This window comes from Solea solea, chromosome 1, assembly GCF_958295425.1.
Source record: "Solea solea chromosome 1, fSolSol10.1, whole genome shotgun sequence".
NCBI lineage: Eukaryota > Metazoa > Chordata > Actinopteri > Pleuronectiformes > Soleidae > Solea > Solea solea.
In genome coordinates, this window is record NC_081134.1 from 23471526 (window position 1) to 23615704 (window position 144179).

Below are 144179 nucleotides of genomic sequence, written 5' to 3' on the forward strand. Positions count from 1 at the left end.
ATCCGGAAACAGCCTTATCTCAGCTCAATGCGCACACAAACAGACACCAATAGAAAAACACATCCAAACAGTGAAATCTTTCCAAAACCAAACACTGAGGGTACAGAACTAAATATTTTAAGATGTTAACTTCTTTTGTGAGGTTTATGTTATGGGACAGTAGAAAAATAAAAAAAATCCGGAAACAGCCTTATCTCAGCTGAATGCGCACACAAACAGACACCAATAGAAAAACACATCCAAACAGTGAAATCTTTGCAAAATCAAACACTGAAGGTAAAGAGGTATATCATATAAGATCTTAAGTTCATATGTGAGGTTTATGTTATGGGACAGTAGAAAAATAAAAAAAATCCGGAAACAGCCTTATCTCAGCTCAATGCGCACACAAACAGACACCAATAGAAAAACACATCCAAACAGTGAAATCTTTGCTAAATCAAACACTGAAGGTAAAGACGTATATCATATAAGATCTTAAGTTCATTTGTTAGGTTTATGTTATGGGACAGTAGAAAAATAAAAAAAATCCGGAAACAGCCTTATCTCAGCTCAATGCGCACACAAACAGACACCAACAGAAAAACACATCCAAACAGTGAAATCATTGCAAAATCAAACACAAAGGGTACAGAAGTATATCGTTTAAGATGTTAACTTCATTTGTGAGGTTTATATTACGGGACAGTAGAAGAATGAAAAAAATCCGGAAACAGCCTTATCTCAGCTGAATGCGCACACAAACAGACACCAATAGAAAAACACATCCGAACAGTGAAATCATTGCAAAATCAAACACTAAGGGTACAGAAGTATATCGTTTTAGATGCTAACTTCATTTGTGAGGTTTATATTACGGGACAGTAGAAAAATTAAAAAAATCCGGAAACAGCCTTATCTCAGCTGAATGCGCACACAAACACACCAATAGAAAAACACATCCAAACAGTGAAATCTTTGCAAAATCAAACACTGAGGGTACAGAACTAAATCTTTTAAGTTTTTAAGTTCATTTGTGAGGTTTATGTTATGGGACAGTAGAAAAATGAAAAAACAGCCTTATCTCAGCTGAATGCGCACACAAACAGACACCAATAGAAAAACACATGGTTATTTATGTTGAAAAAACATTTCTACAATGTTTTTTCAACAAATGTTGCTTTCACAACACACATTATTGTTGTAATCATATCATTATTATTAATATTATTATTATTGTTATCGCTGTTAATATCATTATTGTTATCATCACCATCATTATATTTATATCATTAATACATTGACATTATATTAATATAAAAAAACCAAAAACTCACGCACTCATTCTATTGGGAACAATGACATGATGATGCTGAAGGTGGCTCCACATTCGCTACCGATTTTCATTAAGTTTCGATTCCACCTTAAAAAATGCACGTTTCGGCCAGTAGGGAGAAGTGCAAATTCAGGAATGGTTGCAATAGAATTCAGTCAGCATTCATATTTGAGATGGACTTTCTCCTATAGTCCACAGTAGATATGGACATATAGGGGATCACTGGAAAAATAAGGAGCTGTAGTATGCAAAGCAGGTGACATATTTCATGGGAAATCATATTAGGCCATTAGAGGGCAGTGCAAAGTCACGAATTGTTGCAAAATAATTGTCAAAATCTTGACTTTTGAGCTTGATTTTCTCCAAAATTCTCAAACCAGGAAAATTCATCACAAATACCCGATCACGATATGACAATATCAAAATTCTAAGATCATATCTCGTCTCATGTCATGATATAGCTATAATATTGTCATGCCTTCCTCATCATAATTCACATTTCATTTGTCAGAGATAAAATATGAATCCATAACCCATTTTGAGAGGCAGGTTCTCATAAGGTTGGGAAGTGTCAACTATTTGGGTTGCCACTGATGGGTAGACTCCCCTGTTTAAATGTTGGAGTTTAGTATTTTGGGCAACACCATGTTAGTTTTTGAAACCAGAAACAACCATAGTTATAAGAGAAGGGATGGATACTGATAGCTTGTCCACTACAAATCCACCTATAACTGCAACATTGCAACCATGAAATGCAGAGCTGTCAATCACACACGGTGGGACTGACAGCTCTGCATTTAAATGTAAAATTAAATTTACATTGTGGACATGCAGCTCTACTGAAGAGGAACTGAGACCATAAACCCTTTAGAACAATGTATGCAGGGCACCAGACTAACTTTTTACTAGGAGCACAGTAGCCCCCCCTATAACTGAATGTTTTAGGAGAGCAAGCAGAACATTGAGGGGCGCACACCTTAAACATTTCCTCTCATTTTCACTGTATTACTGATCAATACTTTGAAAATAATTGCAGAAATTGCAATGTGCTGTTTAGAATTCCCAGTGAATTTTTATTGTGCACTTGTTTGTTAAAGAATAAGATCACATAAGAGACATTAAGTGTACATAAAATACCATCACTGTCACTACAGTACAATTATTAACTAGAAGTGGCCCAGTACTGTCCAGTACACAGAACCGGCACTTTTATTTGTGTACTGGCACATTTCACAAGATGCCGGCAATCTCTTATCAGTCCAATTGATGATTATGGTCCAGAGCAATAATGTCTCAGGGTACACTATGTGACGTTCACCTGTTCTCGCAAAAGTCAAGTGTTTATTCCTTGAGTTTGGAGTTTTTATTTTCTATCTAATCTCTATCTGGAAGACGACCGCTGTGGCGACCATCATCATGCTTCAAAAGCATGAGTTAGCTCATCCACACACTCATACTTTCTGATATAATAAAAATAAACATGGAGCTGGCAAGTTGAGGCTTGAAAATATCAGAGGACCATGCACAGAAGGGATTAAGCTGGGATATTGCCCGGTATCCTGGACTCTTTGTTAAAAAATTAATAAATTGATAAAGGTGAACCTGAATTTTCATTAACACTAAAACAAGGCCAGACCAAAAGTTTCACTCCCAGGGCTGGAGTATGCCAGATGTAATATTATTAGATATTAATGTAGATGTTATGCAAGAATTTGATGCACAAGCCTGTTTTCTTTGTGTATTACCTTAATGACTCTGTCCTGGCAGTGCTGGATGATCTTACACAGCTCCTCTGTACCCTGAGACTCGAGACTCTGATGAAGGATCTGCTCAAACATCTAGTAAAACACAATTTGTAGTTTTGTACCTAACTTTGTGACATACATGCATGTAACACCAGACAAACTGACTCATATAGGAATATCCCATGAAATAATGATAATATATGATAATGTACTACACCCAGTTCCACAGTCTGTATTGTGGCATGTCTGTAGACAACTATATCTGTTTAACTGTCCACTGAGTTATCAAACCGCCAAAAGATGTTCGCCTTTAGTTCTACTGTGTCCTTGATCAATGCCACAGTCAGAACCTCATCATCCAACTATTTGACAAACTCTAGTCAAACAGGAGCTACAGTGTAGGAAAATGATCAAGAAATAAAATGAGTGTCAATAAAATGATTAGCTCTCATAGAAACTTCCCATTGTGTTAACCAGTTAACCAATAACCCATATTAGACTGGTTAGTCAGTAGTTGAGGTTTCACCTCTCTCATGGGGATCTGGGCCCTTTGGACAAACACTGACGGGCTGCTCACGTCAAACTGTTGCTGCAGACCCTCAAGGCTCAGGTTCACCTCCTTCTCATAGCAGCTGTGCATCTTAACTGGATGGAAAGCCAGCATGGCGATCTTCTCCATGTGCTGAGCAGGAAGACAAGAAGGGAGAGGAAGAGATGGATGAGGCATGGACAGATTTGGGAAAAATGTATAATTGTGTCTCACAATAAATATACTACTGCAAAAGTATCACTAATGTTACACTAGACAAATGCTGTTTAAATCACAAACATATCTGGAATAGGAGTATAGGAATTGCGGATAGATAACATTTGTTTTGTAAAGATCCAGATTCTTGTGCTTCAACTGCGAAAATCAGAGTGCATTTTCTATACATAATCATTATATCTTGTGCTTCAATTTATATTCTCATGTTATGGGTTTTATTTAAAGCGACACAATTTTCAACCTTCACGTAATGTCTCTAAGCAGGGATGGGAAGTATTTCTGATACATGTATTAAAAAAATACATATTTAAAATACAAAATATGCTCTTTTCTGGAGATGATAAAAATTCCTTCATATTTTGTACCAATATATTTCCATTATGTGTATTTTATTTAAAATACTGTAACATACATCCTTTGAAAAAAAGTGATGACATAAGAAGACAAATTGCAGGATGCTGCTTCAGATTGGACGTCATGGTGCTTGTGCCTACTTTAATTTGCCAGGACTTGTTAAGATCACAATTAGTCTACATAAGAATTGAATTGAGTCAAGCGATTACCGTCAGAGCTGAGTTTCAAGACTTTAGAGCTCACTCTGTCGTTTACATCGATGACAGTGTTAAAGTAATCATTAACGTCATAAAATAATTTTGTATCCGACCAATAGCGGTTCTTTAAGTCTTTTAAAAAGTTGAAAAATGTTTGTTCTCTCATGAGAGGTGTACATGTGTATCATTCGTATTTTTTCTCCTCGGTAAAAACAATCCAACATGAGCAATCTACAAGGAATTAAATTAGGAATTCATTCGTTTTACGAATAATAGTGACATCACCAGTTTTAGAAAAAAGATCCCACCATCAGCTTTACTTTCGCCAATAGAAATTACACTTAGACCTTTGTTCCACATGCTGGATACCTTTACTCTTTACTTGTGTTCAGTCTCAGTTCTTGACAACATAATATGTCAAAGTCAGTTTTCAACAAGAATTCAATTTGTTGGGCTCTAAAAGAATTTGATTGGATGCCATGGGCATTCCAAGATGAAACTTTGGGTGAGGTCATAAATGTTTGGGGGGAAGCTATGGTGTGGGTTTGTCGTCATTTTATAACTTATACTACAAGCTTTTCTTTTCTTTTTCTCTACCTCTACAAAAGGTATTTCATGATCATCATCAGGCTCTGGAGCGGGGAATTCAGGAGTGGGAGAGAAAGAGCCAAAGTTGTTGCTGTAAGGGGGGCTCTCTGCTACAGCCTGCGGGTAAAGCGGGGTGCCGCCGACTCGCTGACCCTGACCCTTATACCTATTCCAAGCCCTACCAGTAGAGGTCCCCCAAACCCCAATTTATGAGATGGAATAAAATGATATCAAAGTTTAGTTGGGGTGGCAAAAGATCCACAATAAGACTGGAAACTCTCCAGCTGCCAAAAGAAGAAGGAGGGATGAGACTTCCAAAATTAAAGGAATACTACCATGCGGCCCAATTGAGATATATTGTAGGTTGGTGCAAACCAGACACAGTGAAATGAAATAGAAAAAGAGTTTGGAGAAAACCCAGTACAGAATATAATTGGGGATAAAGAAACATACAAGAAGATTCAAAACCAAATAGACACAATCACGATGTTCACATACAAAATATGGTTCAGCATAATAAAAAAATATAAGATACAGAAAGACACTAATTTATTGAATAGGATAGCAATTTTACACCGACTAGGTACGATATAGGATTTAAACAGTGGACAACAAAGGGAATCACAGCATGGTGTGTTATGGTGAAAGATGGACAGCTTGAGAGTTTCCAAAATATGACAGAAAAAAAGGATTTAGATAATCAATCATGAATTCTGTGGATTCCTGCAACTTAGAGACTACTATATGAAAGAGACCAGGGTGGACTCCTCCTGAGAAGTGAATAGTGTGATCCAGATCATCATAATCAACGCATACAAAGAAACCACAATTAGAATTATATTGGGACTATATAAAAAAATGCTACAAAATACATAAAAAAAAAAGATGGGAATCAGGATTTAACATAAAACTTAGTGATGAAGATCGGCTAAGATTGGTATAATCTGCCAGACATTAGCCTCATGTATGAAACAAAGTGATTTTGAAGCAGAAACATATTTAGGTTACAAGGTCAGAGCTGCAGTGACTTCCTGACAAGTACAAATGAGCATTTCATGGGTTGTACTGGCAACACATATGACAAATGTTGGGTGGCTGGGAGATTTTTTTTTAATCAGTCTTGAATATGTCAAAGATTACCCACAATATTAACAATGAAGCATTGTTAGTTTTGTGTAGCATCAGATAAAACATGTACTCCCTCCCCTCTTAATTTGAAAAGAGGTCATTTGTAATATGGAAATGATTGAATATTTGGTGGTTTTGAGGAGGACTGATGCAGGACAAAAGTATTAATCTTTTATGACAACAATTCTTGGGAGTGAACATTCCTGCCTTATACTCAAGTGTATTGTGAAAACAATGTTCAGTGTTCTATTGATCTATTAATAAAATGTTTTCATTTGAATTCCAATTTGCCAAGAGACCATCTTACAAGAAAGTGTGCCATATGCACTAACACAGTGGAAATTAATCATAATGAAGCCTGAGGGTTAAGGAAACAGTTTGTCATCAACTAAATACTGTAGGTGTCCAAAGCCTGAGGGTCAAACTCTTTCCCCGGATGAAGCAGAATCCAGTCACGTTAACTGTGCGTTGTAAGAATGGAAAAGACTGTCATAAAAAATAATAATAATTACAACACCCACACTGTATCAACATTCAGAGTGGACTTAATTTTTAAGAATAGAGGGATAGATTTAGTGTATAGCCTACTGTTAAATAGACAGGATACCTGCAGCAGCAGCACCAGCGAAGCTCTCTGAACAGATCAGCAATGTGACCCACAGTCCTCACAACCGAAGACGCAGCCGAAACACAGCAAGCGGTTCCGCGAAAACGGGAGCTTTGCAGCTGCGGGTCCGGGTGAGAGGACATCGGTTCTCACAGTGGAACTGTTCAGACAGAAAGTCTGGCTCCCGTGTAACGTCGCAGACAACATCTGCATTTAAACACTAAACTTTCGCAAAAAACAGCAAAGCGAAAAAGAAAAAAAAAGAGCATGGAACATTTACATGTGCATATATTATTATTAACTATATTTTGATTAATGCGTGTATGTGTGTTTAAATACATGTGTATGTATGTATTTTCAATGAGTGAAAAGACGTAGTTACTGTAATTAACGAACACATTTTAGCAATAACTCTTTAGCCACCTGGCCTGCTGTTTAGCTCATTATAATAATGTAAAATTTCACTTACCTCTACATTTTTGAGCATCTTGCTGTGACATGTCAATAGCCTCCCTCTACCACCAACTTCCCCAGTAATTCCTTGGTCAGCGACTGATGCTGCAACTCCATTACATGTTCATCCACCTGCTGAGCAGACAGTAACCTGTTCACGTTTTGGATATTAATCCGCTGCTGCTGTGGTGGGGAACTACGTTGCGTTGGAGTGTGATGATGGTCGATAATTATCTTAAAGCTACAGTAGTAGTTGAAATAAACTGCCCCTTTGTTTCACCATACATGCATGGCAGAAATGTTCGCTTCGGAGATTTTTTGTAATAAAAACATTACAGATTAATCCTCTGCAATCTTTGTGCTTTTGGATTTTTTTTTGAGGATATCTTTGGCTGTGTTGATGCAAATTGCTTCAAATTTGGTGTAGGTGAAGTTATTTTCCACTGTCAGGGAATATCAACATTTTTCATTATCATATAACACACAATTCAATCAATATCTGAAGCTAAAATGATGTGGGTGTATTTTAGGGATATCATAGTATGGTGTGAATGTGGGTTTAGGAATGAATGTGTGTGTGTGTGTGTGTGTGTGTGTGTGTGTGTCTGTGTGTATGTGCAACTCCAGGCACTTCTTGTTCTCACATCAAGTTCAAATCGACATGATACACAGGCACTACAAAGAGGCTCATACACACATGCACTCCTTTGAGTAAAAAACAGGCATCTTGAGGGACTTCAAAGACTTGCCCTCTACGTGAACCCAAACAAAAGTCTGGTTTTGTTTACACAGGTGCAATTACAGGTAAACACAATGTTTCACTTTGTTTGGGGCTCAATTCATCCTGACTGTTAAAGACACAGCCTCAGACGCTGAAGACCTCGACCTCATCAACATCAGTCACAATGTACTGAAAAAGAAAAAGGTTAAATAATTTATCAAAACTAACCCTAACCCTATCATATTATAGTGATTACATGTAAAATAATTACATCAAATCAAACATACATTTGTATGACCTGTGTGATCATCCGTTTTTGATGAAGTTTAAAATCCATAATTTGTATTAGTAGTGTATGATTTCACTTTCACTGAACTCAGTACCACTTATACTTCATAAACTAGTAGTATGAAATACTTTTACTGTATATGTTTTGGAGGAATATAGGCTCAAACTTCACTTTTTGCAACAAATAACAGGGTAATCATTTTTTGGCTATCAGGCAACTGTAATTTCACAGTATTGTTTTGTCAGCTGCCTAAATTATGTAAAATCCGATTAATGCTATGCTATTTATTTAAATCAAGTCTCTAACACAACAAAGTGTGTAATAAATGAGGGTTAGGGTTAGGGTTATTACATGAAAGCCAGTGCATCTGAATACTTTTCAGATGCACTGATTACACTGAAATGATTTTCTTCACACATTTTGAATTTGAAAATGCTCAGTGGGACCTGAGGAAGTGGACCTGAGGTGTTGCCAAGGGGGAAGTAATCCTCACAGCAGGCTCCCTGCTAAGTGAAATTCATTTTTGTGTTGGGGATGCAACTGCTCAAATGGATCAAATACCTGAAACTGTGTGAGAATTCCAAGCATCAATAAACCGTTGGATTCCAATGCTGGCAGCTCAGGTTCGAAAAGTATCGAACTGTGGTGTCCTCCATATCAAGAAGCTCTTGGTCCACCAGGTGAACCAAGGTGGCCTTCAGTGGGAGTGTTGCTGTGGTTCTGTAAAAATGCAGAGCAGAAGGGAATTAAAAAAAAAAGTTTTCTGTTGCTTTTAGGTTTCAAGCCCAGTCAATGGAACACATTTTAGGAAATATTAATGTTATTCCAAGATTATCTTTTACTTTTCACATGCCATATAACTCAGAAAGGATTTGTGGGAAAAAGAAATGCAAATAATTTCATGACCACTGTCTGATATAATCTAGTAACATGTATCGATATAGACACACAGGAGCTATATACACAACCACCCCGACACTCCACTGTCCAAGTACTGAAAAATACATACCCACACACACATCACATATGGTTTTGAGAGAAATGATGTTTAGAAACACTTTTAATTACCCTTGTTAATGCTGTCTCTGTGTATCCTGACAGTTTTTCTTGCACATACAGTGAGAGATAAAATTGTCCTCCATGGTCCACCCTCACGTGGTCCACAAAGGCCATAGGTCACAACAGCATTCCTGCTTAAGCAATGAAAAGGGAAATAAAAAATAAAAAGACATTAACCGGCTCATTCTGTCATGAGGCCGTGTCTCAAATTCCACATCCTATCACAAGTTAATAAGACATATTTCATATATACGGGGGTAGAGTGGCTCAGTGGTTAAGACCGGTACCCTGTGTGCGAAAGACAGCATGGTCGTAATGGTCACAAGTTCGGCTCCGCCCCTGGCTTACTGTACTCAATTCCATTGTTAGTCGCTTTGGATAAAAGTGTCTGCTAAATGACATGTTATGGAATATTTTAATGGGTTCATCAACTGGCCGTCGCTTATTACAGTGCTGCTTCACAGTATGTATCCTTTAATTTATAAGACCACCTAAATACATAAAATACAAATACAATACAAATACAATACAAACAATAGAAGAGAAGGGATCGAAACAACCATAGTTAGTGGAGAAGGGTTTTTTTTACATTGTGGACATGCACCTCTACTGAAGAGGAACTAAGAACATAAACCCTTTAGAACAATGTTTGGAGGGCATCTGACTAACGTTTTACAAGGAGCACAGTAGGGGTGTAAACTGAACATTTTAGGAGAGCAAGCAAAACATTTAGGGGCGCACACCTTAAATTGACTTGCAAAGCAAATATTAATATTTCCGCTCATTTTCACTGTATTACTGATCAATACTTTGAAAATAATTGCAGAAATTGCAATGTGCTGTTTAGAATTCCCAGTGAATTTTTATTGTGCACTTGTTTGTTAAAGAATAAGATCACATAAGAGACATTAAGTGTACATAAAATACCATCACTGTCACTACAGTACAATTATTAACTAGAAGTGGCCCGGTACTGTCCAGTACACAGAACCGGCACTTTTATTTGTGTACTGGCACATTTCACAAGATGCCGGCAATCTCTTATCAGTCCAATTGATGATTATGGTCCAGAGCAATAATGTCTCAGGGTACACTATGTGACGTTCACCTGTTCTCGCAAAAGTCAAGTGTTTATTCCTTGAGTTTAGAGTTTTTATTTTCTATCTAATCTCTATCTGGAAGACGACCGCTGTGGCGACCATCATCATGCTTCAAAAGCATAGAGTTAGCTCATCCACACACTCATACTTTCTGATATAATAAAAATAAACATGGAGCTGGCAAGTTGAGGCTTGAAAATATCAGAGGAGCATGCACAGAAGGGATTAAGCTGGGATATTGCCCGGTATCCTGGACTCTTTGTTAAAAAATTAATAAATTGATAAAGGTGAACCTGAATTTTCATTAACACTAAAACAAGGCCAGACCAAAAGTTTCACTCCCAGGGCTGGAGTATGCCAGATGTAATATTATTAGATATTAATGTAGATGTTATTCAAGAATTTGATGCACAAGCCTGTTTTCTTTGTGTATTACCTTAATGACTCTGTCCTGGCAGTGCTGGATGATCTTACACAGCTCCTCTGTACCCTGAGACTCAAGACTCTGATGAAGGATCTGCTCAAACATCTAGTAAAACACAATTTGTAGTTTTGTACCTAACTTTGTGACATACATGCATGTAACACCAGACAAACTGACTCATATAGGAATATCCCATGAAATAATGATAATATATGATAATGTACTACACCCAGTTCCACAGTCTGTATTGTGGCATGTCTGTAGACAACTATATCTGTTTAACTGTCCACTGAGTTATCAAACCACCAAAAGATGTTCGCCTTTAGTTCTACTGTGTCCTTGATCAATGCCACAGTCAGAACCTCATCATCCAACTATTTGACAAACTCTAGTCAAACAGGAGCTACAGTGTAGGAAAATGATCAAGAAATAAAATGAGTGTCAATAAAATGATTAGCTCTCATAGAAACTTCTCATTGTGTTAACCAGTTAACCAATAACCCGAATTAGACTGGTTAGTCAGTAGTTGAGGTTTCACCTCTCTCATGGGGATCTGGGCCCTTTGGACAAACACTGACGGGCTGCTCACGTCAAACTGTTGCTGCAGACCCTCAAGGCTCAGGTTCACCTCCTTCTCATAGCAGCTGTGCATCTTAACTGGATGGAAAGCCAGCATGGCGATCTTCTCCATGTGCTGAGGAGGAAGACAAGAAGGGAGAGGAAGAGATGGATGAGGCATGGACAGATTTGGGAAAAATGTATAATTGTGTCTCACAATAAATATACTACTGCAAAAGTATCACTAATGTTACACTAGACAAATGCTGTTTAAATCACAAACATATCTGGAATAGGAGTATAGGAATTGCGGATAGATAACATTTGTTTTGTAAAGATCCAGATTCTTGTGCTTCAACTGCGAAAATCAGAGTGCATTTTCTATACATAATCATTATATCTTGTGCTTCAATTTATTTTCTCATGTTATGGGTTTTATTTAAAGCGACACAATTTTCAACCTTCACGTAATGTCTCTAAGCAGGGATGTTCCCATTATTCCCATATAGTATTTCTGATACATGTATTAAAAAAATACATATTTAAAATACAAAATATGCTCTTTTCTGGAGATGATAAAAATTCCTTCATATTTTGTACCAATATATTTCCATTATGTGTATTTTATTTAAAATACTGTAACATACATCCTTTGAAAAAAAGTGATGACATAAGAAGACAAATTGCAGGATGCTGCTTCAGATTGGACGTCATGGTGCTTGTGCCTACTTTAATTTGCCAGGACTTGTTAAGATCACAATTAGTCTACATAAGAATTGAATTGAGTCAAGCGATTACCGTCAGAGCTGAGTTTCAAGACTTTAGAGCTCACTCTGTCGTTTACATCGATGACAGTGTTAAAGTCGCCACATAAAATAATTTTGTATCCGACCAATAGCGGTTCTTTAAGTCTTTTAAAAAGTTGAAAAATGTTTGTTCTCTCATGAGAGGTGTACATGTGTATCATTCGTATTTTTTCTCCTCGGTAAAAACAATCCAACATGAGCAATCTACAAGGAATTAAATTAGGAATTCATTCGTTTTACGAATAATAGTGACATCACCAGTTTTAGAAAAAAGATCCCACCATCAGCTTTACTTTCGCCAATAGAAATTACACTTAGACCTTTGTTCCACATGCTGGATACCTTTACTCTTTACTTGTGTTCAGTCTCAGTTCTTGACAACATAATATGTCAAAGTCAGTTTTCAACAAGAATTCAATTTGTTGGGCTCTAAAAGAATTTGATTGGATGCCATGGGCATTCCAAGATGAAACTTTGGGTGAGGTCATAAATGTTTGGGGGGAAGCTATGGTGTGGGTTTGTCGTCATTTTATAACTTATACTACAAGCTTTTCTTTTCTTTTTCTCTACCTCTACAAAAGGTGTTTCATGATCATCATCAGGCTCTGGAGCGGGGTATTCAGGAGTGGGAGAGAAAGAGCCAAAGTTGTTGCTGTAAGGGGGGCTCTCTGCTACAGCCTGCGGGTAAAGCGGGGTGCCGCCGACTCGCTGACCCTGACCCTTATACCTATTCCAAGCCCTACCAGTAGAGGTCCCCCAAACCCCAATTTATGAGATGGAATAAAATGATATCAAAGTTTAGTTGGGGTGGCAAAAGATCCACAATAAGACTGGAAACTCTCCAGCTGCCAAAAGAAGAAGGAGGGATGAGACTTCCAAAATTAAAGGAATACTACCATGCGGCCCAATTGAGATATATTGTAGGTTGGTGCAAACCAGACACAGTGAAATGAAATAGAAAAAGAGTTTGGAGAAAACCCAGTACAGAATATAATTGGGGATAAAGAAACATACAAGAAGATTCAAAACCAAATAGACACAATCACGATGTTCACATACAAAATATGGTTCAGCATAATAAAAAAATATAAGATACAGAAAGACACTAATTTATTGAATAGGATAGCAATTTTACACCGACTAGGTACGATATAGGATTTAAACAGTGGACAACAAAGGGAATCACAGCATGGTGTGTTATGGTGAAAGATGGACAGCTTGAGAGTTTCCAAAATATGACAGAAAAAAAGGATTTAGATAATCAATCATGAATTCTGTGGATTCCTGCAACTTAGAGACTACTATATGAAAGAGACCAGGGTGGACTCCTCCTGAGAAGTGAATAGTGTGATCCAGATCATCATAATCAACGCATACAAAGAAACCACAATTAGAATTATATTGGGACTATATAAAAAAATGCTACAAAATACATTAAAAAAAAAGATGGGAATCAGGATTTAACATAAAACTTAGTGATGAAGATTGGCTAAGATTGGTATAATCTGCCAGACATTAGCCTCATGTATGAAACAAAGTGATTTTGAAGCAGAAACATATTTAGGTTACAAGGTCAGAGCTGCAGTGACTTCCTGACAAGTACAAATGAGCATTTCATGGGTTGTACTGGCAACACATATGACAAATGTTGGGTGGCTGGGAGATTTTTTTTTAATCAGTCTTGAATATGTCAAAGATTACCCACAATATTAACTTTGAAGCATTGTTAGTTTTGTGTAGCATCAGATAAAACAAGTACTCCCTCCCCTCTTAATTTGAAAAGAGGACATTTGTAATATGGAAATGATTGAATATTTGGTGGTTTTGAGGAGGACTGATGCAGGACAAAAGTATTAATCTTTTATGACAACAATTCTTGGGAGTGAACATTCCTGCCATATACTCAAGTGTATGGTGAAAACAATGTTCAGTGTTCTATTGATCTATTAATAAAATGTTTTCATTTGAATTCCAATTTGCCAAGAGACCATCTTACAAGAAAGTGTGCCATATGCACTAACACAGTGGAAATGAATCATAATGAAGCCTGAGGGTTAAGGAAACAGTTTGTCATCAACTAAATACTGTAGGTGTCCAAAGCCTGAGGGTCAACCTATTTCCCCGGATGAAGCAGAATCCAGTCACGTTAACTGTGCGTTGTAAGAATGGAAAAGACTGTCATAAAAAATAATAATAATTACAACACCCACACTGTATCAACATTCAGGGTGGACTTAATCTTTAAGAATAGAGGGATAGATTTAGTGTATAGCCTACTTGTTAAATAGACAGGATACCTGCAGCAGCAGCACCAGCGAAGCTCTCTGAACAGATCAGCAATGTGACCCACAGTCCTCACAACCGAAGACGCAGCCGAAACACAGCAAGCGGTTCCGCGAAAACGGGAGCTTTGCAGCTGCGGGTCCGGGTGAGAGGACATCGGTTCTCACAGTGGAACTGTTCAGACAGAAAGTCTGGCTCCCGTGTAACGTCGCAGACAACATCATCTGCATTTAAACACTAAACTTTCGCAAAAAACAGCAAAGCGAAAAAGAAAAAAAAAGAGCATGGAACATTTACATGTGCATATATTATTATTAACTATATTTCGATTAATGCGTATGTGTGTGTTTAAATACATGTGTATGTATGTATTTTCAATGAGTGCAAAGACGTAGTTACTGTAATTAACGAACACATTTTAGCAACAACTCTTTAGCCACCTGGCCTGCTGTTTAGCTCATTATAATGTAAAATTTCACTTACCTCTACATTTTTGAGCATCTTGCTGTGACATGTCAATAGCCTCCCTCTACCACCAACTTCCCCAGTAATTCCTTGGTCAGCGACTGATGCTGCAACTCCATTACATGTTCATCCACCTGCTGAGCAGACAGTAACCTGTTCACGTTTTGGATATTAATCCGCTGCTGCTGTGGTGGGGAACTACGTTGCGTTGGAGTGTGATGATGGTCGATAATTATCTTAAAGCTACAGTAGTAGTTGAAATAAACTGCCCCTTTGTTTCACCATACATGCATGGCAGAAATGTTCGCTTCCAAGATTTTTTGTAATAAAAACATTACAGATTAATCCTCTGCATTCTTTGTGCTTTTGGATTTTTTTTTGAGGATATCTTTGGCTGTGTTGATGCAAATTGCTTCAAATTTGGTGTAGGTGAAGTTATTTTCCACTGTCAGGGAATATCAACATTTTTCATTATCATATAACACACAATTCAATCAATATCTGAAGCTAAAATGGTGTGGGTGTATTTTAGGGATATCATAGTATGGTGTGAATGTGGGTTTAGGAATGAATGTGTGTGTGTGTGTGTGTGTGTGTCTGTGTGTATGTGCAACTCCAGGCACTTCTTGTTCTCACATCAGGTTCAAATCGACATGATACACAGGCACCGACACCTACAAAGAGGCTCATACACACATTCACTCCTTTGAGTAAAAAACAGGCATCTTGAGGGACTTCAAAGACTTGCCCTCTACGTGAACCCAAACAAAAGTCTGGTTTTGTTTACACAGGTGCAATTACAGGTAAACACAATGTTTCACTTTGTTTGGGGCTCAATTCATCCTGACTGTTAAAGACACAGCCTCAGACGCTGAAGACCTCGACCTCATCAACATCAGTCACAATGTACTGAAAAAGAAAAAGGTTAAATAATTTATCAAAACTAACCCTAACCCTATCATATTATAGTGATTACATGTAAAATAATTACATCAAATCAAACATACATTTGTATGACCTGTGTGATCATCCGTTTTTGATGAAGTTTAAAATCCATAATTTGTATTAGTAGTGTATGATTTCACTTTCACTGAACTCAGTACCACTTATACTTCATAAACTAGTAGTATGAAATACTTTTACTGTATATGTTTTGGAGGAATATAGGCTCAAACTTCACTTTTTGCAACAAATAACAGGGTAATCATTTTTTGGCTATCAGGCAACTGTAATTTCACAGTATTGTTTTGTCAGCTGCCTAAATTATGTAAAATCCGATTAATGCTATGCTATTTATTTAAATCAAGTCTCTAACACAACAAAGTGTGTAATAAATGAGGGTTAGGGTTAGGGTTATTACATGAAAGCCAGTGCATCTGAATACTTTTCAGATGCACTGATTACACTGAAATGATTTTCTTCACACATTTTGAATTTGAAAATGCTCAGTGGGACCTGAGGAAGTGGACCTGAGGTGTTGCCAAGGGGGAAGTAATCCTCACAGCAGGCTCCCTGCTAAGTGAAATTCATTTTTGTGTTGGGGATGCAACTGCTCAAATGGATCAAATACCTGAAACTGTGTGAGAATTCCAAGCATCAATAAACCGTTGGATTCCAATGCTGGCAGCTCAGGTTCGAAAAGTATCGAACTGTGGTGTCCTCCATATCAAGATGCTCTTGGTCCACCAGGTGAACCAAGGTGGCCTTCAGTGGGAGTGTTGCTGTGGTTCTGTAAAAATGCAGAGCAGAAGGGAATTAAAAAAAAAAGTTTTCTGTTGCTTTTAGGTTTCAAGCCCAGTCAATGGAACACATTTTAGGAAATATTAATGTTATTCCAAGATTATCTTTTACTTTTCACATGCCATATAACTCAGAAAAGATTTGTGGGAAAAAGAAATGCAAATAATTTCATGACCACTGTCTGATATAATCTAGTAACATGTATCGATATAGACACACAGGAGCTATATACACAACCACCCCGACACTCCACTGTCCAAGTACTGAAAAATACATACCCACACACACATCACATATGGTTTTGAGAGAAATGATGTTTAGAAACACTTTTAATTACCCTTGTTAATGCTGTCTCTGTGTATCCTGACAGTTTTTCTTGCACATACAGTGAGAGATAAAATTGTCCTCCATGGTCCACCCTCACTTGGTCCACAAAGGCCATAGGTCACAACAGCATTCCTGCTTAAGCAATGAAAAGGGAAATAAAAAATAAAAAGACATTAACCGGCTCATTCTGTCATGAGGCCGTGTCTCAAATTCCACATCCTATCACAAGTTAATAAGACATATTTCATATATACGGGGGTAGAGTGGCTCAGTGGTTAAGACCGGTACCCTGTGTGCGAAAGACAGCATGGTCGTAATGGTCACAAGTTCGGCTCCGCCCCTGGCTTACTGTACTCAATTCCATTGTTAGTGGCTTTGGATAAAAGTGTCTGCTAAATGACATGTTATGGAATATTTTAATGGGTTCATCAACTGGCCGTCGCTTATTACAGTGCTGCTTCACAGTATGTATCCTTTAATTTATAAGACCACCTAAATACATAAAATACAAATACAATACAAATACAATACAAACAATAGAAGAGAAGGGATGGAAACAACCATAGTTAGTGGAGAAGGTTTTTTTTTACATTGTGGACATGCAGCTCTACTGAAGAGGAACTAAGACCATAAACCCTTTAGAACAATGTTTGGAGGGCATCTGACTAACGTTTTACAAGGAGCCCAGTAGGGGTGTAACTGAACATTTTAGGAGAGCAAGCAAAACATTTAGGGGCGCACACCTTAAATTGACTTGCAAAGCAAATATTAATATTTCCGCTCATTTTCACTGTATTACTGATCAATACTTTGATAATAATTGCAGAAATTGCAATGTGCTGTTTAGAATTCTAAGTGAATTATATTGTGCACTTGTTTGTTGAAGAATAAGATCACATAAGAGACATTAAGTGTACAGAAAATATAATCACTGTCATTACAGTACAATTATTAACTAGTGCTTGAAGTGGCCCGGTACTTTCCAGTTCACAGAACCGGCACTTTTATTTCCGTACTGGGACTTTTAACAAGATGCCGGTAATTTCTTGAGATTATCAGTCCAATTCATGATTATGGTCCAGAGCAATAATGTCTCAGGGAACACTATGTGACGTTCACCTGTTCTCGCAAAATTCCTTGAGTTTAGAGTTTTTATTTTCTATCTAATCTCTATCTGGAAGATGACCGCTGTGGCGACCATCATCATGCTTCAAAAGCTTCAAAAGCATGAGTTAGCTCATCCACAGCTAACTCATATACTTTCTGATATAATAAAAATAAACATGGAGCTGGCAAGTTGAGGCTTGAAAATATCAGAGGACCATGTACAGAAGGGATTAAGCTGTCCAGTATCCTGGACTATTTTGCTCAAAACAAGATCAATTGATAAAGTTAGGTTGCCATGGAGATTTATTCTCTGAAGCTCTGCCAGACCAGGGTAAGGGCCAGTAGAGATTAAAACTACTGATGATTCCATTTGGTTAGCTGTCACTGTTATTGGTAAATAATTGAATTAACCCCCATGAAAATATTATGCTGTATGTCATCTTATATTATTTTGACTGTAATCAATTTTACAATCATTCATACCTACGGTGGTCATTATTAGAGGTTTGATAATATTCTACATATATTATTGCATTATTTTGTCAACATGAGGAGTTAAAGGCTCCATAAAAAGAAAAAAAAACACTGAACGCTGCCACTGTGAAAGGTCAACTGTTAAGAAACCGGTAAAGATCCGAAAACAGCCTTATCTCAGAGTATCCAAACAGTGAAATCATTGCAAAATATAATTATATCTTATAAGATGTAAACTTTATTTGTGAGGTTTATGTTATGGGACAGTAGAAAAAATCTGGAAATAGCCTTATCTCAGCGTAATTCAAACACTGAAGGTATATAACTATATCTTATAAGACGTTAACTTTATTTGTGAGGTTTATGTTATGGGACAGAAGAAAAAAGATTAAAAAAAATACGAAAATAGCCTTATCTCAGAGTAATGAGCACACAAAGTGAGATCAATAGAAAAACACATCCAAACAGTGAAATCATTGCAAAATCAAACACTGAAGGTACATAACTATGTCTTATAAGATGTTAACTTTATTTGTGAGGTTTATGTTATGGGACAGTAAAAAAATGAAATCCCTGCTGAATGCGCACACAAACAGACACCAATAGAAGAACACATCCCAACAGTGAAATCATTGCAAAAGCAAACACTGAGGGTAAAGAACTAAATCTTTTAAGATGTTAACTTCATTTGTGAGATTTATGTTATGGGACAGTAGAAAAATGAAAAATATCCAAAAATAGCCTTATCTCAGCTGAATGCGCACACACAACAGACACCAATAGAAAAACACATCCCGACAGTGAAATCATTGCAAAATCAAACACTGAGGGTACAGAACTAAATCTTTTAAGATGTTAACTTCATTTGTGAGGTTTATGTTATGGGACAGTTGAAAAATGAAGCCTTTAGGAATTATTACAAAAAACACACCCGCAAAGCTGACCTTTGACCTTTACGAAGGTTGCACAGGTCTGAAAATCGGCACCCGGGATCAGCCTTAGTCCCTGATACACATACGGAAAAAATTGACTACTGGCTCAATGCCCTTCAGGAATAATTACAAAAAACACACCCGAACGGCTGACCTTTGACCTTTACGAAGGGTCCACAGGTCTGAAACTCGACACCCGGGATTAGCCTTAGTCGCTGATACACATACGGAAAAATCTGACTCCTGGCTCAATGCATTTAGGAATTATTATAAAAAACACAAGCAAACGGCTGACTTTTGACCTTTCCGAAGGTTGCACAGGTCTGAAACTCGGCACCCTGGATCAGCTATGGTCCCTGATACACATACAGAGAAATCAGCATCCTGGCTCATTGCCTTTAGGAATTATTACAAAAAACACACCAGAAAGGCTGACCTTTGACCTTTCCGAAGATTGCACAGGTCTGAAACTCGGCACCCGGGATGAGCCTTAGTCCCTGATACACATACGGAAAAATTAGACTCCTGACTCAATGCCTTTAGGAATTATTACAAAAAACACACCCGCACAGCTGACCTTTGACCTTTACGAAGGTTGCACAGGTCTGAAACTCGGCACCCGGGATTAGCCTTAGTCCCTGATACACATACGGAAAAACCAGACTCCTGGTTTAATACCTTTACAAATTATCACAAAAAACACACCAGAACGGCTGACCTTTGACCTTTCCAAAGGTTGCACGGGTCTAAAAACTCAGCAACCTAGATCAGCCTTAGTCACTGATACACATACAGAGAAACCAGCATCCTGGCTCATTGCCTTTAGGAATTATTACAAAAAACACACCCGAACGGCTGACCTTTGACCTTTCCGAAGATTGCACAGGTCTGAAACTCGGCACCCGGGATTAGCCTTAGTCCCTGATACACATACGGAAAAACCAGACTCCTGGCTTAATGCCTTTACAAATTATCACAAAAAACACACCAGAACGGCTGACCTTTGACCTTTCCAAAGGTTGCACGGGTCTAAAAACTCAGCAACCTAGATCAGCCTTAGTCACTGATACACATACGGAAAAATCAGACTCCTGACTCAATGCCTTCAGGAATTATTACAAAAAACACACCAGAACGGATGACCTTTTACCTTTCCAAAGGTTGCACAGGTCTGAAACTCGGCACCCGGGATAAGCCTTAGTCCCTGATACACATACGGAGAAATCAGCATTCTGGCTCATTGCCTTTAGGAATTATTGAAGAAAAGACAGTTTCCCACGTTTTTACGTTTGAATTTTACAGACTGTCTTTTTGGCAGTCTTTTTTGGCTGGGGGAAAAAAGCCCAAAGTCCTGTTTGTCCTGTGTCCAAAAACTGAAAATCAGGTCGTGTTAGACTCTATACAGTCTGAGACCCTTTGGCCAGAGTGGAAGTTTTGGAGGAACTACATTTCTACAGGTCGCAGGAGTGTGAAATTTCATCTGTCGTTTGGGGTCCCAAGACGAGCGGAACGACGCCAGTCTCGTGCCGCGTCCCGGAAATAGCCTTATCTCAGTGTAATGCACACACAGAAAGACATCAATAGAAAAACAAATCCAAAGAGTGAAATCATTGCAAAATCAAACACTGAAGTTATATAACTATATCTTATAAGATTTTAACTTCATTTGTGAGGTTTATGTTATGGGACTGTAGAAAAATGAAAAAAGACTGAAAACAGCCTTATCTCAGCTGAATGCGCACAAACAGACACCAATAGAAAAACACATCCAAAACAGTGAAATCATTGCAAAATCAAACACTGAGGGTACAGAACTAAATCTTTTAAGATGTTAACTTCATTTGTAAGGTTTATGTTACGGGACAGTAGAAAAATGAAAAAAATCCGAAAACAGCCTTATCTCAGCTGAATGCGCACACAAACAGACACCAATAGAAAAACACATCCAAACAGTGAAATCATTGCAAAAGCAAACACTGAGGGTAAAGAACTAAATCTTTTAAGAGTTTAACTTCATTTGTGAGGTTTAGGTTATGGGACAGTAGAAAAATGAAAAAAGTCCGAAAACAGCATTATCAAAGCTGAATGAGCCCACAAACAGACACCAATAGAAAAACACATCCCAACAGTGAAATCATTGCAAAATCAAACACTGAGGGTACAGAACTACATCTTTTAAGATGTTAACTTCATTTGTGAGGTTCATGTTATGGGACAGTAGAAAAATTAAAAATATCCGAAAATAGCCTTATCTCAGCTGAATGCGCACACAAAACAGACACCAATAGAAAAACACATCCCGACAGTGAAATCATTGCCATATCAAACACTGAGGGTACAGAACTAAATCTTTTAAGATGTTAACTTCATTTGTGAGGTTTATGTTATGGGACAGTCGAAAAATGAAAAAAGTCCGAAAACAGCCTTATCTCAGCTGAATGCGCACAAAAACAGACACAAATAGAAAAACACATCCAAACAGTGAAATCATTGCAAAATCAAACACTGAGGGTACAGAAGTATATCTCATGAGATGTTAACTTTATGTTTGAGGTTTATGTTATGGGACAGTAGAAAAATGAAAAAAGTCCGAAAACAGCCGTATCCCAGCTGAATGCGCACAAAAACAGACACAAATAGAAAAACACATCCAAACAGTGAAATCATTGCAAAATCAAACACTGAAGGTACATAAGTATATCTTATAAGATGTTAACTTCATTTGTGGGTTTTATATTATAGGAATTATTACAAAAAACACACCGAACGGCTTACCATTGACCTTTCCGAAGGTTGCACAGGTCTGAAACTCTGCACCCGGGGATTAGTCATAGTCCCAGATACACATACGGAAAGATCAGCATCCTGGCTCATTGCCTTTAGGAATTATTACAAAAAACACACCAGAAAGGCTGACCTTTGACCTTTCCGAAGATTGCACAGGTCTGAAACTCGGCACCCGGGATGAGCCTTAGTCCCTGATACACATACGGAAAAATTAGACTCCTGACTCAATGCCTTTAGGAATTATTACAAAAAACACACCCGCACAGCTGACCTTTGACCTTTACGAAGGTTGCACAGGTCTGAAACTCGGCACCCGGGATTAGCCTTAGTCCCTGATACACATACGGAAAAACCAGACTCCTGGTTTAATACCTTTACAAATTATCACAAAAAACACACCAGAACGGCTGACCTTTGACCTTTCCAAAGGTTGCACGGGTCTAAAAACTCAGCAACCTAGATCAGCCTTAGTCACTGATACACATACAGAGAAACCAGCATCCTGGCTCATTGCCTTTAGGAATTATTACAAAAAACACACCCGAACGGCTGACCTTTGACCTTTCCGAAGATTGCACAGGTCTGAAACTCGGCACCCGGGATTAGCCTTAGTCCCTGATACACATACGGAAAAACCAGACTCCTGGCTTAATGCCTTTACAAATTATCACAAAAAACACACCAGAACGGCTGACCTTTGACCTTTCCAAAGGTTGCACGGGTCTAAAAACTCAGCAACCTAGATCAGCCTTAGTCACTGATACACATACGGAAAAATCAGACTCCTGACTCAATGCCTTCAGGAATTATTACAAAAAACACACCAGAACGGATGACCTTTTACCTTTCCAAAGGTTGCACAGGTCTGAAACTCGGCACCCGGGATAAGCCTTAGTCCCTGATACACATACGGAGAAATCAGCATTCTGGCTCATTGCCTTTAGGAATTATTGAAGAAAAGACAGTTTCCCACGTTTTTACGTTTGAATTTTACAGACTGTCTTTTTGGCAGTCTTTTTTGGCTGGGGGAAAAAAGCCCAAAGTCCTGTTTGTCCTGTGTCCAAAAACTGAAAATCAGGTCGTGTTAGACTCTATACAGTCTGAGACCCTTTGGCCAGAGTGGAAGTTTTGGAGGAACTACATTTCTACAGGTCGCAGGAGTGTGAAATTTCATCTGTCGTTTGGGGTCCCAAGACGAGCGGAACGACGCCAGTCTCGTGCCGCGTCCCGGAAATAGCCTTATCTCAGTGTAATGCACACACAGAAAGACATCAATAGAAAAACAAATCCAAAGAGTGAAATCATTGCAAAATCAAACACTGAAGTTATATAACTATATCTTATAAGATTTTAACTTCATTTGTGAGGTTTATGTTATGGGACTGTAGAAAAATGAAAAAAGACTGAAAACAGCCTTATCTCAGCTGAATGCGCACAAACAGACACCAATAGAAAAACACATCCAAAACAGTGAAATCATTGCAAAATCAAACACTGAGGGTACAGAACTAAATCTTTTAAGATGTTAACTTCATTTGTAAGGTTTATGTTACGGGACAGTAGAAAAATGAAAAAAATCCGAAAACAGCCTTATCTCAGCTGAATGCGCACACAAACAGACACCAATAGAAAAACACATCCAAACAGTGAAATCATTGCAAAAGCAAACACTGAGGGTAAAGAACTAAATCTTTTAAGAGTTTAACTTCATTTGTGAGGTTTAGGTTATGGGACAGTAGAAAAATGAAAAAAGTCCGAAAACAGCATTATCAAAGCTGAATGAGCCCACAAACAGACACCAATAGAAAAACACATCCCAACAGTGAAATCATTGCAAAATCAAACACTGAGGGTACAGAACTACATCTTTTAAGATGTTAACTTCATTTGTGAGGTTCATGTTATGGGACAGTAGAAAAATTAAAAATATCCGAAAATAGCCTTATCTCAGCTGAATGCGCACACAAAACAGACACCAATAGAAAAACACATCCCGACAGTGAAATCATTGCCATATCAAACACTGAGGGTACAGAACTAAATCTTTTAAGATGTTAACTTCATTTGTGAGGTTTATGTTATGGGACAGTCGAAAAATGAAAAAAGTCCGAAAACAGCCTTATCTCAGCTGAATGCGCACAAAAACAGACACAAATAGAAAAACACATCCAAACAGTGAAATCATTGCAAAATCAAACACTGAGGGTACAGAAGTATATCTCATGAGATGTTAACTTTATGTTTGAGGTTTATGTTATGGGACAGTAGAAAAATGAAAAAAGTCCGAAAACAGCCGTATCCCAGCTGAATGCGCACAAAAACAGACACAAATAGAAAAACACATCCAAACAGTGAAATCATTGCAAAATCAAACACTGAAGGTACATAAGTATATCTTATAAGATGTTAACTTCATTTGTGGGTTTTATATTATAGGAATTATTACAAAAAACACACCGAACGGCTTACCATTGACCTTTCCGAAGGTTGCACAGGTCTGAAACTCTGCACCCGGGGATTAGTCATAGTCCCAGATACACATACGGAAAGATCAGCATCCTGGCTCATTGCCTTTAGGAATTATTACAAAAAACACACCAGAAAGGCTGACCTTTGACCTTTCCGAAGATTGCACAGGTCTGAAACTCGGCACCCGGGATGAGCCTTAGTCCCTGATACACATACGGAAAAATTAGACTCCTGACTCAATGCCTTTAGGAATTATTACAAAAAACACACCCGCACAGCTGACCTTTGACCTTTACGAAGGTTGCACAGGTCTGAAACTCGGCACCCGGGATTAGCCTTAGTCCCTGATACACATACGGAAAAACCAGACTCCTGGTTTAATACCTTTACAAATTATCACAAAAAACACACCAGAACGGCTGACCTTTGACCTTTCCAAAGGTTGCACGGGTCTAAAAACTCAGCAACCTAGATCAGCCTTAGTCACTGATACACATACAGAGAAACCAGCATCCTGGCTCATTGCCTTTAGGAATTATTACAAAAAACACACCCGAACGGCTGACCTTTGACCTTTCCGAAGATTGCACAGGTCTGAAACTCGGCACCCGGGATTAGCCTTAGTCCCTGATACACATACGGAAAAACCAGACTCCTGGCTTAATGCCTTTACAAATTATCACAAAAAACACACCAGAACGGCTGACCTTTGACCTTTCCAAAGGTTGCACGGGTCTAAAAACTCAGCAACCTAGATCAGCCTTAGTCACTGATACACATACGGAAAAATCAGACTCCTGACTCAATGCCTTCAGGAATTATTACAAAAAACACACCAGAACGGATGACCTTTTACCTTTCCAAAGGTTGCACAGGTCTGAAACTCGGCACCCGGGATAAGCCTTAGTCCCTGATACACATACGGAGAAATCAGCATTCTGGCTCATTGCCTTTAGGAATTATTGAAGAAAAGACAGTTTCCCACGTTTTTACGTTTGAATTTTACAGACTGTCTTTTTGGCAGTCTTTTTTGGCTGGGGGAAAAAAGCCCAAAGTCCTGTTTGTCCTGTGTCCAAAAACTGAAAATCAGGTCGTGTTAGACTCTATACAGTCTGAGACCCTTTGGCCAGAGTGGAAGTTTTGGAGGAACTACATTTCTACAGGTCGCAGGAGTGTGAAATTTCATCTGTCGTTTGGGGTCCCAAGACGAGCGGAACGACGCCAGTCTCGTGCCGCGTCCCGGAAATAGCCTTATCTCAGTGTAATGCACACACAGAAAGACATCAATAGAAAAACAAATCCAAAGAGTGAAATCATTGCAAAATCAAACACTGAAGTTATATAACTATATCTTATAAGATTTTAACTTCATTTGTGAGGTTTATGTTATGGGACTGTAGAAAAATGAAAAAAGACTGAAAACAGCCTTATCTCAGCTGAATGCGCACAAACAGACACCAATAGAAAAACACATCCAAAACAGTGAAATCATTGCAAAATCAAACACTGAGGGTACAGAACTAAATCTTTTAAGATGTTAACTTCATTTGTAAGGTTTATGTTACGGGACAGTAGAAAAATGAAAAAAATCCGAAAACAGCCTTATCTCAGCTGAATGCGCACACAAACAGACACCAATAGAAAAACACATCCAAACAGTGAAATCATTGCAAAAGCAAACACTGAGGGTAAAGAACTAAATCTTTTAAGAGTTTAACTTCATTTGTGAGGTTTAGGTTATGGGACAGTAGAAAAATGAAAAAAGTCCGAAAACAGCATTATCAAAGCTGAATGAGCCCACAAACAGACACCAATAGAAAAACACATCCCAACAGTGAAATCATTGCAAAATCAAACACTGAGGGTACAGAACTACATCTTTTAAGATGTTAACTTCATTTGTGAGGTTCATGTTATGGGACAGTAGAAAAATTAAAAATATCCGAAAATAGCCTTATCTCAGCTGAATGCGCACACAAAACAGACACCAATAGAAAAACACATCCCGACAGTGAAATCATTGCCATATCAAACACTGAGGGTACAGAACTAAATCTTTTAAGATGTTAACTTCATTTGTGAGGTTTATGTTATGGGACAGTCGAAAAATGAAAAAAGTCCGAAAACAGCCTTATCTCAGCTGAATGCGCACAAAAACAGACACAAATAGAAAAACACATCCAAACAGTGAAATCATTGCAAAATCAAACACTGAGGGTACAGAAGTATATCTCATGAGATGTTAACTTTATGTTTGAGGTTTATGTTATGGGACAGTAGAAAAATGAAAAAAGTCCGAAAACAGCCGTATCCCAGCTGAATGCGCACAAAAACAGACACAAATAGAAAAACACATCCAAACAGTGAAATCATTGCAAAATCAAACACTGAAGGTACATAAGTATATCTTATAAGATGTTAACTTCATTTGTGGGTTTTATATTATAGGAATTATTACAAAAAACACACCGAACGGCTTACCATTGACCTTTCCGAAGGTTGCACAGGTCTGAAACTCTGCACCCGGGGATTAGTCATAGTCCCAGATACACATACGGAAAGATCAGACTCCTGGCCCAATGCCTTTAGGAATTATTACAAAAAACACACCTGAAAGGCTGACCTTTGACCTTTCTGAAGGCTGCACAGGTCTGAAACTCAGCACCCTGGATTAGCCTTAGTCCCTGATACACATACGGAAAAATTAGACTCCTGGCTCAATGCCTTTACAAATTATTACAAAAAACACACCAGAACGGCTGACCTTTTACCTTTACAAATGTTGCACGGGTCTGAAACTCGGCACCCGGGATTAGCCTTAGTCCCTGATACACATACGGAAAAACCAGACTCCTGGTTTAATGCCTTTACAAATTATAACAAAAAACACACCAGAACGGCTGACCTTTGACCTTTCCAAAGGTTGCACGGGTCTAAAAACTCAGCAACCTAGATCAGCCTTAGTCACTGATACACATACAGAGAAACCAGCATCCTGGCTCATTGCCTTTAGGAATTATTACAAAAAACACACCCGAACGGCTGACCTTTGACCTTTCCGAAGATTGCACAGGTCTGAAACTCGGCACCCGGGATTAGCTTTAGTCCCTGATACACATACGGAAAAACCAGACTCCTGGCTTAATGCCTTTACAAATTATCACAAAAAACACACCAGAACGGCTGACCTTTGACCTTTCCAAAGGTTGCACGGGTCTAAAAACTCAGCAACCTAGATCAGCCTTAGTCACTGATACACATACGGAAAAATCAGACTCCTGACTCAATGCCTTCAGGAATTATTACAAAAAACACACCAGAACGGACGACCTTTTACCTTTCCAAAGGTTGCACAGGTCTGAAACTCGGCACCCGGGATAAGCCTTAGTCCCTGATACACATACAGAGAAATCAGCATCCTGGCTCATTGCCTTTAGGAATTATTGAAGAAAAGACAGTTTCCCACCTTTTTACGTTTGAATTTTACAGACTGTCTTTTTGGCAGTCTTTTTTGGCCGGGGGAAAAAAGCCCAAAGTCCTGTTTGTCCTGTGTCCAAAAACTGAAAATCAGGTCGTGTTAGACTCTATACAGTCTGAGACCCTTTGGCCAGAGTGGAAGTTTTGGAGGAACTACATTTCTACAGGTCGCAGGAGTGTGAAATTTCATCTGTCGTTTGGGGTCCCAAGACGAGCGGAACGACGCCAGTCTCGTGCCGCGTCCCGGAAATAGCCTTATCTCAGTGTAATGCACACACAGAAAGACATCAATAGAAAAACAAATCCAAACAGTGAAATCATTGCAAAATCAAACACTGAAGGTATATAACTATATCTTATAAGATTTTAACTTCATTTGTGAGGTTTATGTTATGGGACTGTAGAAAAATAAAAAAGATCCGGAAACAGCCTTATCTCAGCTGAATGCGCACACAAACAGTCACCAACAGAAAAACACATCCAAACAGTGAAATCATTGCAAAATCAAACACTAAGGGTACAGAAGTATATCGTTTAAGATGTTAAGTTCATATGTGAGGTTTATGTTATGGGACAGTAGAAAAATAAAAAAAATCCGGAAACAGCCTTATCTCAGCTCAATGCGCACACAAACAGACACCAATAGAAAAACACATCCAAACAGTGAAATCTTTGCAAAATCAAACACTGAAGGTAAAGAGGTATATCATATAAGATCTTAAGTTCATATGTGAGGTTTATGTTATGGGACAGTAGAAAAATAAAAAAAATCCGGAAACAGCCTTATCTCAGCTCAATGCGCACACAAACAGACACCAATAGAAAAACACATCCAAACAGTGAAATCTTTGCAAAATCAAACACTGAGGGTACAGAACTAAATCTTTTAAGATGTTAACTTCTTTTGTGAGGTTTATATTACGGGACAGTAGAAGAATGAAAAAAATCCGGAAACAGCCTTATCTCAGCTGAATGCGCACACAAACAGACACCAATAGAAAAACACATCCGAACAGTGAAATCATTGCAAAATCAAACACTAAGGGTACAGAAGTATATCGTTTAAGATGTTAACTTCATTTGTGAGGTTTATGTTATGGGACAGTAGAAAAATAAAAAAAATCCGGAAACAGCCTTATCTCAGCTCAATGCGCACACAAACAGACACCAATAGAAAAACACATCCAAACAGTGAAATCTTTCCAAAACCAAACACTGAGGGTACAGAACTAAATCTTTTTAGATGTTAACTTCATTTGTGATGGTTATGTTATGGGACAGTAGAAAAATAAAAAAGATCCGGAAACAGCCTTATCTCAGCTGAACGCGCACACAAACAGACACCAATAGAAAAACACATCCAAACAGTGAAATCTTTGCAAAATCAAACACTGAAGGTAAAGAAGTATATCATATAAGATCTTAAGTTCATATGTGAGGTTTACGTTATGGGACAGTAGAAAAATAAAAAAAATCCGGAAACAGCCTTATCTCAGCTGAATGCGCACACAAACAGACACCAATAGAAAAACACATCCAAACAGTGAAATCTTTGCAAAATCAAACACTGAGGGTACAGAAGTCTATCGTTTAAGATGTTAACTTCATTTGTGAGGTTTATATTACGGGACAGTAGAAAAATAAAAAAAATCCGGAAACAGCCTTATCTCAGCTGAATGCGCACACAAACAGACACCAATAGAAAAACACATCCAAATAGTGAAATCTTTGCAAAATCAAACACTGAAGGTAAAGAGGTATATCATATAAGATCTTAAGTTCATATGTGAGGTTTATGTTAGGGTTAGTTAGGGTCAGTGTTTGATTTTGCAATGATTTCACTGTTTGGATGTGTTTTTCTATTTGTGTCTGTTTTTGTGCACATTCAGCAAGTATACGGCTGTTTTCTGATTTTTTTCAATTTTCTACTGTCCCATAACATAAACCTCACAAATAAAGTTAAAATCTTATAAGATATATTTATTTACCCTCAGTGTTTGATTTTGCAATGATTTCACTGTTTGGATGTGTTTTTCTATTTGTGTCTGTTTTTGTGCATATTCAGCAAGTATGCGGCTGTTTTCTGATTTTTTTCAATTTTCTACTGTCCCATAACATAAACCTCACAAATAAAGTTAACATCTTATAAGATCTACTTCTGTACCCTCAGTGTTTGATTTTGCAATGATTTCACTGTATGGATGTGTTTTTCTATTTGTGTCTGTTTTTGTGCGCATTCAGCAAGTATGCGGCTGTTTTCTGATTTTTTTCAATTTTCTACTGTCCCATAACATAAACCTCACAAACAAAGTTAACATCTTATAAGATATACTTCTGTACCCTAAGTGTTTGATTTTGCAATGATTTCACTGTTTGGATGTGTTTTTCTATTTGTGTCTGTTTTTGTGCACATTAAGCAAGTATACGGCTGTTTTCTGATTTTTTTAAATTTTCTACTGTCCCATAACATCAACCTCACAAATAAAGTTAACATCTTATAAGATATACTTCTGTACCCTCAGTGTTTGATTTTGCAATGATTTCACTGTATGGATGTGTTTTTCTATTTGTGTCTGTTTTTGTGCGCATTCAGCAAGTATGCGGCTGTTTTCTGATTTTTTTCAATTTTCTACTGTCCCATAACATAAACCTCACAAACAAAGTTAACATCTTATAAGATATACTTCTGTACCCTCAGTGTTTGATTTTGCAATGATTTCACTGTTTGGATGTGTTTTTCTATTTGTGTCTGTTTTTGTGCACATTAAGCAAGTATACGGCTGTTTTCTGATTTTTTTCAATTTTCTACTGTCCCATAACATAAACCTCACAAATAAAGTTAAAATCTTATAAGATATAGTTATATGCTTTCAGTGTTTGATTTTGCAATGATTTCACTGTTTGGATGTGTTTTTCTATTTGTGTCTGTTTTTGTGCACATTCAGCAAGTATACGGCTGTTTTCTGATTTTTTTCAATTTTCTACTGTCCCATAACATAAACCTCACAAATAAAGTTAAAATCTTATAAGATATAGTTATTTACCCTCAGTGTTTGATTTTGCAATGATTTCACTGTTTGGATGTGTTTTTCTATTTGTGTCTGTTTTTGTGCACATTCAGCAAGTATACGGCTGTTTTCTGATTTTTTTCAATTTTCTACTGTCCCATAACATAAACCTCACAAATAAAGTTAACATCTTATAAGATCTACTTCTGTACCCTCAGTGTTTGATTTTGCAATGATTTCACTGTATGTATGTGTTTTTCTATTTGTGTCTGTTTTTGTGCGCATTCAGCAAGTATGCGGCTGTTTTCAGATTTTTTTCAATTTTCTACTGTCCCATAACATAAACCTCACAAACAAAGTTAACATCTTATAAGATATACTTCTGTACCCTCAGTGTTTGATTTTGCAATGATTTCACTGTTTGGATGTGTTTTTCTATTTGTGTCTGTTTTTGTGCACATTAAGCAAGTATACGGCTGTTTTCTGATTTTTTTCAATTTTCTACTGTCCCATAACATAAACCTCACAAATAAAGTTAAAATCTTATAAGATATAGTTATATGCTTTCAGTGTTTGATTTTGCAATGATTTCACTGTTTGGATGTGTTTTTCTATTTGTGTCTGTTTTTGTGCACATTCAGCAAGTATACGGCTGTTTTCTGATTTTTTTCAATTTTCTACTGTCCCATAACATAAACCTCACAAATAAAGTTAAAATCTTATAAGATATAGTTATTTACCCTCAGTGTTTGATTTTGCAATGATTTCACTGTTTGGATGTGTTTTTCTATTTGTGTCTGTTTTTGTGCACATTCAGCAAGTATACGGCTGTTTTCTGATTTTTTTCAATTTTCTACTGTCCCATAACATAAACCTCACAAATAAAGTTAACATCTTATAAGATATACTTCTGTCCCCTCAGTGTTTGATTTTGCAATGATTTCACTGTATGGATGTGTTTTTCTATTTGTGTCTGTTTTTGTGCGCATTCAGCAAGTATGCGGCTGTTTTCTGATTTTTTTCAATTTTCTACTGTCCCATAACATAAACCTCACAAACAAAGTTAACATCTTATAAGATATACTTCTGTACCCTCAGTGTTTGATTTTGCAATGATTTCACTGTTTGGATGTGTTTTTCTATTTGTGTCTGTTTTTGTGCACATTAAGCAAGTATACGGCTGTTTTCTGATTTTTTTCAATTTTCTACTGTCCCATAACATAAACCTCACAAATAAAGTTAACATCTTATAAGATATAGTTATATGCTTTCAGTGTTTGATTTTGCAATGATTTCACTGTTTGGATGTGTTTTTCTATTTGTGTCTGTTTTTGTGCACATTCAGCAAGTATACAGCTGTTTTCTGATTTTTTTCAATTTTCTACTGTCCCATAACATAAACCTCACAAATAAAGTTAAAATCTTATAAGATATAGTTATTTACCCTCAGTGTTTGATTTTGCAATGATTTCACTGTTTGGATGTGTTTTTCTATTTGTGTCTGTTTTTGTGCACATTCAGCAAGTATACGGCTGTTTTCTGATTTTTTTCAATTTTCTACTGTCCCATAACATAAACCTCACAAATAAAGTTAACATCTTATAAGATATACTTCTGTACCCTCAGTGTTTGATTTTGCAATGATTTCACTGTATGGATGTGTTTTTCTATTTGTGTCTGTTTTTGTGCGCATTCAGCAAGTATGCGGCTGTTTTCTGATTTTTTTCAATTTTCTACGGTCCCATAACATAAACCTCACAAATAAAGTTAACATCTTATAAGATATAGTTATATGCTTTCAGTGTTTGATTTTGCAATGATTTCACTGTTTGGATGTGTTTTTCTATTTGTGTCTGTTTTTGTGCACATTCAGCAAGTATACGGCTGTTTTCTGATTTTTTTCAATTTTCTACTGTCCCATAACATAAACCTCACAAATAAAGTTAACATCTTATAAGATATACTTCTGTACCCTCAGTGTTTGATTTTGCAATGATTTCACTGTATGGATGTGTTTTTCTATTTGTGTCTGTTTTTGTGCGCATTCAGCAAGTATGCGGCTGTTTTCTGATTTTTTTCAATTTTCTACTGTCCCATAACATAAACCTCACAAACAAAGTTAACATCTTATAAGATATACTTCTGTACCCTCAGTGTTTGATTTTGCAATGATTTCACTGTTTGGATGTGTTTTTCTATTTGTGTCTGTTTTTGTGCACATTAAGCAAGTATACGGCTGTTTTCTGATTTTTTTCAATTTTCTACTGTCCCATAACATAAACCTCACAAACAAAGTTAACATCTTATAAGATATACTTCTGTACCCTAAGTTTTTGATTTCGCAATGATTTCACTGTTTGGATGTGTTTTTCTATTTGTGTCTGTTTTTGTGCACATTAAGCAAGTATACGGCTGTTTTCTGATTTTTTTCAATTTTCTACTGTCCCATAACATAAACCTCACAAATAAAGTTAAAATCTTATAAGATATAGTTATTTACCCTCAGTGTTTGATTTTGCAATGATTTCACTGTTTGGATGTGTTTTTCTATTTGTGTCTGTTTTTGTGCACATTCAGCAAGTATACGGCTGTTTTCTGATTTTTTTCAATTTTCTACTGTCCCATAACATAAACCTCACAAATAAAGTTAACATCTTATAAGATATACTTCTGTACCCTCAGTGTTTGATTTTGCAATGATTTCACTGTATGGATGTGTTTTTCTATTTGTGTCTGTTTTTGTGCGCATTCAGCAAGTATGCGGCTGTTTTCTGATTTTTTTCAATTTTCTACGGTCCCATAACATAAACCTCACAAACAAAGTTAACATCTTATAAGATATACTTCTGTACCCTCAGTGTTTGATTTTGCAATGATTTCACTGTTTGGATGTGTTTTTCTATTTGTGTCTGTTTTTGTGCACATTCAGCAAGTATACGGCTGTTTTCTGATTTTTTTCAATTTTCTACTGTCCCATAACATAAACCTCACAAATAAGGTTAAAATCTTATAAGATATAGTTATTTACCCTCAGTGTTTGATTTTGCAATGATTTCACTGTTTGGATGTGTTTTTCTATTTGTGTCTGTTTTTGTGCACATTCAGCAAGTATACGGCTGTTTTCTGATTTTTTTCAATTTTCTACTGTCCCATAACATAAACCTCACAAATAAAGTTAACATCTTATAAGATATAGTTATATGCTTTCAGTGTTTGATTTTGCAATGATTTCACTGTTTGGATGTGTTTTTCTATTTGTGTCTGTTTTTGTGCACATTCAGCAAGTATACAGCTGTTTTCTGATTTTTTTCAATTTTCTACTGTCCCATAACATAAACCTCACAAATAAAGTTAAAATCTTATAAGATATAGTTATTTACCCTCAGTGTTTGATTTTGCAATGATTTCACTGTTTGGATGTGTTTTTCTATTTGTGTCTGTTTTTGTGCACATTCAGCAAGTATACGGCTGTTTTCTGATTTTTTTCAATTTTCTACTGTCCCATAACATAAACCTCACAAATAAAGTTAACATCTTATAAGATATACTTCTGTACCCTCAGTGTTTGATTTTGCAATGATTTCACTGTATGGATGTGTTTTTCTATTTGTGTCTGTTTTTGTGCGCATTCAGCAAGTATGCGGCTGTTTTCTGATTTTTTTCAATTTTCTACGGTCCCATAACATAAACCTCACAAACAAAGTTAACATCTTATAAGATATACTTCTGTACCCTCAGTGTTTGATTTTGCAATGATTTCACTGTTTGGATGTGTTTTTCTATTTGTGTCTGTTTTTGTGCACATTCAGCAAGTATACGGCTGTTTTCTGATTTTTTTCAATTTTCTACTGTCCCATAACATAAACCTCACAAATAAAGTTAAAATCTTATAAGATATAGTTATATGCTTTCAGTGTTTGATTTTGCAATGATTTCACTGTTTGGATGTGTTTTTCTATTTGTGTCTGTTTTTGTGCACATTCAGCAAGTATACGGCTGTTTTCTGATTTTTTTCAATTTTCTACTGTCCCATAACATAAACCTCACAAATAAAGTTAACATCTTATAAGATCTACTTCTGTACCCTCAGTGTTTGATTTTGCAATGATTTCACTGTATGGATGTGTTTTTCTATTTGTGTCTGTTTTTGTGCAAATTCAGCAAGTATGCGGCTGTTTTCTGATTTTTTTCAATTTTCTACTGTCCCATAACATAAACCTCACAAATAAAGTTAAAATCTTATAAGATATAGTTATTTACCCTCAGTGTTTGATTTTGCAATGATTTCACTGTTTGGATGTGTTTTTCTATTTGTGTCTGTTTTTGTGCACATTCAGCAAGTATACGGCTGTTTTCTGATTTTTTTCAATTTTCTACTGTCCCATAACATAAACCTCACAAATAAAGTTAACATCTTATAAGATATACTTCTGTCCCCTCAGTGTTTGATTTTGCAATGATTTCACTGTATGGATGTGTTTTTCTATTTGTGTCTGTTTTTGTGCGCATTCAGCAAGTATGCGGCTGTTTTCTGATTTTTTTCAATTTTCTACTGTCCCATAACATAAACCTCACAAATAAGGTTAAAATCTTATAAGATATAGTTATTTACCCTCAGTGTTTGATTTTGCAATGATTTCACTGTTTGGATGTGTTTTTCTATTTGTGTCTGTTTTTGTGCACATTCAGCAAGTATACGGCTGTTTTCTGATTTTTTTCAATTTTCTACTGTCCCATAACATAAACCTCACAAATAAAGTTAACATCTTATAAGATATAGTTATATGCTTTCAGTGTTTGATTTTGCAATGATTTCACTGTTTGGATGTGTTTTTCTATTTGTGTCTGTTTTTGTGCACATTCAGCAAGTATACAGCTGTTTTCTGATTTTTTTCAATTTTCTACTGTCCCATAACATAAACCTCACAAATAAAGTTAAAATCTTATAAGATATAGTTATATGCTTTCAGTGTTTGATTTTGCAATGATTTCACTGTTTGGATGTGTTTTTCTATTTGTGTCTGTTTTTGTGCACATTCAGCAAGTATACGGCTGTTTTCTGATTTTTTTCAATTTTCTACTGTCCCATAACATAAACCTCACAAATAAAGTTAACATCTTATAAGATCTACTTCTGTACCCTCAGTGTTTGATTTTGCAATGATTTCACTGTATGGATGTGTTTTTCTATTTGTGTCTGTTTTTGTGCAAATTCAGCAAGTATGCGGCTGTTTTCTGATTTTTTTCAATTTTCTACTGTCCCATAACATCAACCTCACAAATAAAGTTAACATCTTATAAGATATACTTCTGTACCCTCAGTGTTTGATTTTGCAATGATTTCACTGTATGGATGTGTTTTTCTATTTGTGTCTGTTTTTGTGCGCATTCAGCAAATATGCGGCTGTTTTCAGATTTTTTTCAATTTTCTACTGTCCCATAACATAAACCTCACAAACAAAGTTAACATCTTATAAGATATACTTCTGTACCCTCAGTGTTTGATTTTGCAATGATTTCACTGTTTGGATGTGTTTTTCTATTTGTGTCTGTTTTTGTGCACATTAAGCAAGTATACGGCTGTTTTCTGATTTTTTTCAATTTTCTACTGTCCCATAACATAAACCTCACAAATAAAGTTAAAATCTTATAAGATATAGTTATATGCTTTCAGTGTTTGATTTTGCAATGATTTCACTGTTTGGATGTGTTTTTCTATTTGTGTCTGTTTTTGTGCACATTCAGCAAGTATACGGCTGTTTTCTGATTTTTTTCAATTTTCTACTGTCCCATAACATAAACCTCACAAATAAAGTTAACATCTTATAAGATATACTTCTGTACCCTCAGTGTTTGATTTTGCAATGATTTCACTGTATGGATGTGTTTTTCTATTTGTGTCTGTTTTTGTGCAAATTCAGCAAGTATGCGGCTGTTTTCTGATTTTTTTCAATTTTCTACTGTCCCATAACATCAACCTCACAAATAAAGTTAACATCTTATAAGATATACTTCTGTACCCTCAGTGTTTGATTTTGCAATGATTTCACTGTATGGATGTGTTTTTCTATTTGTGTCTGTTTTTGTGCGCATTCAGCAAGTATGCGGCTGTTTTCTGATTTTTTTCAATTTTCTACTGTCCCATAACATCAACCTCACAAATAAAGTTAACATCTTATAAGATATACTTCTGTACCCTCAGTGTTTGATTTTGCAATGATTTCACTGTATGGATGTGTTTTTCTATTTGTGTCTGTTTTTGTGCGCATTCAGCAAGTATGCGGCTGTTTTCAGATTTTTTTCAATTTTCTACTGTCCCATAACATAAACCTCACAAACAAAGTTAACATCTTATAAGATATACTTCTGTACCCTCAGTGTTTGATTTTGCAATGATTTCACTGTTTGGATGTGTTTTTCTATTTGTGTCTGTTTTTGTGCACATTCAGCAAGTATACGGCTGTTTTCTGATTTTTTTCAATTTTCTACTGTCCCATAACATAAACCTCACAAATAAAGTTAAAATCTTATAAGATATATTTATTTACCCTCAGTGTTTGATTTTGCAATGATTTCACTGTTTGGATGTGTTTTTCTATTTGTGTCTGTTTTTGTGCACATTCAGCAAGTATACGGCTGTTTTCTGATTTTTTTCAATTTTCTACTGTCCCATAACATAAACCTCACAAATAAAGTTAACATCTTATAAGATATACTTCTGTCCCCTCAGTGTTTGATTCTGCAATGATTTCACTGTATGGATGTGTTTTTCTATTTGTGTCTGTTTTTGTGCGCATTCAGCAAGTATGCGGCTGTTTTCTGATTTTTTTCAATTTTCTACTGTCCCATAACATAAACCTCACAAATAAGGTTAAAATCTTATAAGATATAGTTATTTACCCTCAGTGTTTGATTTTGCAATGATTTCACTGTTTGGATGTGTTTTTCTATTTGTGTCTGTTTTTGTGCACATTCAGCAAGTATACGGCTGTTTTCTGATTTTTTTCAATTTTCTACTGTCCCATAACATAAACCTCACAAATAAAGTTAACATCTTATAAGATATAGTTATATGCTTTCAGTGTTTGATTTTGCAATGATTTCACTGTTTGGATGTGTTTTTCTATTTGTGTCTGTTTTTGTGCACATTCAGCAAGTATACAGCTGTTTTCTGATTTTTTTCAATTTTCTACTGTCCCATAACATAAACCTCACAAATAAAGTTAAAATCTTATAAGATATAGTTATATGCTTTCAGTGTTTGATTTTGCAATGATTTCACTGTTTGGATGTGTTTTTCTATTTGTGTCTGTTTTTGTGCACATTCAGCAAGTATACGGCTGTTTTCTGATTTTTTTCAATTTTCTACTGTCCCATAACATAAACCTCACAAATAAAGTTAACATCTTATAAGATCTACTTCTGTACCCTCAGTGTTTGATTTTGCAATGATTTCACTGTATGGATGTGTTTTTCTATTTGTGTCTGTTTTTGTGCAAATTCAGCAAGTATGCGGCTGTTTTCTGATTTTTTTCAATTTTCTACTGTCCCATAACATCAACCTCACAAATAAAGTTAACATCTTATAAGATATACTTCTGTACCCTCAGTGTTTGATTTTGCAATGATTTCACTGTATGGATGTGTTTTTCTATTTGTGTCTGTTTTTGTGCGCATTCAGCAAATATGCGGCTGTTTTCAGATTTTTTTCAATTTTCTACTGTCCCATAACATAAACCTCACAAACAAAGTTAACATCTTATAAGATATACTTCTGTACCCTCAGTGTTTGATTTTGCAATGATTTCACTGTTTGGATGTGTTTTTCTATTTGTGTCTGTTTTTGTGCACATTAAGCAAGTATACGGCTGTTTTCTGATTTTTTTCAATTTTCTACTGTCCCATAACATAAACCTCACAAATAAAGTTAAAATCTTATAAGATATAGTTATATGCTTTCAGTGTTTGATTTTGCAATGATTTCACTGTTTGGATGTGTTTTTCTATTTGTGTCTGTTTTTGTGCACATTCAGCAAGTATACGGCTGTTTTCTGATTTTTTTCAATTTTCTACTGTCCCATAACATAAACCTCACAAATAAAGTTAACATCTTATAAGATATACTTCTGTACCCTCAGTGTTTGATTTTGCAATGATTTCACTGTATGGATGTGTTTTTCTATTTGTGTCTGTTTTTGTGCAAATTCAGCAAGTATGCGGCTGTTTTCTGATTTTTTTCAATTTTCTACTGTCCCATAACATCAACCTCACAAATAAAGTTAACATCTTATAAGATATACTTCTGTACCCTCAGTGTTTGATTTTGCAATGATTTCACTGTATGGATGTGTTTTTCTATTTGTGTCTGTTTTTGTGCGCATTCAGCAAGTATGCGGCTGTTTTCTGATTTTTTTCAATTTTCTACTGTCCCATAACATCAACCTCACAAATAAAGTTAACATCTTATAAGATATACTTCTGTACCCTCAGTGTTTGATTTTGCAATGATTTCACTGTATGGATGTGTTTTTCTATTTGTGTCTGTTTTTGTGCGCATTCAGCAAGTATGCGGCTGTTTTCAGATTTTTTTCAATTTTCTACTGTCCCATAACATAAACCTCACAAACAAAGTTAACATCTTATAAGATATACTTCTGTACCCTCAGTGTTTGATTTTGCAATGATTTCACTGTTTGGATGTGTTTTTCTATTTGTGTCTGTTTTTGTGCACATTCAGCAAGTATACGGCTGTTTTCTGATTTTTTTCAATTTTCTACTGTCCCATAACATAAACCTCACAAATAAAGTTAAAATCTTATAAGATATATTTATTTACCCTCAGTGTTTGATTTTGCAATGATTTCACTGTTTGGATGTGTTTTTCTATTTGTGTCTGTTTTTGTGCGCATTCAGCAAGTATGCGGCTGTTTTCTGATTTTTTTCAATTTTCTACTGTCCCATAACATAAACCTCACAAATAAAGTTAACATCTTATAAGATCTACTTCTGTACCCTCAGTGTTTGATTTTGCAATGATTTCACTGTATGGATGTGTTTTTCTATTTGTGTCTGTTTTTGTGCGCATTCAGCAAGTATGCGGCTGTTTTCTGATTTTTTTCAATTTTCTACTGTCCCATAACATCAACCTCACAAATAAAGTTAACATCTTATAAGATATACTTCTGTACCCTCAGTGTTTGATTTTGCAATGATTTCACTGTATGGATGTGTTTTTCTATTTGTGTCTGTTTTTGTGCGCATTCAGCAAGTATGCGGCTGTTTTCAGATTTTTTTCAATTTTCTACTGTCCCATAACATAAACCTCACAAACAAAGTTAACATCTTATAAGATATACTTCTGTACCCTCAGTGTTTGATTTTGCAATGATTTCACTGTTTGGATGTGTTTTTCTATTTGTGTCTGTTTTTGTGCACATTAAGCAAGTATACGGCTGTTTTCTGATTTTTTTCAATTTTCTACTGTCCCATAACATAAACCTCACAAATAAAGTTAAAATCTTATAAGATATAGTTATATGCTTTCAGTGTTTGATTTTGCAATGATTTCACTGTTTGGATGTGTTTTTCTATTTGTGTCTGTTTTTGTGCACATTCAGCAAGTATACGGCTGTTTTCTGATTTTTTTCAATTTTCTACTGTCCCATAACATAAACCTCACAAATAAAGTTAAAATCTTTTAAGATATAGTTATTTACCCTCAGTGTTTGATTTTGCAATGATTTCACTGTTTGGATGTGTTTTTCTATTTGTGTCTGTTTTTGTGCGCATTCAGCAAGTATGCGGCTGTTTTCTGATTTTTTTCAATTTTCTACTGTCCCATAACATAAACCTCACAAATAAAGTTAACATCTTATAAGATCTACTTCTGTACCCTCAGTGTTTGATTTTGCAATGATTTCACTGTATGGATGTGTTTTTCTATTTGTGTCTGTTTTTGTGCGCATTCAGCAAGTATGCGGCTGTTTTCTGATTTTTTTCAATTTTCTACTGTCCCATAACATCAACCTCACAAATAAAGTTAACATCTTATAAGATATACTTCTGTACCCTCAGTGTTTGATTTTGCAATGATTTCACTGTATGGATGTGTTTTTCTATTTGTGTCTGTTTTTGTGCGCATTCAGCAAGTATGCGGCTGTTTTCAGATTTTTTTCAATTTTCTACTGTCCCATAACATAAACCTCACAAACAAAGTTAACATCTTATAAGATATACTTCTGTACCCTCAGTGTTTGATTTTGCAATGATTTCACTGTTTGGATGTGTTTTTCTATTTGTGTCTGTTTTTGTGCACATTAAGCAAGTATACGGCTGTTTTCTGATTTTTTTCAATTTTCTACTGTCCCATAACATAAACCTCACAAATAAAGTTAAAATCTTATAAGATATAGTTATATGCTTTCAGTGTTTGATTTTGCAATGATTTCACTGTTTGGATGTGTTTTTCTATTTGTGTCTGTTTTTGTGCACATTCAGCAAGTATACGGCTGTTTTCTGATTTTTTTCAATTTTCTGCTGTCCCATAACATAAACCTCACAAATAAAGTTAAAATCTTATAAGATATAGTTATTTACCCTCAGTGTTTGATTTTGCAATGATTTCACTGTTTGGATGTGTTTTTCTATTTGTGTCTGTTTTTGTGCACATTCAGCAAGTATACGGCTGTTTTCTGATTTTTTTCAATTTTCTACTGTCCCATAACATAAACCTCACAAATAAAGTTAACATCTTATAAGATATACTTCTGTCCCCTCAGTGTTTGATTTTGCAATGATTTCACTGTATGGATGTGTTTTTCTATTTGTGTCTGTTTTTGTGCGCATTCAGCAAGTATGCGGCTGTTTTCTGATTTTTTTCAATTTTCTACTGTCCCATAACATAAACCTCACAAACAAAGTTAACATCTTATAAGATATACTTCTGTACCCTCAGTGTTTGATTTTGCAATGATTTCACTGTTTGGATGTGTTTTTCTATTTGTGTCTGTTTTTGTGCACATTAAGCAAGTATACGGCTGTTTTCTGATTTTTTTCAATTTTCTACTGTCCCATAACATAAACCTCACAAACAAAGTTAACATCTTATAAGATATACTTCTGTACCCTAAGTTTTTGATTTCGCAATGATTTCACTGTTTGGATGTGTTTTTCTATTTGTGTCTGTTTTTGTGCACATTAAGCAAGTATACGGCTGTTTTCTGATTTTTTTCAATTTTCTACTGTCCCATAACATAAACCTCACAAATAAAGTTAAAATCTTATAAGATATAGTTATTTACCCTCAGTGTTTGATTTTGCAATGTTTTCACTGTTTGGATGTGTTTTTCTATTTGTGTCTGTTTTTGTGCACATTCAGCAAGTATACGGCTGTTTTCTGATTTTTTTCAATTTTCTACTGTCCCATAACATAAACCTCACAAATAAAGTTAACATCTTATAAGATATACTTCTGTACCCTCAGTGTTTGATTTTGCAATGATTTCACTGTATGGATGTGTTTTTCTATTTGTGTCTGTTTTTGTGCGCATTCAGCAAGTATGCGGCTGTTTTCTGATTTTTTTCAATTTTCTACGGTCCCATAACATAAACCTCACAAACAAAGTTAACATCTTATAAGATATACTTCTGTACCCTCAGTGTTTGATTTTGCAATGATTTCACTGTTTGGATGTGTTTTTCTATTTGTATCTGTTTTTGTGCACATTAAGCAAGTATACGGCTGTTTTCTGATTTTTTTCAATTTTCTACTGTCCCATAACATAAACCTCACAAATAAAGTTAAAATCTTATAAGATATAGTTATATGCTTTCAGTGTTTGATTTTGCAATGATTTCACTGTTTGGATGTGTTTTTCTATTTGTGTCTGTTTTTGTGCACATTCAGCAAGTATACGGCTGTTTTCTGATTTTTTTCAATTTTCTACTGTCCCATAACATAAACCTCACAAATAAAGTTAAAATCTTATAAGATATAGTTATTTACCCTCAGTGTTTGATTTTGCAATGATTTCACTGTTTGGATGTGTTTTTCTATTTGTGTCTGTTTTTGTGCACATTCAGCAAGTATACGGCTGTTTTCTGATTTTTTTCAATTTTCTACTGTCCCATAACATAAACCTCACAAATAAAGTTAACATCTTATAAGATCTACTTCTGTACCCTCAGTGTTTGATTTTGCAATGATTTCACTGTATGGATGTGTTTTTCTATTTGTGTCTGTTTTTGTGCAAATTCAGCAAGTATGCGGCTGTTTTCTGATTTTTTTCAATTTTCTACTGTCCCATAACATCAACCTCACAAATAAAGTTAACATCTTATAAGATATACTTCTGTACCCTCAGTGTTTGATTTTGCAATGATTTCACTGTATGGATGTGTTTTTCTATTTGTGTCTGTTTTTGTGCGCATTCAGCAAGTATGCGGCTGTTTTCAGATTTTTTTCAATTTTCTACTGTCCCATAACATAAACCTCACAAACAAAGTTAACATCTTATAAGATATACTTCTGTACCCTCAGTGTTTGATTTTGCAATGATTTCACTGTTTGGATGTGTTTTTCTATTTGTGTCTGTTTTTGTGCACATTCAGCAAGTATACGGCTGTTTTCTGATTTTTTTCAATTTTCTACTGTCCCATAACATAAACCTCACAAATAAAGTTAAAATCTTATAAGATATATTTATTTACCCTCAGTGTTTGATTTTGCAATCATTTCACTGTTTGGATGTGTTTTTCTATTTGTGTCTGTTTTTGTGCGCATTCAGCAAGTATGCGGCTGTTTTCTGATTTTTTTCAATTTTCTACTGTCCCATAACATAAACCTCACAAATAAAGTTAACATCTTATAAGATCTACTTCTGTACCCTCAGTGTTTGATTTTGCAATGATTTCACTGTATGGATGTGTTTTTCTATTTGTGTCTGTTTTTGTGCGCATTCAGCAAGTATGCGGCTGTTTTCTGATTTTTTTCAATTTTCTACTGTCCCATAACATCAACCTCACAAATAAAGTTAACATCTTATAAGATATACTTCTGTACCCTCAGTGTTTGATTTTGCAATGATTTCACTGTATGGATGTGTTTTTCTATTTGTGTCTGTTTTTGTGCGCATTCAGCAAGTATGCGGCTGTTTTCAGATTTTTTTCAATTTTCTACTGTCCCATAACATAAACCTCACAAACAAAGTTAACATCTTATAAGATATACTTCTGTACCCTCAGTGTTTGATTTTGCAATGATTTCACTGTTTGGATGTGTTTTTCTATTTGTGTCTGTTTTTGTGCACATTAAGCAAGTATACGGCTGTTTTCTGATTTTTTTCAATTTTCTACTGTCCCATAACATAAACCTCACAAATAAAGTTAAAATCTTATAAGATATAGTTATATGCTTTCAGTGTTTGATTTTGCAATGATTTCACTGTTTGGATGTGTTTTTCTATTTGTGTCTGTTTTTGTGCACATTCAGCAAGTATACGGCTGTTTTCTGATTTTTTTCAATTTTCTACTGTCCCATAACATAAACCTCACAAATAAAGTTAAAATCTTATAAGATATAGTTATATGCTTTCAGTGTTTGATTTTGCAATGATTTCACTGTTTGGATGTGTTTTTCTATTTGTGTCTGTTTTTGTGCACATTCAGCAAGTATACGGCTGTTTTCTGATTTTTTTCAATTTTCTACTGTCCCAAAACATAAACCTCACAAATAAAGTTAAAATCTTATAAGATATAGTTATTTACCCTCAGTGTTTGATTTTGCAATGATTTCACTGTTTGGATGTGTTTTTCTATTTGTGTCTGTTTTTGTGCACATTCAGCAAGTATACGGCTGTTTTCTGATTTTTTTCAATTTTCTACTGTCCCATAACATAAACCTCACAAATAAAGTTAACATCTTATAAGATCTACTTCTGTACCCTCAGTGTTTGATTTTGCAATGATTTCACTGTATGGATGTGTTTTTCTATTTGTGTCTGTTTTTGTGCAAATTCAGCAAGTATGCGGCTGTTTTCTGATTTTTTTCAATTTTCTACTGTCCCATAACATCAACCTCACAAATAAAGTTAACATCTTATAAGATATACTTCTGTACCCTCAGTGTTTGATTTTGCAATGATTTCACTGTATGGATGTGTTTTTCTATTTGTGTCTGTTTTTGTGCGCATTCAGCAAGTATGCGGCTGTTTTCAGATTTTTTTCAATTTTCTACTGTCCCATAACATAAACCTCACAAACAAAGTTAACATCTTATAAGATATACTTCTGTACCCTCAGTGTTTGATTTTGCAATGATTTCACTGTTTGGATGTGTTTTTCTATTTGTGTCTGTTTTTGTGCACATTCAGCAAGTATACGGCTGTTTTCTGATTTTTTTCAATTTTCTACTGTCCCATAACATAAACCTCACAAATAAAGTTAAAATCTTATAAGATATATTTATTTACCCTCAGTGTTTGATTTTGCAATCATTTCACTGTTTGGATGTGTTTTTCTATTTGTGTCTGTTTTTGTGCGCATTCAGCAAGTATGCGGCTGTTTTCTGATTTTTTTCAATTTTCTACTGTCCCATAACATAAACCTCACAAATAAAGTTAACATCTTATAAGATCTACTTCTGTACCCTCAGTGTTTGATTTTGCAATGATTTCACTGTATGGATGTGTTTTTCTATTTGTGTCTGTTTTTGTGCGCATTCAGCAAGTATGCGGCTGTTTTCTGATTTTTTTCAATTTTCTACTGTCCCATAACATCAACCTCACAAATAAAGTTAACATCTTATAAGATATACTTCTGTACCCTCAGTGTTTGATTTTGCAATGATTTCACTGTATGGATGTGTTTTTCTATTTGTGTCTGTTTTTGTGCGCATTCAGCAAGTATGCGGCTGTTTTCTGATTTTTTTCAATTTTCTACTGTCCCATAACATCAACCTCACAAATAAAGTTAACATCTTATAAGATATACTTCTGTACCCTCAGTGTTTGATTTTGCAATGATTTCACTGTATGGATGTGTTTTTCTATTTGTGTCTGTTTTTGTGCGCATTCAGCAAGTATGCGGCTGTTTTCAGATTTTTTTCAATTTTCTACTGTCCCATAACATAAACCTCACAAACAAAGTTAACATCTTATAAGATATACTTCTGTACCCTCAGTGTTTGATTTTGCAATGATTTCACTGTATGGATGTGTTTTTCTATTTGTGTCTGTTTTTGTGCGCATTCAGCAAGTATGCGGCTGTTTTCAGATTTTTTTCAATTTTCTACTGTCCCATAACATAAACCTCACAAACAAAGTTAACATCTTATAAGATATACTTCTGTACCCTCAGTGTTTGATTTTGCAATGATTTCACTGTTTGGATGTGTTTTTCTATTTGTGTCTGTTTTTGTGCACATTAAGCAAGTATACGGCTGTTTTCTGATTTTTTTCAATTTTCTACTGTCCCATAACATAAACCTCACAAATAAAGTTAAAATCTTATAAGATATAGTTATATGCTTTCAGTGTTTGATTTTGCAATGATTTCACTGTTTGGATGTGTTTTTCTATTTGTGTCTGTTTTTGTGCACATTCAGCAAGTATACGGCTGTTTTCTGATTTTTTTCAATTTTCTACTGTCCCATAACATAAACCTCACAAATAAAGTTAAAATCTTATAAGATATAGTTATTTACCCTCAGTGTTTGATTTTGCAATGATTTCACTGTTTGGATGTGTTTTTCTATTTGTGTCTGTTTTTGTGCACATTCAGCAAGTATACGGCTGTTTTCTGATTTTTTTCAATTTTCTACTGTCCCATAACATAAACCTCACAAATAAAGTTAACATCTTATAAGATATACTTCTGTCCCCTCAGTGTTTGATTTTGCAATGATTTCACTGTATGGATGTGTTTTTCTATTTGTGTCTGTTTTTGTGCGCATTCAGCAAGTATGCGGCTGTTTTCTGATTTTTTTCAATTTTCTACTGTCCCATAACATAAACCTCACAAACAAAGTTAACATCTTATAAGATATACTTCTGTACCCTCAGTGTTTGATTTTGCAATGATTTCACTGTTTGGATGTGTTTTTCTATTTGTGTCTGTTTTTGTGCACATTAAGCAAGTATACGGCTGTTTTCTGATTTTTTTCAATTTTCTACTGTCCCATAACATAAACCTCACAAATAAAGTTAACATCTTATAAGATATAGTTATATGCTTTCAGTGTTTGATTTTGCAATGATTTCACTGTTTGGATGTGTTTTTCTATTTGTGTCTGTTTTTGTGCACATTCAGCAAGTATACAGCTGTTTTCTGATTTTTTTCAATTTTCTACTGTCCCATAACATAAACCTCACAAATAAAGTTAAAATCTTATAAGATATAGTTATTTACCCTCAGTGTTTGATTTTGCAATGATTTCACTGTTTGGATGTGTTTTTCTATTTGTGTCTGTTTTTGTGCACATTCAGCAAGTATACGGCTGTTTTCTGATTTTTTTCAATTTTCTACTGTCCCATAACATAAACCTCACAAATAAAGTTAACATCTTATAAGATATACTTCTGTACCCTCAGTGTTTGATTTTGCAATGATTTCACTGTATGGATGTGTTTTTCTATTTGTGTCTGTTTTTGTGCGCATTCAGCAAGTATGCGGCTGTTTTCTGATTTTTTTCAATTTTCTACGGTCCCATAACATAAACCTCACAAACAAAGTTAACATCTTATAAGATATATTTCTGTACCCTCAGTGTTTGATTTTGCAATGATTTCACTGTTTGGATGTGTTTTTCTATTTGTGTCTGTTTTTGTGCACATTCAGCAAGTATACGGCTGTTTTCTGATTTTTTTCAATTTTCTACTGTCCCATAACGTAAACCTCACAAATAAAGTTAAAATCTTATAAGATATAGTTATATGCTTTCAGTGTTTGATTTTGCAATGATTTCACTGTTTGGATGTGTTTTTCTATTTGTGTCTGTTTTTGTGCACATTCAGCAAGTATACGGCTGTTTTCTGATTTTTTTCAATTTTCTACTGTCCCATAACATAAACCTCACAAATAAAGTTAACATCTTATAAGATCTACTTCTGTACCCTCAGTGTTTGATTTTGCAATGATTTCACTGTATGGATGTGTTTTTCTATTTGTGTCTGTTTTTGTGCACATTAAGTAAGTATACGGCTGTTTTCTGATTTTTTTCAATTTTCTACTGTCCCATAACATAAACCTCACAAATAAAGTTAAAATCTTATAAGATATAGTTATATGCTTTCAGTGTTTGATTTTGCAATGATTTCACTGTTTGTATGTGTTTTTCTATTTGTGTCTGTTTTTGTGCACATTCAGCAAGTATACGGCTGTTTTCTGATTTTTTTCAATTTTCTACTGTCCCATAACATAAACCTCACAAATAAAGTTAAAATCTTATAAGATATAGTTATTTACCCTCAGTGTTTGATTTTGCAATGATTTCACTGTTTGGATGTGTTTTTCTATTTGTGTCTGTTTTTGTGCACATTCAGCAAGTATACGGCTGTTTTCTGATTTTTTTCAATTTTCTACTGTCCCATAACATAAACCTCACAAATAAAGTTAACATCTTATAAGATATACTTCTGTACCCTCAGTGTTTGATTTTGCAATGATTTCACTGTATGGATGTGTTTTTCTATTTGTGTCTGTTTTTGTGCGCATTCAGCAAGTATGCGGCTGTTTTCTGATTTTTTTCAATTTTCTACTGTCCCATAACATAAACCTCACAAACAAAGTTAACATCTTATAAGATATACTTCTGAACCCTTAGTGTTCGATTTTGCAATGATTTCAATGTTTGGATGTGTTTTTCTATTTGTGTCTGTTTTTGTGCACATTAAGCAAGTATACGGCTGTTTTCTGATTTTTTTCAATTTTCTACTGTCCCATAACATAAACCTCACAAATAAAGTTAAAATCTTATAAGATATAGTTATATGCTTTCAGTGTTTGATTTTGCAATGATTTCACTGTTTGGATGTGTTTTTCTATTTGTGTCTGTTTTTGTGCACATTCAGCAAGTATACGGCTGTTTTCTGATTTTTTTCAATTTTCTACTGTCCCATAACATAAACCTCACAAATAAAGTTAAAATCTTATAAGATATAGTTATATGCTTTCAGTGTTTGATTTTGCAATGATTTCACTGTTTGGATGTGTTTTTCTATTTGTGTCTGTTTTTGTGCACATTCAGCAAGTATACGGCTGTTTTCTGATTTTTTTCAATTTTCTACTGTCCCATAACATAAACCTCACAAATAAAGTTAACATCTTATAAGATATACTTCTGTACCCTCAGTGTTTGATTTTGCAATGATTTCACTGTTTGGATGTGTTTTTCTATTTGTGTCTGTTTTTGTGCACATTCAGCAAGTATACGGCTGTTTTCTGATTTTTTTCAATTTTCTACTGTCCCATAACATAAACCTCACAAATAAAGTTAAAGTCTTATAAGATATAGTTATTTACCCTCAGTGTTTGATTTTGCAATGATTTCACTGTTTGGATGTGTTTTTCTATTTGTGTCTGTTTTTGTGCGCATTCAGCAAGTATGCGGCTGTTTTCTGATTTTTTTCAATTTTCTACGGTCCCATAACATAAACCTCACAAATAAAGTTAACATCTTATAAGATATACTTCTGTACCCTCAGTGTTTGATTTTGCAATGATTTCACTGTATGGATGTGTTTTTCTATTTGTGTCTGTTTTTGTGCGCATTCAGCAAGTATACGGCTGTTTTCTGATTTTTTTCAATTTTCTACTGTCCCATAACATAAACCTCACAAACAAAGTTAACATCTTATAAGATATACTTCTGTACCCTCAGTGTTTGATTTTGCAATGATTTCACTGTTTGGATGTGTTTTTCTATTTGTGTCTGTTTTTGTGCACATTAAGCAAGTATACGGCTGTTTTCTGATTTTTTTCAATTTTCTACTGTCCCATAACATAAACCTCACAAATAAAGTTAAAATCTTATAAGATATAGTTATATGCTTTCAGTGTTTGATTTTGCAATGATTTCACTGTTTGGATGTGTTTTTCTATTTGTGTCTGTTTTTGTGCACATTCAGCAAGTATACGGCTGTTTTCTGATTTTTTTCAATTTTCTACTGTCCCATAACATAAACCTCACAAATAAAGTTAAAATCTTATAAGATATAGTTATTTACCCTCAGTGTTTGATTTTGCAATGATTTCACTGTTTGGATGTGTTTTTCTATTTGTGTCTGTTTTTGTGCACATTCAGCAAGTATACGGCTGTTTTCTGATTTTTTTCAATTTTCTACTGTCCCATAACATAAACCTCACAAATAAAGTTAACATCTTATAAGATATACTTCTGTACCCTCAGTGTTTGATTTTGCAATGATTTCACTGTATGGATGTGTTTTTCTATTTGTGTCTGTTTTTGTGCGCATTCAGCAAGTATGCGGCTGTTTTCTGATTTTTTTCAATTTTCTACTGTCCCATAACATAAACCTCACAAATAAAGTTAACATCTTATAAGATATACTTCTGTACCCTCAGTGTTTGATTTTGCAATGATTTCACTGTATGGATGTGTTTTTCTATTTGTGTCTGTTTTTGTGCGGATTCAGCAAGTATGCGGCTGTTTTCTGATTTTTTTCAATTTTCTACTGTCCCATAACATAAACCTCACAAACAAAGTTAACATCTTATAAGATATACTTCTGTACCCTCAGTGTTTGATTTTGCAATGATTTCACTGTTTGGATGTGTTTTTCTATTTGTGTCTGTTTTTGTGCACATTAAGCAAGTATACGGCTGTTTTCTGATTTTTTTCAATTTTCTACTGTCCCATAACATAAACCTCACAAATAAAGTTAACATCTTATAAGATATACTTCTGTACCCTCAGTGTTTGATTTTGCAATGATTTCACTGTTTGGATGTGTTTTTCTATTTGTGTCTGTTTTTGTGCACATTCAGCAAGTATACGGCTGTTTTCTGATTTTTTTCAATTTTCTACTGTCCCATAACATAAACCTCACAAATAAAGTTAAAATCTTTTAAGATATAGTTATTTACCCTAAGTTGTTTGATTTTGCAATGATTTCACTGTTTGGATGTGTTTTTCTATTTGTGTCTGTTTTTGTGCACATTCAGCAAGTATACGGCTGTTTTCTGATTTTTTTCAATTTTCTACTGTCCCATAACATAAACCTCACAAATAAAGTTAAAGTCTTATAAGATATAGTTATTTACCCTCAGTGTTTGATTTTGCAATGATTTCACTGTTTGGATGTGTTTTTCTATTTGTGTCTGTTTTTGTGCGCATTCAGCAAGTATGCGGCTGTTTTCTGATTTTTTTCAATTTTCTACGGTCCCATAACATAAACCTCACAAATAAAGTTAACATCTTATAAGATATACTTCTGTACCCTCAGTGTTTGATTTTGCAATGATTTCACTGTATGGATGTGTTTTTCTATTTGTGTCTGTTTTTGTGCGCATTCAGCAAGTATACGGCTGTTTTCTGATTTTTTTCAATTTTCTACTGTCCCATAACATAAACCTCACAAACAAAGTTAACATCTTATAAGATATACTTCTGTACCCTCAGTGTTTGATTTTGCAATGATTTCACTGTTTGGATGTGTTTTTCTATTTGTGTCTGTTTTTGTGCACATTAAGCAAGTATACGGATGTTTTCTGATTTTTTTCAATTTTCTACTGTCCCATAACATAAACCTCACAAATAAAGTTAAAATCTTATAAGATATAGTTATATGCTTTCAGTGTTTGATTTTGCAATGATTTCACTGTTTGGATGTGTTTTTCTATTTGTGTCTGTTTTTGTGCACATTCAGCAAGTATACGGCTGTTTTCTGATTTTTTTCAATTTTCTACTGTCCCATAACATAAACCTCACAAATAAAGTTAAAATCTTATAAGATATAGTTATTTACCCTCAGTGTTTGATTTTGCAATGATTTCACTGTTTGGATGTGTTTTTCTATTTGTGTCTGTTTTTGTGCACATTCAGCAAGTATACGGCTGTTTTCTGATTTTTTTCAATTTTCTACGGTCCCATAACATAAACCTCACAAATAAAGTTAACATCTTATAAGATATACTTCTGTACCCTCAGTGTTTGATTTTGCAATGATTTCACTGTATGGATGTGTTTTTCTATTTGTGTCTGTTTTTGTGCACATTCAGCAAGTATACAGCTGTTTTCTGATTTTTTTCAATTTTCTACTGTCCCATAACATAAACCTCACAAATAAAGTTAAAATCTTATAAGATATAGTTATTTACCCTCAGTGTTTGATTTTGCAATGATTTCACTGTTTGGATGTGTTTTTCTATTTGTGTCTGTTTTTGTGCACATTCAGCAAGTATACGGCTGTTTTCTGATTTTTTTCAATTTTCTACTGTCCCATAACATAAACCTCACAAATAAAGTTAAAATCTTATAAGATATAGTTATTTACCCTCAGTGTTTGATTTTGCAATGATTTCACTGTTTGGATGTGTTTTTCTATTTGTGTCTGTTTTTGTGCGCATTCAGCAAGTATGCGGCTGTTTTCTGATTTTTTTCAATTTTCTACGGTCCCATAACATAAACCTCACAAATAAAGTTAAAATCTTATAAGATATACTTCTGTACCCTCAGTGTTTGATTTTGCAATGATTTCACTGTTTGGATGTGTTTTTCTATTTGTGTCTGTTTTTGTGCACATTAAGCAAGTATACGGCTGTTTTCTGATTTTTTTCAATTTTCTACTGTCCCATAACATAAACCTCACAAATAAAGTTAAAATCTTATAAGATATAGTTATTTACCCTCAGTGTTTGATTTTGCAATGATTTCACTGTATGGATGTGTTTTTCTATTTGTGTATGTTTTTGTGCGCATTCAGCAAGTATGCGGCTGTTTTCTGATTTTTTTCAATTTTCTACTGTCCCATAACATAAACCTCACAAATAAAGTTAACATCTTATAAGATATACTTCTGTACCCTCAGTGTTTGATTTTGCAATGATTTCACTTTTTGGATGTGTTTTTCTATTTGTGTCTGTTTTAGTGCACATTCAGCAAGTATACGGCTGTTTTCAGATTTTTTTCAATTTTCTACTGTCCCATAACATAAACCTCACAAATAAGGTTAAAATCTTATAAGATATAGTTATTTACCCTCAGTGTTTGATTTTGCAATGATTTCACTGTTTGGATGTGTTTTTCTATTTGTGTCTGTTTTTGTGCACATTCAGCAAGTATACGGCTGTTTTCTGAATTTTTTCAATTTTCTACTGCCCCATAACATAAACCTCACAAATAAAGTTAAAATCTTATAAGATATAGTTATATGCTTTCAGTGTTTGATTTTGCAATGATTTCACTGTTTGGATGTGTTTTTCTATTTGTGTCTGTTTTTGTGCACATTCAGCAAGTATACGGCTGTTTTCTGATTTTTTTCAATTTTCTACGGTCCCATAACATAAACCTCACAAATAAAGTTAAAATCTTATAAGATATACTTCTGTACACTCAGTGTTTGATTTTGCAATGATTTCACTGTTTGGATGTGTTTTTCTATTTGTGTCTGTTTTTGTGCACATTAAGTAAGTATACGGCTGTTTTCTGATTTTTTTCAATTTTCTACTGTCCCATAACATAAACCTCACAAATAAAGTTAAAATCTTATAAGATATAGTTATATGCTTTCAGTGTTTGATTTTGCAATGATTTCACTGTTTGGATGTGTTTTTCTATTTGTGTCTGTTTTTGTGCACATTAAGCAAGTATACGGCTGTTTTCTGATTTTTTTCAATTTTCTACTGTCCCATAACATAAACCTCACAAATAAAGTTAAAATCTTATAAGATATAGTTATTTACCCTCAGTGTTTGATTTTGCAATGATTTCACTGTATGGATGTGTTTTTCTATTTGTGTCTGTTTTTGTGCGCATTCAGCAAGTATGCGGCTGTTTTCTGATTTTTTTCAATTTTCTACTGTCCCATAACATCAACCTCACAAATAAAGTTAACATCTTATAAGATATACTTCTGTACCCTCAGTGTTTGATTTTGCAATGATTTCACTGTATGGATGTGTTTTTCTATTTGTGTCTGTTTTTGTGCGCATTCAGCAAGTATGCGGCTGTTTTCAGATTTTTTTCAATTTTGTACTGTCCCATAACATAAACCTCACAAACAAAGTTAACATCTTATAAGATATACTTCTGTACCCTCAGTGTTTGATTTTGCAATGATTTCACTGTTTGGATGTGTTTTTCTATTTGTGTCTGTTTTTGTGCACATTAAGCAAGTATACGGCTGTTTTCTGATTTTTTTCAATTTTCTACTGTCCCATAACATAAACCTCACAAATAAAGTTAAAATCTTATAAGATATAGTTATATGCTTTCAGTGTTTGATTTTGCAATGATTTCACTGTTTGGATGTGTTTTTCTATTTGTGTCTGTTTTTGTGCACATTCAGCAAGTATACGGCTGTTTTCTGATTTTTTTCAATTTTCTACTGTCCCATAACATAAACCTCACAAATAAAGTTAAAATCTTATAAGATATAGTTATTTACCCTCAGTGTTTGATTTTGCAATGATTTCACTGTTTGGATGTGTTTTTCTATTTGTGTCTGTTTTTGTGCACATTCAGCAAGTATACGGCTGTTTTCTGATTTTTTTCAATTTTCTACTGTCCCATAACATAAACCTCACAAATAAAGTTAACATCTTATAAGATATACTTCTGTACCCTCAGTGTTTGATTTTGCAATGATTTCACTGTATGGATGTGTTTTTCTATTTGTGTCTGTTTTTGTGCGCATTCAGCAAGTATGCGGCTGTTTTCTGATTTTTTTCAATTTTCTACTGTCCCATAACATAAACCTCACAAACAAAGTTAACATCTTATAAGATATACTTCTGTACCCTCAGTGTTTGATTTTGCAATGATTTCACTGTTTGGATGTGTTTTTCTATTTGTGTCTGTTTTTGTGCACATTAAGCAAGTATACGGCTGTTTTCTGATTTTTTTCAATTTTCTACTGTCCCATAACATAAACCTCACAAATAAAGTTAAAATCTTATAAGATATAGTTATATGCTTTCAGTGTTTGATTTTGCAATGATTTCACTGTTTGGATGTGTTTTTCTATTTGTGTCTGTTTTTGTGCACATTCAGCAAGTATACGGCTGTTTTCTGATTTTTTTCAATTTTCTACGGTCCCATAACATAAACCTCACAAATAAAGTTAACATCTTATAAGATATACTTCTGTACCCTCAGTGTTTGATTTTGCAATGATTTCACTGTATGGATGTGTTTTTCTATTTGTGTCTGTTTTTGTGCACATTCAGCAAGTATACAGCTGTTTTCTGATTTTTTTCAATTTTCTACTGTCCCATAACATAAACCTCACAAATAAAGTTAAAATCTTATAAGATATAGTTATTTACCCTCAGTGTTTGATTTTGCAATGATTTCACTGTTTGGATGTGTTTTTCTATTTGTGTCTGTTTTTGTGCACATTCAGCAAGTATACGGCTGTTTTCTGATTTTTTTCAATTTTCTACTGTCCCATAACATAAACCTCACAAATAAAGTTAAAATCTTATAAGATATAGTTATTTACCCTCAGTGTTTGATTTTGCAATGATTTCACTGTTTGGATGTGTTTTTCTATTTGTGTCTGTTTTTGTGCGCATTCAGCAAGTATGCGGCTGTTTTCTGATTTTTTTCAATTTTCTACGGTCCCATAACATAAACCTCACAAATAAAGTTAAAATCTTATAAGATATACTTCTGTACCCTCAGTGTTTGATTTTGCAATGATTTCACTGTTTGGATGTGTTTTTCTATTTGTGTCTGTTTTTGTGCACATTAAGCAAGTATACGGCTGTTTTCTGATTTTTTTCAATTTTCTACTGTCCCATAACATAAACCTCACAAATAAAGTTAAAATCTTATAAGATATAGTTATTTACCCTCAGTGTTTGATTTTGCAATGATTTCACTGTATGGATGTGTTTTTCTATTTGTGTATGTTTTTGTGCGCATTCAGCAAGTATGCGGCTGTTTTCTGATTTTTTTCAATTTTCTACTGTCCCATAACATAAACCTCACAAATAAAGTTAACATCTTATAAGATATACTTCTGTACCCTCAGTGTTTGATTTTGCAATGATTTCACTTTTTGGATGTGTTTTTCTATTTGTGTCTGTTTTAGTGCACATTCAGCAAGTATACGGCTGTTTTCAGATTTTTTTCAATTTTCTACTGTCCCATAACATAAACCTCACAAATAAGGTTAAAATCTTATAAGATATAGTTATTTACCCTCAGTGTTTGATTTTGCAATGATTTCACTGTTTGGATGTGTTTTTCTATTTGTGTCTGTTTTTGTGCACATTCAGCAAGTATACGGCTGTTTTCTGAATTTTTTCAATTTTCTACTGCCCCATAACATAAACCTCACAAATAAAGTTAAAATCTTATAAGATATAGTTATATGCTTTCAGTGTTTGATTTTGCAATGATTTCACTGTTTGGATGTGTTTTTCTATTTGTGTCTGTTTTTGTGCACATTCAGCAAGTATACGGCTGTTTTCTGATTTTTTTCAATTTTCTACGGTCCCATAACATAAACCTCACAAATAAAGTTAAAATCTTATAAGATATACTTCTGTACACTCAGTGTTTGATTTTGCAATGATTTCACTGTTTGGATGTGTTTTTCTATTTGTGTCTGTTTTTGTGCACATTAAGTAAGTATACGGCTGTTTTCTGATTTTTTTCAATTTTCTACTGTCCCATAACATAAACCTCACAAATAAAGTTAAAATCTTATAAGATATAGTTATATGCTTTCAGTGTTTGATTTTGCAATGATTTCACTGTTTGGATGTGTTTTTCTATTTGTGTCTGTTTTTGTGCACATTAAGCAAGTATACGGCTGTTTTCTGATTTTTTTCAATTTTCTACTGTCCCATAACATAAACCTCACAAATAAAGTTAAAATCTTATAAGATATAGTTATTTACCCTCAGTGTTTGATTTTGCAATGATTTCACTGTATGGATGTGTTTTTCTATTTGTGTCTGTTTTTGTGCGCATTCAGCAAGTATGCGGCTGTTTTCTGATTTTTTTCAATTTTCTACTGTCCCATAACATAAACCTCACAAATAAAGTTAACATCTTATAAGATATACTTCTGTACCCTCAGTGTTTGATTTTGCAATGATTTCACTGTATGGATGTGTTTTTCTATTTGTGTCTGTTTTTGTGCGCATTCAGCAAGTATGCGGCTGTTTTCTGATTTTTTTCAATTTTCTACTGTCCCATAACATCAACCTCACAAATAAAGTTAACATCTTATAAGATATACTTCTGTACCCTCAGTGTTTGATTTTGCAATGATTTCACTGTATGGATGTGTTTTTCTATTTGTGTCTGTTTTTGTGCGCATTCAGCAAGTATGCGGCTGTTTTCAGATTTTTTTCAATTTTGTACTGTCCCATAACATAAACCTCACAAACAAAGTTAACATCTTATAAGATATACTTCTGTACCCTCAGTGTTTGATTTTGCAATGATTTCACTGTTTGGATGTGTTTTTCTATTTGTGTCTGTTTTTGTGCACATTAAGCAAGTATACGGCTGTTTTCTGATTTTTTTCAATTTTCTACTGTCCCATAACATAAACCTCACAAATAAAGTTAAAATCTTATAAGATATAGTTATATGCTTTCAGTGTTTGATTTTGCAATGATTTCACTGTTTGGATGTGTTTTTCTATTTGTGTCTGTTTTTGTGCACATTCAGCAAGTATACGGCTGTTTTCTGATTTTTTTCAATTTTCTACTGTCCCATAACATAAACCTCACAAATAAAGTTAAAATCTTATAAGATATAGTTATTTACCCTCAGTGTTTGATTTTGCAATGATTTCACTGTTTGGATGTGTTTTTCTATTTGTGTCTGTTTTTGTGCACATTCAGCAAGTATACGGCTGTTTTCTGATTTTTTTCAATTTTCTACTGTCCCATAACATAAACCTCACAAATAAAGTTAACATCTTATAAGATATACTTCTGTACCCTCAGTGTTTGATTTTGCAATGATTTCACTGTATGGATGTGTTTTTCTATTTGTGTCTGTTTTTGTGCGCATTCAGCAAGTATGCGGCTGTTTTCTGATTTTTTTCAATTTTCTACTGTCCCATAACATAAACCTCACAAACAAAGTTAACATCTTATAAGATATACTTCTGTACCCTCAGTGTTTGATTTTGCAATGATTTCACTGTTTGGATGTGTTTTTCTATTTGTGTCTGTTTTTGTGCACATTAAGCAAGTATACGGCTGTTTTCTGATTTTTTTCAATTTTCTACTGTCCCATAACATAAACCTCACAAATAAAGTTAAAATCTTATAAGATATAGTTATATGCTTTCAGTGTTTGATTTTGCAATGATTTCACTGTTTGGATGTGTTTTTCTATTTGTGTCTGTTTTTGTGCACATTCAGCAAGTATACGGCTGTTTTCTGATTTTTTTCAATTTTCTACTGTCCCATAACATAAACCTCACAAATAAAGTTAAAATCTTATAAGATATAGTTATTTACCCTCAGTGTTTGATTTTGCAATGATTTCACTGTTTGGATGTGTTTTTCTATTTGTGTCTGTTTTTGTGCGCATTCAGCAAGTATGCGGCTGTTTTCTGATTTTTTTCAATTTTCTACTGTCCCATAACATAAACCTCACAAACAAAGTTAACATCTTATAAGATATACTTCTGTACCCTCAGTGTTTGATTTTGCAATGATTTCACTGTATGGATGTGTTTTTCTATTTGTGTCTGTTTTTGTGCGCATTCAGCAAGTATGCGGCTGTTTTCTGATTTTTTTCAATTTTCTACTGTCCCATAACATAAACCTCACAAACAAAGTTAACATCTTATAAGATATACTTCTGTACCCTCAGTGTTTGATTTTGCAATGATTTCACTGTTTGGATGTGTTTTTCTATTTGTGTCTGTTTTTGTGCACATTAAGCAAGTATACGGCTGTTTTCTGATTTTTTTCAATTTTCTACTGTCCCATAACATAAACCTCACAAATAAAGTTAAAATCTTATAAGATATAGTTATATGCTTTCAGTGTTTGATTTTGCAATGATTTCACTGTTTGGATGTGTTTTTCTATTTGTGTCTGTTTTTGTGCACATTCAGCAAGTATACGGCTGTTTTCTGATTTTTTTCAATTTTCTACTGTCCCATAACATAAACCTCACAAATAAAGTTAACATCTTATAAGATATACTTCTGTACCCTCAGTGTTTGATTTTGCAATGATTTCACTGTTTGGATGTGTTTTTCTATTTGTGTCTGTTTTTGTGCACATTAAGCAAGTATACGGCTGTTTTCTGATTTTTTTCAATTTTCTACTGTCCCATAACATAAACCTCACAAATAAAGTTAAAATCTTATAAGATATAGTTATTTACCCTCAGTGTTTGATTTTGCAATGATTTCACTGTATGGATGTGTTTTTCTATTTGTGTCTGTTTTTGTGCGCATTCAGCAAGTATGCGGCTGTTTTCTGATTTTTTTCAATTTTCTACTGTCCCATAACATAAACCTCACAAATAAAGTTAAAATCTTATAAGATATAGTTATTTACCCTCAGTGTTTGATTTTGCAATGATTTCACTGTTTGGATGTGTTTTTCTATTTGTGTCTGTTTTTGTGCACATTCAGCAAGTATACGGCTGTTTTCTGATTTTTTTCAATTTTCTACTGTCCCATAACATAAACCTCACAAATAAAGTTAACATCTTATAAGATATACTTCTGTACCCTCAGTGTTTGATTTTGCAATGATTTCACTGTATGGATGTGTTTTTCTATTTGTGTCTGTTTTTGTGCGCATTCAGCAAGTATGCGGCTGTTTTCTGATTTTTTTCAATTTTCTACTGTCCCATAACATAAACCTCACAAACAAAGTTAACATCTTATAAGATATACTTCTGTACCCTCAGTGTTTGATTTTGCAATGATTTCACTGTTTGGATGTGTTTTTCTATTTGTGTCTGTTTTTGTGCACATTAAGCAAGTATACGGCTGTTTTCTGATTTTTTTCAATTTTCTACTGTCCCATAACATAAACCTCACAAATAAAGTTAAAATCTTATAAGATATAGTTATATGCTTTCAGTGTTTGATTTTGCAATGATTTCACTGTTTGGATGTGTTTTTCTATTTGTGTCTGTTTTTGTGCACATTCAGCAAGTATACGGCTGTTTTCTGATTTTTTTCAATTTTCTACTGTCCCATAACATAAACCTCACAAATAAAGTTAAAATCTTATAAGATATAGTTATTTACCCTCAGTGTTTGATTTTGCAATGATTTCACTGTTTGGATGTGTTTTTCTATTTGTGTCTGTTTTTGTGCACATTCAGCAAGTATACGGCTGTTTTCTGATTTTTTTCAATTTTCTACTGTCCCATAACATAAACCTCACAAATAAAGTTAACATCTTATAAGATCTACTTCTGTACCCTCAGTGTTTGATTTTGCAATGATTTCACTGTATGGATGTGTTTTTCTATTTGTGTCTGTTTTTGTGCAAATTCAGCAAGTATGCGGCTGTTTTCTGATTTTTTTCAATTTTCTACTGTCCCATAACATCAACCTCACAAATAAAGTTAACATCTTATAAGATATACTTCTGTACCCTCAGTGTTTGATTTTGCAATGATTTCACTGTATGGATGTGTTTTTCTATTTGTGTCTGTTTTTGTGCGCATTCAGCAAGTATGCGGCTGTTTTCAGATTTTTTTCAATTTTCTACTGTCCCATAACATAAACCTCACAAACAAAGTTAACATCTTATAAGATATACTTCTGTACCCTCAGTGTTTGATTTTGCAATGATTTCACTGTTTGGATGTGTTTTTCTATTTGTGTCTGTTTTTGTGCACATTCAGCAAGTATACGGCTGTTTTCTGATTTTTTTCAATTTTCTACTGTCCCATAACATAAACCTCACAAATAAAGTTAAAATCTTATAAGATATATTTATTTACCCTCAGTGTTTGATTTTGCAATCATTTCACTGTTTGGATGTGTTTTTCTATTTGTGTCTGTTTTTGTGCGCATTCAGCAAGTATGCGGCTGTTTTCTGATTTTTTTCAATTTTCTACTGTCCCATAACATAAACCTCACAAATAAAGTTAAAATCTTATAAGATATAGTTATTTACCCTCAGTGTTTGATTTTGCAATGATTTCACTGTTTGGATGTGTTTTTCTATTTGTGTCTGTTTTTGTGCACATTCAGCAAGTATACGGCTGTTTTCTGATTTTTTTCAATTTTCTACTGTCCCATAACATAAACCTCACAAATAAAGTTAACATCTTATAAGATATACTTCTGTCCCCTCAGTGTTTGATTTTGCAATGATTTCACTGTATGGATGTGTTTTTCTATTTGTGTCTGTTTTTGTGCGCATTCAGCAAGTATGCGGCTGTTTTCTGATTTTTTTCAATTTTCTACTGTCCCATAACATAAACCTCACAAACAAAGTTAACATCTTATAAGATATACTTCTGTACCCTCAGTGTTTGATTTTGCAATGATTTCACTGTTTGGATGTGTTTTTCTATTTGTGTCTGTTTTTGTGCACATTAAGCAAGTATACGGCTGTTTTCTGATTTTTTTCAATTTTCTACTGTCCCATAACATAAACCTCACAAATAAAGTTAACATCTTATAAGATATAGTTATATGCTTTCAGTGTTTGATTTTGCAATGATTTCACTGTTTGGATGTGTTTTTCTATTTGTGTCTGTTTTTGTGCACATTCAGCAAGTATACAGCTGTTTTCTGATTTTTTTCAATTTTCTACTGTCCCATAACATAAACCTCACAAATAAAGTTAAAATCTTATAAGATATAGTTATTTACCCTCAGTGTTTGATTTTGCAATGATTTCACTGTTTGGATGTGTTTTTCTATTTGTGTCTGTTTTTGTGCACATTCAGCAAGTATACGGCTGTTTTCTGATTTTTTTCAATTTTCTACTGTCCCATAACATAAACCTCACAAATAAAGTTAACATCTTATAAGATATACTTCTGTACCCTCAGTGTTTGATTTTGCAATGATTTCACTGTATGGATGTGTTTTTCTATTTGTGTCTGTTTTTGTGCGCATTCAGCAAGTATGCGGCTGTTTTCTGATTTTTTTCAATTTTCTACGGTCCCATAACATAAACCTCACAAACAAAGTTAACATCTTATAAGATATACTTCTGTACCCTCAGTGTTTGATTTTGCAATGATTTCACTGTTTGGATGTGTTTTTCTATTTGTGTCTGTTTTTGTGCACATTCAGCAAGTATACGGCTGTTTTCTGATTTTTTTCAATTTTCTACTGTCCCATAACATAAACCTCACAAATAAAGTTAAAATCTTATAAGATATAGTTATATGCTTTCAGTGTTTGATTTTGCAATGATTTCACTGTTTGGATGTGTTTTTCTATTTGTGTCTGTTTTTGTGCACATTCAGCAAGTATACGGCTGTTTTCTGATTTTTTTCAATTTTCTACTGTCCCATAACATAAACCTCACAAATAAAGTTAACATCTTATAAGATCTACTTCTGTACCCTCAGTGTTTGATTTTGCAATGATTTCACTGTATGGATGTGTTTTTCTATTTGTGTCTGTTTTTGTGCAAATTCAGCAAGTATGCGGCTGTTTTCTGATTTTTTTCAATTTTCTACTGTCCCATAACATCAACCTCACAAATAAAGTTAACATCTTATAAGATATACTTCTGTACCCTCAGTGTTTGATTTTGCAATGATTTCACTGTATGGATGTGTTTTTCTATTTGTGTCTGTTTTTGTGCGCATTCAGCAAGTATGCGGCTGTTTTCAGATTTTTTTCAATTTTCTACTGTCCCATAACATAAACCTCACAAACAAAGTTAACATCTTATAAGATATACTTCTGTACCCTCAGTGTTTGATTTTGCAATGATTTCACTGTTTGGATGTGTTTTTCTATTTGTGTCTGTTTTTGTGCACATTAAGCAAGTATACGGCTGTTTTCTGATTTTTTTCAATTTTCTACTGTCCCATAACATAAACCTCACAAATAAAGTTAAAATCTTATAAGATATAGTTATATGCTTTCAGTGTTTGATTTTGCAATGATTTCACTGTTTGGATGTGTTTTTCTATTTGTGTCTGTTTTTGTGCACATTCAGCAAGTATACGGCTGTTTTCTGATTTTTTTCAATTTTCTACTGTCCAATAACATAAACCTCACAAATAAAGTTAAAATCTTATAAGATATAGTTATTTACCCTCAGTGTTTGATTTTGCAATGATTTCACTGTTTGGATGTGTTTTTCTATTTGTGTCTGTTTTTGTGCACATTCAGCAAGTATACGGCTGTTTTCTGATTTTTTTCAATTTTCTACTGTCCCATAACATAAACCTCACAAATAAAGTTAAAATCTTATAAGATATAGTTATTTACCCTCAGTGTTTGATTTTGCAATGATTTCACTGTTTGGATGTGTTTTTCTATTTGTGTCTGTTTTTGTGCACATTCAGCAAGTATACGGCTGTTTTCTGATTTTTTTCAATTTTCTACTGTCCCATAACATAAACCTCACAAATAAAGTTAACATCTTATAAGATATACTTCTGTACCCTCAGTGTTTGATTTTGCAATGATTTCACTGTATGGATGTGTTTTTCTATTTGTGTCTGTTTTTGTGCGCATTCAGCAAGTATGCGGCTGTTTTCTGATTTTTTTCAATTTTCTACTGTCCCATAACATAAACCTCACAAACAAAGTTAACATCTTATAAGATATACTTCTGTACCCTCAGTGTTTGATTTTGCAATGATTTCACTGTTTGGATGTGTTTTTCTATTTGTGTCTGTTTTTGTGCACATTAAGCAAGTATACGGCTGTTTTCTGATTTTTTTCAATTTTCTACTGTCCCATAACATAAACCTCACAAACAAAGTTAACATCTTATAAGATATACTTCTGTACCCTAAGTTTTTGATTTTGCAATGATTTCACTGTTTGGATGTGTTTTTCTATTTGTGTCTGTTTTTGTGCACATTAAGCAAGTATACGGCTGTTTTCTGATTTTTTTCAATTTTCTACTGTCCCATAACATAAACCTCACAAATAAAGTTAAAATCTTATAAGATATAGTTATTTACCCTCAGTGTTTGATTTTGCAATGATTTCACTGTTTGGATGTGTTTTTCTATTTGTGTCTGTTTTTGTGCACATTCAGCAAGTATACGGCTGTTTTCTGATTTTTTTCAATTTTCTACTGTCCCATAACATAAACCTCACAAATAAAGTTAACATCTTATAAGATATACTTCTGTACCCTCAGTGTTTGATTTTGCAATGATTTCACTGTATGGATGTGTTTTTCTATTTGTGTCTGTTTTTGTGCGCATTCAGCAAGTATGCGGCTGTTTTCTGATTTTTTTCAATTTTCTACGGTCCCATAACATAAACCTCACAAACAAAGTTAACATCTTATAAGATATACTTCTGTACCCTCAGTGTTTGATTTTGCAATGATTTCACTGTTTGGATGTGTTTTTCTATTTGTGTCTGTTTTTGTGCACATTAAGCAAGTATACGGCTGTTTTCTGATTTTTTTCAATTTTCTACTGTCCCATAACATAAACCTCACAAATAAAGTTAAAATCTTATAAGATATAGTTATATGCTTTCAGTGTTTGATTTTGCAATGATTTCACTGTTTGGATGTGTTTTTCTATTTGTGTCTGTTTTTGTGCACATTCAGCAAGTATACGGCTGTTTTCTGATTTTTTTCAATTTTCTACTGTCCCATAACATAAACCTCACAAATAAAGTTAAAATCTTATAAGATATAGTTATTTACCCTCAGTGTTTGATTTTGCAATGATTTCACTGTTTGGATGTGTTTTTCTATTTGTGTCTGTTTTTGTGCACATTCAGCAAGTATACGGCTGTTTTCTGATTTTTTTCAATTTTCTACTGTCCCATAACATAAACCTCACAAATAAAGTTAAAGTCTTATAAGATATAGTTATTTACCCTCAGTGTTTGATTTTGCAATGATTTCACTGTTTGGATGTGTTTTTCTATTTGTGTCTGTTTTTGTGCACATTCAGCAAGTATACGGCTGTTTTCTGAATTTTTTCAATTTTCTACTGTCCCATAACATAAACCTCACAAATAAAGTTAAAATCTTATAAGATATAGTTATTTACCCTCAGTGTTTGATTTTGCAATGATTTCACTGTTTGGATGTGTTTTTCTATTTGTGTCTGTTTTTGTGCACATTAAGCAAGTATACGGCTGTTTTCTGATTTTTTTCAATTTTCTACTGTCCCATAACATAAACCTCACAAATAAAGTTAAAATCTTATAAGATATAGTTATTTACCCTCAGTGTTTGATTTTGCAATGATTTCACTGTATGGATGTGTTTTTCTATTTGTGTCTGTTTTTGTGCGCATTCAGCAAGTATGCGGCTGTTTTCTGATTTTTTTCAATTTTCTACTGTCCCATAACATAAACCTCACAAATAAAGTTAACATCTTATAAGATATACTTCTGTACCCTCAGTGTTTGATTTTGCAATGATTTCACTGTATGGATGTGTTTTTCTATTTGTGTCTGTTTTTGTGCGCATTCAGCAAGTATGCGGCTGTTTTCTGATTTTTTTCAATTTTCTACTGTCCCATAACATCAACCTCACAAATAAAGTTAACATCTTATAAGATATACTTCTGTACCCTCAGTGTTTGATTTTGCAATGATTTCACTGTATGGATGTGTTTTTCTATTTGTGTCTGTTTTTGTGCGCATTCAGCAAGTATGCGGCTGTTTTCTGATTTTTTTCAATTTTCTACTGTCCCATAACATAAACCTCACAAATAAAGTTAAAATCTTATAAGATATAGTTATTTACCCTCAGTGTTTGATTTTGCAATGATTTCACTGTTTGGATGTGTTTTTCTATTTGTGTCTGTTTTTGTGCACATTCAGCAAGTATACGGCTGTTTTCTGATTTTTTTCAATTTTCTACTGTCCCATAACATAAACCTCACAAATAAAGTTAACATCTTATAAGATATACTTCTGTACCCTCAGTGTTTGATTTTGCAATGATTTCACTGTATGGATGTGTTTTTCTATTTGTGTCTGTTTTTGTGCGCATTCAGCAAGTATGCGGCTGTTTTCTGATTTTTTTCAATTTTCTACTGTCCCATAACATAAACCTCACAAACAAAGTTAACATCTTATAAGATATACTTCTGTACCCTCAGTGTTTGATTTTGCAATGATTTCACTGTTTGGATGTGTTTTTCTATTTGTGTCTGTTTTTGTGCACATTAAGCAAGTATACGGCTTTTTTCTGATTTTTTTCAATTTTCTACTGTCCCATAACATAAACCTCACAAACAAAGTTAACATCTTATAAGATATACTTCTGTACCCTAAGTTTTTGATTTCGCAATGATTTCACTGTTTGGATGTGTTTTTCTATTTGTGTCTGTTTTTGTGCACATTAAGCAAGTATACGGCTGTTTTCTGATTTTTTTCAATTTTCTACTGTCCCATAACATAAACCTCACAAATAAAGTTAAAATCTTATAAGATATAGTTATTTACCCTCAGTGTTTGATTTTGCAATGATTTCACTGTTTGGATGTGTTTTTCTATTTGTGTCTGTTTTTGTGCACATTCAGCAAGTATACGGCTGTTTTCTGATTTTTTTCAATTTTCTACTGTCCCATAACATAAACCTCACAAATAAAGTTAACATCTTATAAGATATACTTCTGTACCCTCAGTGTTTGATTTTGCAATGATTTCACTGTATGGATGTGTTTTTCTATTTGTGTCTGTTTTTGTGCGCATTCAGCAAGTATGCGGCTGTTTTCTGATTTTTTTCAATTTTCTACGGTCCCATAACATAAACCTCACAAACAAAGTTAACATCTTATAAGATATACTTCTGTACCCTCAGTGTTTGATTTTGCAATGATTTCACTGTTTGGATGTGTTTTTCTATTTGTGTCTGTTTTTGTGCACATTAAGCAAGTATACGGCTGTTTTCTGATTTTTTTCAATTTTCTACTGTCCCATAACATAAACCTCACAAATAAAGTTAAAATCTTATAAGATATAGTTATATGCTTTCAGTGTTTGATTTTGCAATGATTTCACTGTTTGGATGTGTTTTTCTATTTGTGTCTGTTTTTGTGCACATTCAGCAAGTATACGGCTGTTTTCTGATTTTTTTCAATTTTCTACTGTCCCATAACATAAACCTCACAAATAAAGTTAAAATCTTATAAGATATAGTTATTTACCCTCAGTGTTTGATTTTGCAATGATTTCACTGTTTGGATGTGTTTTTCTATTTGTGTCTGTTTTTGTGCACATTCAGCAAGTATACGGCTGTTTTCTGATTTTTTTCAATTTTCTACTGTCCCATAACATAAACCTCACAAATAAAGTTAAAGTCTTATAAGATATAGTTATTTACCCTCAGTGTTTGATTTTGCAATGATTTCACTGTTTGGATGTGTTTTTCTATTTGTGTCTGTTTTTGTGCACATTCAGCAAGTATACGGCTGTTTTCTGAATTTTTTCAATTTTCTACTGTCCCATAACATAAACCTCACAAATAAAGTTAAAATCTTATAAGATATAGTTATTTACCCTCAGTGTTTGATTTTGCAATGATTTCACTGTTTGGATGTGTTTTTCTATTTGTGTCTGTTTTTGTGCACATTAAGCAAGTATACGGCTGTTTTCTGATTTTTTTCAATTTTCTACTGTCCCATAACATAAACCTCACAAATTAAGTTAAAATCTTATAAGATATAGTTATTTACCCTCAGTGTTTGATTTTGCAATGATTTCACTGTATGGATGTGTTTTTCTATTTGTGTCTGTTTTTGTGCGCATTCAGCAAGTATGCGGCTGTTTTCTGATTTTTTTCAATTTTCTACTGTCCCATAACATAAACCTCACAAATAAAGTTAACATCTTATAAGATATACTTCTGTACCCTCAGTGTTTGATTTTGCAATGATTTCACTGTATGGATGTGTTTTTCTATTTGTGTCTGTTTTTGTGCGCATTCAGCAAGTATGCGGCTGTTTTCTGATTTTTTTCAATTTTCTACTGTCCCATAACATCAACCTCACAAATAAAGTTAACATCTTATAAGATATACTTCTGTACCCTCAGTGTTTGATTTTGCAATGATTTCACTGTATGGATGTGTTTTTCTATTTGTGTCTGTTTTTGTGCGCATTCAGCAAGTATGCGGCTGTTTTCTGATTTTTTTCAATTTTCTACTGTCCCATAACATAAACCTCACAAATAAAGTTAAAATCTTATAAGATATATTTATTTACCCTCAGTGTTTGATTTTGCAATGATTTCACTGTTTGGATGTGTTTTTCTATTTGTGTCTGTTTTTGTGCACATTAAGCAAGTATACGGCTGTTTTCTGATTTTTTTCAATTTTCTACTGTCCCATAACATAAATCTCACAAATAAAGTTTAAATCTTATAAGATATAGTTATATGCTTTCAGTGTTTGATTTTGCAATGATTTCACTGTTTGGATGTGTTTTTCTATTTGTGTCTGTTTTTGTGCACATTCAGCAAGTATACGGCTGTTTTCTGATTTTTTTCAATTTTCTACTGTCCCATAACATAAACCTCACAAATAAAGTTAAAGTCTTATAAGATATAGTTATTTACCCTCAGTGTTTGATTTTGCAATGATTTCACTGTTTGGATGTGTTTTTCTATTTGTGTCTGTTTTTGTGCACATTCAGCAAGTATACGGCTGTTTTCTGATTTTTTTCAATTTTCTACTGTCCCATAACATAAACCTCACAAATAAAGTTAACATCTTATAAGATATACTTCTGTACCCTCAGTGTTTGATTTTGCAATGATTTCACTGTATGGATGTGTTTTTCTATTTGTGTCTGTTTTTGTGCGTATTCAGCAAGTATGCGGCTGTTTTCTGATTTTTTTCAATTTTCTACTGTCCCATAACATAAACCTCACAAACAAAGTTAACATCTTATAAGATATACTTCTGTACCCTCAGTGTTTGATTTTGCAATGATTTCACTGTTTGGATGTGTTTTTCTATTTGTGTCTGTTTTTGTGCACATTCAGCAAGTATACGGCTGTTTTCTGATTTTTTTCAATTTTCTACTGTCCCATAACATAAACCTCACAAATAAAGTTAAAATCTTATAAGATATAGTTATATGCTTTCAGTGTTTGATTTTGCAATGATTTCACTGTTTGGATGTGTTTTTCTATTTGTGTCTGTTTTTGTGCACATTCAGCAAGTATACGGCTGTTTTCTGATTTTTTTCAATTTTCTACTGTCCCATAACATAAACCTCACAAATAAAGTTAACATCTTATAAGATCTACTTCTGTACCCTCAGTGTTTGATTTTGCAATGATTTCACTGTATGGATGTGTTTTTCTATTTGTGTCTGTTTTTGTGCGCATTCAGCAAGTATGCGGCTGTTTTCTGATTTTTTTCAATTTTCTACTGTCCCATAACATCAACCTCACAAATAAAGTTAACATCTTATAAGATATACTTCTGTACCCTCAGTGTTTGATTTTGCAATGATTTCACTGTATGGATGTGTTTTTCTATTTGTGTCTGTTTTTGTGCGCATTCAGCAAGTATGCGGCTGTTTTCAGATTTTTTTCAATTTTCTACTGTACCATAACATAAACCTCACAAACAAAGTTAACATCTTATAAGATATACTTCTGTACCCTCAGTGTTTGATTTTGCAATGATTTCACTGTTTGGATGTGTTTTTCTATTTGTGTCTGTTTTTGTGCACATTAAGCAAGTATACGGCTGTTTTCTGATTTTTTTCAATTTTCTACTGTCCCATAACATAAACCTCACAAATAAAGTTAAAATCTTATAAGATATAGTTATATGCTTTCAGTGTTTGATTTTGCAATGATTTCACTGTTTGGATGTGTTTTTCTATTTGTGTCTGTTTTTGTGCACATTCAGCAAGTATACGGCTGTTTTCTGATTTTTTTCAATTTTCTACTGTCCCATAACATAAACCTCACAAATAAAGTTAAAATCTTATAAGATATAGTTATTTACCCTCAGTGTTTGATTTTGCAATGATTTCACTGTTTGGATGTGTTTTTCTATTTGTGTCTGTTTTTGTGCACATTCAGCAAGTATACGGCTGTTTTCTGATTTTTTTCAATTTTCTACTGTCCCATAACATAAACCTCACAAATAAAGTTAACATCTTATAAGATATACTTCTGTCCCCTCAGTGTTTGATTTTGCAATGATTTCACTGTATGGATGTGTTTTTCTATTTGTGTCTGTTTTTGTGCGCATTCAGCAAGTATGCGGCTGTTTTCTGATTTTTTTCAATTTTCTACTGTCCCATAACATAAACCTCACAAACAAAGTTAACATCTTATAAGATATACTTCTGTACCCTCAGTGTTTGATTTTGCAATGATTTCACTGTTTGGATGTGTTTTTCTATTTGTGTCTGTTTTTGTGCACATTAAGCAAGTATACGGCTGTTTTCTGATTTTTTTCAATTTTCTACTGTCCCATAACATAAACCTCACAAATAAAGTTAACATCTTATAAGATATAGTTATATGCTTTCAGTGTTTGATTTTGCAATGATTTCACTGTTTGGATGTGTTTTTCTATTTGTGTCTGTTTTTGTGCACATTCAGCAAGTATACAGCTGTTTTCTGATTTTTTTCAATTTTCTACTGTCCCATAACATAAACCTCACAAATAAAGTTAAAATCTTATAAGATATAGTTATTTACCCTCAGTGTTTGATTTTGCAATGATTTCACTGTTTGGATGTGTTTTTCTATTTGTGTCTGTTTTTGTGCACATTCAGCAAGTATACGGCTGTTTTCTGATTTTTTTCAATTTTCTACTGTCCCATAACATAAACCTCACAAATAAAGTTAACATCTTATAAGATATACTTCTGTACCCTCAGTGTTTGATTTTGCAATGATTTCACTGTATGGATGTGTTTTTCTATTTGTGTCTGTTTTTGTGCGCATTCAGCAAGTATGCGGCTGTTTTCTGATTTTTTTCAATTTTCTACGGTCCCATAACATAAACCTCACAAACAAAGTTAACATCTTATAAGATATACTTCTGTACCCTCAGTGTTTGATTTTGCAATGATTTCACTGTTTGGATGTGTTTTTCTATTTGTGTCTGTTTTTGTGCACATTCAGCAAGTATACGGCTGTTTTCTGATTTTTTTCAATTTTCTACTGTCCCATAACATAAACCTCACAAATAAAGTTAAAATCTTATAAGATATAGTTATTTACCCTCAGTGTTTGATTTTGCAATGATTTCACTGTTTGGATGTGTTTTTCTATTTGTGTCTGTTTTTGTGCACATTCAGCAAGTATACGGCTGTTTTCTGATTTTTTTCAATTTTCTACTGTCCCATAACATAAACCTCACAAATAAAGTTAACATCTTATAAGATCTACTTCTGTACCCTCAGTGTTTGATTTTGCAATGATTTCACTGTATGGATGTGTTTTTCTATTTGTGTCTGTTTCTGTGCAAATTCAGCAAGTATGCGGCTGTTTTCTGATTTTTTTCAATTTTCTACTGTCCCATAACATCAACCTCACAAATAAAGTTAACATCTTATAAGATATACTTCTGTACCCTCAGTGTTTGATTTTGCAATGATTTCACTGTATGGATGTGTTTTTCTATTTGTGTCTGTTTTTGTGCGCATTCAGCAAGTATGCGGCTGTTTTCAGATTTTTTTCAATTTTCTACTGTCCCATAACATAAACCTCACAAACAAAGTTAACATCTTATAAGATATACTTCTGTACCCTCAGTGTTTGATTTTGCAATGATTTCACTGTTTGGATGTGTTTTTCTATTTGTGTCTGTTTTTGTGCACATTAAGCAAGTATACGGCTGTTTTCTGATTTTTTTCAATTTTCTACTGTCCCATAACATAAACCTCACAAATAAAGTTAAAATCTTATAAGATATAGTTATATGCTTTCAGTGTTTGATTTTGCAATGATTTCACTGTTTGGATGTGTTTTTCTATTTGTGTCTGTTTTTGTGCACATTCAGCAAGTATACGGCTGTTTTCTGATTTTTTTCAATTTTCTACTGTCCCATAACATAAACCTCACAAATAAAGTTAAAATCTTATAAGATATAGTTATTTACCCTCAGTGTTTGATTTTGCAATGATTTCACTGTTTGGATGTGTTTTTCTATTTGTGTCTGTTTTTGTGCACATTCAGCAAGTATACGGCTGTTTTCTGATTTTTTTCAATTTTCTACTGTCCCATAACATAAACCTCACAAATAAAGTTAAAATCTTATAAGATATAGTTATTTACCCTCAGTGTTTGATTTTGCAATGATTTCACTGTTTGGATGTGTTTTTCTATTTGTGTCTGTTTTTGTGCACATTCAGCAAGTATACGGCTGTTTTCTGATTTTTTTCAATTTTCTACTGTCCCATAACATAAACCTCACAAATAAAGTTAACATCTTATAAGATATACTTCTGTACCCTCAGTGTTTGATTTTGCAATGATTTCACTGTATGGATGTGTTTTTCTATTTGTGTCTGTTTTTGTGCGCATTCAGCAAGTATGCGGCTGTTTTCTGATTTTTTTCAATTTTCTACTGTCCCATAACATCAACCTCACAAATAAAGTTAACATCTTATAAGATATACTTCTGTACCCTCAGTGTTTGATTTTGCAATGATTTCACTGTATGGATGTGTTTTTCTATTTGTGTCTGTTTTTGTGCGCATTCAGCAAGTATGCGGCTGTTTTCAGATTTTTTTCAATTTTCTACTGTCCCATAACATAAACCTCACAAACAAAGTTAACATCTTATAAGATATACTTCTGTACCCTCAGTGTTTGATTTTGCAATGATTTCACTGTTTGGATGTGTTTTTCTATTTGTGTCTGTTTTTGTGCACATTAAGCAAGTATACGGCTGTTTTCTGATTTTTTTCAATTTTCTACTGTCCCATAACATAAACCTCACAAATAAAGTTAAAATCTTATAAGATATAGTTATATGCTTTCAGTGTTTGATTTTGCAATGATTTCACTGTTTGGATGTGTTTTTCTATTTGTGTCTGTTTTTGTGCACATTCAGCAAGTATACGGCTGTTTTCTGATTTTTTTCAATTTTCTACTGTCCCATAACATAAACCTCACAAATAAAGTTATAATCTTATAAGATATAGTTATTTACCCTCAGTGTTTGATTTTGCAATGATTTCACTGTTTGGATGTGTTTTTCTATTTGTGTCTGTTTTTGTGCACATTCAGCAAGTATACGGCTGTTTTCTGATTTTTTTCAATTTTCTACTGTCCCATAACATAAACCTCACAAATAAAGTTAACATCTTATAAGATCTACTTCTGTACCCTCAGTGTTTGATTTTGCAATGATTTCACTGTATGGATGTGTTTTTCTATTTGTGTCTGTTTCTGTGCAAATTCAGCAAGTATGCGGCTGTTTTCTGATTTTTTTCAATTTTCTACTGTCCCATAACATCAACCTCACAAATAAAGTTAACATCTTATAAGATATACTTCTGTACCCTCAGTGTTTGATTTTGCAATGATTTCACTGTTTGGATGTGTTTTTCTATTTGTGTCTGTTTTTGTGCACATTAAGCAAGTATACGGCTGTTTTCTGATTTTTTTCAATTTTCTACTGTCCCATAACATAAACCTCACAAACAAAGTTAACATCTTATAAGATATACTTCTGTACCCTAAGTTTTTGATTTCGCAATGATTTCACTGTTTGGATGTGTTTTTCTATTTGTGTCTGTTTTTGTGCACATTAAGCAAGTATACGGCTGTTTTCTGATTTTTTTCAATTTTCTACTGTCCCATAACATAAACCTCACAAATAAAGTTAAAATCTTATAAGATATAGTTATTTACCCTCAGTGTTTGATTTTGCAATGATTTCACTGTTTGGATGTGTTTTTCTATTTGTGTCTGTTTTTGTGCACATTCAGCAAGTATACGGCTGTTTTCTGATTTTTTTCAATTTTCTACTGTCCCATAACATAAACCTCACAAATAAAGTTAACATCTTATAAGATATACTTCTGTACCCTCAGTGTTTGATTTTGCAATGATTTCACTGTTTGGATGTGTTTTTCTATTTGTGTCTGTTTTTGTGCACATTAAGCAAGTATACGGCTGTTTTCTGATTTTTTTCAATTTTCTACTGTCCCATAACATAAACCTCACAAATAAAGTTAAAATCTTATAAGATATAGTTATATGCTTTCAGTGTTTGATTTTGCAATGATTTCACTGTTTGGATGTGTTTTTCTATTTGTGTCTGTTTTTGTGCACATTCAGCAAGTATACGGCTGTTTTCTGATTTTTTTCAATTTTCTACTGTCCCATAACATAAACCTCACAAATAAAGTTAAAATCTTATAAGATATAGTTATTTACCCTCAGTGTTTGATTTTGCAATGATTTCACTGTTTGGATGTGTTTTTCTATTTGTGTCTGTTTTTGTGCACATTCAGCAAGTATACGGCTGTTTTCTGATTTTCTTCAATTTTCTACTGTCCCATAACATAAACCTCACAAACAAAGTTAACATCTTATAAGATATACTTCTGTACCCTAAGTTTTTGATTTCGCAATGATTTCACTGTTTGGATGTGTTTTTCTATTTGTGTCTGTTTTTGTGCACATTCAGCAAGTATACGGCTGTTTTCTGATTTTTTTCAATTTTCTACTGTCCCATAACATAAACCTCACAAATAAAGTTAAAGTCTTATAAGATATAGTTATTTACCCTCAGTGTTTGATTTTGCAATGATTTCACTGTTTGGATGTGTTTTTCTATTTGTGTCTGTTTTTGTGCGCATTCAGCAAGTATGCGGCTGTTTTCTGATTTTTTTCAATTTTCTACGGTCCCATAACATAAACCTCACAAATAAAGTTAACATCTTATAAGATATACTTCTGTACCCTCAGTGTTTGATTTTGCAATGATTTCACTGTTTGGATGTGTTTTTCTATTTGTGTCTGTTTTTGTGCACATTCAGCAAGTATACGGCTGTTTTCTGAATTTTTTCAATTTTCTACTGTCCCATAACATAAACCTCACAAATAAAGTTAAAATCTTATAAGATATAGTTATTTACCCTCAGTGTTTGATTTTGCAATGATTTCACTGTTTGGATGTGTTTTTCTATTTGTGTCTGTTTTTGTGCACATTAAGCAAGTATACGGCTGTTTTCTGATTTTTTTCAATTTTCTACTGTCCCATAACATAAACCTCACAAATAAAGTTAAAATCTTATAAGATATAGTTATTTACCCTCAGTGTTTGATTTTGCAATGATTTCACTGTATGGATGTGTTTTTCTATTTGTGTCTGTTTTTGTGCGCATTCAGCAAGTATGCGGCTGTTTTCTGATTTTTTTCAATTTTCTACTGTCCCATAACATAAACCTCACAAATAAAGTTAACATCTTATAAGATATACTTCTGTACCCTCAGTGTTTGATTTTGCAATGATTTCACTGTATGGATGTGTTTTTCTATTTGTGTCTGTTTTTGTGCGCATTCAGCAAGTATGCGGCTGTTTTCTGATTTTTTTCAATTTTCTACTGTCCCATAACATCAACCTCACAAATAAAGTTAACATCTTATAAGATATACTTCTGTACCCTCAGTGTTTGATTTTGCAATGATTTCACTGTATGGATGTGTTTTTCTATTTGTGTCTGTTTTTGTGCGCATTCAGCAAGTATGCGGCTGTTTTCTGATTTTTTTCAATTTTCTACTGTCCCATAACATAAACCTCACAAATAAAGTTAAAATCTTATAAGATATATTTATTTACCCTCAGTGTTTGATTTTGCAATGATTTCACTGTTTGGATGTGTTTTTCTATTTGTGTCTGTTTTTGTGCGCATTCAGCAAGTATGCGGCTGTTTTCTGATTTTTTTCAATTTTCTACTGTCCCATAACATCAACCTCACAAACAAAGTTAACATCTTATAAGATATACTTCTGTACCCTCAGTGTTTGATTTTGCAATGATTTCACTGTTTGGATGTGTTTTTCTATTTGTGTCTGTTTTTGTGCACATTAAGCAAGTATACGGCTGTTTTCTGATTTTTTTCAATTTTCTACTGTCCCATAACATAAACCTCACAAATAAAGTTAAAATCTTATAAGATATAGTTATATGCTTTCAGTGTTTGATTTTGCAATGATTTCACTGTTTGGATGTGTTTTTCTATTTGTGTCTGTTTTTGTGCACATTCAGCAAGTATACGGCTGTTTTCTGATTTTTTTCAATTTTCTACTGTCCCATAACATAAACCTCACAAATAAAGTTAAAGTCTTATAAGATATAGTTATTTACCCTCAGTGTTTGATTTTGCAATGATTTCACTGTTTGGATGTGTTTTTCTATTTGTGTCTGTTTTTGTGCACATTCAGCAAGTATACGGCTGTTTTCTGATTTTTTTCAATTTTCTACTGTCCCATAACATAAACCTCACAAATAAAGTTAACATCTTATAAGATCTACTTCTGTACCCTCAGTGTTTGATTTTGCAATGATTTCACTGTTTGGATGTGTTTTTCTATTTGTGTCTGTTTTTGTGCACATTCAGCAAGTATACGGCTGTTTTCTGATTTTTTTCAATTTTCTACTGTCCCATAACATAAACCTCACAAATAAAGTTAACATCTTATAAGATATACTTCTGTACCCTCAGTGTTTGATTTTGCAATGATTTCACTGTATGGATGTGTTTTTCTATTTGTGTCTGTTTTTGTGCGGATTCAGCAAGTATGCGGCTGTTTTCTGATTTTTTTCAATTTTCTACTGTCCCATAACATAAACCTCACAAACAAAGTTAACATCTTATAAGATATACTTCTGTACCCTCAGTGTTTGATTTTGCAATGATTTCACTGTATGGATGTGTTTTTCTATTTGTGTCTGTTTTTGTGCGGATTCAGCAAGTATGCGGCTGTTTTCTGATTTTTTTCAATTTTCTACTGTCCCATAACATAAACCTCACAAACAAAGTTAACATCTTATAAGATATACTTCTGTACCCTCAGTGTTTGATTTTGCAATGATTTCACTGTTTGGATGTGTTTTTCTATTTGTGTCTGTTTTTGTGCACATTCAGCAAGTATACGGCTGTTTTCTGATTTTTTTCAATTTTCTACTGTCCCATAACATAAACCTCACAAATAAAGTTAAAATCTTATAAGATATAGTTATTTACCCTCAGTGTTTGATTTTGCAATGATTTCACTGTTTGGATGTGTTTTTCTATTTGTGTCTGTTTTTGTGCACATTCAGCAAGTATACGGCTGTTTTCTGATTTTTTTCAATTTTCTACTGTCCCATAACATAAACCTCACAAATAAAGTTAAAATCTTATAAGATATAGTTATATGCTTTCAGTGTTTGATTTTGCAATGATTTCACTGTTTGGATGTGTTTTTCTATTTGTGTCTGTTTTTGTGCACATTCAGCAAGTATACGGCTGTTTTCTGATTTTTTTCAATTTTCTACTGTCCCATAACATAAACCTCACAAATAAAGTTAACATCTTATAAGATATACTTCTGTACCCTCAGTGTTTGATTTTGCAATGATTTCACTGTATGGATGTGTTTTTCTATTTGTGTCTGTTTTTGTGCGCATTCAGCAAGTATGCGGCTGTTTTCTGATTTTTTTCAATTTTCTACTGTCCCATAACATAAACCTCACAAACAAAGTTAACATCTTATAAGATATACTTCTGTACCCTCAGTGTTTGATTTTGCAATGATTTCACTGTTTGGATGTGTTTTTCTATTTGTGTCTGTTTTTGTGCACATTAAGCAAGTATACGGCTGTTTTCTGATTTTTTTCAATTTTCTACTGTCCCATAACATAAACCTCACAAATAAAGTTAAAATCTTATAAGATATAGTTATATGCTTTCAGTGTTTGATTTTGCAATGATTTCACTGTTTGGATGTGTTTTTCTATTTGTGTCTGTTTTTGTGCACATTCAGCAAGTATACGGCTGTTTTCTGATTTTTTTCAATTTTCTACTGTCCCATAACATAAACCTCACAAATAAAGTTAACATCTTATAAGATATACTTCTGTACCCTCAGTGTTTGATTTTGCAATGATTTCACTGTTTGGATGTGTTTTTCTATTTGTGTCTGTTTTTGTGCACATTAAGCAAGTATACGGCTGTTTTCTGATTTTTTTCAATTTTCTACTGTCCCATAACATAAACCTCACAAATAAAGTTAAAATCTTATAAGATATAGTTATTTACCCTCAGTGTTTGATTTTGCAATGATTTCACTGTTTGGATGTGTTTTTCTATTTGTGTCTGTTTTTGTGCACATTCAGCAAGTATACGGCTGTTTTCTGATTTTTTTCAATTTTCTACTGTCCCATAACATAAACCTCACAAATAAAGTTAACATCTTATAAGATATACTTCTGTACCCTCAGTGTTTGATTTTGCAATGATTTCACTGTATGGATGTGTTTTTCTATTTGTGTCTGTTTTTGTGCGCATTCAGCAAGTATGCGGCTGTTTTCTGATTTTTTTCAATTTTCTACTGTCCCATAACATAAACCTCACAAACAAAGTTAACATCTTATAAGATATACTTCTGTACCCTCAGTGTTTGATTTTGCAATGATTTCACTGTTTGGATGTGTTTTTCTATTTGTGTCTGTTTTTGTGCACATTAAGCAAGTATACGGCTGTTTTCTGATTTTTTTCAATTTTCTACTGTCCCATAACATAAACCTCACAAATAAAGTTAAAATCTTATAAGATATAGTTATTTACCCTCAGTGTTTGATTTTGCAATGATTTCACTGTTTGGATGTGTTTTTCTATTTGTGTCTGTTTTTGTGCACATTCAGCAAGTATACGGCTGTTTTCTGATTTTTTTCAATTTTCTACTGTCCCATAACATAAACCTCACAAATAAAGTTAACATCTTATAAGATATACTTCTGTACCCTCAGTGTTTGATTTTGCAATGATTTCACTGTTTGGATGTGTTTTTCTATTTGTGTCTGTTTTTGTGCACATTCAGCAAGTATACGGCTGTTTTCTGATTTTTTTCAATTTTCTACTGTCCCATAACATAAACCTCACAAATAAAGTTAAAATCTTATAAGATATAGTTATATGCTTTCAGTGTTTGATTTTGCAATGATTTCACTGTTTGGATGTGTTTTTCTATTTGTGTCTGTTTTTGTGCACATTCAGCAAGTATACGGCTGTTTTCTGATTTTTTTCAATTTTCTACTGTCCCATAACATAAACCTCACAAATAAAGTTAACATCTTATAAGATATACTTCTGTACCCTCAGTGTTTGATTTTGCAATGATTTCACTGTATGGATGTGTTTTTCTATTTGTGTCTGTTTTTGTGCGGATTCAGCAAGTATGCGGCTGTTTTCTGATTTTTTTCAATTTTCTACTGTCCCATAACATAAACCTCACAAACAAAGTTAACATCTTATAAGATATACTTCTGTACCCTCAGTGTTTGATTTTGCAATGATTTCACTGTTTGGATGTGTTTTTCTATTTGTGTCTGTTTTTGTGCACATTAAGCAAGTATACGGCTGTTTTCTGATTTTTTTCAATTTTCTACTGTCCCATAACATAAACCTCACAAATAAAGTTAAAATCTTATAAGATATAGTTATATGCTTTCAGTGTTTGATTTTGCAATGATTTCACTGTTTGGATGTGTTTTTCTATTTGTGTCTGTTTTTGTGCACATTCAGCAAGTATACGGCTGTTTTCTGATTTTTTTCAATTTTCTACTGTCCCATAACATAAACCTCACAAATAAAGTTAAAATCTTATAAGATATAGTTATTTACCCTCAGTGTTTGATTTTGCAATGATTTCACTGTTTGGATGTGTTTTTCTATTTGTGTCTGTTTTTGTGCACATTAAGCAAGTATACGGCTGTTTTCTGATTTTTTTCAATTTTCTACTGTCCCATAACATAAACCTCACAAATAAAGTTAAAATCTTATAAGATATAGTTATATGCTTTCAGTGTTTGATTTTGCAATGATTTCACTGTTTGGATGTGTTTTTCTATTTGTGTCTGTTTTTGTGCACATTCAGCAAGTATACAGCTGTTTTCTGATTTTTTTCAATTTTCTACTGTCCCATAACATAAACCTCACAAATAAAGTTAAAATCTTATAAGATATAGTTATTTACCCTCAGTGTTTGATTTTGCAATGATTTCACTGTTTGGATGTGTTTTTCTATTTGTGTCTGTTTTTGTGCACATTAAGCAAGTATACGGCTGTTTTCTGATTTTTTTCAATTTTCTACTGTCCCATAACATAAACCTCACAAATAAAGTTAAAATCTTATAAGATATAGTTATATGCTTTCAGTGTTTGATTTTGCAATGATTTCACTGTTTGGATGTGTTTTTCTATTTGTGTCTGTTTTTGTGCACATTCAGCAAGTATACGGCTGTTTTCTGATTTTTTTCAATTTTCTACTGTCCCATAACATAAACCTCACAAATAAAGTTAACATCTTATAAGATATACTTCTGTACCCTCAGTGTTTGATTTTGCAATGATTTCACTGTATGGATGTGTTTTTCTATTTGTGTCTGTTTTTGTGCGGATTCAGCAAGTATGCGGCTGTTTTCTGATTTTTTTCAATTTTCTACTGTCCCATAACATAAACCTCACAAACAAAGTTAACATCTTTTAAGATATACTTCTGTACCCTCAGTGTTTGATTTTGCAATGATTTCACTGTTTGGAGTTGTTTTTCTATTTGTGTCTGTTTTTGTGCACATTAAGCAAGTATACGGCTGTTTTCTGATTTTTTTCAATTTTCTACTGTCCCATAACATAAACCTCACAAATAAAGTTAAAATCTTATAAGATATAGTTATATGCTTTCAGTGTTTGATTTTGCAATGATTTCACTGTTTGGATGTGTTTTTCTATTTGTGTCTGTTTTTGTGCACATTCAGCAAGTATACGGCTGTTTTCTGATTTTTTTCAATTTTCTACTGTCCCATAACATAAACCTCACAAATAAAGTTAAAATCTTATAAGATATAGTTATTTACCCTCAGTGTTTGATTTTGCAATGATTTCACTGTTTGGATGTGTTTTTCTATTTGTGTCTGTTTTTGTGCACATTAAGCAAGTATACGGCTGTTTTCTGATTTTTTTCAATTTTCTACTGTCCCATAACATAAACCTCACAAATAAAGTTAAAATCTTATAAGATATAGTTATATGCTTTCAGTGTTTGATTTTGCAATGATTTCACTGTTTGGATGTGTTTTTCTATTTGTGTCTGTTTTTGTGCACATTCAGCAAGTATACGGCTGTTTTCTGATTTTTTTCAATTTTCTACTGTCCCATAACATAAACCTCACAAATAAAGTTAACATCTTATAAGATATACTTCTGTACCCTCAGTGTTTGATTTTGCAATGATTTCACTGTTTGGATGTGTTTTTCTATTTGTGTCTGTTTTTGTGCACATTAAGCAAGTATACGGCTGTTTTCTGATTTTTTTCAATTTTCTACTGTCCCATAACATAAACCTCACAAATAAAGTTAAAATCTTATAAGATATAGTTATTTACCCTCAGTGTTTGATTTTGCAATGATTTCACTGTATGGATGTGTTTTTCTATTTGTGTCTGTTTTTGTGCGCATTCAGCAAGTATGCGGCTGTTTTCTGATTTTTTTCAATTTTCTACTGTCCCATAACATAAACCTCACAAATAAAGTTAAAATCTTATAAGATATAGTTATTTACCCTCAGTGTTTGATTTTGCAATGATTTCACTGTTTGGATGTGTTTTTCTATTTGTGTCTGTTTTTGTGCACATTAAGCAAGTATACGGCTGTTTTCTGATTTTTTTCAATTTTCTACTGTCCCATAACATAAACCTCACAAATAAAGTTAAAATCTTATAAGATATAGTTATATGCTTTCAGTGTTTGATTTTGCAATGATTTCACTGTTTGGATGTGTTTTTCTATTTGTGTCTGTTTTTGTGCACATTCAGCAAGTATACGGCTGTTTTCTGATTTTTTTCAATTTTCTACTGTCCCATAACATAAACCTCACAAATAAAGTTAACATCTTATAAGATATACTTCTGTACCCTCAGTGTTTGATTTTGCAATGATTTCACTGTATGGATGTGTTTTTCTATTTGTGTCTGTTTTTGTGCGGATTCAGCAAGTATGCGGCTGTTTTCTGATTTTTTTCAATTTTCTACTGTCTCATAACATAAACCTCACAAACAAAGTTAACATCTTATAAGATATACTTCTGTACCCTCAGTGTTTGATTTTGCAATGATTTCACTGTTTGGATGTGTTTTTCTATTTGTGTCTGTTTTTGTGCACATTAAGCAAGTATACGGCTGTTTTCTGATTTTTTTCAATTTTCTACTGTCCCATAATATAAACCTCACAAATAAAGTTAAAATCTTATAAGATATAGTTATATGCTTTCAGTGTTTGATTTTGCAATGATTTCACTGTTTGGATGTGTTTTTCTATTTGTGTCTGTTTTTGTGCACATTCAGCAAGTATACGGCTGTTTTCTGATTTTTTTCAATTTTCTACTGTCCCATAACATAAACCTCACAAATAAAGTTAAAATCTTATAAGATATAGTTATTTACCCTCAGTGTTTGATTTTGCAATGATTTCACTGTTTGGATGTGTTTTTCTATTTGTGTCTGTTTTTGTGCACATTAAGCAAGTATACGGCTGTTTTCTGATTTTTTTCAATTTTCTACTGTCCCATAACATAAACCTCACAAATAAAGTTAAAATCTTATAAGATATAGTTATATGCTTTCAGTGTTTGATTTTGCAATGATTTCACTGTTTGGATGTGTTTTTCTATTTGTGTCTGTTTTTGTGCACATTCAGCAAGTATACGGCTGTTTTCTGATTTTTTTCAATTTTCTACTGTCCCATAACATAAACCTTACAAATAAAATTAAAATCTTATAAGATATAGTTATTTACCCTCAGTGTTTGATTTTGCAATGATTTCACTGTTTGGATGTGTTTTTCTATTTGTGTCTGTTTTTGTGCACATTCAGCAAGTATACGGCTGTTTTCGGATTTTTTTCAATTTTCTACTGTCCCATAACATAAACCTCACAAATAAAGTTAACATCTTATAAGATATACTTCTGTACCCTCAGTGTTTGATTTTGCAATGATTTCACTGTATGGATGTGTTTTTCTATTTGTGTCTGTTTTTGTGCGCATTCAGCAAGTATGCGGCTGTTTTCTGATTTTTTTCAATTTTCTACTGTCCCATAACATAAACCTCACAAACAAAGTTAACATCTTATAAGATATACTTCTGTACCCTCAGTGTTTGATTTTGCAATGATTTCACTGTTTGGATGTGTTTTTCTATTTGTGTCTGTTTTTGTGCACATTAAGCAAGTATACGGCTGTTTTCTGATTTTTTTAAATTTTCTACTGTCCCATAACATAAACCTCACAAATAAAGTTAAAATCTTATAAGATATAGTTATATGCTTTCAGTGTTTGATTTTGCAATGATTTCACTGTTTGGATGTGTTTTTCTATTTGTGTCTGTTTTTGTGCACATTCAGCAAGTATACGGCTGTTTTCTGATTTTTTTCAATTTTCTACTGTCCCATAACATAAACCTCACAAATAAAGTTAACATCTTATAAGATATACTTCTGTACCCTCAGTGTTTGATTTTGCAATGATTTCACTGTTTGGATGTGTTTTTCTATTTGTGTCTGTTTTTGTGCACATTCAGCAAGTATACGGCTGTTTTCTGATTTTTTTCAATTTTCTACTGTCCCATAACATAAACCTCACAAATAAAGTTAAAATCTTATAAGATATAGTTATATGCTTTCAGTGTTTGATTTTGCAATGATTTCACTGTTTGGATGTGTTTTTCTATTTGTGTCTGTTTTTGTGCACATTCAGCAAGTATACGGCTGTTTTCTGATTTTTTTCAATTTTCTACTGTCCCATAACATAAACCTCACAAATAAAGTTAACATCTTATAAGATATACTTCTGTACCCTCAGTGTTTGATTTTGCAATGATTTCACTGTATGGATGTGTTTTTCTATTTGTGTCTGTTTTTGTGCGGATTCAGCAAGTATGCGGCTGTTTTCTGATTTTTTTCAATTTTCTACTGTCCCATAACATAAACCTCACAAACAAAGTTAACATCTTATAAGATATACTTCTGTACCCTCAGTGTTTGATTTTGCAATGATTTCACTGTTTGGATGTGTTTTTCTATTTGTGTCTGTTTTTGTGCACATTAAGCAAGTATACGGCTGTTTTCTGATTTTTTTCAATTTTCTACTGTCCCATAACATAAACCTCACAAATAAAGTTAAAATCTTATAAGATATAGTTATATGCTTTCAGTGTTTGATTTTGCAATGATTTCACTGTTTGGATGTGTTTTTCTATTTGTGTCTGTTTTTGTGCACATTCAGCAAGTATACGGCTGTTTTCTGATTTTTTTCAATTTTCTACTGTCCCATAACATAAACCTCACAAATAAAGTTAAAATCTTATAAGATATAGTTATTTACCCTCAGTGTTTGATTTTGCAATGATTTCACTGTTTGGATGTGTTTTTCTATTTGTGTCTGTTTTTGTGCACATTAAGCAAGTATACGGCTGTTTTCTGATTTTTTTCAATTTTCTACTGTCCCATAACATAAACCTCACAAATAAAGTTAAAATCTTATAAGATATAGTTATATGCTTTCAGTGTTTGATTTTGCAATGATTTCACTGTTTGGATGTGTTTTTCTATTTGTGTCTGTTTTTGTGCACATTCAGCAAGTATACGGCTGTTTTCTGATTTTTTTCAATTTTCTACTGTCCCATAACATAAACCTCACAAATAAAGTTAACATCTTATAAGATATACTTCTGTACCCTCAGTGTTTGATTTTGCAATGATTTCACTGTTTGGATGTGTTTTTCTATTTGTGTCTGTTTTTGTGCACATTCAGCAAGTATACGGCTGTTTTCTGATTTTTTTCAATTTTCTACTGTCCCATAACATAAACCTCACAAATAAAGTTAAAATCTTATAAGATATAGTTATATGCTTTCAGTGTTTGATTTTGCAATGATTTCACTGTTTGGATGTGTTTTTCTATTTGTGTCTGTTTTTGTGCACATTCAGCAAGTATACGGCTGTTTTCTGATTTTTTTCAATTTTCTACTGTCCCATAACATAAACCTCACAAATAAAGTTAACATCTTATAAGATATACTTCTGTACCCTCAGTGTTTGATTTTGCAATGATTTCACTGTATGGATGTGTTTTTCTATTTGTGTCTGTTTTTGTGCGCATTCAGCAAGTATGCGGCTGTTTTCTGATTTTTTTCAATTTTCTACTGTCCCATAACATAAACCTCACAAACAAAGTTAACATCTTATAAGATATACTTCTGTACCCTCAGTGTTTGATTTTGCAATGATTTCACTGTTTGGATGTGTTTTTCTATTTGTGTCTGTTTTTGTGCACATTAAGCAAGTATACGGCTGTTTTCTGATTTTTTTCAATTTTCTACTGTCCCATAACATAAACCTCACAAATAAAGTTAAAATCTTATAAGATATAGTTATATGCTTTCAGTGTTTGATTTTGCAATGATTTCACTGTTTGGATGTGTTTTTCTATTTGTGTCTGTTTTTGTGCACATTCAGCAAGTATACGGCTGTTTTCTGATTTTTTTCAATTTTCTACTGTCCCATAACATAAACCTCACAAATAAAGTTAAAATCTTATAAGATATAGTTATTTACCCTCAGTGTTTGATTTTGCAATGATTTCACTGTTTGGATGTGTTTTTCTATTTGTGTCTGTTTTTGTGCACATTAAGCAAGTATACGGCTGTTTTCTGATTTTTTTCAATTTTCTACTGTCCCATAACATAAACCTCACAAATAAAGTTAAAATCTTATAAGATATAGTTATATGCTTTCAGTGTTTGATTTTGCAATGATTTCACTGTTTGGATGTGTTTTTCTATTTGTGTCTGTTTTTGTGCGCATTCAGCAAGTATGCGGCTGTTTTCCGATTTTTTTCAATTTTCTACTGTCCCATAACATAAACCTCACAAATAAAGTTAAAATCTTATAAGATATAGTTATTTACCCTCAGTGTTTGATTTTGCAATGATTTCACTGTTTGGATGTGTTTTTCTATTTGTGTCTGTTTTTGTGCACATTAAGCAAGTATACGGCTGTTTTCTGATTTTTTTCAATTTTCTACTGTCCCATAACATAAACCTCACAAATAAAGTTAAAATCTTATAAGATATAGTTATATGCTTTCAGTGTTTGATTTTGCAATGATTTCACTGTTTGGATGTGTTTTTCTATTTGTGTCTGTTTTTGTGCACATTCAGCAAGTATACGGCTGTTTTCTGATTTTTTTCAATTTTCTACTGTCCCATAACATAAACCTCACAAATAAAGTTAACATCTTATAAGATATACTTCTGTACCCTCAGTGTTTGATTTTGCAATGATTTCACTGTATGGATGTGTTTTTCTATTTGTGTCTGTTTTTGTGCGGATTCAGCAAGTATGCGGCTGTTTTCTGATTTTTTTCAATTTTCTACTGTCCCATAACATAAACCTCACAAACAAAGTTAACATCTTATAAGATATACTTCTGTACCCTCAGTGTTTGATTTTGCAATGATTTCACTGTTTGGATGTGTTTTTCTATTTGTGTCTGTTTTTGTGCACATTAAGCAAGTATACGGCTGTTTTCTGATTTTTTTCAATTTTCTACTGTCCCATAACATAAACCTCACAAATAAAGTTAAAATCTTATAAGATATAGTTATATGCTTTCAGTGTTTGATTTTGCAATGATTTCACTGTTTGGATGTGTTTTTCTATTTGTGTCTGTTTTTGTGCACATTCAGCAAGTATACGGCTGTTTTCTGATTTTTTTCAATTTTCTACTGTCCCATAACATAAACCTCACAAATAAAGTTAAAATCTTATAAGATATAGTTATTTACCCTCAGTGTTTGATTTTGCAATGATTTCACTGTTTGGATGTGTTTTTCTATTTGTGTCTGTTTTTGTGCACATTAAGCAAGTATACGGCTGTTTTCTGATTTTTTTCAATTTTCTACTGTCCCATAACATAAACCTCACAAATAAAGTTAAAATCTTATAAGATATAGTTATATGCTTTCAGTGTTTGATTTTGCAATGATTTCACTGTTTGGATGTGTTTTTCTATTTGTGTCTGTTTTTGTGCACATTCAGCAAGTATACGGCTGTTTTCTGATTTTTTTCAATTTTCTACTGTCCCATAACATAAACCTCACAAATAAAGTTAACATCTTATAAGATATACTTCTGTACCCTCAGTGTTTGATTTTGCAATGATTTCACTGTTTGGATGTGTTTTTCTATTTGTGTCTGTTTTTGTGCACATTAAGCAAGTATACGGCTGTTTTCTGATTTTTTTCAATTTTCTACTGTCCCATAACATAAACCTCACAAATAAAGTTAAAATCTTATAAGATATAGTTATTTACCCTCAGTGTTTGATTTTGCAATGATTTCACTGTATGGATGTGTTTTTCTATTTGTGTCTGTTTTTGTGCGCATTCAGCAAGTATGCGGCTGTTTTCTGATTTTTTTCAATTTTCTACTGTCCCATAACATAAACCTCACAAATAAAGTTAAAATCTTATAAGATATAGTTATTTACCCTCAGTGTTTGATTTTGCAATGATTTCACTGTTTGGATGTGTTTTTCTATTTGTGTCTGTTTTTGTGCACATTAAGCAAGTATACGGCTGTTTTCTGATTTTTTTCAATTTTCTACTGTCCCATAACATAAACCTAACAAATAAAGTTAAAATCTTATAAGATATAGTTATATGCTTTCAGTGTTTGATTTTGCAATGATTTCACTGTTTGGATGTGTTTTTCTATTTGTGTCTGTTTTTGTGCACATTCAGCAAGTATACGGCTGTTTTCTGATTTTTTTCAATTTTCTACTGTCCCATAACATAAACCTCACAAATAAAGTTAACATCTTATAAGATATACTTCTGTACCCTCAGTGTTTGATTTTGCAATGATTTCACTGTATGGATGTGTTTTTCTATTTGTGTCTGTTTTTGTGCGGATTCAGCAAGTATGCGGCTGTTTTCTGATTTTTTTCAATTTTCTACTGTCCCATAACATAAACCTCACAAACAAAGTTAACATCTTATAAGATATACTTCTGTACCCTCAGTGTTTGATTTTGCAATGATTTCACTGTTTGGATGTGTTTTTCTATTTGTGTCTGTTTTTGTGCACATTAAGCAAGTATACGGCTGTTTTCTGATTTTTTTCAATTTTCTACTGTCCCATAACATAAACCTCACAAATAAAGTTAAAATCTTATAAGATATAGTTATATGCTTTCAGTGTTTGATTTTGCAATGATTTCACTGTTTGGATGTGTTTTTCTATTTGTGTCTGTTTTTGTGCACATTCAGCAAGTATACGGCTGTTTTCTGATTTTTTTCAATTTTCTACTGTCCCATAACATAAACCTCACAAATAAAATTAAAATCTTATAAGATATAGTTATTTACCCTCAGTGTTTGATTTTGCAATGATTTCACTGTTTGGATGTGTTTTTCTATTTGTGTCTGTTTTTGTGCACATTCAGCAAGTATACGGCTGTTTTCGGATTTTTTTCAATTTTCTACTGTCCCATAACATAAACCTCACAAATAAAGTTAACATCTTATAAGATATACTTCTGTACCCTCAGTGTTTGATTTTGCAATGATTTCACTGTATGGATGTGTTTTTCTATTTGTGTCTGTTTTTGTGCGCATTCAGCAAGTATGCGGCTGTTTTCTGATTTTTTTCAATTTTCTACTGTCCCATAACATAAACCTCACAAACAAAGTTAACTTCTTATAAGATATACTTCTGTACCCTCAGTGTTTGATTTTGCAATGATTTCACTGTTTGGATGTGTTTTTCTATTTGTGTCTGTTTTTGTGCACATTAAGCAAGTATACGGCTGTTTTCTGATTTTTTTCAATTTTCTACTGTCCCATAACATAAACCTCACAAATAAAGTTAAAATCTTATAAGATATAGTTATATGCTTTCAGTGTTTGATTTTGCAATGATTTCACTGTTTGGATGTGTTTTTCTATTTGTGTCTGTTTTTGTGCACATTCAGCAAGTATACGGCTGTTTTCTGATTTTTTTCAATTTTCTACTGTCCCATAACATAAACCTCACAAATAAAGTTAAAATCTTATAAGATATAGTTATTTACCCTCAGTGTTTGATTTTGCAATGATTTCACTGTTTGGATGTGTTTTTCTATTTGTGTCTGTTTTTGTGCACATTAAGCAAGTATACGGCTGTTTTCTGATTTTTTTCAATTTTCTACTGTCCCATAACATAAACCTCACAAATAAAGTTAAAATCTTATAAGATATAGTTATATGCTTTCAGTGTTTGATTTTGCAATGATTTCACTGTTTGGATGTGTTTTTCTATTTGTGTCTGTTTTTGTGCACATTCAGCAAGTATACGGCTGTTTTCTGATTTTTTTCAATTTTCTACTGTCCCATAACATAAACCTCACAAATAAAGTTAACATCTTATAAGATATACTTCTGTACCCTCAGTGTTTGATTTTGCAATGATTTCACTGTTTGGATGTGTTTTTCTATTTGTGTCTGTTTTTGTGCACATTAAGCAAGTATACGGCTGTTTTCTGATTTTTTTCAATTTTCTACTGTCCCATAACATAAACCTCACAAATAAAGTTAAAATCTTATAAGATATAGTTATTTACCCTCAGTGTTTGATTTTGCAATGATTTCACTGTATGGATGTGTTTTTCTATTTGTGTCTGTTTTTGTGCGCATTCAGCAAGTATGCGGCTGTTTTCTGATTTTTTTCAATTTTCTACTGTCCCATAACATAAACCTCACAAATAAAGTTAAAATCTTATAAGATATAGTTATTTACCCTCAGTGTTTGATTTTGCAATGATTTCACTGTTTGGATGTGTTTTTCTATTTGTGTCTGTTTTTGTGCACATTAAGCAAGTATACGGCTGTTTTCTGATTTTTTTCAATTTTCTACTGTCCCATAACATAAACCTAACAAATAAAGTTAAAATCTTATAAGATATAGTTATATGCTTTCAGTGTTTGATTTTGCAATGATTTCACTGTTTGGATGTGTTTTTCTATTTGTGTCTGTTTTTGTGCACATTCAGCAAGTATACGGCTGTTTTCTGATTTTTTTCAATTTTCTACTGTCCCATAACATAAACCTCACAAATAAAGTTAACATCTTATAAGATATACTTCTGTACCCTCAGTGTTTGATTTTGCAATGATTTCACTGTATGGATGTGTTTTTCTATTTGTGTCTGTTTTTGTGCGGATTCAGCAAGTATGCGGCTGTTTTCTGATTTTTTTCAATTTTCTACTGTCCCATAACATAAACCTCACAAACAAAGTTAACATCTTATAAGATATACTTCTGTACCCTCAGTGTTTGATTTTGCAATGATTTCACTGTTTGGATGTGTTTTTCTATTTGTGTCTGTTTTTGTGCACATTAAGCAAGTATACGGCTGTTTTCTGATTTTTTTCAATTTTCTACTGTCCCATAACATAAACCTCACAAATAAAGTTAAAATCTTATAAGATATAGTTATATGCTTTCAGTGTTTGATTTTGCAATGATTTCACTGTTTGGATGTGTTTTTCTATTTGTGTCTGTTTTTGTGCACATTCAGCAAGTATACGGCTGTTTTCTGATTTTTTTCAATTTTCTACTGTCCCATAACATAAACCTCACAAATAAAATTAAAATCTTATAAGATATAGTTATTTACCCTCAGTGTTTGATTTTGCAATGATTTCACTGTTTGGATGTGTTTTTCTATTTGTGTCTGTTTTTGTGCACATTCAGCAAGTATACGGCTGTTTTCGGATTTTTTTCAATTTTCTACTGTCCCATAACATAAACCTCACAAATAAAGTTAACATCTTATAAGATATACTTCTGTACCCTCAGTGTTTGATTTTGCAATGATTTCACTGTATGGATGTGTTTTTCTATTTGTGTCTGTTTTTGTGCGCATTCAGCAAGTATGCGGCTGTTTTCTGATTTTTTTCAATTTTCTACTGTCCCATAACATAAACCTCACAAACAAAGTTAACTTCTTATAAGATATACTTCTGTACCCTCAGTGTTTGATTTTGCAATGATTTCACTGTTTGGATGTGTTTTTCTATTTGTGTCTGTTTTTGTGCACATTAAGCAAGTATACGGCTGTTTTCTGATTTTTTTCAATTTTCTACTGTCCCATAACATAAACCTCACAAATAAAGTTAAAATCTTATAAGATATAGTTATATGCTTTCAGTGTTTGATTTTGCAATGATTTCACTGTTTGGATGTGTTTTTCTATTTGTGTCTGTTTTTGTGCACATTCAGCAAGTATACGGCTGTTTTCTGATTTTTTTCAATTTTCTACTGTCCCATAACATAAACCTCACAAATAAAGTTAAAATCTTTTAAGATATAGTTATTTACCCTAAGTTGTTTGATTTTGCAATGATTTCACTGTTTGGATGTGTTTTTCTATTTGTGTCTGTTTTTGTGCACATTAAGCAAGTATACGGCTGTTTTCTGATTTTTTTCAATTTTCTACTGTCCCATAACATAAACCTCACAAATAAAGTTAAAATCTTATAAGATATAGTTATATGCTTTCAGTGTTTGATTTTGCAATGATTTCACTGTTTGGATGTGTTTTTCTATTTGTGTCTGTTTTTGTGCACATTCAGCAAGTATACGGCTGTTTTCTGATTTTTTTCAATTTTCTACTGTCCCATAACATAAACCTCATAAATAAAGTTAACATCTTATAAGATATACTTCTGTACCCTCAGTGTTTGATTTTGCAATGATTTCACTGTATGGATGTGTTTTTCTATTTGTGTCTGTTTTTGTGCGGATTCAGCAAGTATGCGGCTGTTTTCTGATTTTTTTCAATTTTCTACTGTCCCATAACATAAACCTCACAAACAAAGTTAACATCTTATAAGATATACTTCTGTACCCTCAGTGTTTGATTTTGCAATGATTTCACTGTTTGGATGTGTTTTTCTATTTGTGTCTGTTTTTGTGCACATTAAGCAAGTATACGGCTGTTTTCTGATTTTTTTCAATTTTCTACTGTCCCATAACATAAACCTCACAAATAAAGTTAAAATCTTATAAGATATAGTTATATGCTTTCAGTGTTTGATTTTGCAATGATTTCACTGTTTGGATGTGTTTTTCTATTTGTGTCTGTTTTTGTGCACATTCAGCAAGTATACGGCTGTTTTCTGATTTTTTTCAATTTTCTACTGTCCCATAACATAAACCTCACAAATAAAATTAAAATCTTATAAGATATAGTTATTTACCCTCAGTGTTTGATTTTGCAATGATTTCACTGTTTGGATGTGTTTTTCTATTTGTGTCTGTTTTTGTGCACATTCAGCAAGTATACGGCTGTTTTCGGATTTTTTTCAATTTTCTACTGTCCCATAACATAAACCTCACAAATAAAGTTAACATCTTATAAGATATACTTCTGTACCCTCAGTGTTTGATTTTGCAATGATTTCACTGTATGGATGTGTTTTTCTATTTGTGTCTGTTTTTGTGCGCATTCAGCAAGTATGCGGCTGTTTTCTGATTTTTTTCAATTTTCTACTGTCCCATAACATAAACCTCACAAACAAAGTTAACATCTTATAAGATATACTTCTGTACCCTCAGTGTTTGATTTTGCAATGATTTCACTGTTTGGATGTGTTTTTCTATTTGTGTCTGTTTTTGTGCACATTAAGCAAGTATACGGCTGTTTTCTGATTTTTTTCAATTTTCTACTGTCCCATAACATAAACCTCACAAATAAAGTTAAAATCTTATAAGATATAGTTATATGCTTTCAGTGTTTGATTTTGCAATGATTTCACTGTTTGGATGTGTTTTTCTATTTGTGTCTGTTTTTGTGCACATTCAGCAAGTATACGGCTGTTTTCTGATTTTTTTCAATTTTCTACTGTCCCATAACATAAACCTCACAAATAAAATTAAAATCTTATAAGATATAGTTATTTACCCTCAGTGTTTGATTTTGCAATGATTTCACTGTTTGGATGTGTTTTTCTATTTGTGTCTGTTTTTGTGCACATTCAGCAAGTATACGGCTGTTTTCGGATTTTTTTCAATTTTCTACTGTCCCATAACATAAACCTCACAAATAAAGTTAACATCTTATAAGATATACTTCTGTACCCTCAGTGTTTGATTTTGCAATGATTTCACTGTATGGATGTGTTTTTCTATTTGTGTCTGTTTTTGTGCGCATTCAGCAAGTATGCGGCTGTTTTCTGATTTTTTTCAATTTTCTACTTTCCCATAACATAAACCTCACAAACAAAGTTAACATCTTATAAGATATACTTCTGTACCCTCAGTGTTTGATTTTGCAATGATTTCACTGTTTGGATGTGTTTTTCTATTTGTGTCTGTTTTTGTGCACATTCAGCAAGTATACGGCTGTTTTCTGATTTTTTTCAATTTTCTACTGTCCCATAACATAAACCTCACAAATAAAGTTAACATCTTATAAGATATACTTCTGTACCCTCAGTGTTTGATTTTGCAATGATTTCACTGTATGGATGTGTTTTTCTATTTGTGTCTGTTTTTGTGCGCATTCAGCAAGTATGCGGCTGTTTTCTGATTTTTTTCAATTTTCTACTGTCCCATAACATAAACCTCACAAATAAAGTTAACATCTTATAAGATATACTTCTGTACCCTCAGTGTTTGATTTTGCAATGATTTCACTGTATGGATGTGTTTTTCTATTTGTGTCTGTTTTTGTGCGGATTCAGCAAGTATGCGGCTGTTTTCTGATTTTTTTCAATTTTCTACTGTCCCATAACATAAACCTCACAAACAAAGTTAACATCTTATAAGATATACTTCTGTACCCTCAGTGTTTGATTTTGCAATGATTTCACTGTTTGGATGTGTTTTTCTATTTGTGTCTGTTTTTGTGCACATTAAGCAAGTATACGGCTGTTTTCTGATTTTTTTCAATTTTCTACTGTCCCATAACATAAACCTAACAAATAAAGTTAAAATCTTATAAGATATAGTTATATGCTTTCAGTGTTTGATTTTGCAATGATTTCACTGTTTGGATGTGTTTTTCTATTTGTGTCTGTTTTTGTGCACATTCAGCAAGTATACGGCTGTTTTCTGATTTTTTTCAATTTTCTACTGTCCCATAACATAAACCTCACAAATAAAGTTAACATCTTATAAGATATACTTCTGTACCCTCAGTGTTTGATTTTGCAATGATTTCACTGTTTGGATGTGTTTTTCTATTTGTGTCTGTTTTTGTGCACATTAAGCAAGTATACGGCTGTTTTCTGATTTTTTTCAATTTTCTACTGTCCCATAACATAAACCTCACAAATAAAGTTAAAATCTTATAAGATATAGTTATATGCTTTCAGTGTTTGATTTTGCAATGATTTCACTGTTTGGATGTGTTTTTCTATTTGTGTCTGTTTTTGTGCACATTCAGCAAGTATACGGCTGTTTTCTGATTTTTTTCAATTTTCTACTGTCCCATAACATAAACCTCACAAATAAAATTAAAATCTTATAAGATATAGTTATTTACCCTCAGTGTTTGATTTTGCAATGATTTCACTGTTTGGATGTGTTTTTCTATTTGTGTCTGTTTTTGTGCACATTCAGCAAGTATACGGCTGTTTTCGGATTTTTTTCAATTTTCTACTGTCCCATAACATAAACCTCACAAATAAAGTTAACATCTTATAAGATATACTTCTGTACCCTCAGTGTTTGATTTTGCAATGATTTCACTGTATGGATGTGTTTTTCTATTTGTGTCTGTTTTTGTGCGCATTCAGCAAGTATGCGGCTGTTTTCTGATTTTTTTCAATTTTCTACTGTCCCATAACATAAACCTCACAAACAAAGTTAACTTCTTATAAGATATACTTCTGTACCCTCAGTGTTTGATTTTGCAATGATTTCACTGTTTGGATGTGTTTTTCTATTTGTGTCTGTTTTTGTGCACATTAAGCAAGTATACGGCTGTTTTCTGATTTTTTTCAATTTTCTACTGTCCCATAACATAAACCTCACAAATAAAGTTAAAATCTTATAAGATATAGTTATATGCTTTCAGTGTTTGATTTTGCAATGATTTCACTGTTTGGATGTGTTTTTCTATTTGTGTCTGTTTTTGTGCACATTCAGCAAGTATACGGCTGTTTTCTGATTTTTTTCAATTTTCTACTGTCCCATAACATAAACCTCACAAATAAAGTTAAAATCTTTTAAGATATAGTTATTTACCCTAAGTTGTTTGATTTTGCAATGATTTCACTGTTTGGATGTGTTTTTCTATTTGTGTCTGTTTTTGTGCACATTAAGCAAGTATACGGCTGTTTTCTGATTTTTTTCAATTTTCTACTGTCCCATAACATAAACCTCACAAATAAAGTTAAAATCTTATAAGATATAGTTATATGCTTTCAGTGTTTGATTTTGCAATGATTTCACTGTTTGGATGTGTTTTTCTATTTGTGTCTGTTTTTGTGCACATTCAGCAAGTATACGGCTGTTTTCTGATTTTTTTCAATTTTCTACTGTCCCATAACATAAACCTCATAAATAAAGTTAACATCTTATAAGATATACTTCTGTACCCTCAGTGTTTGATTTTGCAATGATTTCACTGTATGGATGTGTTTTTCTATTTGTGTCTGTTTTTGTGCGGATTCAGCAAGTATGCGGCTGTTTTCTGATTTTTTTCAATTTTCTACTGTCCCATAACATAAACCTCACAAACAAAGTTAACATCTTATAAGATATACTTCTGTACCCTCAGTGTTTGATTTTGCAATGATTTCACTGTTTGGATGTGTTTTTCTATTTGTGTCTGTTTTTGTGCACATTAAGCAAGTATACGGCTGTTTTCTGATTTTTTTCAATTTTCTACTGTCCCATAACATAAACCTCACAAATAAAGTTAAAATCTTATAAGATATAGTTATATGCTTTCAGTGTTTGATTTTGCAATGATTTCACTGTTTGGATGTGTTTTTCTATTTGTGTCTGTTTTTGTGCACATTCAGCAAGTATACGGCTGTTTTCTGATTTTTTTCAATTTTCTACTGTCCCATAACATAAACCTCACAAATAAAATTAAAATCTTATAAGATATAGTTATTTACCCTCAGTGTTTGATTTTGCAATGATTTCACTGTTTGGATGTGTTTTTCTATTTGTGTCTGTTTTTGTGCACATTCAGCAAGTATACGGCTGTTTTCGGATTTTTTTCAATTTTCTACTGTCCCATAACATAAACCTCACAAATAAAGTTAACATCTTATAAGATATACTTCTGTACCCTCAGTGTTTGATTTTGCAATGATTTCACTGTATGGATGTGTTTTTCTATTTGTGTCTGTTTTTGTGCGCATTCAGCAAGTATGCGGCTGTTTTCTGATTTTTTTCAATTTTCTACTGTCCCATAACATAAACCTCACAAACAAAGTTAACATCTTATAAGATATACTTCTGTACCCTCAGTGTTTGATTTTGCAATGATTTCACTGTTTGGATGTGTTTTTCTATTTGTGTCTGTTTTTGTGCACATTAAGCAAGTATACGGCTGTTTTCTGATTTTTTTCAATTTTCTACTGTCCCATAACATAAACCTCACAGATAAAGTTAAAATCTTATAAGATATAGTTATATGCTTTCAGTGTTTGATTTTGCAATGATTTCACTGTTTGGATGTGTTTTTCTATTTGTGTCTGTTTTTGTGCACATTCAGCAAGTATACGGCTGTTTTCTGATTTTTTTCAATTTTCTACTGTCCCATAACATAAACCTCACAAATAAAATTAAAATCTTATAAGATATAGTTATTTACCCTCAGTGTTTGATTTTGCAATGATTTCACTGTTTGGATGTGTTTTTCTATTTGTGTCTGTTTTTGTGCACATTCAGCAAGTATACGGCTGTTTTCGGATTTTTTTCAATTTTCTACTGTCCCATAACATAAACCTCACAAATAAAGTTAACATCTTATAAGATATACTTCTGTACCCTCAGTGTTTGATTTTGCAATGATTTCACTGTATGGATGTGTTTTTCTATTTGTGTCTGTTTTTGTGCGCATTCAGCAAGTATGCGGCTGTTTTCTGATTTTTTTCAATTTTCTACTTTCCCATAACATAAACCTCACAAACAAAGTTAACATCTTATAAGATATACTTCTGTACCCTCAGTGTTTGATTTTGCAATGATTTCACTGTTTGGATGTGTTTTTCTATTTGTGTCTGTTTTTGTGCACATTCAGCAAGTATACGGCTGTTTTCTGATTTTTTTCAATTTTCTACTGTCCCATAACATAAACCTCACAAATAAAGTTAACATCTTATAAGATATACTTCTGTACCCTCAGTGTTTGATTTTGCAATGATTTCACTGTATGGATGTGTTTTTCTATTTGTGTCTGTTTTTGTGCGCATTCAGCAAGTATGCGGCTGTTTTCTGATTTTTTTCAATTTTCTACTGTCCCATAACATAAACCTCACAAATAAAGTTAACATCTTATAAGATATACTTCTGTACCCTCAGTGTTTGATTTTGCAATGATTTCACTGTATGGATGTGTTTTTCTATTTGTGTCTGTTTTTGTGCGGATTCAGCAAGTATGCGGCTGTTTTCTGATTTTTTTCAATTTTCTACTGTCCCATAACATAAACCTCACAAACAAAGTTAACATCTTATAAGATATACTTCTGTACCCTCAGTGTTTGATTTTGCAATGATTTCACTGTTTGGATGTGTTTTTCTATTTGTGTCTGTTTTTGTGCACATTAAGCAAGTATACGGCTGTTTTCTGATTTTTTTCAATTTTCTACTGTCCCATAACATAAACCTCACAAATAAAGTTAAAATCTTATAAGATATAGTTATATGCTTTCAGTGTTTGATTTTGCAATGATTTCACTGTTTGGATGTGTTTTTCTATTTGTGTCTGTTTTTGTGCACATTCAGCAAGTATACGGCTGTTTTCTGATTTTTTTCAATTTTCTACTGTCCCATAACATAAACCTCACAAATAAAATTAAAATCTTATAAGATATAGTTATTTACCCTCAGTGTTTGATTTTGCAATGATTTCACTGTTTGGATGTGTTTTTCTATTTGTGTCTGTTTTTGTGCACATTCAGCAAGTATACGGCTGTTTTCGGATTTTTTTCAATTTTCTACTGTCCCATAACATAAACCTCACAAATAAAGTTAACATCTTATAAGATATACTTCTGTACCCTCAGTGTTTGATTTTGCAATGATTTCACTGTATGGATGTGTTTTTCTATTTGTGTCTGTTTTTGTGCGCATTCAGCAAGTATGCGGCTGTTTTCTGATTTTTTTCAATTTTCTACTGTCCCATAACATAAACCTCACAAACAAAGTTAACATCTTATAAGATATACTTCTGTACCCTCAGTGTTTGATTTTGCAATGATTTCACTGTTTGGATGTGTTTTTCTATTTGTGTCTGTTTTTGTGCACATTAAGCAAGTATACGGCTGTTTTCTGATTTTTTTCAATTTTCTACTGTCCCATAACATAAACCTCACAAATAAAGTTAACATCTTATAAGATATACTTCTGTACCCTCAGTGTTTGATTTTGCAATGATTTCACTGTATGGATGTGTTTTTCTATTTGTGTCTGTTTTTGTGCGCATTCAGCAAGTATGCGGCTGTTTTCTGATTTTTTTCAATTTTCTACTGTCCCATAACATAAACCTCACAAACAAAGTTAACATCTTATAAGATATACTTCTGTACCCTCAGTGTTTGATTTTGCAATGATTTCACTGTTTGGATGTGTTTTTCTATTTGTGTCTGTTTTTGTGCACATTAAGCAAGTATACGGCTGTTTTCTGATTTTTTTCAATTTTCTACTGTCCCATAACATAAACCTCACAAATAAAGTTAAAATCTTATAAGATATAGTTATATGCTTTCAGTGTTTGATTTTGCAATGATTTCACTGTTTGGATGTGTTTTTCTATTTGTGTCTGTTTTTGTGCACATTCAGCAAGTATACGGCTGTTTTCTGATTTTTTTCAATTTTCTACTGTCCCATAACATAAACCTCACAAATAAAATTAAAATCTTATAAGATATAGTTATTTACCCTCAGTGTTTGATTTTGCAATGATTTCACTGTTTGGATGTGTTTTTCTATTTGTGTCTGTTTTTGTGCACATTCAGCAAGTATACGGCTGTTTTCGGATTTTTTTCAATTTTCTACTGTCCCATAACATAAACCTCACAAATAAAGTTAACATCTTATAAGATATACTTCTGTACCCTCAGTGTTTGATTTTGCAATGATTTCACTGTATGGATGTGTTTTTCTATTTGTGTCTGTTTTTGTGCGCATTCAGCAAGTATGCGGCTGTTTTCTGATTTTTTTCAATTTTCTACTTTCCCATAACATAAACCTCACAAACAAAGTTAACATCTTATAAGATATACTTCTGTACCCTCAGTGTTTGATTTTGCAATGATTTCACTGTTTGGATGTGTTTTTCTATTTGTGTCTGTTTTTGTGCACATTCAGCAAGTATACGGCTGTTTTCTGATTTTTTTCAATTTTCTACTGTCCCATAACATAAACCTCACAAATAAAGTTAACATCTTATAAGATATACTTCTGTACCCTCAGTGTTTGATTTTGCAATGATTTCACTGTATGGATGTGTTTTTCTATTTGTGTCTGTTTTTGTGCGCATTCAGCAAGTATGCGGCTGTTTTCTGATTTTTTTCAATTTTCTACTGTCCCATAACATAAACCTCACAAATAAAGTTAACATCTTATAAGATATACTTCTGTACCCTCAGTGTTTGATTTTGCAATGATTTCACTGTATGGATGTGTTTTTCTATTTGTGTCTGTTTTTGTGCGGATTCAGCAAGTATGCGGCTGTTTTCTGATTTTTTTCAATTTTCTACTGTCCCATAACATAAACCTCACAAACAAAGTTAACATCTTATAAGATATACTTCTGTACCCTCAGTGTTTGATTTTGCAATGATTTCACTGTTTGGATGTGTTTTTCTATTTGTGTCTGTTTTTGTGCACATTAAGCAAGTATACGGCTGTTTTCTGATTTTTTTCAATTTTCTACTGTCCCATAACATAAACCTCACAAATAAAGTTAAAATCTTATAAGATATAGTTATATGCTTTCAGTGTTTGATTTTGCAATGATTTCACTGTTTGGATGTGTTTTTCTATTTGTGTCTGTTTTTGTGCACATTCAGCAAGTATACGGCTGTTTTCTGATTTTTTTCAATTTTCTACTGTCCCATAACATAAACCTCACAAATAAAATTAAAATCTTATAAGATATAGTTATTTACCCTCAGTGTTTGATTTTGCAATGATTTCACTGTTTGGATGTGTTTTTCTATTTGTGTCTGTTTTTGTGCACATTCAGCAAGTATACGGCTGTTTTCGGATTTTTTTCAATTTTCTACTGTCCCATAACATAAACCTCACAAATAAAGTTAACATCTTATAAGATATACTTCTGTACCCTCAGTGTTTGATTTTGCAATGATTTCACTGTATGGATGTGTTTTTCTATTTGTGTCTGTTTTTGTGCGCATTCAGCAAGTATGCGGCTGTTTTCTGATTTTTTTCAATTTTCTACTGTCCCATAACATAAACCTCACAAACAAAGTTAACTTCTTATAAGATATACTTCTGTACCCTCAGTGTTTGATTTTGCAATGATTTCACTGTTTGGATGTGTTTTTCTATTTGTGTCTGTTTTTGTGCACATTAAGCAAGTATACGGCTGTTTTCTGATTTTTTTCAATTTTCTACTGTCCCATAACATAAACCTCACAAACAAAGTTAACTTCTTATAAGATATACTTCTGTACCCTCAGTGTTTGATTTTGCAATGATTTCACTGTTTGGATGTGTTTTTCTATTTGTGTCTGTTTTTGTGCACATTAAGCAAGTATACGGCTGTTTTCTGATTTTTTTCAATTTTCTACTGTCCCATAACATAAACCTCACAAATAAAGTTAAAATCTTATAAGATATAGTTATATGCTTTCAGTGTTTGATTTTGCAATGATTTCACTGTTTGGATGTGTTTTTCTATTTGTGTCTGTTTTTGTGCACATTCAGCAAGTATACGGCTGTTTTCTGATTTTTTTCAATTTTCTACTGTCCCATAACATAAACCTCACAAATAAAGTTAAAATCTTTTAAGATATAGTTATTTACCCTAAGTTGTTTGATTTTGCAATGATTTCACTGTTTGGATGTGTTTTTCTATTTGTGTCTGTTTTTGTGCACATTAAGCAAGTATACGGCTGTTTTCTGATTTTTTTCAATTTTCTACTGTCCCATAACATAAACCTCACAAATAAAGTTAAAATCTTATAAGATATAGTTATATGCTTTCAGTGTTTGATTTTGCAATGATTTCACTGTTTGGATGTGTTTTTCTATTTGTGTCTGTTTTTGTGCACATTCAGCAAGTATACGGCTGTTTTCTGATTTTTTTCAATTTTCTACTGTCCCATAACATAAACCTCATAAATAAAGTTAAAATCTTATAAGATATAGTTATTTACCCTCAGTGTTTGATTTTGCAATGATTTCACTGTTTGGATGTGTTTTTCTATTTGTGTCTGTTTTTGTGCACATTCAGCAAGTATACGGCTGTTTTCTGATTTTTTTCAATTTTCTACTGTCCCATAACATAAACCTCATAAATAAAGTTAAAATCTTATAAGATATAGTTATTTACCCTCAGTGTTTGATTTTGCAATGATTTCACTGTTTGGATGTGTTTTTCTATTTGTGTCTGTTTTTGTGCACATTCAGCAAGTATACGGCTGTTTTCTGATTTTTTTCAATTTTCTACTGTCCCATAACATAAACCTCACAAATAAAGTTAAAATCTTATAAGATATAGTTATATGCTTTCAGTGTTTGATTTTGCAATGATTTCACTGTTTGGATGTGTTTTTCTATTTGTGTCTGTTTTTGTGCACATTCAGCAAGTATACGGCTGTTTTCTGATTTTTTTCAATTTTCTACTGTCCCATAACATAAACCTCACAAATAAAATTAAAATCTTATAAGATATAGTTATTTACCCTCAGTGTTTGATTTTGCAATGATTTCACTGTTTGGATGTGTTTTTCTATTTGTGTCTGTTTTTGTGCACATTCAGCAAGTATACGGCTGTTTTCTGATTTTTTTCAATTTTCTACTGTCCCATAACATAAACCTCACAAATAAAGTTAACATCTTATAAGATATACTTCTGTACCCTCAGTGTTTGATTTTGCAATGATTTCACTGTATGGATGTGTTTTTCTATTTGTGTCTGTTTTTGTGCGCATTCAGCAAGTATGCGGCTGTTTTCTGATTTTTTTCAATTTTCTACTGTCCCATAACATAAACCTCACAAACAAAGTTAACATCTTATAAGATATACTTCTGTACCCTCAGTGTTTGATTTTGCAATGATTTCACTGTTTGGATGTGTTTTTCTATTTGTGTCTGTTTTTGTGCACATTAAGCAAGTATACGGCTGTTTTCTGATTTTTTTCAATTTTCTACTGTCCCATAACATAAACCTCACAAATAAAGTTAAAATCTTATAAGATATAGTTATTTACCCTCAGTGTTTGATTTTGCAATGATTTCACTGTTTGGATGTGTTTTTCTATTTGTGTCTGTTTTTGTGCACATTCAGCAAGTATACGGCTGTTTTCGGATTTTTTTCAATTTTCTACTGTCCCATAACATAAACCTCACAAATAAAGTTAACATCTTATAAGATATACTTCTGTACCCTCAGTGTTTGATTTTGCAATGATTTCACTGTATGGATGTGTTTTTCTATTTGTGTCTGTTTTTGTGCGCATTCAGCAAGTATGCGGCTGTTTTCTGATTTTTTTCAATTTTCTACTGTCCCATAACATAAACCTCACAAACAAAGTTAACTTCTTATAAGATATACTTCTGTACCCTCAGTGTTTGATTTTGCAATGATTTCACTGTTTGGATGTGTTTTTCTATTTGTGTCTGTTTTTGTGCACATTCAGCAAGTATACGGCTGTTTTCTGATTTTTTTCAATTTTCTACTGTCCCATAACATAAACCTCACAAATAAAGTTAAAATCTTATAAGATATAGTTATATGCTTTCAGTGTTTGATTTTGCAATGATTTCACTGTTTGGATGTGTTTTTCTATTTGTGTCTGTTTTTGTGCACATTCAGCAAGTATACGGCTGTTTTCTGATTTTTTTCAATTTTCTACTGTCCCATAACATAAACCTCACAAATAAAGTTAAAATCTTTTAAGATATAGTTATTTACCCTAAGTTGTTTGATTTTGCAATGATTTCACTGTTTGGATGTGTTTTTCTATTTGTGTCTGTTTTTGTGCACATTAAGCAAGTATACGGCTGTTTTCTGATTTTTTTCAATTTTCTACTGTCCCATAACATAAACCTCACAAATAAAATTAAAATCTTATAAGATATAGTTATTTACCCTCAGTGTTTGATTTTGCAATGATTTCACTGTTTGGATGTGTTTTTCTATTTGTGTCTGTTTTTGTGCACATTCAGCAAGTATACGGCTGTTTTCGGATTTTTTTCAATTTTCTACTGTCCCATAACATAAACCTCACAAATAAAGTTAACATCTTATAAGATATACTTCTGTACCCTCAGTGTTTGATTTTGCAATGATTTCACTGTATGGATGTGTTTTTCTATTTGTGTCTGTTTTTGTGCGCATTCAGCAAGTATGCGGCTGTTTTCTGATTTTTTTCAATTTTCTACTGTCCCATAACATAAACCTCACAAACAAAGTTAACATCTTATAAGATATACTTCTGTACCCTCAGTGTTTGATTTTGCAATGATTTCACTGTTTGGATGTGTTTTTCTATTTGTGTCTGTTTTTGTGCACATTCAGCAAGTATACGGCTGTTTTCTGATTTTTTTCAATTTTCTACTGTCCCATAACATAAACCTCACAAATAAAGTTAAAATCTTATAAGATATAGTTATATGCTTTCAGTGTTTGATTTTGCAATGATTTCACTGTTTGGATGTGTTTTTCTATTTGTGTCTGTTTTTGTGCACATTCAGCAAGTATACGGCTGTTTTCTGATTTTTTTCAATTTTCTACTGTCCCATAACATAAACCTCACAAATAAAATTAAAATCTTATAAGATATAGTTATTTACCCTCAGTGTTTGATTTTGCAATGATTTCACTGTTTGGATGTGTTTTTCTATTTGTGTCTGTTTTTGTGCACATTCAGCAAGTATACGGCTGTTTTCTGATTTTTTTCAATTTTCTACTGTCCCATAACATAAACCTCACAAATAAAGTTAAAATCTTATAAGATATAGTTATTTACCCTCAGTGTTTGATTTTGCAATGATTTCACTGTTTGGATGTGTTTTTCTATTTGTGTCTGTTTTTGTGCACATTAAGCAAGTATACGGCTGTTTTCTGATTTTTTTCAATTTTCTACTGTCCCATAACATAAACCTCACAAATAAAGTTAAAATCTTATAAGATATAGTTATATGCTTTCAGTGTTTGATTTTGCAATGATTTCACTGTTTGGATGTGTTTTTCTATTTGTGTCTGTTTTTGTGCACATTCAGCAAGTATACGGCTGTTTTCTGATTTTTTTCAATTTTCTACTGTCCCATAACATAAACCTCACAAATAAAATTAAAATCTTATAAGATATAGTTATTTACCCTCAGTGTTTGATTTTGCAATGATTTCACTGTTTGGATGTGTTTTTCTATTTGTGTCTGTTTTTGTGCACATTCAGCAAGTATACGGCTGTTTTCGGATTTTTTTCAATTTTCTACTGTCCCATAACATAAACCTCACAAATAAAGTTAACATCTTATAAGATATACTTCTGTACCCTCAGTGTTTGATTTTGCAATGATTTCACTGTATGGATGTGTTTTTCTATTTGTGTCTGTTTTTGTGCGCATTCAGCAAGTATGCGGCTGTTTTCTGATTTTTTTCAATTTTCTACTGTCCCATAACATAAACCTCACAAACAAAGTTAACATCTTATAAGATATACTTCTGTACCCTCAGTGTTTGATTTTGCAATGATTTCACTGTTTGGATGTGTTTTTCTATTTGTGTCTGTTTTTGTGCACATTAAGCAAGTATACGGCTGTTTTCTGATTTTTTTCAATTTTCTACTGTCCCATAACATAAACCTCACAAATAAAGTTAAAATCTTATAAGATATAGTTATATGCTTTCAGTGTTTGATTTTGCAATGATTTCACTGTTTGGATGTGTTTTTCTATTTGTGTCTGTTTTTGTGCACATTCAGCAAGTATACGGCTGTTTTCTGATTTTTTTCAATTTTCTACTGTCCCATAACATAAACCTCACAAATAAAGTTAAAATCTTATAAGATATAGTTATTTACCCTCAGTGTTTGATTTTGCAATGATTTCACTGTTTGGATGTGTTTTTCTATTTGTGTCTGTTTTTGTGCACATTCAGCAAGTATACGGCTGTTTTCTGATTTTTTTCAATTTTCTACTGTCCCATAACATAAACCTCACAAATAAAGTTAAAATCTTATAAGATATAGTTATATGCTTTCAGTGTTTGATTTTGCAATGATTTCACTGTTTGGATGTGTTTTTCTATTTGTGTCTGTTTTTGTGCACATTCAGCAAGTATACGGCTGTTTTCTGATTTTTTTCAATTTTCTACTGTCCCATAACATAAACCTCACAAATAAAATTAAAATCTTATAAGATATAGTTATTTACCCTCAGTGTTTGATTTTGCAATGATTTCACTGTTTGGATGTGTTTTTCTATTTGTGTCTGTTTTTGTGCACATTCAGCAAGTATACGGCTGTTTTCGGATTTTTTTCAATTTTCTACTGTCCCATAACATAAACCTCACAAATAAAGTTAACATCTTATAAGATATACTTCTGTACCCTCAGTGTTTGATTTTGCAATGATTTCACTGTATGGATGTGTTTTTCTATTTGTGTCTGTTTTTGTGCGCATTCAGCAAGTATGCGGCTGTTTTCTGATTTTTTTCAATTTTCTACTGTCCCATAACATAAACCTCACAAACAAAGTTAACATCTTATAAGATATACTTCTGTACCCTCAGTGTTTGATTTTGCAATGATTTCACTGTTTGGATGTGTTTTTCTATTTGTGTCTGTTTTGTGCACATTAAGCAAGTATACGGCTGTTTTCTGATTTTTTTCAATTTTCTACTGTCCCATAACATAAACCTCACAAATAAAGTTAAAATCTTATAAGATATAGTTATATGCTTTCAGTGTTTGATTTTGCAATGATTTCACTGTTTGGATGTGTTTTTCTATTTGTGTCTGTTTATGTGCGCATTCAGCAAGTATGCGGCTGTTTTCTGATTTTTTTCAATTTTCTACTGTCCCATAACATAAACCTCACAAACAAAGTTAAAGTCTTATAAGATATAGTTATTTACCCTCAGTGTTTGATTTTGCAATGATTTCACTGTTTGGATGTGTTTTTCTATTTGTGTCTGTTTTTGTGCGCATTCAGCAAGTATGCGGCTGTTTTCTGATTTTTTTCAATTTTCTACGGTCCCATAACATAAACCTCACAAATAAAGTTAACATCTTATAAGATATACTTCTGTACCCTCAGTGTTTGATTTTGCAATGATTTCACTGTTTGGATGTGTTTTTCTATTTGTGTCTGTTTTTGTGCACATTCAGCAAGTATACGGCTGTTTTCTGATTTTTTTCAATTTTCTACTGTCCCATAACATAAACCTCACAAATAAAGTTAAAATCTTATAAGATATAGTTATTTACCCTCAGTGTTTGATTTTGCAATGATTTCACTGTTTGGATGTGTTTTTCTATTTGTGTCTGTTTTTGTGCACATTCAGCAAGTATACGGCTGTTTTCTGATTTTTTTCAATTTTCTACTGTCCCATAACATAAACCTCACAAATAAAGTTAAAATCTTATAAGATATAGTTATATGCTTTCAGTGTTTGATTTTGCAATGATTTCACTGTTTGGATGTGTTTTTCTATTTGTGTCTGTTTTTGTGCACATTCAGCAAGTATACGGCTGTTTTCTGATTTTTTTCAATTTTCTACTGTCCCATAACATAAACCTCACAAATAAAGTTAAAATCTTTTAAGATATAGTTATTTACCCTAAGTTGTTTGATTTTGCAATGATTTCACTGTTTGGATGTGTTTTTCTATTTGTGTCTGTTTTTGTGCACATTCAGCAAGTATACGGCTGTTTTCTGATTTTTTTCAATTTTCTACTGTCCCATAACATAAACCTCACAAATAAAGTTAAAGTCTTATAAGATATAGTTATTTACCCTCAGTGTTTGATTTTGCAATGATTTCACTGTTTGGATGTGTTTTTCTATTTGTGTCTGTTTTTGTGCGCATTCAGCAAGTATGCGGCTGTTTTCTGATTTTTTTCAATTTTCTACGGTCCCATAACATAAACCTCACAAATAAAGTTAACATCTTATAAGATATACTTCTGTACCCTCAGTGTTTGATTTTGCAATGATTTCACTGTTTGGATGTGTTTTTCTATTTGTGTCTGTTTTTGTGCACATTAAGCAAGTATACGGCTGTTTTCTGATTTTTTTCAATTTTCTACTGTCCCATAACATAAACCTCACAAATAAAGTTAAAATCTTATAAGATATAGTTGTTTACCCTCAGTGTTTGATTTTGCAATGATTTCACTGTATGGATGTGTTTTTCTATTTGTGTCTGTTTTTGTGCGCATTCAGCAAGTATGCGGCTGTTTTCTGATTTTTTTCAATTTTCTACTGTCCCATAACATAAACCTCACAAACAAAGTTAACATCTTATAAGATATACTTCTGTACCCTCAGTGTTTGATTTTGCAATGATTTCACTGTTTGGATGTGTTTTTCTATTTGTGTCTGTTTTTGTGCACATTCAGCAAGTATACGGCTGTTTTCTGATTTTTTTCAATTTTCTACTGTCCCATAACATAAACCTCACAAATAAAGTTAAAATCTTATAAGATATAGTTATTTACCCTCAGTGTTTGATTTTGCAATGATTTCACTGTTTGGATGTGTTTTTCTATTTGTGTCTGTTTTTGTGCACATTCAGCAAGTATACGGCTGTTTTCTGATTTTTTTCAATTTTCTACTGTCCCATAACATAAACCTCACAAATAAAGTTAACATCTTATAAGATATACTTCTGTACCCTCAGTGTTTGATTTTGCAATGATTTCACTGTATGGATGTGTTTTTCTATTTGTGTCTGTTTTTGTGCGCATTCAGCAAGTATGCGGCTGTTTTCTGATTTTTTTCAATTTTCTACTGTCCCATAACATAAACCTCACAAACAAAGTTAACATCTTATAAGATATACTTCTGTACCCTCAGTGTTTGATTTTGCAATGATTTCACTGTTTGGATGTGTTTTTCTATTTGTGTCTGTTTTTGTGCACATTAAGCAAGTATACGGCTGTTTTCTGATTTTTTTCAATTTTCTACTGTCCCATAACATAAACCTCACAAATAAAGTTAAAATCTTATAAGATATAGTTATATGCTTTCAGTGTTTGATTTTGCAATGATTTCACTGTTTGGATGTGTTTTTCTATTTGTGTCTGTTTTTGTGCACATTCAGCAAGTATACGGCTGTTTTCTGATTTTTTTCAATTTTCTACTGTCCCATAACATAAACCTCACAAATAAAGTTAAAGTCTTATAAGATATAGTTATTTACCCTCAGTGTTTGATTTTGCAATGATTTCACTGTTTGGATGTGTTTTTCTATTTGTGTCTGTTTTTGTGCGCATTCAGCAAGTATGCGGCTGTTTTCTGATTTTTTTCAATTTTCTACGGTCCCATAACATAAACCTCACAAATAAAGTTAACATCTTATAAGATATACTTCTGTACCCTCAGTGTTTGATTTTGCAATGATTTCACTTTTTGGATGTGTTTTTCTATTTGTGTCTGTTTTTGTGCGCATTCAGCAAGTATGCGGCTGTTTTCTGATTTTTTTCAATTTTCTACTGTCCCATAACATAAACCTCACAAACAAAGTTAACATCTTATAAGATATACTTCTGTACCCTCAGTGTTTGATTTTGCAATGATTTCACTGTTTGGATGTGTTTTTCTATTTGTGTCTGTTTTTGTGCACATTAAGCAAGTATACGGCTGTTTTCTGATTTTTTTCAATTTTCTACTGTCCCATAACATAAACCTCACAAATAAAGTTAAAATCTTATAAGATATAGTTATATGCTTTCAGTGTTTGATTTTGCAATGATTTCACTGTTTGGATGTGTTTTTCTATTTGTGTCTGTTTTTGTGCACATTCAGCAAGTATACGGCTGTTTTCTGATTTTTTTCAATTTTCTACTGTCCCATAACATAAACCTCACAAATAAAGTTAAAATCTTATAAGATATAGTTATTTACCCTCAGTGTTTGATTTTGCAATGATTTCACTGTTTGGATGTGTTTTTCTATTTGTGTCTGTTTTTGTGCACATTCAGCAAGTATACGGCTGTTTTCTGATTTTTTTCAATTTTCTACTGTCCCATAACATAAACCTCACAAATAAAGTTAACATCTTATAAGATATACTTCTGTACCCTCAGTGTTTGATTTTGCAATGATTTCACTGTATGGATGTGTTTTTCTATTTGTGTCTGTTTTTGTGCGCATTCAGCAAGTATGCGGCTGTTTTCTGATTTTTTTCAATTTTCTACTGTCCCATAACATAAACCTCACAAACAAAGTTAACATCTTATAAGATATACTTCTGTACCCTCAGTGTTTGATTTTGCAATGATTTCACTTTTTGGATGTGTTTTTCTATTTGTGTCTGTTTTTGTGCGCATTCAGCAAGTATGCGGCTGTTTTCTGATTTTTTTCAATTTTCTACTGTCCCATAACATAAACCTCACAAACAAAGTTAACATCTTATAAGATATACTTCTGTACCCTCAGTGTTTGATTTTGCAATGATTTCACTGTTTGGATGTGTTTTTCTATTTGTGTCTGTTTTTGTGCACATTAAGCAAGTATACGGCTGTTTTCTGATTTTTTTCAATTTTCTACTGTCCCATAACATAAACCTCACAAATAAAGTTAAAATCTTATAAGATATAGTTATATGCTTTCAGTGTTTGATTTTGCAATGATTTCACTGTTTGGATGTGTTTTTCTATTTGTGTCTGTTTTTGTGCACATTCAGCAAGTATACGGCTGTTTTCTGATTTTTTTCAATTTTCTACTGTCCCATAACATAAACCTCACAAATAAAGTTAAAATCTTATAAGATATAGTTATTTACCCTCAGTGTTTGATTTTGCAATGATTTCACTGTTTGGATGTGTTTTTCTATTTGTGTCTGTTTTTGTGCACATTCAGCAAGTATACGGCTGTTTTCTGATTTTTTTCAATTTTCTACTGTCCCATAACATAAACCTCACAAATAAAGTTAACATCTTATAAGATATACTTCTGTACCCTCAGTGTTTGATTTTGCAATGATTTCACTGTATGGATGTGTTTTTCTATTTGTGTCTGTTTTTGTGCGCATTCAGCAAGTATGCGGCTGTTTTCTGATTTTTTTCAATTTTCTACTGTCCCATAACATAAACCTCACAAACAAAGTTAACATCTTATAAGATATACTTCTGTACCCTCAGTGTTTGATTTTGCAATGATTTCACTGTTTGGATGTGTTTTTCTATTTGTGTCTGTTTTTGTGCACATTAAGCAAGTATACGGCTGTTTTCTGATTTTTTTCAATTTTCTACTGTCCCATAACATAAACCTCACAAATAAAGTTAAAATCTTATAAGATATAGTTATATGCTTTCAGTGTTTGATTTTGCAATGATTTCACTGTTTGGATGTGTTTTTCTATTTGTATCTGTTTTTGTGCACATTCAGCAAGTATACGGCTGTTTTCTGATTTTTTTCAATTTTCTACTGTCCCATAACATAAACCTCACAAATAAAGTTAAAGTCTTATAAGATATAGTTATTTACCCTCAGTGTTTGATTTTGCAATGATTTCACTGTTTGGATGTGTTTTTCTATTTGTGTCTGTTTTTGTGCGCATTCAGCAAGTATGCGGCTGTTTTCTGATTTTTTTCAATTTTCTACGGTCCCATAACATAAACCTCACAAATAAAGTTAACATCTTATAAGATATACTTCTGTACCCTCAGTGTTTGATTTTGCAATGATTTCACTTTTTGGATGTGTTTTTCTATTTGTGTCTGTTTTTGTGCACATTAAGCAAGTATACGGCTGTTTTCTGATTTTTTTCAATTTTCTACTGTCCCATAACATAAACCTCACAAATAAAGTTAAAATCTTATAAGATATAGTTATTTACCCTCAGTGTTTGATTTTGCAATGATTTCACTGTATGGATGTGTTTTTCTATTTGTGTCTGTTTTTGTGCGCATTCAGCAAGTATGCGGCTGTTTTCTGATTTTTTTCAATTTTCTACTGTCCCATAACATAAACCTCACAAATAAAGTTAAAGTCTTATAAGATATAGTTATTTACCCTCAGTGTTTGATTTTGCAATGATTTCACTGTTTGGATGTGTTTTTCTATTTGTGTCTGTTTTTGTGCGCATTCAGCAAGTATGCGGCTGTTTTCTGATTTTTTTCAATTTTCTACGGTCCCATAACATAAACCTCACAAATAAAGTTAACATCTTATAAGATATACTTCTGTACCCTCAGTGTTTGATTTTGCAATGATTTCACTGTTTGGATGTGTTTTTCTATTTGTGTCTGTTTTTGTGCACATTCAGCAAGTATACGGCTGTTTTCTGAATTTTTTCAATTTTCTACTGCCCCATAACATAAACCTCACAAATAAAGTTAAAATCTTATAAGATATAGTTATATGCTTTCAGTGTTTGATTTTGCAATGATTTCACTGTTTGGATGTGTTTTTCTATTTGTGTCTGTTTTTGTGCACATTCAGCAAGTATACGGCTGTTTTCTGATTTTTTTCAATTTTCTACGGTCCCATAACATAAACCTCACAAATAAAGTTAAAATCTTATAAGATATACTTCTGTACACTCAGTGTTTGATTTTGCAATGATTTCACTGTTTGGATGTGTTTTTCTATTTGTGTCTGTTTTTGTGCACATTTAGTAAGTATACGGCTGTTTTCTGATTTTTTTCAATTTTCTACTGTCCCATAACATAAACCTCACAAATAAAGTTAACATCTTATAAGATATACTTCTGTACCCTCAGTGTTTGATTTTGCAATGATTTCACTTTTTGGATGTGTTTTTCTATTTGTGTCTGTTTTAGTGCACATTCAGCAAGTATACGGCTGTTTTCAGATTTTTTTCAATTTTCTACTGTCCCATAACATAAACCTCACAAATAAGGTTAAAATCTTATAAGATATAGTTATTTACCCTCAGTGTTTGATTTTGCAATGATTTCACTGTTTGGATGTGTTTTTCTATTTGTGTCTGTTTTTGTGCACATTCAGCAAGTATACGGCTGTTTTCTGAATTTTTTCAATTTTCTACTGTCCCATAACATAAACCTCACAAATAAGGTTAAAATCTTATAAGATATAGTTATTTACCCTCAGTGTTTGATTTTGCAATGATTTCACTGTTTGGATGTGTTTTTCTATTTGTGTCTGTTTTTGTGCACATTCAGCAAGTATACGGCTGTTTTCTGAATTTTTTCAATTTTCTACTGTCCCATAACATAAACCTCACAAATAAAGTTAAAGTCTTATAAGATATAGTTATTTACCCTCAGTGTTTGATTTTGCAATGATTTCACTGTTTGGATGTGTTTTTCTATTTGTGTCTGTTTTTGTGCGCATTCAGCAAGTATGCGGCTGTTTTCTGATTTTTTTCAATTTTCTACGGTCCCATAACATAAACCTCACAAATAAAGTTAACATCTTATAAGATATACTTCTGTACCCTCAGTGTTTGATTTTGCAATGATTTCACTGTTTGGATGTGTTTTTCTATTTGTGTCTGTTTTTGTGCACATTCAGCAAGTATACGGCTGTTTTCTGAATTTTTTCAATTTTCTACTGCCCCATAACATAAACCTCACAAATAAAGTTAAAATCTTATAAGATATAGTTATATGCTTTCAGTGTTTGATTTTGCAATGATTTCACTGTTTGGATGTGTTTTTCTATTTGTGTCTGTTTTTGTGCACATTCAGCAAGTATACGGCTGTTTTCTGATTTTTTTCAATTTTCTACGGTCCCATAACATAAACCTAACAAATAAAGTTAAAATCTTATAAGATATACTTCTGTACACTCAGTGTTTGATTTTGCAATGATTTCACTGTTTGGATGTGTTTTTCTATTTGTGTCTGTTTTTGTGCACATTAAGTAAGTATACGGCTGTTTTCTGATTTTTTTCAATTTTCTACTGTCCCATAACATAAACCTCACAAATAAAGTTAACATCTTATAAGATATACTTCTGTACCCTCAGTGTTTGATTTTGCAATGATTTCACTTTTTGGATGTGTTTTTCTATTTGTGTCTGTTTTAGTGCACATTCAGCAAGTATACGGCTGTTTTCAGATTTTTTTCAATTTTCTACTGTCCCATAACATAAACCTCACAAATAAGGTTAAAATCTTATAAGATATAGTTATTTACCCTCAGTGTTTGATTTTGCAATGATTTCACTGTTTGGATGTGTTTTTCTATTTGTGTCTGTTTTTGTGCACATTCAGCAAGTATACGGCTGTTTTCTGAATTTTTTCAATTTTCTACTGCCCCATAACATAAACCTCACAAATAAAGTTAAAATCTTATAAGATATAGTTATATGCTTTCAGTGTTTGATTTTGCAATGATTTCACTGTTTGGATGTGTTTTTCTATTTGTGTCTGTTTTTGTGCACATTCAGCAAGTATACGGCTGTTTTCTGATTTTTTTCAATTTTCTACGGTCCCATAACATAAACCTCACAAATAAAGTTAAAATCTTATAAGATATACTTCTGTACACTCAGTGTTTGATTTTGCAATGATTTCACTGTTTGGATGTGTTTTTCTATTTGTGTCTGTTTTTGTGCACATTAAGTAAGTATACGGCTGTTTTCTGATTTTTTTCAATTTTCTACTGTCCCATAACATAAACCTCACAAATAAAGTTAAAATCTTATAAGATATAGTTATTTACCCTCAGTGTTTGATTTTGCAATGATTTCACTGTATGGATGTGTTTTTCTATTTGTGTCTGTTTTTGTGCGCATTCAGCAAGTATGCGGCTGTTTTCTGATTTTTTTCAATTTTCTACTGTCCCATAACATAAACCTCACAAATAAAGTTAACATCTTATAAGATATACTTCTGTACCCTCAGTGTTTGATTTTGCAATGATTTCACTGTTTGGATGTGTTTTTCTATTTGTGTCTGTTTTTGTGCACATTAAGCAAGTATACGGCTGTTTTCTGATTTTTTTCAATTTTCTACTGTCCCATAACATAAACCTCACAAATAAAGTTAAAATCTTATAAGATATAGTTATTTACCCTCAGTGTTTGATTTTGCAATGATTTCACTGTTTGGATGTGTTTTTCTATTTGTGTCTGTTTTTGTGCACATTAAGCAAGTATACGGCTGTTTTCTGATTTTTTTCAATTTTCTACTGTCCCATAACATAAACCTCACAAATAAAGTTAACATCTTATAAGATATACTTCTGTACCCTCAGTGTTTGATTTTGCAATGATTTCACTTTTTGGATGTGTTTTTCTATTTGTGTCTGTTTTAGTGCACATTCAGCAAGTATACGGCTGTTTTCAGATTTTTTTCAATTTTCTACTGTCCCATAACATAAACCTCACAAATAAGGTTAAAATCTTATAAGATATAGTTATTTACCCTCAGTGTTTGATTTTGCAATGATTTCACTGTTTGGATGTGTTTTTCTATTTGTGTCTGTTTTTGTGCACATTCAGCAAGTATACGGCTGTTTTCTGAATTTTTTCAATTTTCTACTGCCCCATAACATAAACCTCACAAATAAAGTTAAAATCTTATAAGATATAGTTATATGCTTTCAGTGTTTGATTTTGCAATGATTTCACTGTTTGGATGTGTTTTTCTATTTGTGTCTGTTTTTGTGCACATTCAGCAAGTATACGGCTGTTTTCTGATTTTTTTCAATTTTCTACGGTCCCATAACATAAACCTCACAAATAAAGTTAAAATCTTATAAGATATACTTCTGTACACTCAGTGTTTGATTTTGCAATGATTTCACTGTTTGGATGTGTTTTTCTATTTGTGTCTGTTTTTGTGCACATTAAGTAAGTATACGGCTGTTTTCTGATTTTTTTCAATTTTCTACTGTCCCATAACATAAACCTCACAAATTAAGTTAAAGTCTTATAAGATATAGTTATTTACCCTCAGTGTTTGATTTTGCAATGATTTCACTGTTTGGATGTGTTTTTCTATTTGTGTCTGTTTTTGTGCGCATTCAGCAAGTATGCGGCTGTTTTCTGATTTTTTTCAATTTTCTACTGTCCCATAACATAAACCTCTAAAATAAAGTTAACATCTTATAAGATATAGTTATATGCTTTCAGTGTTTGATTTTGCAATGATTTCACTGTTTGGATGTGTTTTTCTATTTGTGTCTGTTTTTGTGCACATTCAGCAAGTATACGGCTGTTTTCTGATTTTTTTCAATTTTCTACTGTCCCATAACATAAACCTCACAAATAAAGTTAAAGTCTTATAAGATATAGTTATTTACCCTCAGTGTTTGATTTTGCAATGATTTCACTTTTTGGATGTGTTTTTCTATTTGTGTCTGTTTTTGTGCACATTAAGCAAGTATACGGCTGTTTTCTGATTTTTTTCAATTTTCTACTGTCCCATAACATAAACCTCACAAATAAAGTTAAAATCTTATAAGATATAGTTATTTACCCTCAGTGTTTGATTTTGCAATGATTTCACTGTTTGGATGTGTTTTTCTATTTGTGTCTGTTTTTGTGCACATTCAGCAAGTATACGGCTGTTTTCTGAATTTTTTCAATTTTCTACTGCCCCATAACATAAACCTCACAAATAAAGTTAAAATCTTATAAGATATAGTTATATGCTTTCAGTGTTTGATTTTGCAATGATTTCACTGTTTGGATGTGTTTTTCTATTTGTGTCTGTTTTTGTGCACATTCAGCAAGTATACGGCTGTTTTCTGATTTTTTTCAATTTTCTACTGTCCCATAACATAAACCTCACAAATAAAGTTAAAATCTTATAAGATATACTTCTGTACACTCAGTGTTTGATTTTGCAATGATTTCACTGTTTGGATGTGTTTTTCTATTTGTGTCTGTTTTTGTGCACATTAAGTAAGTATACGGCTGTTTTCTGATTTTTTTCAATTTTCTACTGTCCCATAACATAAACCTCACAAATAAAGTTAAAATCTTATAAGATATAGTTATATGCTTTCAGTGTTTGATTTTGCAATGATTTCACTGTTTGGATGTGTTTTTCTATTTGTGTCTGTTTTTGTGCACATTCAGCAAGTATACGGCTGTTTTCTGATTTTTTTCAATTTTCTACTGTCCCATAACATAAACCTCACAAATAAAGTTAAAATCTTTTAAGATATAGTTATTTACCCTCAGTGTTTGATTTTGCAATGATTTCACTGTTTGGATGTGTTTTTCTATTTGTGTCTGTTTTTGTGCACATTCAGCAAGTATACGGCTGTTTTCTGATTTTTTTCAATTTTCTACTGTCCCATAACATAAACCTCACAAATAAAGTTAAAATCTTATAAGATATAGTTATTTACCCTCAGTGTTTGATTTTGCAATGATTTCACTGTTTGGATGTGTTTTTCTATTTGTGTCTGTTTTTGTGCACATTCAGCAAGTATACGGCTGTTTTCTGATTTTTTTCAATTTTCTACTGTCCCATAACATAAACCTCACAAATTAAGTTAAAGTCTTATAAGATATAGTTATTTACCCTCAGTGTTTGATTTTGCAATGATTTCACTGTTTGGATGTGTTTTTCTATTTGTGTCTGTTTTTGTGCGCATTCAGCAAGTATGCGGCTGTTTTCTGATTTTTTTCAATTTTCTACGGTCCCATAACATAAACCTCACAAATAAAGTTAACATCTTATAAGATATACTTCTGTACCCTCAGTGTTTGATTTTGCAATGATTTCACTTTTTGGATGTGTTTTTCTATTTGTGTCTGTTTTTGTGCACATTAAGCAAGTATACGGCTGTTTTCTGATTTCTTTCAATTTTCTACTGTCCCATAACATAAACCTCACAAATAAAGTTAAAATCTTATAAGATATAGTTATTTACCCTCAGTGTTTGATTTTGCAATGATTTCACTGTATGGATGTGTTTTTCTATTTGTGTCTGTTTTTGTGCGCATTCAGCAAGTATGCGGCTGTTTTCTGATTTTTTTCAATTTTCTACTGTCCCATAACATAAACCTCTAAAATAAAGTTAACATCTTATAAGATATAGTTATATGCTTTCAGTGTTTGATTTTGCAATGATTTCACTGTTTGGATGTGTTTTTCTATTTGTGTCTGTTTTTGTGCACATTCAGCAAGTATACGGCTGTTTTCTGATTTTTTTCAATTTTCTACTGTCCCATAACATAAACCTCACAAATAAAGTTAAAGTCTTATAAGATATAGTTATTTACCCTCAGTGTTTGATTTTGCAATGATTTCACTTTTTGGATGTGTTTTTCTATTTGTGTCTGTTTTTGTGCACATTAAGCAAGTATACGGCTGTTTTCTGATTTTTTTCAATTTTCTACTGTCCCATAACATAAACCTCACAAATAAAGTTAAAATCTTATAAGATATAGTTATTTACCCTCAGTGTTTGATTTTGCAATGATTTCACTGTTTGGATGTGTTTTTCTATTTGTGTCTGTTTTTGTGCACATTCAGCAAGTATACGGCTTGTCGTTTTATTCAGGCTTCCTTCTTCTTATGAATGATAGGTGATGAGTTGATGGTGTAGAAAGAACCCCTCAGACACAAGACTCGTACCGAACAAAAGGGATTTTATTTGGTTAAGTCAAGCATCAGACCGAGCGCTGCAGCAGCTCAGGAGAATGTTCTTGCCGAATCTCCGAACAATTCTGCCTGCTTAGGAGCAGGTACCTACTTTTAAGGGTTTCTCTAACATCCTTATCTCAAACCCCACATTTGACTGTTCCCCCTTTTCCTGGGAAACAAGTTGTGTCAGCTCATTCTATACATTCTCATGATCGTACATCTTAGAGTGCTCAGGTTTTGACATCGGTGCCATTCAGTCAACACAGGAAGCATCTGCGCTTCTTTTACAAGCATTGTTTTCAGGTCTGGCATACAGACTTCTGTTGTACCCAGATTGTAGGTGATGCAAAGTCAACTCTCTCATGAGGAAGTTCCTGTTTACTTCTCAATGCACATCTCTAACACAGTCTAGACAAACTAGCTGAGTCAGATACTACATTTCCCCCCTTCGAGACTCCATAGAGTCCCGAAATGCGACACGGCCAATTTTCTGTCACAGTATGTTGACATGCTTGCCTGCTTGCTTCAACAAAATCCACTTCATTCGTTTTTATGTCTAATGTAAGAAACTTTATTTAAAAACTTAAATTTTGGGATCAGCTAATTAAGTAATTTCCTATTTGGTGTCCTAGTAGCACATTATTTTAACTATTTTAGACTAGGTAAACTTATCACCTATCTTAATCAGATCAAATTCGGCTACACTTAGCCACATCCGTTGATCTCCTTCCAGCCACACTCCTTTAAAGCAAATACTCTTCACGTGTGGGTGTAAGGGAACCCACGGATCTGCTGTTATCTCCCAATCAGAAAAACCACCCCTCCTAAAGGGTGGGAAAAAGACTAGGAGACCTTTTCCGGAATAAATTTGGAGAAACTCCCATCCTTGAGCCAATCAGGACAAGAAGTCTCCATTAAAATTTTAACAATTACCATCTAATTTTATGACCCTTTGCCAATTGGTCAGATAATTCACATTTTCTCTATCAATGTTATCAAACAGTAATATTGATGTGCAACAAAAATATTTCAAACATCTATATCAGTGTCAGAGATTATATCACAAAAACAAAATTCAGGTTTCTGTAGGTAAACCATTCACAATCATATCATTCCATGTGTTATTTGAACTTCAAACTTCAGTAGTGTTGCCTCCTAATACAATGTAATATAATGTAATGTCCAGAGTACGTTGAATCAGTGTATCCATACTGTCGTGTTCAGGGCCCCCAGTCCATTCTTTCCTTTGCTGCTGTTTTGAGCCGTTGCTCCCTTGTACTTGAAGATGTTTCCTGAAAAAACATTCAAACCAGTTTGTTCGATTGACACAACGGCATGCTTCTTTAGCCTGGATTGCTGATGATGTTGGTCTCATCGCAGTACAGGATTCTTCTTTCACTGGCTCATTCCACTTCTCTTTGGACCCCCTTCTGGTGCTTGGGTTCACAGACATCATGAGTCACTCAACTTCCTTGTCTAGATCAAGGAAACCACCATCTTTTCTGAAAGTAAACAGATCTACAGACAAGACTATGGATGGCAGTCAGCTAATGTGGGTTATTTGATAAGGGTTAGGGTCCTTTCAGCAGCAGTATTAGCATAGGTCGACCTGTTAGTTTCATGCAGCGTTAACACCGGTGTGAATTAGCATGCAGTGACTCAACACATGCTCAATTTAGTGTAGTGTTAGTACACGTTTCATTCAACTTAGTTGTCAAGATTGCATTAATTCTCTTAAACCAAACCTTGGCTTTGAATATGATATGATATGATACTTTCACGTGCTGTTTTATTCTTAGTTACCTTAGGGTATTTAATATATGTCAACACAAATACTGAAATATAGACAAACCATCCACCTCATTTTCTCCATATGAGGATTGTGCAGAGATGCTGTCCTAATCTGAGCTGACATAGGGCGATAGGTACACAACGGACAGTCAGTCCATCGCAGGGTCACATATAGACAAACAACAATTCACTCTCATACTCACACCTATGGTCAATTTAGAACGTCCAATTTAACTAATCCCCAACTCAGATTACATTTAGTTTAATAATATTCAATTCAAATCCAATAGTCAATTCAAATAATTTTTCCAAATTCTAAAAACATCTTTCATCAACTGTTTCTACTCCAAGGTTGTCCGATGGTATTACTTTAATCTAATGACCAAAATGGTTCAACACTATCACTATGTATTGCTTTATTATTTCTAATGCCTATGGCTCATAATTAAATATTTAAACCGTCCATCTAGGAATAAGATTCTCAGTGTAGTATTAAACTACTTTACATACAAATGCATTTTATTGTTCCAAAACTGTTCCAAAAATGTATTTCCATTATTCCCCCCTCGCACAGACTTTAACTGTGCGAGTCCTAAACTAGATTTATCAATGACAAGTCACATTGAACTTAATTCCAATCCGCTAATATCTCGTTACATCATGTTACATTAAACATAGTGTCGTGCAGGGAAACAACATATATATTGCAATGGGAGTTAACACTTCAATCAATTGCTCTTTTGAAATCAAATAATCTTTTATCATTGATTTATAGTCTTCATTGCTAACTCACCACTTTCCTTAATCAATAAATGTTCACATTTGATTGTCTAATAGTCTAATAATAGACATAAGCTTGTTCACAACACATTTCTTCCCAATTGATTAATGGAACTTTAGGTAGAAGCCAAATTTGGCCTTTTTGGTCGTCACTTTTTCAAAAGTTCCCCCCTTGTAAAAATATTCTCCCTTTAAATTTACTGAATTCACACCTTCACTTTGACCAGGCTGAGCTCCACAACCACGTTCCACACAATCAGGCTCAGCTTGTGAACTTGTGCAGTGTCTCACAATGTGTCCAGTTTCACCACATCCACCGCAAACCTCTGGTGTGGCAACATCATTTAAGTCATTGTTCATCGCTGTAAGTGACCTCGTCAACGTCACTGTCCATCACTGGAACTTGTGTCTTCTTGTCATGGTCTTTTCAACACCCAAAGCTGAATCTGTGCCAGCTTTCTTGTCATGGTCTCAATTCCCATCTCAAGGATATGTTCACTTTTCAACGCCTCTTGGTCTGTTGTAGTGGAAGATTCACACAGTGATGCTCTCCACATCATCTGTTGATAAGCGTTGAATTTAATCTCATCTGCCTTGGGATTCACCATCCATTTCGGAATTTGGAATGCAGTAGATTCTCCACTGCTGCTGTTCCAAGACCTGGAGTCTCAAAGTGCCAAGCTTTTCTTTCACTATTTTCTCCTCATAAGTTCTCATTCACTCACTAGCCCCTTCATGAATGTCTGGCAGTCTGGACGTCAGCCTCCCAAGGTCAAGTGTGTTATACATTACGACCCTCAGTGCCTTTAATCAAAATAGGATATTGACCAGAAGAAAGTCTATATGGTGGGTGCATGTTGGGTCTACATTTTAGATCATATCCTGGCTTTGAATGTAATTTCTTGCTGCAGCTTTCCCTGTTTGTTGGCCTGCAGTTTCCCAATTTATCTATCTACCTAGCCTTTCTCTGTAAAGTGTCATCCCGTGCTGTATAGCAATTTAGCATTTCTGTGTTTGGCCTTTTAGCATCACTGCAAAGATTTGGAATCAAACATTGTGACCTGTCACTTCCAGAGTTGAAGCAATCTGTTAAGTTAAGGTGATTTTAGCTCTGTCTTTAAATCTAAATCTCCATTAATGTCAATGAACCCTATAAGTGATTGATACAGCCCTGCAGTCTTCAACAAGCTCTTCTGATTTTCTCCGTTTTGTTTTTATTTATTTATTTATTTTTACATCCAGCACTATTCTCATAACATTTCTGTATTGTTGGCCCTCTGTCTTGAAGAAACCTGTTATTGCTAATTCTAGTCATCTTTTCTTTTGTTGTTTTCTACTTTTGGCCTATGTTTGCTGATCTCTAATTCGGACTGTCATGTTCCCATACCCATTTAAATCAAACACTCCTCTTTTTGACCAGGCATTCCAATCCTGTATCTCTGTTTTCCCATTTCACTGACATCTTTTGAATGCCTTTCATAAGGTCAGGATGCTTACTCCCCACACCAATGTCTGATGTCATATACATTGTTAATTTTTCCAATATTTTTTATATAAATCTTGAGATTTGTTACTTTGAACTTTTATTCATTATATTTTTCAATTTTAATGCTACAGCAAAATACAATTTCAGAAACCGCCTAAATATCTGAATTCATCTACCAAATTTCAAATTTCTTTAGCCAAATCTTATTAGTAACTATCCACTTTTGAATTGTATGTGTGCAGTTTACATACAGTGGCTTTAATCCTGTTTCCTCCTACTCAGAGGAACCGGGGGAGGTGACTGAATGTCAGAGAAAAAGATGATAGGGTTACATAGATAGCCCCACCTACTTCACACTGAGTTCTCAAGTTCTCATTTTTTTTCTTTTTTTTTAAGACAGCGAGGAGAATACTGCTCCAGGCTATGCCCAAAATCACAGAAATTGTGACTTTACATTAATTTTCCAGTTGCTATTTGTACCACTTTTCATCACTAAAACTTGAGTCACTAAACAGTGAGACACTATTAATTTATCCGTTAATTTTATTCCAATCAGCTGTAAATATGTATCTTAACTTATAAAAGTAATAAATGTCAACACCATCATAAACACCTTGAAGCAGAACACCATTTCCAGATTAGCACATTTGACTTTGTACTTTTTCATTCAAACATTGAAATTCAGATGGCAAGGTTCAGTTGTAACATAGATGAGTTTGATTGGCAACACATTCTGGACAACTTACAGCACACACACATACTCTTCAAAACACTCTTCACATTACACCCAGACACGCACACATACAGTACAATCTCTTATTTTACACAGTTTTTCTCTCCCTTTTTTCTTTTCAGTCAGTCCAGTCAGGGTAGTCCACTATACCTATATTAAATGTACAGTATGTATGTTTGTATGTTTTCAGGAGATGTTTAATTTGGGCAATGCTTATGTTTACTTAAGGCCTGAGAAGAGACAGAGCGTCCCCCATTTCTTCTCTGCCATGGGATCCCTGAAGAGAACACAGCGTCCTATGTCTCTCCTTATGACTTCTGATATCTCCTGAGCCTAATTGTAGATAATGTGTCCAAATGTTGCTTCATACAGTCAAATACACTTTTAAAGAAGTCTATAAAGACATAAATGATTCTTGATCACCCAGATTATTTCAGCCCTATAGTGACTGGAATATATATGTTACAGATTTATGTGTTAGTTAATGACCACTTCAGTAATGTTCTCATCACATCAACCACATCCACACAGCACACTCCTCTTCTCCTACTATGAAATAAAAAACATTTCTAATGAAACATATTCATCTTAAATACATGATTTCCCATGTATTTATTTAACTGTTTTCTCCAGGAAGGTGTGTTCCAGAGCAGATTTCACTGTTCATGAAATAAACCATTCACATACATGTACCCAACATCTCACAGACGATAACAGACGAATTCAAATTTTCCGGCTCAGCTTTCTCATAAAAGCAGGCTCCTCCCGTATAGTTTCAATCAAAATCATTCTATTTTAACTCTTACTTAATAATTATGAATAATTTGTATATTGTTAGGTAATTTTGGTTACAAAACACCCAATTACCGTTATTAACTTAATAGATGTGTCCATTTATTTAGTACTGTTGCTTTATTCTCCCTTCTTTTTTTTTTTTTTTTAATTTAAACTTTCTAATCAAACCTTCAACCTATCCTTTTAGTACATGCTTATTTCTACAATTTTCCTGAGCAGTTTGCTAAACCCCCCATCTCTCTGTCAATGTGTGTGCGTGAGTGTAGCCCGTAAAAGATTCAGCTCTCCCTACCAAAGCAGCTGTACTCTTTCACTACAAGGAATCAGCTTTTATAACCTATTCTTCCTTTAGTCTTATTATAGTATTAGTTATAGCCTAACAGGCGTGGTGTAATACATTCAGCTCAAATAAGAACTCTAACTTACCAACTTTTTTTTTTTTTTTTTTTTTTTTATATATAGATATATATATTCCAAACACACCTAATTCGTCTTACGCAAACTACCACACCCTTTTTCTCTACATTCATTTTTACCCTCTACGATCAGACATTAAATGAGATAATGCTCCAAACATGATTTATCTTTTGATCATAAATGCATTATCTCTTCTTTCCTCTATGTTTCCTCTTTAAGACTAAACTCCATTATCTCCTTTGACTCTATTTTATTCAACTTTCTTTTGTTCTCATCAATGTTGTTTATTATTATTATTATTTTTCTTATTCCCCCAAATTCAATCTGGATTCATCTGGATTTTTCCTCATTTTATTTTTATATTCTCCAATATTCTACCTACAATGTCTGCTAGCCAGACCATACTTTAAAACTAATTTTATTTACCAATGGATCCAATATAACAATCAAATCCCTAATAAATTTCAGTAATCGCTCATGAGTTAAAGACACCATCTCTCCTCCGCAGCCCTTCTGGCTTCAATGACCACATGTCAAAAATAGCTTTTCCTCCTCACACAAACTCTGAAGACGAGCTTATGTCCACACACACATAAAACAACACAAAGCCATGGCACACAAAGTAAAGCATCACAGAACAACACAAACTAACACAAAACAACACTTACACCAAATTTTAAATTTCACCCAATCTCAATTTTTAAATTTCGATCTTAATCTTAATGTCAACACTTTCTTTTTATCTTTGTAAAACGTTTTCTCTTCCTCTGCGCGCAGTCATCTACGATCGATCCATTTATATACCGGTTTTTTCCTCCCAAATTTTGTTTCCACGATTATCTATCCTTGATAAACTTCTTCTCCATGCGTGCACGCTATTAACCTCAACTTTCATCTATTTTAATCTGCAGTCTCACTTCTTTGATTAATAAACCCATGCATGGGATTTCACTTCTTTCCTTTAGAGATTTTCCTTTTCTTCTTCTCTTTAAGTTTTACAACTTCTATGCTCAATTTTGACTTAGTAGAAGAATACCATGTCTTACAGTTTCTTTCGAAATCTGGCACCGCATATTCAACTTACTGTGTTGTCACTCATTAGCTGAATTTTCACGCTTTCCGCCCAAAGTACATGACTTACAGGTATTTCCTTGCAGTATACAAATAGTCTAGTCATCGCTACTCATTATTCTAACTTTTTTAATCTCTTTCTCTTTGACTATTATATAAAATGTTCACGCTTTCCGCCCAAAGTACATGACTTACAGGGACTTTATTCCCTTGCAGTATACAAATAGTCTAGTCATCGCTACTAATTATTCTAAATTTTTTAATCTCTTTCTCTTTGACTATTATATAAAATGTTCACGCTTTCCGCCCAAAGTACATGACTTACAGGGACTTTATTCCCTTGCAGTATACAAATAGTCTAGTCATCGCTACTAATTATTCTAACTTTTTTTAATCTCTTTCTCTTCGTAGAGGGGACCTTCCTCCCCCCTTTTTTATTTAAACCTAAATAAAAACAAATTTAGACGAGGCTTCTGCACCATCAACACACCGCAGCCTGTACCCACACAAATGATTCTTTTCAGTGTGCCCACAGGACCGCCGCAAACCAACAGCCAAATCAATAAACCCCCACTGGCTCCCACTGTGAGAAAAACACTCACCTTTTAAATGCCGGCTGGGAGCGAGAGTGGGTCCACCTGAAGAGGCCGCTGGCGCTGCTGACCAGGAACAAAAATACCCCCCCGTTCGTGACGCCAAAATGTCGTTTTATTCAGGCTTCCTTCTTCTTATGAATGATAGGTGATGAGTTGATGGTGTAGAAAGAACCCCTCAGACACAAGACTCGTACCGAACAAAAGGGATTTTATTTGGTTAAGTCAAGCATCAGACCGAGCGCTGCAGCAGCTCAGGAGAATGTTCTTGCCGAATCTCCGAACAATTCTGCCTGCTTAGGAGCAGGTACCTACTTTTAAGGGTTTCTCTAACATCCTTATCTCAAACCCCACATTTGACTGTTCCCCCTTTTCCTGGGAAACAAGTTGTGTCAGCTCATTCTATACATTCTCATGATCGTACATCTTAGAGTGCTCAGGTTTTGACATCGGTGCCATTCAGTCAACACAGGAAGCATCTGCGCTTCTTTTACAAGCATTGTTTTCAGGTCTGGCATACAGACTTCTGTTGTACCCAGATTGTAGGTGATGCAAAGTCAACTCTCTCATGAGGAAGTTCCTGTTTACTTCTCAATGCACATCTCTAACACAGTCTAGACAAACTAGCTGAGTCAGATACTACAGGCTGTTTTCTGAATTTTTTCAATTTTCTACTGCCCCATAACATAAACCTCACAAATAAAGTTAAAATCTTATAAGATATAGTTATATGCTTTCAGTGTTTGATTTTGCAATGATTTCACTGTTTGGATGTGTTTTTCTATTTGTGTCTGTTTTTGTGCACATTCAGCAAGTATACGGCTGTTTTCTGATTTTTTTCAATTTTCTACTGTCCCATAACATAAACCTCACAAATAAAGTTAAAATCTTATAAGATATACTTCTGTACACTCAGTGTTTGATTTTGCAATGATTTCACTGTTTGGATGTGTTTTTCTATTTGTGTCTGTTTTTGTGCACATTAAGTAAGTATACGGCTGTTTTCTGATTTTTTTCAATTTTCTACTGTCCCATAACATAAACCTCACAAATAAAGTTAAAATCTTATAAGATATAGTTATATGCTTTCAGTGTTTGATTTTGCAATGATTTCACTGTTTGGATGTGTTTTTCTATTTGTGTCTGTTTTTGTGCACATTCAGCAAGTATACGGCTGTTTTCTGATTTTTTTCAATTTTCTACTGTCCCATAACATAAACCTCACAAATAAAGTTAAAATCTTTTAAGATATAGTTATTTACCCTCAGTGTTTGATTTTGCAATGATTTCACTGTTTGGATGTGTTTTTCTATTTGTGTCTGTTTTTGTGCACATTCAGCAAGTATACGGCTGTTTTCTGATTTTTTTCAATTTTCTACTGTCCCATAACATAAACCTCACAAATAAAGTTAAAATCTTATAAGATATAGTTATTTACCCTCAGTGTTTGATTTTGCAATGATTTCACTGTTTGGATGTGTTTTTCTATTTGTGTCTGTTTTTGTGCACATTCAGCAAGTATACGGCTGTTTTCAGATTTTTTTCAATTTTCTACTGTCCCATAACATAAACCTCACAAATAAGGTTAAAATCTTATAAGATATAGTTATTTACCCTCAGTGTTTGATTTTGCAATGATTTCACTGTTTGGATGTGTTTTTCTATTTGTGTCTGTTTTTGTGCGCATTCAGCAAGTATGCGGCTGTTTTCTGATTTTTTTCAATTTTCTACTGTCCCATAACATAAACCTCACAAATAAAGTTAACATCTTATAAGATATACTTCTGTACCCTCAGTGTTTGATTTTGCAATGATTTCACTGTATGGATGTGTTTTTCTATTTGTGTCTGTTTTTGTGCGCATTCAGCAAGTATGCGGCTGTTTTCTGATTTTTTTCAATTTTCTACTGTCCCATAACATAAACCTCACAAATGAAGTTAAAATCATATAAGATATAGTTATATGCTTTCAGTGTTTGATTTTGCAATGATTTCACTGTTTGGATGTGTTTTTCTATTTGTGTCTGTTTTTGTGCGCATTCAGCAAGTATACGGCTTTTTTCTGATTTTTTTCAATTTTCTACTGTCCCATAACATAAACCTCACAAATAAAGTTAAAATCTTATAAGATATAGTTATTTACCCTCAGTGTTTGATTTTGCAATGATTTCACTGTTTGGATGTGTTTTTCTATTTGTGTCTGTTTTTGTGCGCATTCAGCAAGTATGCGGCTGTTTTCTGATTTTTTTCAATTTTCTACTGTCCCATAACATAAACCTCACAAATAAAGTTAAAATCTTATAAGATATACTTCTGTACCCTCAGTGTTTGATTTTGCAATGATTTCACTGTTTGGATGTGTTTTTCTATTTGTGTCTGTTTTTGTGCGCATTCAGCAAGTATGCGGCTGTTTTCTGATTTTTTTCAATTTTCTACTGTCCCATAACATAAACCTCACAAATAAAGTTAAAATCTTATAAGATATACTTCTGTACCCTCAGTGTTTGATTTTGCAATGATTTCACTCTTTGGATGTGTTTTTCTATTTGTGTCTGTTTTAGTGCATATTCAGCAAGTATACGGCTGTTTTCTGATTTTTTTCAATTTTCTACTGTCCCATAACATAAACATCACAAATAAAGTTAACATCTTATAAGATATACTTCTGTACCCTCAGTGTTTGATTTTGCAATGATTTCACTTTTTGGATGTGTTTTTCTATTTGTGTCTGTTTTAGTGCATATTCAGCAAGTATACGGCTGTTTTCTGATTTTTTTCAATTTTCTACTGTCCCATAACATAAACATCACAAATAAGGTTAAAATCTTATAAGATATAGTTATTTACCCTCAGTGTTTGATTTTGCAATGATTTCACTGTTTGGATGTGTTTTTCTATTTGTGTCTGTTTTTGTGCGCATTCAGCAAGTATGCGGCTGTTTTCTGATTTTTTTCAATTTTCTACTGTCCCATAACATAAACCTCACAAATAAAGTTAACATCTTATAAGATATACTTCTGTACCCTCAGTGTTTGATTTTGCAATGATTTCACTGTATGGATGTGTTTTTCTATTTGTGTCTGTTTTTGTGCGCATTCAGCAAGTATGCGGCTGTTTTCTGATTTTTTTCAATTTTCTACTGTCCCATAACATAAACCTCACAAATAAAGTTAACATCTTATAAGATATACTTCTGTACCCTCAGTGTTTGATTTTGCAATGATTTCACTGTATGGATGTGTTTTTCTATTTGTGTCTGTTTTTGTGCGCATTCAGCAAGTATGCGGCTGTTTTCTGATTTTTTTCAATTTTCTACTGTCCCATAACATAAACCTCACAAATGAAGTTAAAATCTTATAAGATATAGTTATATGCTTTCAGTGTTTGATTTTGCAATGATTTCACTGTTTGGATGTGTTTTTCTATTTGTGTCTGTTTTTGTGCGCATTCAGCAAGTATGCGGCTGTTTTCTGATTTTTTTCAATTTTCTACTGTCCCATAACATAAACCTCACAAATAAAGTTAACATCTTATAAGATATACTTCTGTACCCTCAGTGTTTGATTTTGCAATGATTTCACTGTATGGATGTGTTTTTCTATTTGTGTCTGTTTTTGTGCGCATTCAGCAAGTATGCGGCTGTTTTCTGATTTTTTTCAATTTTCTACTGTCCCATAACATAAACCTCACAAATGAAGTTAAAATCTTATAAGATATAGTTATATGCTTTCAGTGTTTGATTTTGCAATGATTTCACTGTTTGGATGTGTTTTTCTATTTGTGTCTGTTTTTGTGCGCATTCAGCAAGTATGCGGCTGTTTTCTGATTTTTTTCAATTTTCTACTGTCCCATAACATAAACCTCACAAATAAAGTTAAAATCTTATAAGATATACTTCTGTACCCTCAGTGTTTGATTTTGCAATGATTTCACTGTTTGGATGTGTTTTTCTATTTGTGTCTGTTTTTGTGCACATTCAGCAAGTATACGGCTGTTTTCTGATTTTTTTCAATTTTCTACTGTCCCATAACATAAACCTCACAAATAAAGTTAAAGTCTTATAAGATATAGTTATTTACCCTCAGTGTTTGATTTTGCAATGATTTCACTGTTTGGATGTGTTTTTCTATTTGTGTCTGTTTTTGTGCGCATTCAGCAAGTATGCGGCTGTTTTCTGATTTTTTTCAATTTTCTACTGTCCCATAACATAAACCTCACAAATAAAGTTAACATCTTATAAGATATAGTTATTTACCCTCAGTGTTTGATTTTGCAATGATTTCACTGTTTGGATGTGTTTTTCTATTTGTGTCTGTTTTTGTGCACATTCAGCAAGTATACGGCTGTTTTCTGATTTTTTTCAATTTTCTACTGTCCCATAACATAAACCTCACAAATAAAGTTAAAGTCTTATAAGATATAGTTATTTACCCTCAGTGTTTGATTTTGCAATGATTTCACTGTTTGGATGTGTTTTTCTATTTGTGTCTGTTTTTGTGCGCATTCAGCAAGTATACGGCTGTTTTCTGATTTTTTTCAATTTTCTACTGTCCCATAACATAAACCTCACAAATAAAGTTAAAATCTTATAAGATATAGTTATTTACCCTCAGTGTTTGATTTTGCAATGATTTCACTTTTTGGATGTGTTTTTCTATTTGTGTCTGTTTTTGTGCACATTAAGCAAGTATACGGCTGTTTTCTGATTTTTTTCAATTTTCTACTGTCCCATAACATAAACCTCACAAATAAAGTTAACATCTTATAAGATATACTTCTGTACCCTCAGTGTTTGATTTTGCAATGATTTCACTGTTTGGATGTGTTTTTCTATTTGTGTCTGTTTTTGTGCGCATTCAGCAAATATGCGGCTGTTTTCTGATTTTTTTCAATTTTCTACTGTCCCATAAGATAAACCTCACAAATAAAGTTAACATCTTATAAGATATACTTCTGTACCCTCAGTGTTTGATTTTGCAATGATTTCACTGTATGGATGTGTTTTTCTATTTGTGTCTGTTTTTGTGCGCATTCAGCAAGTATGCGGCTGTTTTCTGATTTTTTTCAATTTTCTACTGTCCCATAACATAAACCTCACAAATAAAGTTAAAATCTTATAAGATATAGTTATTTACCCTCAGTGTTTGATTTTGCAATGATTTCACTGTTTGGATGTGTTTTTCTATTTGTGTCTGTTTTTGTGCGCATTCAGCAAGTATGCTGCTGTTTTCTGATTTTTTTCAATTTTCTACGGTCCCATAACATAAACCTCACAAATAAAGTTAAAATCTTATAAGATATACTTCTGTAAACTCAGTGTTTGATTTTGCAATGATTTCACTGTTTGGATGTGTTTTTCTATTTGTGTCTGTTTTTGTGCACATTAAGCAAGTATACGGCTGTTTTCTGATTTTTTTCAATTTTCTACTGTCCCATAACATAAACCTCACAAATAAAGTTAAAATCTTATAAGATATACTTCTGTACCCTCAGTGTTTGATTTTGCAATGATTTCACTGTTTGGATGTGTTTTTCTATTTGTGTCTGTTTTAGTGCATATTCAGCAAGTATACGGCTGTTTTCTGATTTTTTTCAATTTTCTACTGTCCCATAACATAAACATCACAAATAAAGTTAACATCTTATAAGATATACTTCTGTACCCTCAGTGTTTGATTTTGCAATGATTTCACTTTTTGGATGTGTTTTTCTATTTGTGTCTGTTTTAGTGCATATTCAGCAAGTATACGGCTGTTTTCTGATTTTTTTCAATTTTCTACTGTCCCATAACATAAACATCACAAATAAGGTTAAAATCTTATAAGATATAGTTATTTACCCTCAGTGTTTGATTTTGCAATGATTTCACTGTTTGGATGTGTTTTTCTATTTGTGTCTGTTTTTGTGCGCATTCAGCAAGTATGCGGCTGTTTTCTGATTTTTTTCAATTTTCTACTGTCCCATAACATAAACCTCACAAATAAAGTTAACATCTTATAAGATATACTTCTGTACCCTCAGTGTTTGATTTTGCAATGATTTCACTGTATGGATGTGTTTTTCTATTTGTGTCTGTTTTTGTGCGCATTCAGCAAGTATGCGGCTGTTTTCTGATTTTTTTCAATTTTCTACTGTCCCATAACATAAACCTCACAAATGAAGTTAAAATCATATAAGATATAGTTATATGCTTTCAGTGTTTGATTTTGCAATGATTTCACTGTTTGGATGTGTTTTTCTATTTGTGTCTGTTTTTGTGCGCATTCAGCAAGTATACGGCTTTTTTCTGATTTTTTTCAATTTTCTACTGTCCCATAACATAAACCTCACAAATAAAGTTAAAATCTTATAAGATATAGTTATTTACCCTCAGTGTTTGATTTTGCAATGATTTCACTGTTTGGATGTGTTTTTCTATTTGTGTCTGTTTTTGTGCGCATTCAGCAAGTATGCGGCTGTTTTCTGATTTTTTTCAATTTTCTACTGTCCCATAACATAAACCTCACAAATAAAGTTAAAATCTTATAAGATATACTTCTGTACCCTCAGTGTTTGATTTTGCAATGATTTCACTGTTTGGATGTGTTTTTCTATTTGTGTCTGTTTTTGTGCGCATTCAGCAAGTATGCGGCTGTTTTCTGATTTTTTTCAATTTTCTACTGTCCCATAACATAAACCTCACAAATAAAGTTAAAATCTTATAAGATATACTTCTGTACCCTCAGTGTTTGATTTTGCAATGATTTCACTCTTTGGATGTGTTTTTCTATTTGTGTCTGTTTTAGTGCATATTCAGCAAGTATACGGCTGTTTTCTGATTTTTTTCAATTTTCTACTGTCCCATAACATAAACATCACAAATAAAGTTAACATCTTATAAGATATACTTCTGTACCCTCAGTGTTTGATTTTGCAATGATTTCACTTTTTGGATGTGTTTTTCTATTTGTGTCTGTTTTAGTGCATATTCAGCAAGTGTACGGCTGTTTTCTGATTTTTTTCAATTTTCTACTGTCCCATAACATAAACATCACAAATAAGGTTAAAATCTTATAAGATATAGTTATTTACCCTCAGTGTTTGATTTTGCAATGATTTCACTGTATGGATGTGTTTTTCTATTTGTGTCTGTTTTTGTGCGCATTCAGCAAGTATGCGGCTGTTTTCTGATTTTTTTCAATTTTCTACTGTCCCATAACATAAACCTCACAAATAAAGTTAACATCTTATAAGATATACTTCTGTACCCTCAGTGTTTGATTTTGCAATGATTTCACTGTATGGATGTGTTTTTCTATTTGTGTCTGTTTTTGTGCGCATTCAGCAAGTATGCGGCTGTTTTCTGATTTTTTTCAATTTTCTACTGTCCCATAACATAAACCTCACAAATGAAGTTAAAATCTTATAAGATATAGTTATATGCTTTCAGTGTTTGATTTTGCAATGATTTCACTGTTTGGATGTGTTTTTCTATTTGTGTCTGTTTTTGTGCGCATTCAGCAAGTATGCGGCTGTTTTCTGATTTTTTTCAATTTTCTACTGTCCCATAACATAAACCTCACAAATAAAGTTAACATCTTATAAGATATACTTCTGTACCCTCAGTGTTTGATTTTGCAATGATTTCACTGTATGGATGTGTTTTTCTATTTGTGTCTGTTTTTGTGCGCATTCAGCAAGTATGCGGCTGTTTTCTGATTTTTTTCAATTTTCTACTGTCCCATAACATAAACCTCACAAATGAAGTTAAAATCTTATAAGATATAGTTATATGCTTTCAGTGTTTGATTTTGCAATGATTTCACTGTTTGGATGTGTTTTTCTATTTGTGTCTGTTTTTGTGCGCATTCAGCAAGTATGCGGCTGTTTTCTGATTTTTTTCAATTTTCTACTGTCCCATAACATAAACCTCACAAATAAAGTTAAAATCTTATAAGATATACTTCTGTACCCTCAGTGTTTGATTTTGCAATGATTTCACTGTTTGGATGTGTTTTTCTATTTGTGTCTGTTTTTGTGCGCATTCAGCAAGTATGCGGCTGTTTTCTGATTTTTTTCAATTTTCTACTGTCCCATAACATAAACCTCACAAATAAAGTTAAAATCTTATAAGATATAGTTATTTACCCTCAGTGTTTGATTTTGCAATGATTTCACTGTTTGGATGTGTTTTTCTATTTGTGTCTGTTTTTGTGCACATTAAGTAAGTATACGGCTGTTTTCTGATTTTTTTCAATTTTCTACTGTCCCATAACATAAACCTCACAAATAAAGTTAAAATCTTATAAGATATAGTTATATGCTTTCAGTGTTTGATTTTGCAATGATTTCACTGTTTGGATGTGTTTTTCTATTTGTGTCTGTTTTTGTGCACATTCAGCAAGTATACGGCTGTTTTCTGATTTTTTTCAATTTTCTACTGTCCCATAACATAAACCTCACAAATAAAGTTAAAATCTTTTAAGATATAGTTATTTACCCTCAGTGTTTGATTTTGCAATGATTTCACTGTTTGGATGTGTTTTTCTATTTGTGTCTGTTTTTGTGCACATTCAGCAAGTATACGGCTGTTTTCTGATTTTTTTCAATTTTCTACTGTCCCATAACATAAACCTCACAAATAAAGTTAAAATCTTATAAGATATAGTTATTTACCCTCAGTGTTTGATTTTGCAATGATTTCACTGTTTGGATGTGTTTTTCTATTTGTGTCTGTTTTTGTGCACATTCAGCAAGTATACGGCTGTTTTCAGATTTTTTTCAATTTTCTACTGTCCCATAACATAAACCTCACAAATAAGGTTAAAATCTTATAAGATATAGTTATTTACCCTCAGTGTTTGATTTTGCAATGATTTCACTGTATGGATGTGTTTTTCTATTTGTGTCTGTTTTTGTGCGCATTCAGCAAGTATGCGGCTGTTTTCTGATTTTTTTCAATTTTCTACTGTCCCATAACATAAACCTCACAAACAAAGTTAACATCTTATAAGATATACTTCTGTACCCTCAGTGTTTGATTTTGCAATGATTTCACTGTTTGGATGTGTTTTTCTATTTGTGTCTGTTTTTGTGCACATTAAGCAAGTATACGGCTGTTTTCTGATTTTTTTCAATTTTCTACTGTCCCATAACATAAACCTCACAAATAAAGTTAAAATCTTATAAGATATAGTTATTTACCCTCAGTGTTTGATTTTGCAATGATTTCACTGTTTGGATGTGTTTTTCTATTTGTGTCTGTTTTTGTGCACATTCAGCAAGTATACGGCTGTTTTCTGATTTTTTTCAATTTTCTACTGTCCCATAACATAAACCTCACAAATAAAGTTAAAGTCTTATAAGATATAGTTATTTACCCTCAGTGTTTGATTTTGCAATGATTTCACTGTTTGGATGTGTTTTTCTATTTGTGTCTGTTTTTGTGCGCATTCAGCAAGTATGCGGCTGTTTTCTGATTTTTTTCAATTTTCTACGGTCCCATAACATAAACCTCACAAATAAAGTTAACATCTTATAAGATATACTTCTGTACCCTCAGTGTTTGATTTTGCAATGATTTCACTGTATGGATGTGTTTTTCTATTTGTGTCTGTTTTTGTGCGCATTCAGCAAGTATGCGGCTGTTTTCTGATTTTTTTCAATTTTCTACTGTCCCATAACATCAACCTCACAAATAAAGTTAACATCTTATAAGATATACTTCTGTACCCTCAGTGTTTGATTTTGCAATGATTTCACTGTATGGATGTGTTTTTCTATTTGTGTCTGTTTTTGTGCGCATTCAGCAAGTATGCGGCTGTTTTCAGATTTTTTTCAATTTTCTACTGTCCCATAACATAAACCTCACAAACAAAGTTAACATCTTATAAGATATAGTTATTTACCCTCAGTGTTTGATTTTGCAATGATTTCACTGTATGGATGTGTTTTTCTATTTGTGTCTGTTTTTGTGCACATTCAGCAAGTATACGGCTGTTTTCTGAATTTTTTCAATTTTCTACTGTCCCATAACATAAACCTCACAAATAAAGTTAAAATCTTATAAGATATAGTTATTTACCCTCAGTGTTTGATTTTGCAATGATTTCACTGTTTGGATGTGTTTTTCTATTTGTGTCTGTTTTTGTGCACATTAAGCAAGTATACGGCTGTTTTCTGATTTTTTTCAATTTTCTACTGTCCCATAACATAAACCTCACAAATAAAGTTAAAATCTTATAAGATATAGTTATATGCTTTCAGTGTTTGATTTTGCAATGATTTCACTGTTTGGATGTGTTTTTCTATTTGTGTCTGTTTTTGTGCACATTAAGCAAGTATACGGCTGTTTTCAGATTTTTTTCAATTTTCTACTGTCCCATAACATAAACCTCACATATAAGGTTAAAATCTTATAAGATATAGTTATTTACCCTCAGTGTTTGATTTTGCAATGATTTCACTGTTTGGATGTGTTTTTCTATTTGTGTCTGTTTTTGTGCACATTCAGCAAGTATACGGCTGTTTTCTGAATTTTTTCAATTTTCTACTGCCCCATAACATAAACCTCACAAATAAAGTTAAAATCTTATAAGATATAGTTATATGCTTTCAGTGTTTGATTTTGCAATGATTTCACTGTTTGGATGTGTTTTTCTATTTGTGTCTGTTTTTGTGCACATTCAGCAAGTATACGGCTGTTTTCTGATTTTTTTCAATTTTCTACTGTCCCATAACATAAACCTCACAAATTAAGTTAAAGTCTAATAAGATATAGTTATTTACCCTCAGTGTTTGATTTTGCAATGATTTCACTGTTTGGATGTGTTTTTCTATTTGTGTCTGTTTTTGTGCGCATTCAGCAAGTATACGGCTGTTTTCTGATTTTTTTCAATTTTCTACTGTCCCATAACATAAACCTCACAAATTAAGTTAAAGTCTTATAAGATATAGTTATTTACCCTCAGTGTTTGATTTTGCAATGATTTCACTGTTTGGATGTGTTTTTCTATTTGTGTCTGTTTTTGTGCGCATTCAGCAAGTATGCGGCTGTTTTCTGATTTTTTTCAATTTTCTACGGTCCCATAACATAAACCTCACAAATAAAGTTAACATCTTATAAGATATACTTCTGTACCCTCAGTGTTTGATTTTGCAATGATTTCACTGTTTGGATGTGTTTTTCTATTTGTGTCTGTTTTTGTGCACATTAAGCAAGTATACGGCTGTTTTCTGATTTTTTTCAATTTTCTACGGTCCCATAACATAAACCTCACAAATAAAGTTAAAATCTTATAAGATATAGTTATTTACCCTCAGTGTTTGATTTTGCAATGATTTCACTGTATGGATGTGTTTTTCTATTTGTGTCTGTTTTTGTGCGCATTCAGCAAGTATGCGGCTGTTTTCTGATTTTTTTCAATTTTCTACTGTCCCATAACATAAACCTCACAAATAAAGTTAAAATCTTATAAGATATAGTTATTTACCCTCAGTGTTTGATTTTGCAATGATTTCACTGTATGGATGTGTTTTTCTATTTGTGTCTGTTTTTGTGCGCATTCAGCAAGTATGCGGCTGTTTTCTGATTTTTTTCAATTTTCTACTGTCCCATAACATAAACCTCACAAATAAAGTTATCATCTTATAAGATATACTTCTGTACCCTCAGTGTTTGATTTTGCAATGATTTCACTGTATGGATGTGTTTTTCTATTTGTGTCTGTTTTTGTGCGCATTCAGCAAGTATGCGGCTGTTTTCAGATTTTTTTCAATTTTCTACTGTCCCATAACATAAACCTCACAAACAAAGTTAACATCTTATAAGATATACTTCTGTACCCTCAGTGTTTGATTTTGCAATGATTTCACTGTTTGGATGTGTTTTTCTATTTGTGTCTGTTTTTGTGCACATTAAGCAAGTATACGGCTGTTTTCTGATTTTTTTCAATTTTCTACTGTCCCATAACATAAACCTCACAAATAAAGTTAAAATCTTATAAGATATAGTTATATGCTTTCAGTGTTTGATTTTGCAATGATTTCACTGTTTGGATGTGTTTTTCTATTTGTGTCTGTTTTTGTGCACATTCAGCAAGTATACGGCTGTTTTCTGATTTTTTTCAATTTTCTACTGTCCCATAACATAAACCTCACAAATAAAGTTAAAATCTTATAAGATATAGTTATATGCTTTCAGTGTTTGATTTTGCAATGATTTCACTGTTTGGATGTGTTTTTCTATTTGTGTCTGTTTTTGTGCACATTCAGCAAGTATGCGGCTGTTTTCTGATTTTTTTCAATTTTCTACTGTCCCATAACATAAACCTCACAAACAAAGTTAACATCTTATAAGATATACTTCTTTACCCTCAGTGTTTGATTTTGCAATGATTTCACTGTTTGGATGTGTTTTTCTATTTGTGTCTGTATTTGTGCACATTAAGCAAGTATACGGCTGTTTTCTGATTTTTTTCAATTTTCTACTGTCCCATAACATAAACCTCACAAATAAAGTTAAAATCTTATAAGATATAGTTATATGCTTTCAGTGTTTGATTTTGCAATGATTTCACTGTTTGGATGTGTTTTTCTATTTGTGTCTGTTTTTGTGCACATTCAGCAAGTATACGGCTGTTTTCTGATTTTTTTCAATTTTCTACTGTCCCATAACATAAACCTCACAAATAAAGTTAAAATCTTATAAGATATAGTTATTTACCCTCAGTGTTTGATTTTGCAATGATTTCACTGTTTGGATGTGTTTTTCTATTTGTGTCTGTTTTTGTGCACATTCAGCAAGTATACGGCTGTTTTCTGATTTTTTTAAATTTTCTACTGTCCCATAACATAAACCTCACAAATTAAGTTAAAGTCTTATAAGATATAGTTATTTACCCTCAGTGTTTGATTTTGCAATGATTTCACTGTTTGGATGTGTTTTTCTATTTGTGTCTGTTTTTGTGCGCATTCAGCAAGTATGCGGCTGTTTTCTGATTTTTTTCAATTTTCTACGGTCCCATAACATAAACCTCACAAATAAAGTTAACATCTTATAAGATATACTTCTGTACCCTCAGTGTTTGATTTTGCAATGATTTCACTGTATGGATGTGTTTTTCTATTTGTGTCTGTTTTTGTGCGCATTCAGCAAGTATGCGGCTGTTTTCTGATTTTTTTCAATTTTCTACTGTCCCATAACATAAACCTCACAAATAAAGTTATCATCTTATAAGATATACTTCTGTACCCTCAGTGTTTGATTTTGCAATGATTTCACTGTATGGATGTGTTTTTCTATTTGTGTCTGTTTTTGTGCGCATTCAGCAAGTATGCGGCTGTTTTCAGATTTTTTTCAATTTTCTACTGTCCCATAACATAAACCTCACAAATAAAGTTAAAATCTTATAAGATATAGTTATTTACCCTCAGTGTTTGATTTTGCAATGATTTCACTGTTTGGATGTGTTTTTCTATTTGTGTCTGTTTTTGTGCACATTCAGCAAGTATACGGCTGTTTTCTGATTTTTTTCAATTTTCTACTGTCCCATAACATAAACCTCACAAATAAAGTTAACATCTTATAAGATATACTTCTGTACCCTCAGTGTTTGATTTTGCAATGATTTCACTGTATGGATGTGTTTTTCTATTTGTGTCTGTTTTTGTGCGCATTCAGCAAGTATGCGGCTGTTTTCTGATTTTTTTCAATTTTCTACTGTCCCATAACATAAACCTCACAAACAAAGTTAACATCTTATAAGATATACTTCTGTACCCTCAGTGTTTGATTTTGCAATGATTTCACTGTTTGGATGTGTTTTTCTATTTGTGTCTGTTTTTGTGCACATTAAGCAAGTATACGGCTGTTTTCTGATTTTTTTCAATTTTCTACTGTCCCATAACATAAACCTCACAAATAAAGTTAAAATCTTATAAGATATAGTTATATGCTTTCAGTGTTTGATTTTGCAATGATTTCACTGTTTGGATGTGTTTTTCTATTTGTGTCTGTTTTTGTGCACATTCAGCAAGTATACGGCTGTTTTCTGATTTTTTTCAATTTTCTACTGTCCCATAACATAAACCTCACAAATAAAGTTAAAATCTTATAAGATATAGTTATATGCTTTCAGTGTTTGATTTTGCAATGATTTCACTGTTTGGATGTGTTTTTCTATTTGTGTCTGTTTTTGTGCACATTCAGCAAGTATGCGGCTGTTTTCTGATTTTTTTCAATTTTCTACTGTCCCATAACATAAACCTCACAAACAAAGTTAACATCTTATAAGATATACTTCTTTACCCTCAGTGTTTGATTTTGCAATGATTTCACTGTTTGGATGTGTTTTTCTATTTGTGTCTGTATTTGTGCACATTAAGCAAGTATACGGCTGTTTTCTGATTTTTTTCAATTTTCTACTGTCCCATAACATAAACCTCACAAATAAAGTTAAAATCTTATAAGATATAGTTATATGCTTTCAGTGTTTGATTTTGCAATGATTTCACTGTTTGGATGTGTTTTTCTATTTGTGTCTGTTTTTGTGCACATTCAGCAAGTATACGGCTGTTTTCTGATTTTTTTCAATTTTCTACTGTCCCATAACATAAACCTCACAAATAAAGTTAAAATCTTATAAGATATAGTTATTTACCCTCAGTGTTTGATTTTGCAATGATTTCACTGTTTGGATGTGTTTTTCTATTTGTGTCTGTTTTTGTGCACATTCAGCAAGTATACGGCTGTTTTCTGATTTTTTTAAATTTTCTACTGTCCCATAACATAAACCTCACAAATTAAGTTAAAGTCTTATAAGATATAGTTATTTACCCTCAGTGTTTGATTTTGCAATGATTTCACTGTTTGGATGTGTTTTTCTATTTGTGTCTGTTTTTGTGCGCATTCAGCAAGTATGCGGCTGTTTTCTGATTTTTTTCAATTTTCTACGGTCCCATAACATAAACCTCACAAATAAAGTTAACATCTTATAAGATATACTTCTGTACCCTCAGTGTTTGATTTTGCAATGATTTCACTGTTTGGATGTGTTTTTCTATTTGTATCTGTTTTTGTGCACATTAAGCAAGTATACGGCTGTTTTCTGATTTCTTTCAATTTTCTACTGTCCCATAACATAAACCTCACAAATTAAGTTAAAGTCTTATAAGATATAGTTATTTACCCTCAGTGTTTGATTTTGCAATGATTTCACTGTTTGGATGTGTTTTTCTATTTGTGTCTGTTTTTGTGCGCATTCAGCAAGTATGCGGCTGTTTTCTGATTTTTTTCAATTTTCTACGGTCCCATAACATAAACCTCACAAATAAAGTTAACATCTTATAAGATATACTTCTGTACCCTCAGTGTTTGATTTTGCAATGATTTCACTGTTTGGATGTGTTTTTCTATTTGTGTCTGTTTTTGTGCACATTCAGCAAGTATACGGCTGTTTTCTGATTTCTTTCAATTTTCTACTGTCCCATAACATAAACCTCACAAATAAAGTTAACATCTTATAAGATATAGTTATTTACCCTCAGTGTTTGATTTTGCAATGATTTCACTGTTTGGATGTGTTTTTCTATTTGTGTCTGTTTTTGTGCGCATTCAGCAAGTATGCAGCTGTTTTCTGATTTTTTTCAATTTTCTACTGTCCCATAACATAAACCTCACAAACAAAGTTAACATCTTATAAGATATACTTCTGTACCCTCAGTGTTTGATTTTGCAATGATTTCACTGTTTGGATGTGTTTTTCTATTTGTGTCTGTTTTTGTGCACATTAAGCAAGTATACGGCTGTTTTCTGATTTTTTTCAATTTTCTACTGTCCCATAACATAAACCTCACAAATAAAGTTAAAATCTTATAAGATATAGTTATATGCTTTCAGTGTTTGATTTTGCAATGATTTCACTGTTTGGATGTGTTTTTCTATTTGTGTCTGTTTTTGTGCACATTAAGCAAGTATACGGCTGTTTTCTGATTTTTTTCAATTTTCTACGGTCCCATAACATAAACCTCACAAATAAAGTTAAAATCTTATAAGATATAGTTATTTACCCTCAGTGTTTGATTTTGCAATGATTTCACTGTATGGATGTGTTTTTCTATTTGTGTCTGTTTTTGTGCGCATTCAGCAAGTATGCGGCTGTTTTCTGATTTTTTTCAATTTTCTACTGTCCCATAACATAAACCTCACAAATAAAGTTAAAATCTTATAAGATATAGTTATTTACCCTCAGTGTTTGATTTTGCAATGATTTCACTGTATGGATGTGTTTTTCTATTTGTGTCTGTTTTTGTGCGCATTCAGCAAGTATGCGGCTGTTTTCTGATTTTTTTCAATTTTCTACTGTCCCATAACATAAACCTCACAAATAAAGTTATCATCTTATAAGATATACTTCTGTACCCTCAGTGTTTGATTTTGCAATGATTTCACTGTATGGATGTGTTTTTCTATTTGTGTCTGTTTTTGTGCGCATTCAGCAAGTATGCGGCTGTTTTCAGATTTTTTTCAATTTTCTACTGTCCCATAACATAAACCTCACAAATAAAGTTAAAATCTTATAAGATATAGTTATTTACCCTCAGTGTTTGATTTTGCAATGATTTCACTGTTTGGATGTGTTTTTCTATTTGTGTCTGTTTTTGTGCACATTCAGCAAGTATACGGCTGTTTTCTGATTTTTTTCAATTTTCTACTGTCCCATAACATAAACCTCACAAATAAAGTTAACATCTTATAAGATATACTTCTGTACCCTCAGTGTTTGATTTTGCAATGATTTCACTGTATGGATGTGTTTTTCTATTTGTGTCTGTTTTTGTGCGCATTCAGCAAGTATGCGGCTGTTTTCTGATTTTTTTCAATTTTCTACTGTCCCATAACATAAACCTCACAAACAAAGTTAACATCTTATAAGATATACTTCTGTACCCTCAGTGTTTGATTTTGCAATGATTTCACTGTTTGGATGTGTTTTTCTATTTGTGTCTGTTTTTGTGCACATTAAGCAAGTATACGGCTGTTTTCTGATTTTTTTCAATTTTCTACTGTCCCATAACATAAACCTCACAAATAAAGTTAAAATCTTATAAGATATAGTTATATGCTTTCAGTGTTTGATTTTGCAATGATTTCACTGTTTGGATGTGTTTTTCTATTTGTGTCTGTTTTTGTGCACATTCAGCAAGTATACGGCTGTTTTCTGATTTTTTTCAATTTTCTACTGTCCCATAACATAAACCTCACAAATAAAGTTAAAATCTTATAAGATATAGTTATATGCTTTCAGTGTTTGATTTTGCAATGATTTCACTGTTTGGATGTGTTTTTCTATTTGTGTCTGTTTTTGTGCACATTCAGCAAGTATGCGGCTGTTTTCTGATTTTTTTCAATTTTCTACTGTCCCATAACATAAACCTCACAAACAAAGTTAACATCTTATAAGATATACTTCTTTACCCTCAGTGTTTGATTTTGCAATGATTTCACTGTTTGGATGTGTTTTTCTATTTGTGTCTGTATTTGTGCACATTAAGCAAGTATACGGCTGTTTTCTGATTTTTTTCAATTTTCTACTGTCCCATAACATAAACCTCACAAATAAAGTTAAAATCTTATAAGATATAGTTATATGCTTT

The 144179-nt window shown here is 33.0% G+C and overlaps 1 protein-coding gene across 1 annotated transcript; it reads right to left on the minus strand.

Annotated features, from left to right (window-relative positions):
• Window positions 1-2859: 2859 nt before the first annotated feature.
• Window positions 2860-7286, minus strand: LOC131473548 (protein Niban 2-like). The gene is made up of 3 exons (XM_058650822.1): window positions 7170-7286; window positions 3638-3742; window positions 2860-3153 (listed from the first exon to the last, which is right to left on the minus strand). Exons 1-3 carry the CDS (start codon window positions 7185-7187, stop codon window positions 3016-3018), a joined length of 261 nt encoding a protein of 86 aa, XP_058506805.1. The 5' UTR covers window positions 7188-7286; the 3' UTR covers window positions 2860-3015.
• Between the last annotated feature and the right edge of the window lie 136893 nt (window positions 7287-144179).

Excerpts from the sequence above, each read along its gene's own strand:
- LOC131473548 (XM_058650822.1), bottom strand. Across the intron at positions 3,154-3,637 it reads GTCTGCAGCAACAGTTTGAC|ATGTTTGAGCAGATCCTTCA; the intron begins GTGAGCAGCCCG and ends GTGTTTTACTAG.